The 142,777-nt window shown below is 40.8% G+C and overlaps 7 protein-coding genes across 13 annotated transcripts in view; 2 read left to right on the top strand and 5 right to left on the bottom strand.

The window, feature by feature from the left end:
- LOC121520881 (creatine kinase B-type-like) overlaps nt 1–16,733 on the bottom strand; it is a 17,443-nt gene extending 710 nt beyond the window's left edge. Inside the window, exons 1-7 of the mRNA XM_041804422.1 lie at nt 16,666–16,733; nt 13,409–13,619; nt 8,728–8,882; nt 6,061–6,193; nt 4,634–4,805; nt 4,430–4,553; nt 4,117–4,306 (exon numbers count right to left, since the gene is read on the bottom strand). Coding sequence (XP_041660356.1) covers nt 4,117–4,306; nt 4,430–4,553; nt 4,634–4,805; nt 6,061–6,193; nt 8,728–8,882; nt 13,409–13,601 — 967 coding nt within the window. The 5' untranslated portion in view covers nt 13,602–13,619; nt 16,666–16,733. The remainder of the gene's footprint in view (nt 1–4,116; nt 4,307–4,429; nt 4,554–4,633; nt 4,806–6,060; nt 6,194–8,727; nt 8,883–13,408; nt 13,620–16,665) is intronic.
- A 21,090-nt stretch (nt 16,734–37,823) lies between these two features.
- Nucleotides 37,824–44,404, bottom strand: LOC121521180 (photoreceptor outer segment membrane glycoprotein 2-like). Its single transcript, XM_041804936.1, has 3 exons — nt 43,824–44,404; nt 38,185–38,431; nt 37,824–38,078 (listed from the first exon to the last, which is right to left on the bottom strand). The coding sequence occupies exons 1-3, from the start codon at nt 44,402–44,404 to the stop codon at nt 37,824–37,826; spliced, it is 1,083 nt and encodes a 360-aa protein (XP_041660870.1).
- A 7,700-nt stretch (nt 44,405–52,104) lies between these two features.
- cdc42bpb (CDC42 binding protein kinase beta (DMPK-like)) lies at nt 52,105–97,440 on the top strand. Of its 2 annotated transcripts, XM_041805302.1 has the most exons (38): nt 52,105–52,910; nt 55,737–55,828; nt 62,328–62,411; nt 62,920–63,015; nt 64,403–64,551; nt 66,601–66,694; nt 67,443–67,643; nt 69,267–69,515; nt 69,617–69,845; nt 69,969–70,076; nt 70,619–70,752; nt 71,523–71,765; nt 73,931–74,041; nt 74,145–74,389; nt 75,147–75,252; nt 77,034–77,158; nt 77,233–77,338; nt 77,502–77,564; nt 80,278–80,426; nt 80,759–80,856; nt 81,712–81,791; nt 87,082–87,156; nt 87,247–87,318; nt 87,414–87,519; nt 87,651–87,787; nt 87,960–88,099; nt 89,397–89,478; nt 89,554–89,770; nt 89,861–89,923; nt 90,065–90,306; nt 90,425–90,779; nt 91,033–91,130; nt 91,233–91,317; nt 91,867–91,984; nt 92,855–92,972; nt 93,814–93,922; nt 96,403–96,464; nt 96,688–97,440. In XM_041805302.1, exons 1-38 carry the CDS (start codon nt 52,742–52,744, stop codon nt 96,808–96,810), a joined length of 5,133 nt encoding a protein of 1,710 aa, XP_041661236.1. In that variant the 5' UTR covers nt 52,105–52,741; the 3' UTR covers nt 96,811–97,440. The 2 variants fall into 2 exon arrangements, with proteins under 2 accessions (XP_041661236.1, XP_041661237.1); XM_041805303.1 differs by lacking the exon at nt 77,502–77,564 and having other exon boundaries at nt 52,106–52,910.
- A 4,879-nt stretch (nt 97,441–102,319) lies between these two features.
- On the bottom strand, nt 102,320–112,371 carry gpr132b (G protein-coupled receptor 132b). Its single transcript, XM_041805686.1, has 2 exons — nt 112,347–112,371; nt 102,320–106,241 (listed from the first exon to the last, which is right to left on the bottom strand). Exon 2 carries the CDS (start codon nt 106,234–106,236, stop codon nt 105,115–105,117), a length of 1,122 nt encoding a protein of 373 aa, XP_041661620.1. The 5' UTR covers nt 106,237–106,241; nt 112,347–112,371; the 3' UTR covers nt 102,320–105,114.
- Nucleotides 112,372–114,187: 1,816 nt separating this feature from the next.
- On the bottom strand, nt 114,188–127,384 carry vipas39 (VPS33B interacting protein, apical-basolateral polarity regulator, spe-39 homolog). The gene is made up of 19 exons (XM_041805007.1): nt 127,312–127,384; nt 126,563–126,655; nt 126,283–126,379; nt 126,061–126,198; nt 124,391–124,429; nt 119,428–119,492; nt 119,196–119,252; nt 119,023–119,115; nt 118,900–118,933; nt 117,748–117,850; nt 117,641–117,668; nt 117,385–117,458; nt 117,106–117,181; nt 116,507–116,641; nt 115,569–115,610; nt 115,316–115,492; nt 115,020–115,109; nt 114,795–114,899; nt 114,188–114,564 (listed from the first exon to the last, which is right to left on the bottom strand). The coding sequence occupies exons 2-19, from the start codon at nt 126,653–126,655 to the stop codon at nt 114,544–114,546; spliced, it is 1,467 nt and encodes a 488-aa protein (XP_041660941.1). The 5' UTR covers nt 127,312–127,384; the 3' UTR covers nt 114,188–114,543.
- A 968-nt stretch (nt 127,385–128,352) lies between these two features.
- LOC121521222 (activator of 90 kDa heat shock protein ATPase homolog 1-like) lies at nt 128,353–133,969 on the top strand. Of its 4 annotated transcripts, none has more exons than XM_041805012.1 (9): nt 128,353–128,736; nt 130,124–130,314; nt 130,714–130,796; nt 130,954–131,071; nt 131,148–131,239; nt 131,320–131,457; nt 132,183–132,284; nt 132,361–132,412; nt 132,494–133,969. In XM_041805012.1, the coding sequence occupies exons 1-9, from the start codon at nt 128,657–128,659 to the stop codon at nt 132,649–132,651; spliced, it is 1,014 nt and encodes a 337-aa protein (XP_041660946.1). In that variant the 5' UTR covers nt 128,353–128,656; the 3' UTR covers nt 132,652–133,969. The 4 variants fall into 4 exon arrangements, with proteins under 4 accessions (XP_041660946.1, XP_041660949.1, XP_041660947.1 ...); XM_041805015.1 differs by having other exon boundaries at nt 132,341–132,412; nt 132,494–132,635; XM_041805013.1 differs by lacking the exon at nt 131,320–131,457.
- Nucleotides 133,970–135,733: 1,764 nt separating this feature from the next.
- The window catches only part of LOC121521217 (transcription factor IIIB 90 kDa subunit-like), a 33,885-nt gene continuing 26,841 nt past the window's right edge, over nt 135,734–142,777 (bottom strand). For 2 of the 3 annotated variants that reach the window (XM_041805004.1, XM_041805005.1), the window contains exons 9-19: nt 141,828–141,954; nt 141,123–141,162; nt 140,267–140,362; nt 139,895–140,191; nt 139,753–139,814; nt 139,556–139,637; nt 139,383–139,435; nt 138,891–139,168; nt 138,680–138,743; nt 136,364–136,553; nt 135,734–136,256 (exon numbers count right to left, since the gene is read on the bottom strand). In XM_041805004.1, the coding sequence (XP_041660938.1) occupies nt 136,225–136,256; nt 136,364–136,553; nt 138,680–138,743; nt 138,891–139,168; nt 139,383–139,435; nt 139,556–139,637; nt 139,753–139,814; nt 139,895–140,191; nt 140,267–140,362; nt 141,123–141,162; nt 141,828–141,954 (1,321 nt within the window). In that variant the 3' untranslated portion in view covers nt 135,734–136,224. The remainder of the gene's footprint in view (nt 136,257–136,363; nt 136,554–138,679; nt 138,744–138,890; nt 139,169–139,382; nt 139,436–139,555; nt 139,638–139,752; nt 139,815–139,894; nt 140,192–140,266; nt 140,363–141,122; nt 141,163–141,827; nt 141,955–142,777) is intronic. The other variant, XM_041805006.1, reaches the window with a different exon arrangement.

Raw genomic sequence — 142,777 nt, 5'->3', positions numbered from 1 at the left:
AATAAAATACAGTATTTTATAGTAACATAAAATAAATTAGGCTGTTTTACCATGGTTGTACTAAAGGTTTTCCAGGGCTAATATCTTTACCAATTATTAGCAGGGCATGTGACCGATTACCAGTATTTAGGGCTTGTCTGCATTTTTATGAAAAACAAAATTTATCATTTATTATTTAAAATTTAGTATTTAATGTGGCAGAAGTAAAAATACGTGTTAAAAAATGAAATTAAACAATTTAGCATTAGCTCTGTCAACATGAGAAACAACACAGAGTTAACAGGAAACAGGAAGTGAGTCGGTGCCACTCCATTTTGATTGGCTGGTAGTTGTGTGACATCAAGTCAATCCCGTACTGTTTGTGGGCAGGACATAGGGTTGCCAGCAATTCCTTAAAGGTCACATATTTTACCCCTTTAAGACAAGTCTATATTGGTCTCAAAGGTCCCCAAAACATGCCTGTGAAGTTTGTTGCTGAAAAAACACTCCAGTATTGGATGTTTGCATGTCTAAAAACCGCTCTGTTTTAACCCTGTTCAGACCGAGCTGTTTCTGTGTCTTTAAATGTTTATGAGATGTCTGACTCCGCCCCTCTCAGGAAATGGATGTGGCTTAATGGATGTGGCTTTCCTGAGCTGGCAGCTGAGAGGAGGATCAGTAGAGGAGTGCGGAACTTTCTTCGAAGTAGAAGCAGGGAGGGCCAACTGAACTGAACTGAACATGGGGGCGGGGCTGACTCCCCACATGACATCATAAGGGGAAAATCTGAGCACACATTTTCTGAGAGGTGGAGGGGGATCTGAATTTTGGAGGGATTGTGGACAGGCTAGGGGAAATTATTTTTGTTAGAAAAGCCTGAAAAAATATATTTTGCATAATATGTGACCTTTAAAGTAGGGAATCACTCCTTATTTGGAAGCTAAAGTGCATTTTTCTTACTGAATCGATAAAGCCTTTTGTTTCTTGTTTTTGACCTGTTTGAAAATCACTGTCTTTATGGCTTTTATTCTAATGAAATCATCACAGCTGCTGCTGTCTCTCTGATTTTTATTGGCCAATGAAAAACACTTTAAATGTTGTTGCCTCATAGCTGCTTAGATCCTGCAGAGACACAACTTTTAGAAACGTGGCCAACAGGGAGACAAGGAGAGAAAGCTGCAAAAGTACCGCAATGATTGGAAAAAGACACTCAGCTCACTTTTGTGTTTTTAGTTTAACCCTTTAAACCCAATTGTATCATATTTGATGCAGTTTTTTTCCCTCAAAATCTTTATACACAAATCTGATAAATGAAACAAATGCCCTCTAGTGGATTATCATTATACATCAAATGTGATATAAAAATATATGTGAAATTTTATGCCAATTCTTCTTATTTTAAATGTAGTATAAGATTAAATAAGCATCTCAATTCCAAAAAAACCCCAAGAATTTTCTGGTTTATATTTGAGGTAGCTTAAAGGGTTAACCTGTTTTAGGTTATCTTCAAGGTAACTCTGTTATTGTTACTGATATTTGATGCAGAGTATTTTTTACACAATCTGTTTTGCACTTGTGATTTTAATTCCAAAAGTCATTTGATGAGATCTTTCCTTTTATCTATATGTTGTTATGTTACTGTTTTGCACGTATGTGAGATGTGTTATTTTTACAGATTAAATCAAATTATATTAATGCTAATGTTATTCATGAAGCGCCCCCTACCCCCACTCCCACCCCTCCTAAGAGTCTCCATAGCAACTTAAGCACCAGTTGGACCTATGGTTTTGGGGAATTGCCAAACTTGTTATTATCAAAGAATTAAAAACAGTTGCTTTCTATGGAAGCTTCTTAGATGAATGTGAAATATATCCCTGCAGTAGATGTATGAAACAGTATCTAGCCCAGTGATACTCAATGCGTGGCTCTTGAGCCACATGTGGCTCTTTTGTGATGATTTGTGGCTCTTAATTAGAAATATTATTACCCCAGAAAACCTTTAAAGAGGGAAAGTTTGACCACAGAAATGATCCATTGCAAGTCACATTAACCAGTTTGTTTCCTACACTTATACAGTAGGCTTTAATTGTCAAACGTTTTGCCCCTCTTTTCCCTTTTTTTTTCATTTTTAATCCATTTTTGCTGCTTTTAGCCAATTTTTTGCCTCTTCTTTATTGCCACTTTCTGCAAATGTTTGCCACTTTTATCATGTTTTGTCATGTTTCACCAGTTTTTGCCTCTTCTATCCTGCTACTTGCAATCTGCATTTTGTCCCATTTTTGCCTATTTAAGCTGCCCTTCCCTTTTTTGCCCATTTTTGTCACTCTTGGCTGCTTTTTGCCAATTTTCCCACTTTTTTGCTGCTTTTGCCCATTTTTTCCAACTGTAACTTATTTCTTTTGTCACTTCTTATCAAATTTAAACCACTTTATCGCCCCATTTTGTCACTTTTCACCCAGTTTTTACCAATTTCATGCCTATTTTACCCCTTTTACCAAATTTTTGCCTTTTTTACATTTTTTACCAGCATAAACTGAATTTTTATTGCCACTTTAACCCATTTATCCTGTCACTTCCTCACCACCTAGACTGTGGCTCTTGCAAAGGTGTCATGATCCAGGTTTTGATTTATTATGTTCTTAGGTTTTTCAGTGTTGGCCTGTGTTTTTTTCTGTGGATTTCATGTTTCTAGTTTTATTTGGTATTTTGTGAGTTAGTTTTTCTCCTCCCTGTGTTGGCTTTTGTTCCTTGTCCCCTGTGTTTCATGTTTAGTTTAACTCCCTGTGTTTGTATTTGTTTCCTTGCTCCCCTCCTTGTGTCTCTTATGTTTTGTATCTCTTCCTGGTCCAATGTTCTTGCCTCAGTTTCCCTCCACTGTGATTACCCTCACTAGTTTCACCTGAGTCTCGTTACCCACACCTGTCTCTCCTTGTGCAATCGCTCCCTGTGTATTTAAGGTCTGTATTCCCCCCTGTCCTTTGTCAGATCGTCGAATGTCTTCCCTCATGTTACTCCTTGTGCTTCTCCTTGTGTCTCCTGTGTTTTTTTTTTTTTTGGTTTTGATGGACTTTGTTAAAGTAAGTTTTGTTGGAGTATTTTTCCCCTTGTGGTTCCTCAGTTTAGTTTGTCCTTCTGTTTGGACTTTACTTTGCCTTCTTTTGTTTTAATCAAATAATTTTTTGAGTTATCTGCACTTGGGTACTCGTTTTGAGTTTTTTTGCCACACATGACAAAAGGTATTTTTTCAGTCATTTGTCTTTTTGAGCAAGGTAGAGTAAAACTGATCTATCATGTCAGGTTAACACATTTCAGAAGAAGAGCAAAGAAGCACACTTAAAGCTTGATGTTTTCTGGCCCTGTTCTCTGTCCCTGCTTCAGCATACAGGAAGGGTTTAGTTATACTGTAAGCTGGTTTATACGGTGGCTGGTGTAGCAACTAGCTCGAATGTATGGTAGTTTGCCCACTATATTGACACACCTTGCCCATTTTTGCCACTTTCTTTTTGACAGTTTCATCACAATTTTTTTTACTACTTTTTGAGTTTTTGGGGGGGGTACACGAATACCCAAAATAGGGAGGGGGCCTTTAGAAGCCTGCAATAAAAAGTCTGGTTTTTTTTTCTATTAATTAGTGTCATTATTGAAATAAAAGCAACTAAATGAATCAGTCAACAGAGTGAAATTTGTATCAAATAGAGTAAAATACAATACTGGAGGGCTCCCTGCTCCTCCCTTAAAAATTTCCAAATAGTGTAGTCCAGCACTGCAAAGTAATGCGAGTAAAATTAATTTAACTATAGAAAAAATATTGCTCATAAATGGGGAATTATGGTTTAAAAATACAATCAAGTGCAAAGACATTTGTAAAATTGATGCAACATTTGTTGCTTGACTAGCTGGCTAAGGGGGGCCTTGTGTAATATTCCTTCCAGGGCCCCAAAATCCCTAGCCAGGCCCCTGCTACAGCATGAAAAATACAATATATTTTTGTTGCTTTGATAAAAGTGGTAATAATTCAAGTTAAATAAAGGTTATAACAGATTAACTTTACAATAGACCATGGTTTTGCTGAACCCCATGGGCCCCCCAATTGGCTGGGCCCCAGAAAGCTCCTCCCTTATGTGTGGCCTTGTTTACCTGTGCCTCTCTTCTGCAGTCTCAGCCTCTTCAGGACCTCGCCAAACTTGTCGTTCTTGCTCAGGTTCGGCAACTTGACGTGAACTCCGGCCCTCAGCCCGGTGCCCAGGTTGGACGGGCAGGTGAGTACGTAGCCCAGGTGTTCATTCCACATGAACTCATGGCCTCGCTCCTTAAACAGAGACTCGATCTACCAGAGAAAGAGACAGAGAGAGAGAGAGAGAGAGAGAGAGAGAGAGAGAGAGAGGTGGCTGGGGGATAAGTACGCCTCGCTGTGATGTCATAATGTTTACAGGTGTGTAAAGGTGTGTACCCTGGTGAGGCCGGTGCAGAACCGGGTGAACACCTCCCTCATGTTCCCGCCTTTCTGCATGCTGATGACACGCAGGTGATCCTCCTCGTTTACCCACACAAGGAACGTCTTATTGTCGTTGTGCCTGTGGGCGAGAGTGCGAGGTTAATCACACGGGAACAGGAAAGTGGCTTCATCACAGAGCTCAGAGGCGACAGTACACACCAGATGCCACGGCCATCGGGCCAGTCACGGGCCATCCCGGATGCCAGCAGCAGGGGGGAGACGGGCTTATCAAAGAGGAAGTGGTCATCGATGAGCTGCTGCTGCTCCTCCTCCGTCATGTTCTTCAGGGCGTAGTATTTTCCCTTCAAGTCGCCGTCCAGGAGGTCCAGACCTGAGGACACACGGGGATAAAAAACGTGATTACAGGACTTTGAGGGTGTCTCCTTCCTGACAGGCTGAACGCAGGGCACAAACACTCCAATAATTTTCACTGAGGGAACAAAACTGAGCAAAATAGATTTTGGGAGAAGGAGGAATTTTATTCAGGAGAAAAGGCGTGGAGGTCCCACACAAAGTGTGTCTCAATAATGCTATTAGTCATCAATTCTCTGAGCACCAGCAGAAGTTCTGAGCAGCTTAAATGAGAACTCCTTCATGCAAACATCATTTTTTCATCCTAAATGAGCAGCTGCATACACAGTCTTTAAATAATCTACTGTCATTAAATGTCCACCTATGCTGTCACTCTAAGCCAGCAGGGGGCAGCAGAGGGACCCATGTGGCTGCTCCGGTTCAGTCCGGTTCTGTTGGACGTGCTTCAGCCTGATCTGAATATGAAAGAGGTTTCTGCCCGAGCCTCATTAAGAGTCTCAGCAGGACGACACACAGCTACAGTTACATAACCGTGCTGCGTTCACTGACACGCTCACTGAGGCATGATGGGAAAAACGTCTAAATAAAGCAGCAGTCCAAATAAAATCAGAGTGATGAAGGGTCTTCTTCCTCCACCTCAGTGAGTCAGCAGGAGGAAAAATCCTCTATCAATAGAGTGTCCCTGAATGCACCATCAGTGTCCCTGAATGTACCAGCAGAGGAGGATTTTAAGGATTAAAATACATTTCAGTCAGGAACACTCTCATCATACAGTTTACCATCTTATTGCAAAATGGATGTACAGTTTAACTTGGTGGAGAAGGTTCTGCTCATATGATGCTCCCTGGGTTAGTCAAGAAGCATAATTTCACTTTTCAGGGAGTGCATAGCTAGGAACCCCCATATGGATATGTTTATGACAATGTATACTGAATACAATAAAATTAGTTAAAAAGCAAATAATCCATAGTAGCATGAATCTGAATGTAAGGGTGCATCAAGCTTTATGCTATAAAGGAGGAGGCTGGGGTGGAGGAGGTGAGGCTATGCCAACAGTAGCGTGGTGCATCAGCATAAATGCAAGCAGGGATTAGTGAGAAGTACATAATATTTAAATACACTGCTGTGTTGAGAGAAAGTGCTTTGATTGGCTGTGGGAGGCTGTCAGCTGACCACAGCTGGGTGTATGACTACTGTGTCCTGCATGAACTAACACTAGGCTTCATTTTTGTTTGCCACTATTTACTGATGATAGATAGAAAGTGATATCATACTTTCGATGGAGAGGTTCTCAATGGCACGGCGTTCTCCACGGCTGCAGTGTGGTGGCAGACAGAACCCACGGATGCTCCGTCCAGTCCTGACCCTGGAGCTCAAGACGTAGTTTGGATCCAGATCATCTCCACCCTGAAACCAGCAGAGAGCACTAAGGTCAACTCAAGGCTAAACTCATTAGAACCTGGCAGTAGAGCAAGACATTAGATCCCAACAGTTGAACCAATCAGCAATCCCAAACAGTAGACACTAGCACAAGAAATAAAAGTGAACCAAACTGCTGTGGAACCTAACAGTAGAACCCATCCACAGAACCAAGCTAGGGGACCTGACATAATGATAAGTGGAGCCGCACAGCACTGGAATCCAACAGTAGAACCAAACCCTAGAATCAAACTGTAGTAGCCAAAATTAGACCCTGAAATAAAGGCCCATTTGTGGTACCCCACAGTGGAACCCAACAAAGGAAGAAGCAGTGGATCCTAACAGCTTCAAGACCTGAGAGTTGAGACCAACACTAAAACCCAAGTGTACAGATAAAGAGTAGAACCTATCCACAGGAGCAGAGGAACACTACATTAATTCCAAATGAGAAACTTCAACTAGTACTGAACTTTGACACTCAACATAAGAGCCCAAAGACAGGCCATGGAACCCTACCGTGGAACCCAAAATAGGAGCAACAGTGGACGCTATCGGCAGCAAGACCCAGACAGTAGAAACCAACATGAGAACCCAAATGTACGGCTGAAGAGTAGAACCCATCCATAGAGCCCAGCAGTGGAACACTACCTTATTATAGAGCCAAACTTTTGCACTCAATGTAAGAACCATAAAAAAAGAGCCAATTAGTGGAGCCCAACAGTGTTGTCCAACAAAGGACCAAAAGTGGACCTAAACAATAGCAAGACCAGACAGTAGAGAAGGACACTAGAACCCAAATGTACAGCTAAACAGTAGAACCTATCAACAGAAACCAGCAGTAGAACACAACATAAATCCCAACTGAGAACCTTATACTAGAATGGAACTTTGCATTTAACATAAGAGCCCAAAAAATTGTTCAGCCCAAAAGTGGAACCAATCCATAGAGCCCAAAAGTGGAAGACATAACAGAACTGAACTTTTGCACTTAATATAAGAACCCAAAAAAGAACCTATTAGTGAAACCAAACAGTGTCGCCCAACATAAGAGCAACAGTGGACCCTAACAGCAGTGGACCAACAGTGGAACCCAATACTAGAACCCAAGTGTACAGAAAAATGTAGAACCCAGCAGTGGAACTCTACATTAATCCAAAAATTGAAAACCTTAAACTCATACAGAACTTTGGCGCTCAACATAAGAGCCCAAAAAAGCCCATTAGTGGAACCCAACAGCAGACCCATCGGCAGCAAGACCTGGACAGTAGGAACCAATACGAGAACCCAAATGTACAGATAAGCAGTAGAACCCATCCATAGAACCAAGTAGTGGAACACTACCTTACAAAAGAATCAAACTTTTGCACTCAACATAAGAACCCAAAAAAGAGCATATTTGTGGTGCTCAACAGTGTAACCCAAAACTAGAACCCAAATGTACAGCCAAATGTAGAACCCGTCAACAGAACCCAGCGGTGAAACTCTACATTAATCTACAATTAAGAAGCTTACACTAGTACAGAACTTCGGCGCTCAACATAAGAACCCAAAAAAAGTGTTCATCAGTGGAACCCAAGATAGGAGCAGCAGAGGACCCTAACTGCAGATGGTTACAACAGTACAGACCAACACTAAAGATCAAACAAGAACTATCTAGTAGAACCTGATCCACACTACATCAATCCCAAATAAGAAATTTAAACTAGAACTGAACTTTGGCACATTAGCGGAACCCATCAGTCAAATCCCAAATAGAAAACAACACTGGGCACTAACAGCAGCAAAAACCAACAGTAGCAAACAAAACTAGAACTTAAATGAGGAACAAACATTAGAACCCATCCATAGAACTCAGCAGAGGAACACTACATTAATCCCAAATGTAGAACCTTGCATTTGAACCAAACTACAAAACTTAACTTAAGAACCCCAAGAAAAGCCCAACAGTGGAAGTAAGAATCCAACCATGGAACCCAGTTGTAGAGCATAACAGTAACAAACATAGTGGAACCCAAAAATAGAACCTAACAGAAGCATCCAGCCAGCACTGACTGCGCCTGCTGATCTTCTGACACAAGAACCCGAGCTGAAGAAAGAAAACAGCTGATTGGTTCTCTGAAGCTGGAGGTCTTCATGAAAACAAATCTTACATGAAGTAAGGTTATGATATGCAGGCCTAAGTTGAGCAGGGCACGAGACATGAGCACTAGGAATCAAAAAGAGACCATTTCAGGTGACCGCTGCTTTGTGTCAAGTCAAGAAATGACTTTATCTCAACCTAGCCCAAAACTCTCACATTAAAAGCCTCTAAAGAATAAGGATGACGAAGAACTATACGCTCAGAAAAACCTTTACTGTGAAATATAAGTGCAGAAATTTTAATGAAACATATCTGCCATTTGCCTGCATGTTATCAGGGTTAGGTTGTTGTTTGTTTACAGTTGGAACATCCTCCCTGCAAGGTTTCAGGATCAAGGACAAGTTGTTGGTTTGTCAGGATTGGAGACATGCCATTGGCTTACCTGCAGGTTATCGGAATTCAGGTCGGTCTTGTGTTTGTCTGATGGTTTGTACCCTCCATGGCGGTCTTCAATCACGGGGTCCAACAGGTCTTTGAATACCTCGTATGTTTCCTCATCTCCAGCTACGCAGCCCACAGTCATGATAAAAGGGTGACCTGCAGAAACACAAAATACCATTACGGGTTTGACTCTGGAGTGACTGGTAGATTTAGATTGAAAGAGCCATTAAAGGGTTGTTGTTTGTTGTTGATTTACTTTTTGTGACTTTCTTTATTGTTTGTGATGTTGTTGTTAATTTGATTCTGTTTATAGTAATTTTGTTTATGACTCGATTTCGTTGTTTGTAATTTGGTTTGTTGATTAAATTTAATTGTTTGTATTTTTGTTTGTTGTTTGTGTTTTTGTTGTTGATTTGATTTAGTTGTTTGTGACTTTGTTTGTTGCTTTTGATTTTGTTGTTGATTAAATTCTGTGGTTTGGGATTTTGTTGTTCATTTGATTTCAATGTTTGTAACCATGTTTGTTGTTGACTCTTGATTTTGTTCTTGATTGTTGTTTGTGATTTTCTTTGTTGTAGGATTTTTTTATTGTTTGGGTTTTTGTTGTTGATATATTTTGTTGTTTTTTGTTTGTTGTTTATTTATTTTATGTAATATCATTGTAAGTGATTTGTTTATTTTTTTATTTTGTTGTTTGTGACTTTGTCTATTATTTGTGATTTGGTTATTGATTTGACCTCATTGTTTGTGATTTTGTTGTTGATTTGACCTCACTGTTTGTGATTTTGTTGTTGATTTGACATTGTTGTTTGTGATTTTGTTGTTGATTTGACCTTGTTGTTTGTGATTTTTTTGTTTGCTTTACCTTGTTGTTTGTGATTTTATTGTTGAATTGACCTCGTTTGTGATTTTGTTATTGATTTGACCTTGTTGTTTGTGATTTTATTTTGCTGACTTCACCTCTTGTTTGTGATTTTTTTGTTGATTTGATCTTGTTGTTTGTGATTTTGTTGTTGATTTGACCTTGTTGTTTGTGATTTTGTTGTTGATTTGACCTTGGTGTCTGTGATTTTTTTTGTTGATTTGACCTCGTTGTTTGTGACTGTGTTGTTGTTGACTTGTGCCCCGTCGTGTGAGAGAGCTTTTGTACAAATGCGGGTAAATCCACCAAGCTGGATTTGATTTGGAGGATCAGGAGATCAGACGGCAGGTACACGTCACGTCCCTCTAGAGGAATTAACGATCCAAATTCACCTGATCTAACGACTTAATCCAATTAAGGAGTTTATATCAAGCAGCAGCTGAACTCCAGAATAGATCGCCTCTGTGTGAAGGTGAAAAACAACCTCATGAATTACCTGGTCAGGCAGAGGGCTTAGTGAGGCCATACTTACAGGACAGCGGTTCACTGAGACAAAGATGTTTCCGTCATCAGCAAAGTTTCACCTTCAAACTACAACGTTTTGATCACATGAATGCTGGTCCACAAAAACAACTCAAATCGCAGCCATGCCAGGCCAGTAGTTGGCGACATGCCTATGCTCACATCTTCTTCCTTCAAAACAGAGGTGATGCTAATATGCCACATTTGTGTGAACAAATTACGAAGTGGGGTTGTTACTCCAGGTAAACCTATACTTTGGATTTCAGAAGGCCTCCATTGTTGTTGTAGTTCACCTACTCACACATGAATACTGACTGGAACCATAATGAGCATGTGCATCAAGCCTCTACATACCTAATCCTTTCCTTCCTGAAGTTTAAACTGTTGGGTTTAAGCTCAGGCTGAAAATTACCCATAATCCTGTTTTCAGTAGTTAATTTTCTCTTATTTTAGACCCTTGTTGTTAGCTAGTTTTAAAGGAGGGTGCCGGACCTTCTGGTTAATTGTGTGAATGCGTCAGGACCTCTCCATCATTTCTTCCATTTGGCTGCAGTTAGTTAAATAGATGGACTGTGAAAGTTATTACCTGCAGAGGTTGTTACACGAAATTGTGGATACTTTTGGTTGTAATCTTTGTTTTGTTGTTACTCATCGTTTTTACCTGTTTTTGTTACTCTTCAGTGCTGTCATCTATCTTTGTTGTTATTCTTCATTGTTTTTACCGATGTCTGCTAGTTCCCATCATGGTTGATACCAATCTTTGTTGTTACTCTTCATTGCCGTTACCTATTTTTGTTGTTACTCACTGCTGTAGTTTCCTGTCTTTGGTGTTACTTGTCGTTGTGACCCATCCTTCTTGTTACTCATCGCTGTTGTTGCCTATATCTGTGGTTATGTGTCAGGGTTGTTACCTATTTTTTTGTTAATCTTCCTTATTACCTTTCTTTGTTGCTATGTGACCGGGCTGTTTCCCATCTTTGTTGTTACTTGTCAGTTGCTGTGAGTCTGGCTTGCTTCGTCTTTGTCATGTTTGTTGGCAATCTTAGTTATGAGCTATTTTTAATATTTGGGGTTATTCTTTGTTTTTATCTATCATGGTTGATAGCTATCTTTATTTTTAGCTGTTGTGACTGTTAGCTGTCCTTTTTAAAATAAAAATTGGGTGGATTTCCATGACTTATTTTAGAGGGCAATGGACAAAATGGCAAACAGGGACAAGGAATTGGGGGACAGTTATGCAGTAAAGGAGCTGCAGGCCTGACTTGAACCAGGTCTGCCTGGATGCATTTGGCATGACCTAACCACTGGACCATCTGCGTCCCACTCATCTCTGCTTTTATTTTTTATGGTTGTTAGCTGTCTTTGTTGTTATTTGTCATGGTTCGTAGCTATCTTTTTCTTATTCATCATGGCTGTAAGCTGTTATTGTTGTTATCTGTGCATGGTGTTAGTCATCTTTGTAGATATCTGTTGCGGTTGTTAGCTAACTGTTGTTATTCATAGTGGTTGTTAGCTGTCCATGTCTTTAGCTGTTGTGGTTTCTAAGCTGTCATTGTCATCAGCTATTTTTGTAATCTATTCTAGTTGTTAGCTATCTTTGACGTAAGCTTCCTTTTATTTTTCATTCGTCATGGTTCTTAGCTGTCTTTGTTGTTATCTGAAGTAGTTGCAAGCTTTCTTGTCATTTGCAGTGGTTGTTAGCTATCTTTTTGTTTATCTATTGTGTGTTTCTAAATATCTTCATTGTGATTTGTCCTTGTAAGCTATCTCTTTGTTGCTATCCATTGTAGTTCTTAGGCTTTGTAGTTATTTGTCCTGTGTGCCGGCTTTCTTTACTGTTATTTTTCATGGTTGCTAGCTATCTTGTTATTCATAGTGGTTGTTGGCTATCTTTTTGTTTATTGGTTGTGTGTAGCTATCTTTGTTGTAATCTGTCCTGGTTGTCAGCTATCTCTTTGTTGCTTTCCATTGTAGTTGCTAGCCATCTTTTTTGTTAGCTATCTTTGTTGTAATTTGTCCTTCTTGTCAGCTATCTCTTTGTTGCTATCCATTGTAGCTGTTAGCCATCTTTCTTATTAGCTATCTTTGATTTAATCTGTCCTGGATGTCCACTATCGCTGTTGCTATCCATTGTAGCTGTTAGCCATCTTTTCTTGTTAGCTATCTTTGATGTAATCACACTTGGATGTCCACTATCGCTGTTGCTATTCTTTGTAGTTGTTAGCTATCGTTCTTGTTATCTATCTTTGATTTAATCTGTCCTGGATGTCCACTATCACTGTTGCTATTCTTTGTAGCTGTTAGCCATCTTTCTTGTTATCTATCTTTGATTTAATCTGTCCTGGATGTCCACTATCGCTGTTGCTAACCATTGTAGTTGTTAGCTCTCTTTCTTGTTAGCTATCTTTGCTGTAATCTGTTGTAGATGTCAGTTTGGCTACCTGATCCATCCCAGAAACCTGATTTGTACTGCGCATGTACAAACAAGCGTCTACATTTGCAGCCTATCGAAGCTAGGTTAGGTTTAGTATTTTAATTTCCACTGGTTAGATTTAGGGGTAGCTCATTGGGGTAGGTTTATATCTTAATTAATTAGCTTCCTGGGGTTAGGTTTAGCATTTATATTCCACTAGTTAGGGTTAGGGTTAAAATAAATTCATGTAGATGCGGATGTAGACGTGTTTGCATATGTGCACTACAAATCAGGTTTCCGGGATGGATCGGGTAGTGACAGCCAGCTATCCATTGTAGCTGTTAACCATCTTTCTTGTTAGCTATCTTTGTTGTAATCTATCCTGGTTGTCAGCTATCTATTGTAGTTGTTAGCCATCTTTCTTGTTAGCTATCTTTGTTGTAATCTGTCCTGGTTGTCAGCTATCTATTGTAGTTGTTAGCCATCTTTCTTGTTAGCTATCTTTGTTGTAATCTGTCCTGGTTGTCAGCTATCTATTGTATTTGTTAGCCATCTTTCTTGTTAGCTATCTTTGTTGTAATCTGTCCTGGTTGTCAGCTATCTATTGTAGTTGTTAGCCATCTTTCTTGTTAGCTATCTTTGTTGTAATCTATCCTGGTTGTCAGCTATCTTTTGTAGTTGTTAGCCATCTTTCCTTAGCTATCTTTGTTGCAATCTGTCCTGGTTGTCTGCTATCTTTGTTGCTATCTATTGTAGTTGTTAGCTATCGTTTTTGTTAGCTACCATTGTTGTTGTTCGCCATGGTAGTTAGTTATCCCTATGTTGTGTCTTTTTTGGTAGCTATCATTTTTATATGTCATGGTTGTTACCTGTTGTCGTTGTTACCTGGGTTGTCAACGCCGGTCTGGATGACATCGTCCAGGGTGAAGCCGCTGGGCGTCTCCTTGTCCCTCAGGTTGGCGTACATTTCGGGCGTAAGCACCTTGGCCATGTGGTTGTTGTGCTGGCTGAGGTCGGGGTACTCTTGGTCTGAAGAGTAGTTCATCTTCAGCTTGTTGTGGGTGTTTCCGAAAGGCATGATGACGCTGGGGTTGACCTGAGAGCAGAACGCCATTAAACATCAACCCAATGCTTACATCACAGACAGACAGACAGCAGTTTGAGATCATTATTATTCTATCAACTACAAAGTCTTATTGAAGGGAAGCAGCTGGCTGTCACATACATAATATAGTATCAGATTCTGGCTGACACAATAAATATTAAGCCTCATGTTGCCATAAATTTAAATGAGTAGAAGGGCATTGTTTTATTTTTTATCAACAAACTAAAATAACTGTCATTAACATTACTTTTGTGTATAATTTTGATGTTTTAAATAAAAGTAAATATGATATTATCTTTTAGCTAAATAATGTAGATTTCATTGAAGACAGATTTATCTAAATTTGTTTCAAACAATGGCATTAATAAAATTTCTTTCTAAAGTGCCTATTTCATTATTATCATTATCTGCCCGTTACCTTTGACCCTTGACCTTTTTCGGTTGTGGACGCCTGGAGCTGTTCCAAGCTGTCAGAGGTAAGGTCAGCCAATCACAGGGCTGACATACAAAGTCAAACAACCATGCTCACATCCACACCAATTTAGAGCCAATTAGTAACCAAACAAGGATGTTTGGACCATGGGAGGAGGCCAGAGTACTCAGAGAGAACCGCTAAATTAAGAAAAAAAAAAAACAAAAAGGGTCACAGATGGCTGAGGGGTAAGTCCAGACCCAGGTTTGAATTCAACCTGCAGCTCCTTTCTATACATCCCTGATTTCAAACATAATCCTATGTTACCAAAATAAAGGCCTAAAAGCTCACAAATAAATTTAAAAAATGAAAAGTAAAATCATTGATGTCATCAGAATTAAAAACATTAAAATGACATTAATAAGTCAAAGTAAAGGCGAATGATATGTGCCATAAATCCGACATGGTTTCTTTTTTTAAGCTGCATCGCGATGCTTTAAAAATATCTGGATTTTTTTTCGAAACCGAACAGAAACAGAGTCCAGTTGACATTAAACTCACATAGGCCAAATATCAAATAGCACATTTCTAACAACAACTAGCTGCACAACATTAACATAGGCATTAAAGACAACATCAAAATAAAATAAACAAATGATAATTCCCCATTCAGGCTAAACAGTTCAATTGATTATCTTGTGATTGACATTACTGTCAGTGTTATTCTGAGCATTAGGCCTAACATTTTTTTTTTCCCAACATCAGTCTATCAGTTTTAAGGCTTTTAGCTTATATGTCATCTGTAAATGTTATTTAAAAAATCCTAAAATCTGGGTGTGTTCCCAGCCCTACGTAAACCCTCTCACAGTGTCACTGCAGACTTTTAACCAATCAAATCGATTATTAAAGTTTCATCAACAACAAATCAATCACACTGTGTCCAAATCAACACTCCAGCTGCGGCGTACTCAATGAGCATGCCGGAGATGCCAGATCAATCAATAAACCAATCCATCGATCAGACACAGGACCCATCAGCTGCTCTGCAGAGGTCCCACTCTCTGACCCGGCTCGGCTCGGCTCAAGCCCCAAGGGATCAGGTGATTAGGAGCTGCAGGAGGCCGAGATTAAAGCCTTGGAGCCAGGCCTCACAGCGTGATGCACGGGTCACCTTCAGCGGCCCAACTGAACCTAAACCGAACTATAACCCAAGTATTCACCAGTGCTAACTAGCTGCTTTTACCCGGGTTATTGCTGACCAGGGCCTGGGTTATTACAGGCTCTGACCTGGGTTAACTTCTTGCTCCTTGCTGGTTTATTATAGGCTGTAACCAAGGTTAAAACCAGATCAGTTTTGACCCACGTTAGTAGAGACTATGATCCCAGTTATCATCAGTTCTAACTACCAGCTTCAACCCGGATTATTACAGGCTCTAACCCGGGTTAGTTCCCGCTCTCTGCTGGTTTATTCTTGACTGTGACCAAGGTTAGAACCGGTTCTGATGATCAGTTTTGACCTGAGTTAGTACTGACAATGATCTGGGTTATTTTCAGCACTTACTCTTGGCTTGAATCAGGACTAGCTTTAGACCGGGTCTGACTACCAGAACAGAGCAAAGTGACTTTGTCCAAGGTTAGTACCAGCTCCGCCTACCTGCTTTAACCTGGGTTTATCCCAAATTTAACCAGGGCTTTACCTTCACTAATCATTGGCTCGGACCTCCTATATTCCGGGTTATTCACTGCTTTGACCCTGGCTATGACCAGCTTTGACCCTGGTTATCTGACCCGGGTTATAACCAGCTTCAACCTGAGTTATTTCCTCCTGTGACCCGGGTTACTTCCTCTTCTGACCCGGGTTATTAGCAGTAATTGGTATGTTATGATGCAGGCACATGCTGTCAAATAAAAGCGCATAAAAACAAACATCACTGAGCATGCGCAGTTTGCTGCACGGTTCCTCGGTGGTGAAAAATGTTAGAAGGCAGACTGAACCCAGATCAGTTATCAATAATCAGGTGTGCGCGTGCACGAGCAGAGCGCGTAAAGCCGTTGCACACTTTGTCCTCCTAATGCAGATTAAGCGCTCCGTTTACGCCTGACTGGATTTAAGGTGGATTTATTCCAGGGCTCTTTGTTCAGATCAGCTCATTTCAAGCTGCAAACCTTCATCACACACCTCCAGCACACCTCTCACACTCATCATGTCCGATGTTTTAGAGGTCGCGTGCCTCCCATCAAAGAGGAGCTGCAGATCTGAGTGTGCACTGCTGACTGCGCAACACCTGCAGACAGACAGGACGGCCTGAAGGTCGTCAGGATGCAGAGAGAGGGAGGCAGGCAGGCCGTGAGCACGCAGAGGGGCCGTGTGCAGCCCCACGGCTCCATCGCTGCACAAAACCCCCAGTAAACAACCAGTAAACAACCAGTAAACAACCAGTAATCAACCAGTAAACATGCAATAAGCATCTACCCCTTTGTTCTTTAACCCTTCCTCTCTGCTGCTCTCTCATTGGTCTAATCAACTCACAGCACTTGCGCCTCTCCGTGCATGATGAGCTGATAGCTGCAGTATTGATGATGTGATCAGAGGGCTGTGATTGGTTGGATTAAAGGTGCACCTACCTGTGCGTTCAGTGAGCTGTGGCGTGTTTGAGGTCTCCTCTCTGCTGCTGCTGCGGATTAAAGACGAGCTCAGCCTTTTATACCCGCCCCCCCATCCTCATTGGCTCCTATTTACAGTCCATTCATTCTATTGGTGGAGGCCTGAGGAGCGTCACGTGACTCCCTCTCTCTCCCCTTCTTTCTCTCTTCCGTAGCAGCCACCTGCCGCAGTGCCTCTGAGCAGCACATCGTCTGTGGTGCGTTCACTGACACTTTTAGACCCTGTTTATACCTTTCATTAAACATCCACTTTGAGCTTTTAGACACCATGTGACTACACTTTTTTACACTTCCTCTAAAGAGGGCAGGGCAGTGAGTAGTTGGGGAGATCAAAGAGAGAAAGGGGAGGAGCCACAGGTCAGACTCACACCTGCACTGACTGCTTAGAGGACCTGATGTCAGACCTCGCTTACTCACCTCTCATTCAAACAACAGTCAGTACATCATTTCTGTGGCTCTCTAACCGAGGTTCGGTACCTCACTATGCTGTGTGCAGTGAAGCTGGTGCCGAGAAGAATGGATGGAGGACAATTAGCTACAAGCTAAGAGGCTGGCAGTGCCTCTTTAACAGCTTTTCCCCCATGTTTTGTTACATACATAGTACATAATATCCTCCTGAGACCTCAGCTTTTATTTGGAATGCATTTTTAGTTTCACCCATTTCTGATCAGTCAGATTATCTGACTGGTATTAAGGCCCCGTCCATACGGAGATGAATTCAGGCCCTGTCCACATGGAGACGAAAAAGGATATATTGCCGTTTCTTTTTCAAACAGTTTTCCGTAAAGATGGGACCGTTTCAGGAAATATCCGCGTAAGCATGTAACTGCTGGAAATGACTGAAAACGATGTAGTGCATATGCCAAGCCTGTATGTGGCGCTGTGTTGCTGCCACGGAAATGCACCAAAAGACAAGAAGAAGAACATCACAGAAAACTGACACAAACCTTCCTCTCATTGCCCTTCTGGTTGTTCTCCGTGTTGAATTTAAGAATTTTACAACTTTTTTTGCCACTTTTCATCCATTTAAGCTGGCCATTGCCACTTAATACCAATTGTTTCCTTTTTTTCCGAATTTTTGCCCTTTTTTACAATTTTTTGCCACTTTTTCCCCATTTTTTCCACTTTTATCCCATTTTTGCCCATTTAAGCTACCTTTCATCATTAAATATCCCTTTTTTTCCAGTTTTTTTGCTCATTTTTGCTGCGTCTTTTTGCCACTTTTCCCCAATTTTTGCCACTTTTATCCCATTTTTTGCCCTATTTTTTACAATTTTTTTTGCCACTTTTCATCCATTTAAGCTGGCCATTGCCGCTTAATACCACTTGTTTCCTTTTGTCCCAATTTTTGCCCTTTTTCCCAATTTTTTGCCACTTTTCCCAATTTTTACCACTTTTATCCCATATTTTGCCCTTTTTTTAACCATTTTTGCCACTTTTTGCCCATTTAAATGACCCTTTGCCATTACAACCACTTGTTTCCTCTTTTTTCCACCATTTTTGCCTCTCTTGACTGTTTTTTCCCATTTAAGTCACTTTCCACTCACTTTTTTTGTCACTTTTTCTCCCCATTTTCACCCCTTTTCACCAATTTTTGCTGCTGTTTGACCATTTTGTCACCTTTAACCTATTTTTATTGCTCCTTCAACCCATTTTTGCCACTTTTCGCCTCTTAGATTGTGGCTCTTGCAAAGGTGTTTTTCAACAATTTGGCTCTTTGATTGGGTAACACCGCTCTATAGCATAGTCCCTACAGTAAGTATAAGTCTATCCATTTTGCTCAATGCACAGCAGAGGCTTGCAAAGAAAAATCAACTTTTTTTCTGGTTTATGGCTCCACACCTCCCCAGAAGCTCTGTGGCGCCCCCAGGGGAGGCTCGCCTCACACTTTGAAAACCACTGGTCTAGACTCTTCCTCTTTGTAAAGCATCTTGAGACAAATGAGGTTGTAATCTGGTGCTTTTATAACAAAGATTGATTGGTTGACTGACTGCTTGATTCATTCATTTATTAATTGATTCATTGACTCATTGATTGATCTTTAATGTCAAAGTGAAAACAGGTTTCTACAGAATGATGTCAACTGAATGAGAAAATGTGATATAAAATAAGTGACTGCATAAATATTCTCCCCCTTCAGGTCAGTATTTAGTAGACTCACCTTTGGCTGCAATCACAGCTCTGAGTCTGTGTGGATAGGTCTCAGTCAAGGATCATGGGGATCAGGTGTGAACAGTCCTTTTCACATCCAAACACAAATTCTCTTAGATTGAGGTCTGGGCTTTGACTCTGCCTCCTCAAACAATCTCCTTGTTGTCCAAACCATTTCTGTGCAGCTTTCTCTGTATGCTTCAGCTCATTGTCTTAGTGGAAAATAAATTTTCTCCCAAGCCGTAGTTCTCTTGCATAATAAATAAGATTGTCTTCCAGCATTTTCCTCTATTTTACCACATTCATTTTACCCTCTACTTTTACAAGCCTTCCAGGGCTGGCTGCTGAGAAGCATCCCCGCATGATGCTGCCACCACTGTGCTTTACAGTGGAGATAGTGTGTTTGTGGTGATGTGCTGCATTTGGCGTCCTCTACCACAGATACACCATGCGATAAGAACTCATGTTTGATGGTGTAACATTAGTGTTGAAGCTGAACTGGTACCCGAATGAAGAGCCATTTAGGAGCCGAAAGAGCCGAACCAAATGATTCGCATCACTGAAAAGAGCAGACATTCTCATCACTACCAAAAAGCTCCATTTTGGTCTCATCAGACCAAAGAACTTTCTTCCTCTTGACCATGGAGTCTCCCACATGCCTGCTGGTGAACTCTAGTCCAGATTGAATCTGGGTTTTCTTCAACAGTGTCTTACTCTTTGCCACTCTCTCATAAAGCTTTGACTGGTGAAGAACCCGGCCAACAGAACTAGACGAAGAGCCGTCATGGAAACCTCGTGAGTCTTGACCCCAAACTCCAACATGTGAGTGAGCCGAGGGATGTACAGGCACAGGTCTGAGGAGGAGGACAGGGGAGGGGAAGAAGCAGTAAAAAGCACTTTTAAAGTGCTGAACATAAAGTTAAAATAATGAAAATAAACACTTGATAATAAGAACATTTAAAAATCTAAAAATTACTAAAACTAAAGCAATGCGATTAATCACAGCATAGTGTTTTGATCAACTTGATTAATTTTTTTAATCAATTGACAGACTACTAAAAACATAATTCATCACATGCTGTATTTAACAAAAATATCAAACCCAAAATTTCATCACTAAAAGATAGATTTTTTTAAATAGAACACAAAATATATCATGGCATGCAATATATTTCAATGAAGGAGTTGCTGGTTGAACTAAAAAGAAGTGAACATTGTTTAAAGTGCAAAGAATTACAAGACAAAATTGTAATTATGATTAAAAACTGTGACATTGAAGAATGACCAAACTGAACTGTTTACTGTGTAAACAATTGTGTGTTTGCATTTGAAGGCCATGCAAACTTTAATTTAAGATCATTTCAAATAAGCCTCACATCATTAATAAAGTTATACATTCAAAGCATTTATTTTCCTTTGGTAATCTTTAAGTGGAGTAGGAGTGTGTGTGTGTGAGGCTAGAGGGACAGGGTTGCCTGGGTGTTTGCTTAATCTGAAGAGTTTTCCCAGAATGCCTTTGGGCATTAGACTCTTTTGCACCATGAGTGAAGTTACCAACTCAGAGAAGTCCTGTCAGGAGAAACTAATACGTTAAATCTGATTTTTCACACATTATAAATAAAATTGATCTCATGTCATTCTAATCATGTTTACACACTAGTGCTGAAACTTTAGTCCAAAATTTTTCTATCAGGCCAGGCTCCATCTTTTTTTGCATTTTTTTCGCTCCAGTCCAAGTCATTTAGACGGGTGATTGACTTATCAGAGCAGAGCATGCTCCCTCCTTCTCTCCCTCTCTCCTTAGCACTGAACCCTCACTTTAAACTCTGTTTTTCCATGTATTATGTGGACTAGAGGCCTTTTGGGGGCTCTTTTCTTAATCCCACATCCACTGGGTTTCTGACCATTACAGGCCGCTCCTGCAGCACATGCCGTCCATACTTGACTGTACCCACAACATGCCTGTCCAATCCCGCCTGCATCCCTCAGGGAAGTTTACTCTCTGAATGAAGGAAACATCCTGGTCATGTGTAACGGTGACACACATGGATAAAAAAAAAAAGCAGCTGGGAGTCTCAGACTGATTTAAGTCCTGGTTATGGTTTAGTAATAGCAATGTCAAAGTAATATTTACCAACATTATCATTTATCATCATTTATTCTAAGTCACACAGAGGTGAAGTTGATTCCTGATCTCTGGAAAGTTTGTGCATCATAAGCTGGGTTTCCATTACACTTGGAAATGTGCAAAATCTAAATAGTGCAATAAAAAACTAGTAATGGAAACACCTGAATTTTGAAAAAACCCTAAAATATCGCTAAAAAGTTTTTACGCTTTCATGAGAAGGTTTTTCAGGTGTTTCCCTATAGAAATATATCACAAAGGTGTAATGGAAACACTTTTCCCACATTTACAAGTCACCGGACGTGATGTATGAGGTCAAATGACCAGTCACTCTGAGACAACATGGCACGGTACGTGCGGACAGAAGAAGAGAGGAGACTTTCTTAACATCATACTTGTACACTTATATGTGGCTTTTGTCATACACACAGACTTTACCTTAGAACTATCATCCGTTGCCTTCATCTTCTGTTCAAAATTATCAAGGCAACTGCAATAAATGTAATCAAAACCGTAGCAACACGCAACAGGCTTTGAGTGTCAAGCTTTCCTGCAGCGGATTCATGCGAGATGAGATTTTACAAGAATTGCAAGGCCTATGCCCAAAATTCCCTTCAGTGGAAACACATTCAAAACGCAATTATACTTCATCAAAATTTAAGAAATATCACTTTTATTTTGCGATAAACTGTAATGGAAACCCAGCTATAGAAACAGTGCACTTCCATCAGCTCTCGCAGACAGTAGTCTAATCTTTAATCTGTTTATGATGCGCTATTGCTGTCCTCATCATTGTTTAATGCAGTAAGGCCAGTTTGCATGGAAAGGGCTGTTTTTTTTCCCCAAATAACTGCATAATGTTTCAGTGTCTCTGCACACTGGTGCGTATGTGCAGTGAAAGGCCAGCAATATAATGGGGAGCATTAAATATGTGCCTTTTGATGTATTTACAGAGTTTCAGAGTGCACACTTTTTTGTGGAGCTTAAACAAAGAACCACACGGCCCACCTGTCGTGATGGTGGCTATGGGGAGATGGACTCAGAGTCAAACATGTTTACGCAGCACCGGCAACTACAGCAATTCAACAAAGTACATTTTCTGTATTATCTTGTTTAATATGAGTGCAGATAAGTGTTTTAGAGAGAGCTTACTCTGATCCACGATTATGGATCTGGTGTATTATCACATCCAAATACATTTCCTTGTCTGCGTGTTCCAACAAAGTCCAGGTTTTCCAGCTCTGTCACTGACTCTTATGGGCTTGTAGGAGATGGAACACATTCAACTCAGAGGGGGGGGTGTTAAAGAGACAGCAGCAAAAACGAAGCGTTTCAGACGGAGGTTAAAATAAGGGTTTTTCAGGACACCAGTGTGAGAAACATGAGGAGTTTTTGAGCTGTAAGCCATGTAAAGCTACTACATGGGTATCAGAGAGATGGTGTAAAGCCTTGAAAAAAAGGCATAATACCCCCTCTTTAATCGATTGTCATACATAGCATAGCCCACTTACGCCACATGTGTAGGTCAAACCAAAACAACAATTATAGGGTTGTGTTCGGGCTGCAGAAGCTACTGAGCTTATTTTGGCTTTTACAGCAAAATCTGATTCTCCTTTATCACTACTGAGAACAGCAGACACCAGATGTTCTTAAATCCACTTGTTCTTGCGTCTGTGTACGGCACAAAAGCTTTATACCCATGCTCAGTAATCTTCTTCTCTCTTTTGGTGCAATTCCATGGCAGCATTACAGCGCCACTTACAGGCTTGGCATTAATACTACGTTTTCGGTCGTTTTCAGTGGTTCCACGCTTACACGGACATTTCCTGAAATGATCCCGTATTGATGGAAAACATTTTCAAAACAAAACTTATATATATATATTGTTTTCGTCTTCATGTGGACAAGGCCTGAATTGAAAAGTTGCTCCCCAATTTGGCACAGCACTATGACGCAAGAGATAGATCTTTCACCACAGTATGAAACAATTTACCGTATTCGGTGAATTTTTACAGTGAATGTATCAATGGCATTAAAGGCTTCATTCTTCACGGTTGCATCACCTGACATTTGCAAACAATTTTATAGTAATTTTATAGTAGTACAATAAATTTTTGCCGTTTTACTTTGGTTGGGTCACCTGACAATGAAAGTGTACACTCTCCCTGAAGAGAATTTTTTTTTATCTTGTATCAGTAAAAACTAATTGTAATATTTATCTCCTAACTTACTATCAAAGTAAGACACCTGGGCAGGTGTGTGATAAAACACTTAATTCCTTAAACATAATTTCAGAATGTTTACACAGGAGGCCTGGGATTTAGACTATTTGATAAATCAGCTCAAAGACTATTATGGATTTATCTTGTTTTCCCCTTTTTTCTTATTTTTGTTGAAGTAAAAAAGTGATTTGGGTTCCATAATCAGTTTGTCCCGATTCAAATTGAATTGAACCGGACTGAATTGGATCAGATCAAACCAAATCATACTTTATTTTAATGAATCGTCAGTAAATTGAATCGTAGTCTGTGAATCAAGATTCAAATTGAGAAGGAGAGATTCACACCCCTGAACTGTGCCGTGAAAAAGTATTTGCCCCCTTTCTGATTACTGACGTTTTTGCATATTTATCACACTTAAATGTTTCAGATCATCAAACCAATTTTTATATTTCCCAAAGACAACCCAAGTAAATACAAAATGCAGTGTTTGAATGATTATTAAATTTTTTAAGGGGAGGAAAAAATCCAAACCTATCTGGCCCTGTGGGAAAAAGTAATTGCCCCCTTGTTAAATCATGAGTTAACTGGGATTAACCATAGTTTTTGGAAAGCTGAGTTCAATTTCACTGGCCACACCCAGGTCTGATTACCGCCAGATTTGTTGAATCAAGAAATCCCTTAAATAGAAGCTGTCAGACAAAGTGAAGTAGGCTACAAGATCTCAGAAAGAAACACATCGTGCTACGATCCAAAGAAATTCAAGAACAAATGGGAGACAAAATGATTGAAATCTATCAGTCTGGAAAAGGTTACAAAACCATTTCCAAGGCTTTGGGACTCCAGCGAACCACAGTCAGAGCCATTATCCACAAATGGAGAAAACTGGGAACAGTGGTGAACATTCCCAGGAGTGGTCAGCCAACCAAAATGACTCCAAGAGTGCAACGACGACTCACCCAGGAGGTCACAGAAGAACCACATCCAAAGACCTGCAGGCCTCACTGGCCTCAGTTAAGTTCAGAGTTCATGACTCAACCATCAGAAAGACACTGGGCCAAAATGGCTTCATGGGAGAATTCCGAGGCCAAGATCACTGCTGACAAAAAAAAGAACACCAAGGCTCGTCTCACATTTGCCAAGAAACATCTTGATGATCCCCGAGACTTTTGGAGAAATATTCCGTGGACTGATGAGACAATAGCTGAATTTTCTGGAAGGTGTTTGTCCCGTTACATCTGGAGTAAAAATAACACAACATTTGATAAAAAGAAGATCATACCAACAGTCAAACATGGTGGCGGCAGTGTGATGGTCTGGGGCTGCTTTGATGCTTCAGGACCTGGACCACTTGCTGTGATTGATGGAACAATGAATTCTGCTGTCTACCAGAAAATCCTGAAGGCCAACATCCAGCCATCAGTTCATGACCTCAAGCTCAAGCGCTCTTGGGTTATACAGCAGGACAACGACCCGAAACATGTTTTATTTTTTTAAGTATGTGTATGTTATTTTAAGGTTGTGTAGCTCATTAAAAATACAATTATTCTCATGGCTGTAGATTATTCAGCCCAGTAACTGTGATGAGGAGAAGTCAGGGCCGAGGAGGATTAAGTCCTGGTCCTCCCTGGGTCCACCCTCTTCTTTGAATACTGTCACTGTAGCCAGAAAACCAAGAGACTGAAAACCATGTAAGAGACGAGGTTTAAAGACACAGGAGCTATGTTCATTATTAAAACGCTGTGATGTCATCACGCCATGCTGCTGCTACACCCCTTGTTTGTTTATTTGTTTGTTGTGATTCCATCTGTCCTGTACGTTGCATGTTGACAGCAGCAGAGTGGATGCAGACCTTCAGGTGATGAGAACTGAATACAAACCAGATCCACCCCCCTCCCCCACCTGTCCCCACAGACACCCCCCCCCTCCCCCACCCCCACCCCACACACACACAATTCCCTTCCCCCACCTTCTTTGCCGTCCTCCATCAGCATGTGGAGAGGCTGCAGCCCAACTCAGCACTCAACACCCCCCTCGCCACCTTCATTTATTCATGACCGAGCAGAGACGACAAGGACGGAGGAGGAGGAGGAGGTGGGGGGTGGGGTCGTCCCAGGAAAAAACCTACATCTCCACACTTACAAGGTCCTCAGCTGACAGCAGCCATGATGTCAGCTCACCCTACTCCCGCCTGCAGCCAATCATGGCCTCCCTCAGCCTCCTGCTCCTCCTATTGGCTGATAATGTCAACAGAGTGGTGAGGTTCACGTGCAGAAGCAGCAGGTCAGCGAACGCCTCATGAAGTGGGGAACCTGAACACAACACGCAGCTTAGAGAGAGGTACGGCTGCTGCTGAGGGACATTTTTAGTGCAACACTGGGATAGATAGATAGATAGATAGATAGATAGATAGATAGATAGATAGATAGATAGATAGATAGATAGATATTCATTCAAATGTTGGTGGTGACATCCTTGCAGAGGCTCTGTCATTCATGTGAATGTTAAATAAAGTTTAGCTTGCTTGGACAAAGCCTGTTAGCAGTCCGCAGGCACAGCGTTCACTGACTCCTCGTTCATTCAGATATCGCTCTCAAAGGATCCATTTCCAGGCAACCGGCAGTCGCATGCCATGACTGTTTCATCTGTCAGGAGTCTGAAAAGTAGAGAAAGAAAGAAAGAAAGAAAGAAAGAAAGAAAGAAAGAAAGATTGAGATTCCCCACACAAAATATAAAATAGCCCTTTTCAAATATGAATAAAAAATACGTATCAGATATTCAAGCATCCTTAAACATGATCCGGGTGTCCTGGAATGTCCTCCAGGTGCTCTTGAAGATTGAGACATCCTGGTGTTCCTGAGATTGTTCTAGATGTCCTTAAAGATGATTAGTTGTCCTTGAAAATCTTACAGGTGTCCTATAAGAACTAAACCTTTCCCCCAGTTGTCCTTGGACATTTTCCAGGTGTCCTTGCTCATGCTTGGGTGTAGTTAAGGAACTTCCAGGTGACCTGGGAGATGTTCCAAGTGTTCTTTAGCATATTCCAAGTGTCCTGGAAAAAAATGCTCTAAAAGAAGTCTTGAGTGTTGGCTAAGATGTTCAGCTGTCCTTGAAGATCTTCCAGATGTCCTTGCATATGTTCAGGTGTCCAGAAGTTCTTCCAGCTGTTCTCAGCTGGTTCCCAGCTGTCATGTTCCAAGCAACCTTAAAGATCTTCCAAGTTACCTAGGAGATGTTTCATCATCAGTTGAGGTCTTCAAGGTGTTCTCAGTGAAGTTCCAAGTGTCCTTAAAGATCTTCCAGTTTTTCTTGCATATACTCAATTTCCATGAAAGTTCTTTAAGGTGTCCTCAGTGATGCTCCAGGTGTCCTTGATGTGCTTGGATATGTTTGGGTGTCACTGAGGGCCTTCCAAGTCTCCTAAGAGATGGTCAAAAAGTCCTTGAAGAATTTCCAGGTGTCCTCGGAGATCTTCCAAGTATATATGTTTTCCTACACACAAGTATTCTTTAGTGTATTCAAGGTGTCAAGGGAAATGTGTGTTAATTGGTTGTGCATCTATCCTCTGTCCTTGAAGATAACCAGGTGTTCTCAACAGTGTTCCAGCTGTCCTTGAAGATATTCAGTGGTTCTTGAAAGAACCTTGAACCAAGAACCAAGTGTCCTGAAAGATCTTCCAGATGTCCTTGCATATGTTTCATTGTCATTAAAGGTCTTTGAGATGTCCTCTGGCAAGTTCCAGAAGAAGATCTTTCAGATGTTCTTGCATATGTTTAATTGTTATCAGTGGTCCCTAAGGTGTCCTCAGTGATGTTCCAGGTGTTCTTGAAGATCTTCAAGATGTGCTAGGACAAGTTCTGGTGCAATTGAAGCTCTTTCAGGTGTCTTTAGTGATGGTCCATGTGTCCTTGAAGATCTTCCAGATGTCCTAGGATATGTTTAATTACTATTCAAGGTCTTCAGGGTGTCCTATGTGAGGTTTCAGGTGTCCTTGAAGATCTTCCAAATGTCCTTGGATATGTTTTGTTGTCATTGCAGGTCTTTCAGGTGATAGTCCAAGTGTCCTTGAGGATCATCCAGGTGTCAAAGGAGACTATTCAAAGGCCCTTGATGAATTTTTTAGGTGTCTTTGGGTATGTTTGAGATTACTGAAGGCCTTCTAGGTCACCTCGGAGATGGCCAAGTGTCTTCAGAGATCTTCCAGATATTCTTGCATATATTTAGTTGTTATCAGCAGTCTTGAGGAGCTTCAACATGTGCTTGGACAAGTTTCGGTGCCATTGAAGGTCTTCCAGGTTTCTTTAATGATAGTCCATGTGTCCTTAAAGATCTTCCAGATGTCCTAGGATATGATTGATTGTCATTGAAGGTCTTCAAGGTGCCCTCATTGATGGTCCAGTTGTACTTGAAGATCTTCCAGATGTCCATGGGTATAGCTCATTGCCATCAAAGGGCTTCAAGGTGTCTTCAGTGATGGTCTATGTGTCTTTGAAGATCTTCCAGATGTCTTAGGAAATGTTAATTACCACTGAATGTCTTCAGGGTGTCCTCTGTGATATTCCAGGTGTCCTTGAAGAGCTTCTTTGAATATTGGATATGTTGGATATCAAAGTCCTTGGATATGTTTCATCATCATTGAACATTTTCAAGGTGTTCTCTGACAGGGTCCATCTGTCCTTGAAGATCCTCCTAGGATAGGCTAAGGTGTCATTGAAGGTCTTCCAGGTGTCAAAGGAGACGTTTCAAAGGTCCTTGATGAATTTTCTGGTGTCTTTGGGTATGTTTGAGGTTACTGAAGGCCTCCCAGGTCTACTTGGAGATGGTCAAAGTGTCTTCAGAGACCTTCTAGATATTCTGAGATCTTCCAAGTGTTCTTTCAAGGTGCAGGATTTTTTCAGTTGCTCTTGAAGATATTTTGAATGTCATTAAAGATGTGTGTTCTTGGTAGTGTTCCTGCTGTCCTTTTAGGTAGGACTTGGTTTCAAGTTGCATTGGATCCTTACAGTGGAGGCGGGCTCTGTGTTTGATTTACAGTTGATGGCACTGAACACTTAAATGCAAAGAAACATGGAGGTATTTCTGATGAGTCACTCCTTTTATGTGCCGAGTCACTCTTTTAATGTGCCGAGTCACTCTTTTTATGTGCTGAGTCACTCCTTTTATGTGCTGAGTCACTCCTTTTATTTTGCTGAGTCACTCTTTTTCTGTGCTGAGTCACTCCTTGGATTACATCTCTATTATTGCTGTACACTCCTCTGATTTTGCTGAGTCACATCTCTGTTATTGATCCTCTGAGTCGTCATGTCGTCAATGACTCGTGTGTTTCCAGGTTTTTGAAGCCTGTCAGACAAAACTCTGGGCTGCAGGGATGTGACAGTCTCCTCTTTACTTCCTGTTCTCAAAGACATCCCAGGCTCTCATTGGCCGATCCAGTCACATTCTCTCAGTTATGTAATTGCTGTCCCTGCTTTCAGGTGCATTGTGGGATGCGAGGCAATGACAGCAGTGGCTGAGAAACAAACGTTAATCCGACCTTGTTTAATCCCCGTCACCATGGCAGCTAACTAGCTCACACCCAATAAGAGACAACAGATTTACACAGATTGGGCCCTGCCCATCAGGTGTGATATCACTGATGGAGAAGGTGCGTGATTGGCTGTTCAGATCGAGGAAGTAATGAGGAGGGAGGGTTACATAACAGGAGACGTCTTTGAGATGAAGGGCATAGAGGGAGGAGAGGACGGAGGGATGAATGACGGACAGAGGAGGAAGGAGAGGGAAGAGAAAACATGGATGAAGAGATGAGTGAGTGGACAGGAAGGAAGGAAAGAGAAGGAGAGGTAGAGGAATAAAGGAAGGAGAAATGAAAGAATATCAGGAAGGAGGAAAAGGAAAGGAGACAGAGTGATGGAGGGATGAGGGGGACAACAGATGGATGAGAGGAGGAGGGACGAGAGGAGGGAATGATGAGAAACGGAGGAGGAGAAGAAGAGTAGAGAGGTTGAGAGGAAACAAAGGAATAAGGAGGAAAGAAGGAAGGGGGGCTGGGGTTTAGGGGGGTCAGCAGCAGAGTAATCTAGGGCACTGACGACCACGTGGTCATCACCATGACAACCTGCTCTTCTGTGATTGGCTATCAACTGCTGAACAATCATTGAAAAAGGCTTTAATAAAGAAAATGACGTCAACATGAGAGAACCTCACACAAGACACCTTATGAAACCTGAGGTTACAAACATGTCACAAACAGCATACGTGTTTTTTATATTTGAATGCAACATGCATTCAACAAATAACATACAACATACATGTTCCAAAATACATGTTGTCATATTTTCAACATGTGGCAATTTACATTTGATGGCAAAAATGATTACATTCATGGTGCAAACATGCTTCAAACAACATACATGCTACATTTTTATACATGTAGAATACATGTCAATCCTTCATATAATCAATCAATCAATCAATCAGTCTTTATTTGCATGGCTCCAATTTATCACAAATGTTATCTGCAGACATTTTGGGAGGTTAAGACCTTAACATGCTACATGGTACATACATATTTCAAGTCAGATTCATATGAATGTGTTACAAACTGCTTATATGCTGCATATGTGACAAATTACAAAGGTGTTATACACATGTTGAAAATAACATGTGTTACGTATATTTTTCAAATAACAATCAAGTTACAAAGTTAAGAGTACATGTAATAAAACACACTTGAAAAATAACATGCTGTAAACATGTTCAAAAAAACATACAAATATCTTGCATACCTTTTTTCAAATTAAAAACATGTTTATATGGCCAACATGTAACATACAACATGCATGTTTAAAAAAGGGTATAAACCATACATATTACATACATCATAAAGTTAAGCACCTTTCATATAAAATATAACATACATATTCAAAATGTTTCATTGTAGGTATGACATACTTGTTACAAACATGTTACATAAAACATGTAACATACAATTCAAACATGCTATATGTTTTAAACTTGCATAATTTTTATGAATATGTAACAGATTAAATTTGTAATATACATTATAAACATGTTACATGCACACAGGACACTATATGTATATGTAACCAAGTATAGAATACTTGTTGCCATCATGTCACATACAACACGTTGCTTAAATGTTACACTTCATGTTATATATAATGTATTTCATATTGTTACAAACATGTTACATATTGCTTTAATGTTACATTTTGCAAAATGCTTCATATGACCAACCTGTTACAAACATGTGACATATCACATATAACATGCTTGATGTAAAGTCTTTACACAAATCATATTACATACACATTACAAAAATGTTACACATGATATGTTACATACAGCTACAAAGATTTTGAACATGACATACAGATTTATTAAACATGTTACAAGTTACATACATGTTTAATGCTACAAACATACATATTACATACATATTTGAAATATGTTATATGTAACATACAATTTATATATTTAACATTTTAAATATTGAAAAAGGTGGTACAAACATGTTACATAAAACATGTAACATATACATTCAAACATGCTACATATTGCAAACTTACATGCTTGTTATAAACATGTAGCATATTACATTTTTAATACAAATTACAAACATGTTACATATACACAAGACAGTATATGTATATGTACCCAGGTACTACATATGTGTTACAAACATGCTACATACAACCCATTGCATTAATATTACATTTTACAAACATGTTACATATACACAAGACAGTATATGTATATGTATATGTACCCAGGTACTACATATGTGTTACAAACATGCTACATACAACCCATTGCATTAATATTACATTTTACAAACATGTTACATATACACAAGACAGTTTATGTAAATGTACCCAGGTACTACATATGTGTTACAAACATGCTACATACAACCCATTGCATTAATATTGCTACAAACATACATGTTACATACATATTTAAAATATGTTATATGTAACATACAATTTATATATTTAACATTTTAAATATTGAAAAAGGTGGTACAAACATGTTACATAAAACATGTAACATATACATTCAAACATGCTACATATTGCAAACTTACATGCTTGTTATAAACATGTAGCATATTACATTTTTAATACAAATTACAAACATGTTACATATACACAAGACAGTATATGTATATGTACCCAGGTACTACATATGTGTTACAAACATGCTACATACAACCCATTGCATTAATATTACATTTTACAAACATGTTACATATAATGAATTTGTTCCAAACCTGTTACAAATACAAACATGTTACATATGGCTTAAATGTTGCATTTTACACAATGCTACATATAACCAACCTGTTACAAACATTTGACATATTACATATAATATGCTGGTTGTAAATAGGGCACCCAAATCATGTTACAAACATGTTACACATTATATATTCCATATATGTGCATAGATGTGGCACATAATATATACATTTTTTGAGCAGATAACAAGTTACACACATGTCTAATGCTACAAACATACGTATTACATATAACATACATATTACAAACATGTTACATGTTATGTATTACATACTTGTCACAAACTTTGTACACGCAACACGTCATAAATGTTCTTTTTTGCAAACATGTCACATAAGACATCCTGTTACAAACTTGTAACGTTAAATACACTTTTTGTACATATGTACATATTACACACACGTCATACTACATTTTACATACTTCTTATAAATATTACATCTTACATACAATATACAGGACTTGTAAAAAAATTGCATTTAACATGTAACATACATGTTACATTTCATAAACTTACTTGTTACTTACCTGTTAAATTTAACAAACATTTTACATATTGCATACTTGTCACAGAACACTATGTATGTGTTTTGTATGTTTCAGATTGCATACATGTCGCTTTCCCGTTCCATGTTAGAAACATGTTGTAAATGAGCACGTGTACTCAGAGATCAGGTACTTTAGAGTCCTGGAGAGCACAGGAACATGTAGAGTCTGCCTCCATATTTTAGCCAGCATACTGTGGTGGTTCTGCCACGGCTATAGTGGACTTCTGTGTTCTTAGAGCGCGAGTGTTTCTATTTATGTGTAATCATGCCCATTCGGTCTTGAAGGGTTAAGGTTAGCTGAGGTTATTTCAGCACCACAGACAGCTCAGAGCTAAGCTGATCTGTGGCGCCCTCTGCTGCTGGAACAACAAATGCACATCCGCAATAATAGGCAGTTCCCCTGCTCTCATATTCTGTGGTAAACTAAAGCCTGTAATCATATAACATGTGTCCATTCACAACACAGAAGGCTCTTATCTTCATGGTCTTCTTTGTGATCCTTTTGACATGATCATTTTCAGTGGTCGGCCATGTTACGTGTTGAGTAAAATGATGTCCACATCTCCCAAAGATCTTGTTTCTGCAAAAAAGCACAGCACTGGATTGGTTTAAGAGCACATTGCTTAGGATGTGTGTCGGCCAGTTGGTCAGTTGTTGTGGGTCAGTCACTGAGAGAGGGATAGGGGAGTCATCTTCATGATGGACCACATGGACTTTTTAAGGCATGAACAAAACTCTTACAGAAAGTTCTGAATTTCTTGTAAATTTTCCACTCCAAAATCCACACAAATTCCCTAAAATTGCAAAGAAATTACCTGAAAAATCTTAAACATTTTTAAAGTATCCAATAAGAAGTACCTCAAAATGTTTTCATATATTCCCTAAATGCTTCTGTGAAACTTTATCTTAAAGCCAAACCTTTCCAATAAAAAATTCCCCTCAAAAATTCTATGTAAATTCCTGAAAATTTGCAACAAATTCCGCGAAATTTCAAAGCAAAATCCACCTACAAAGATTTCAAGTTCCCATAAGTTACATATAAGTTCCCAGACTTTATATGAAAATGCCAAAACATTTCAAAGCAAATTTCCCCCAAAATGTCAATTGAAAATCTCCAAAAGTGCACAAACATATCCCTAAAATTCTCATGAAAATGCTTGAAAATTTCCAAGCAAATTCCCCAAATATCAAAAGAAATTCCCAAAATTTCATAGCTGGTCTCTCATAGCTGGTCAAAAAACTTCAGTGGACATTATGGACATATTCATGCAGACATTAAGGAGACTGATTAAAGTACATGAACTGCAGTAAAAGTATTGATCATTTGATTAACATGCCAAGTAAGGTGATTAGTTATGATTTATTTGGAGAAAACAGACATATCATTGTAAAATATGACATTTAGCACCCTCTACATAGAAAGCATGAAACAATCTTTTCTTATAAGCAGCTGTTCCACTGTGAGATCAGGCATCAAATGAAGTTTTTAACAATAAATTGTTGAATATTTGACTGTTTCTGTGACCCCAATGTACAATTACCATAGCAACTATAACTAAACATAGCACAAAAAGTAAGAAAGTTTGTGTTTGGTAGATTATTTCTTTCTTGTAACAATGCTTCTTGGCCATAATCTTATACTGGTGAAAAGTATGTTTACTCCCTTTTAATAGGTGCTACATTTGTAAGGAACATGTATTTGTGGGATGGGCAGCAGAGCTGAGCATGTGGGTGCCAAATCTTCTCTGCCAATTTCAAAGAAACAGGACATTTTCGCAATTTAACAGTTTACTCATTAACAAACAGGAGCCTCAGTAGCGTGTGAAAGAACCATACACAGCCACAGCAGCCTGGCTCCTCCTCCTCATGCTGGTCACCAGCCTGGTCACACACTGCTGTGGGATGGCATCCCATTTTTCAACCAGCATTTGTCGCAAGTCAGTCAGTGTGGTTGTGTTGGTCACTCTGGCATGGAGAGCACGCCCAAGCTGATCCCACAAGTGTTCAGTGGGGTTGAGGTCAGGACTGCTGGCAGGCAATGTGGGCGAGCATTGTCATCTTGGAGGATAGAGTTCGGTCCCACACTGTGGAGATATGGCATTGCTACTGGTGGCAGAATCTCATTAGGATAGCTCGCTGCATTGAGATTGCCAATCAGGCACCTGATTGTCGGCACCTGGGGGAACCAGAGGCTGAAAACAAGAGTCAGTAGCACCAGCAGAATAAGCTGATTGGCATTGGCAGAGACAAAATTTGCAACCCACAAATTCAGCTCTGCTGCTCATCCCACAATTTCATGATCCTTACAAATATATCTCCATTTAAAAGGGAAATAAACAGGCTTTCCAACAGGATTTATTACTAAGAAGCATTGCTACAACAAAGAAATAATTTACCAAACACAAATTTCCTTACTTTTTGTGATAAGTTTATATTTAACCTGTGTAACAAAAGCAACAATCTTCAGCCTTCTATTACTATTCCAACAGCCTCTGACACATACAGCTACTCTATTGTGCATCTTTAAAATTCTCTAAATATATAACTTTAACAGTTTTAACCACTTGATTGTTTGTTCTGACTGTTGTTGGAAAAAACAGGAAAATCAAAGTAAAAATGAAGAAGAGACTTTTATTTTGTTAACAATGAAGCTTTTTATTTTGTAAAGCATTTAAAAAAGCCAATCACAGCCCAGTGTGATACCAATCACCAGTTCAATCCCGTTCTATTGGACCTACCTGGAATCACAGCGGGCTGGGAGGCACATCCAACGGTCCACCGTGTCACAAACACGCCACATAAAATCCACAATCACAGCAGAACGTCCACATTCACCCTGCGAGCGTTTTCTGGGCTCACATAATCTCACATTTAAAGTTATTAAAGTTCAAAAGCTTTCAGTTCTGTTTTTAAAACTTGTTTTTCATCTCGTTGCATCACGCGGTAGCAATGGAGCTTCATCTGTCAGCATGTCTGATGCTGGAGGACCATTTCACTTCAACGCCACCTGAACATCGTTGAACGTCACCTTCCTGCAGTGACTTCCAGAGTGGAAAGGGGACCATGTGATGGGGCTAGGCTTTAAATGTGCAGCTTTTTGCACTGCAGAGCACTGAAATTTTGCAAACCTATTTCTGGGTAATGTAGGGCGAGTATGAGGCTACAGCAGACTAAACAACTACTAAAGGAAAGATTAGAAAATAAGTCGAGTCATGTCTCACCCTCTGCTTCATCTGCATTAGGAAGGAAATTAAAGAGAAAGGCATAACCCCACTCTTTTACCTCATCCTACCTATTAATGATACACTTTCAGTGTATAAGCAGCACATAGGTTTATGTGTTAATGTGTATGGTGAAGATGGGGGGAGGCTTGAAGATATTTTCATCTGCCGAAAGTGGTTTGGCAGAAAAAATTGGGAACCACTGCCTTAGCATCAGCAAAAAATCACAGTGACTATGTCAGGTGAATTTCAACATGACATCACCTACTTTGCACCACCCCATCAATTCACATCACCTCAGTGTCATTCAAATGTCAAGCTAAGGTCACCTGAACATCAATTTAAGATGACAATAACATCACCTGATCATCACCTTAACATCACCACGTCATCACCTTAACATCTACCCATCATCACCTTAACATCATCTTAACTTCACCTAATTACCACCTAATAATCTGCTTAACATCACTTTAACTTCACCCCATCATTGCCTTAACTTCCCCTTAACATCTACCCATCATCACCTTAACATCACCACATCATCACCTTAACATCATCTTAACGTCACCTTAACATCATCCCATCATCACCTTAATGTCACCTTAACATCACCTTAACATCATCTTAACATCACCTTAACATCATCCCATCATCACCTTAATGTCACCTTAACATCGTCCCATCATCACCTTAACATCATCTTAACATCACCTTAACATCATCCCATCATCACCTTAACATCATCTTAACATCACCTTAACATCATCCCATCATCACCTTAACATCATCTTAACATCGTCCCATCATCACCTTAACATCATCTTAACATCACCTTAACATCATCCCATCATCACCTTAACATCATCTTAACATCACCTTAACATCATCCCATCATCACCTTAACATCATCTTAACGTCACCTAATTACCACCTAATAATCTGCTTAACATCACCTTAACGTTACCCCATCATTGCCTTAACTTCCCCTTAACATCTACCCATCATCACCTTAACATCACCACATCATCACCTTAACATCTACCTATCATCACCTTAAAATCATCTTAACATCACCCATCATCACCTTAACATCATCTTAACTTCACCTAATTACCACCTAATAATCTGCTTAACATCACTTTAACTTCACCCCATCATTGCCTTAACTTCCCCTTAACATCTACCCATCATCACCTTAACATCACCACATCATCACCTTAACCTCATCTTAACGTCACCTTAACATCATCCCATCATCACCTTAACGTCACCTTAACATCATCCCATCATCACCTTAACGTCACCTTAACATCATCCCATCATCACCTTAACGTCACCTTAACATCATCCCATCATCACCTTAACGTCACCTTAACATCATCCCATCATCACCTTAACGTCACCTTAACATCATCCCATCATCACCTTAACATCATCTTAACGTCACCTAATTACCACCTAATAATCTGCTTAACATCACCTTAACATCATCCCATCATCACCTTAACATCATCTTAACATCACCTTAACATCATCCCATCATCACCTTAACATCATCCCATCATCACCTTAACATCATCTTAACGTCACCTAATTACCACCTAATAATCTGCTTAACATCACCTTAACGTTACCCCATCATTGCCTTAACTTCACCTTAACATCTACCCATCATCACCTTAACATCACCTTAACTTCACCCCATCATTGCCTTAACATCATCTTAACTTCACCTAATTACCACCTAATAATCTGCTTAACATCACTTTAACTTCACCCCATCATTGCCTTAACTTCCCCTTAACATCTACCCATCATCACCTTAACATCACCACATCATCACCTTAACCTCATCTTAACGTCACCTTAACATCATCCCATCATCACCTTAACGTCACCTTAACATCATCCCATCATCACCTTAACATCATCTTAACATCATCCCATCATCACCTTAACGTCACCTTAACATCATCCCATCATCACCTTAACGTCACCTTAACATCATCCCATCATCACCTTAACATCATCTTAACGTCACCTAATTACCACCTAATAATCTGCTTAACATCACCTTAACATCATCCCATCATCACCTTAACATCATCTTAACATCACCTTAACATCATCCCATCATCACCTTAACATCATCCCATCATCACCTTAACATCATCTTAACGTCACCTAATTACCACCTAATAATCTGCTTAACATCACCTTAACGTTACCCCATCATTGCCTTAACTTCACCTTAACATCTACCCATCATCACCTTAACATCACCTTAACTTCACCCCATCATTGCCTTAACATCCACCCGCCATTGTCTTGATGCTTCCTGCTGTCACTTGAACATGGCTGAATCATCACCCCATCACTGCTGCATCATTTTCTTAATGTCACACGAACATCAACCCATCATTACTGAAATGTTACTTCATGTAAACCAATAATTCTCCTTCATCCCCACAACATCTCCAAACATCAGCTCAGCTCAGAGGTGTTCTCCTGGTCTGTGACTGCCCGGGCTTTTAGCTGTTCATGGGGATGTGTACGTGTTTGGATGGCACTTCCTGCTCGATGCTGGCGGTCGGTACGTTGATGTTGGGGTCGTCATCGACCTGGTAACACTTCCCCAGATTCTTGATGATGTTAAAGTTGGAGCGAGCTGTCTCTGCCAGGCTGTTCTCCAGGATCCAGCCATCAGACTCCAAATCTGGGTCACCAAGTCGGATGACGTTCTCCATTGCGGTCTGCAGGTAACGGACGCCGGTGAGAACAAGCAGCTGGTGGAGGAGAGAGAGATGGAAAGTTGAGAGAGCATGCTCCACATGACATATTTAACATTGCCTTAGAATCACTGGAGGTTACTCCAGACCAGTACCGCAGTACCTCAAATAGCCAGATGAGAAGCACGGTGAGGCCGATGGACTGCATGATGCCCGTGTAGTGCTCCATCAGTGCCTGTCTGCAGCCCCGCCTCCACAGGTTGAGCTGCTGGCTCTGCTGGTCGTAATTGAAGTGAGCTGAGCGGTTGCTGATGTGCTGCTGGATGCATGGCCGCGGAGACAGGGTGCTGCAGCAGCTAAAGGGAACACCGTCCATCAGGTACCGCCCCTCCACATTACTCCTCAGACGGCTGCAGGAAGGAGACGCCAGCCGCTGTTAGACCGACAATACAAACACTTCCACTACTCCACATACTACTAGTATACCAAGCACTACTACTACAGAACTGTTACCACTGATGCTAAGACCATCGAACAGCACTGTACTGAGTTCTTGCTGAAGCAGAGCTGAAATTTTTCAAAATAAAAGACGACATAGGTAGATTTACAATATTTTTTATGTGAAGCACCTCGACCTCCTTTCCTGTACAGGTAAAGGTAGTTCCCAGTTTGGTGTTTGATGTTGTGGCATTTACTGATGATATCAGCATGTGTGCTGGATCAGTAGCATTGATGCTAGCATCCTGGCTAACAGCTGCTTAATTTTGGAGCTGAAAGTTGTCACACTATTATTATGTCTGATGCTAAAGTTATTTAATTGTGCCTCTTTTTAACCACTATTTAGGCCATTTTTACCACTTTTATTTGCCACTTCTCACCAATTTTTTACCCTTGACCCAATTTGCTTATTTCTATCCATTTTTGCCACTTTTTAACTACTTTTCACTACTTTTCTGCTGTTTCTGCTGCCACTTTTGACACTTTTTTCCCCTGTAATCCTATTTTACCGCTCTCTACCTTTCGACTTTCTATCTTTTTCCTCTGGAAATTGCAGTTTGCATTCAACCAATTTTTTTTTTGTTAAATTTAGCCCATTTTTGTCTCCTTAAAACCATTTTTTGCCACTGTTTGAACCCTTTCCACCACTTTTTCTGCCCATTTCATCTCATTTTTCTGCCTTCAGTTGCCTCAATTAACCCATTTCTGACACCATTAACCCCTTTCCACCCTTTCTTTTGTCAAGTTTTGCCGATTTTAATTGCATTTAACCATTGTTACACTCATTGTTGCAACTTAACCCCTTTTCACCAGAGATGGGAAGTAATGATGTACAAATACTTCCTTACTGTACTTAAGTATATATTTTTTACTAGTACTCTACAGTGGACCCAAATACCAGTATTTCTACTCTTACACTGGCAAACAGACTCCTTACTTGTTTCAACATAAATGAATGAATAAATGCGCAAGCATAGGTCAGTCTGAAGAGGGTGAATGTCCGTTCATAACCTGAAGAGATGCATTAAAATGACTCTCTGCATCACTGTTTATCCTTTCTGTCACTTAATTTCAGGCTGGCATGGCAGGTAGAGTTCTCTTCTGTTTGACTTTCAAAGTAAAAGCCCAATCCCTATGTTTTTGTGGTTCATCCGTGCTCAATGTTAGTTTCTACTTTATGTAAATACATTTAAAACATCAGATTATGAGAGAAATCAACTTATGTGATCTCTCTGCCGTTTCTGTTCATGCAGCATAAGTTCTCCTCCTGTACCAGTCAATTTTAGTTAAAAATAATCTTTTTCTAGAAGCTGAATGCCTAAACCCAGTATAACTAACACCACCTCTGTACAGGTAAGACAGACAGCCTGTAAAATTACATTTGAGGAATTTTTGTTATAGAGAGTAGCAAAGTTGTTAAAAACACTTTTATATAATTTTAAGCATTATCAAGAGAGGTACCATGTAAAGGAGTTAGATCAGTACTTCTATTTTTACCAGGGGATTTTCTCACACATGTATCGGACTTCTACTTAAGTACAGAATGTGAGGACTTTCACCACGTCTGCTTTTCACCACTGTTAAAGATTTTTAAAGACTTTCCGCCTATGTTTTTTCTTCCTTTAACCCATTTTTCCTCATTTGAACCCATTTAAGTCTGAATAACGATGATTCATTATTCAGACTTGCAACCAATCCTGGTTGAAAAATGGGATGCCATCCCACAGCAGTGTGTGACCAGACTGGTGGCCAGCATGAGGAGGAGGAGCCAGGCTGTTGTGGCTGTGTATGGTTCTTCCACACTCTACTGAGGCTCCTGTTTGTTAATTAATAAATTGTTAAACTGCCAATATGTCTTGTTTCTTGTCCTGTTTTAATCATCCAATCTACCAAACAACACAGAAGGCAGAATCAGCTGTTTGGCATTAGCAGAGAAGATCTGGAACATTTTTCATGGGCACAGCCCAGATCCTCAGCTCTGCTGCTCATCCCACAAATGCATGATCCTTACAAATGTGGCACCATTTAAAAGGGAAATAAACAGGCTTTCCAACAGTATAAGTGTTTGTGTGTATATTCTACTTTTTTGTTTTATTTTTATTGTGTCTTACAGTTAAACCCTTAAAATCTGGTCACATGTTACTCTTGTCCTCGTGTTTGTACTCCTCTGTTCTCCTGCTGCTTTGCTCTTGTCCTCCTGTGGGACAACAAAGACGATCTGAATGTGAGGGTAAAATATCCGTTGTTTTAAGTTTCACTCATGGAGAACAGACGTTGTTTAAATCCTACAGACAGCTAAGATTAAGACTCTCCAACCTGAAGTGAACTCCTCGCATTAAGCCTTAAAAATCCCCAACCTTTGACCCCATCAGCCTCACTGGAACAGTGGCCTCGATCTGACAAATTTCTATGCACTGACAGACATGATGAACTGAAACACCTGAGTAAAATAACCTGAAGCTTGATTGACAGGGGGGCTCGACTGGGTTTTTGAAAATGTTTCTTCTGTCCTCATAAAGGTTTCATAAAGCTCCGAACTGAAGATGCCCTTTTGAAACAAGCATTGGATCACTATGACCTGAAGGCATGAGAAACAACATGAAACAAATCATTATAAAAGGTAACGTAACCTAACGTAACACAATGTAACAGAACACATGTAATCAAATATACCAACACCACATAATTAAAAAGAGTGAGCCTGGAGATCGACATTCTGTTAACTATGCATGCATGGACACGTCATGTCTGGAATGTCCCCCACATCAATATGACACATAAGGTAATGTAACCTTTCTTAACCTGACATGATGTAAGATAATGAAACATAAATAATAACATATGCCAGTGTATATAAGGTGACAAAACAAAAGGGTGACACAGCGTGACAAAAATAAACATATACACATAAAAAGTCCTCACATTTTAGTCTTTACCTTTAGCTTTAGCTGTACCTTGCCTAAATCTGGCACCAAAATCATGGTAATGTGTTCAATGCACCCTGTCAAACCTGGGGTCCCTGCTTTGTACAGCTGAGGGGCAGAACAGATACACATGCATTGTTTTTTTAACAGATTTACCCACAGTGGAGAAATATAATGGATTTTGAATGTCTGACGAAAACTACAGTACATTTAAGTCTTGTTTTAGTCATCTTGATGAAAACTAAACTTACTTTTTGTCAGTTTTAGTCATCACAGATCTATTTTTGTTAGCTTTAGTCTAGTTTTTGTCATGGAAAAAAGACTGTCGACGAATAGTTTTAGTCATAGTTTTACTTGACAAAATTAACACCGATTAACAGTGCTATGTAGCACAACATAATGCAATATAATGTGACCAAAACAATGTAACTTAACCTTACCTACAGCGTGATGAAACCATGCGATAAAACAACAGGACGAAATATAACATTACAACATACACGTGAGAACACATAACGTAGCAAAGCAATGTGACAAAACACAACGTGATGAAACATGACAATACAAAACATGAGAAAACACGGTAAGAAAACAAAATGTGATGAAAAACAATTAGACGAAACACAGTGTGACAAGACACGCCGTGACGAGACACGACTTGATGGGACACAACATGACGGGAAAGGACATGATGGGACATGACATGACGGGACATACAACGTGACGGGACACAACGCCATGAGGCACAACACGATGAAGCACAACGCGACAAAGCACAACGAGACGAGATACAACTTTATGAAACGCAACTTTACGAAACATAGTACAATAACACTATGTGATAAAACACAATGAGACGAAACGTGATGAAACTCAACATGTCAAACGCAACATGAAGAGACACAATGTGATGAAGCACAACATGACGAGATAGATTATGAAACGTTATGAAACACAATGTTACCAAACACAGTACAAAAACACTGTGATGAAACAAAATGAGACAAAACACAACATGACAAGACACAACATGACATAGCACAACGTGATGTAGCACAACGTGACGTAGCACGTGACGTAGCACAACGTGACAGAGCACAATGTGACGAAGCACAACGTGATGAAGCACAAAGCGCAACGAGATACAACATTATGAAACACAACATTACGAAACATAGATCAAAAACACTATGTGATGAAACATAATGCGACGAAACGTGCTGAAACTCAACATGATAAAACACAACATGACGAGACACAAAGTGACGAAGCACAACATGACAAGATAGATTACAAAACATTACGAAAGACAATGTTACCAAACACAGCACGTGACGTAGCACATCAGGATGTAGCACATCATGACGAAACACAATGTGACGAAACACGTGACGAGACACGATGTAACGAAACATGACGTGACAAGACACAACATGATGAGACACAGCATGACGAGATACAATGTGACGAGACACAAAGTGACAAGAACAAACTTGACCAGACACAACGTGACCAAACCCAACATAAGGTCAGATATGCTCATTAGGATGCAGATATACTTTAGTGATAATTCAATGGCACATATTTTCTGCCATATGTCCCCCTCACTAGTCTGGCATGGTAGTGGTGCATTTCCTAAATATTCGCACAACTCCACCCATAACTCCTCACATCCTTACCTTGTTTTAGTCTCAATGCAAAGAAGCAAATATGGCCTTTTAACCAGCTGGGACAAATAAATCCTTTAAAAAAAGTGTTTTAATCTTAAAGAAATTATTGTTTATAAGACTGGTGTATTGGTTCAGCTAGCGACAGTAGAGGTCAGTGGCGATGTATTTGTTTAGTTTTTCGTTACATAATATCTGCTGAAGAAAAACATTAAGTGATGAGATATTCACAGAATTCCTTATGTTGTCATCAGCTTCTGTAAGGACAACAGCCAAAAAAAGTTCCTTGTTAACTCAGCATCTAATTTAACTGATACACAGGGAGTGCTACATTGTTTACAGATGAAAATGATATAGATTATTGATGTTACTGCCAGGTAAATATGGCCTGATGGTATGGACCCGCTAAATGTGTCCAAGACGTGTTGGACGTGTAATGCTCTATCCAACTTTGTTCCCTACTTCATTTTTATAATTTAGGAACCTTTTCTATAAAAGCTGCACTCTGTCATCATTGAAAATAGATTTCACAAATTAGGAAGGAAAATCTGTTTTTACAGAAGCTGTCTTCTTGGTTTGCATTGCAAGCTAGGCACATTTTGGTAGCATGCAGCAGCACAGCTATAGGGCTCTCATGGAACCTGTGGAATTTCTACGGATCTGCAGGATATATTAAAACCCAGCTACTTCTAGTGTGTTCTAACTAGACTTACTCTACCACGGTGCTGCTGCTCATGTCCAGGTAGCGGTTGCTGATCCACTGGACATGGAACCAGTCCCTGTAGCCAGTGTTTCCACAGCACTGGAACTGGATCTGCAGCAGGTCCACAGTCTTCTTCAGGTAGCAGCGGCCTGGCGTATCTGTGTCTTTGTAGTAGCGCATGGCGTTCCTCAGTCCCACTGACAAAGACTCCTCTAGCTGGCTACGTATGCTGTAGCACATGAGCGCCCCCATCAGGACACAGGAGGTGAAGAAGAAGGTGCAGACAATGTACGGCATCATCACCAGCTTCCACCGCAGGAACTTGTTGGTGTCGGCGCAGTCCAGGCAGATCTTCCCACCCAGAAAGTTGATGCAGCAAGCAGCCAGGCCCGTGGTGATCAGAGTGTTTGGCACATACAGGATCCCATGCTCTGACATCACTTCCTGCCATTTTTGGATTTCCACTTTGAGGAAGACGCCGAGGCTGAAGAGGATGGCACCTGTCAGCACTGAGATCCAGTTTAAAAGCCAGAGAACCTCAGCAAGCTTCTCCCTCTCCACCTTTGTGAACGTCACCTTCCCAACCGCCATGTCAGAGCTTCTGATCCAATCACATCAGGCGTGTTTCACATCAGGCGTGTCCCACATCATACGTGTCTCTCACCAGCTGTGTCTTGTGTCCAAGAAAACCAAGGCATACGGTGGACAGCCTTCAGTTGCAGAGCCAGGAACCACCACCAGGTGCTGCATGTAAAAACTTCCCTTTTAAGTAGAGCCTAAAGTTAGGACTGGTTCAGGCCTGGACCACCTCCTGGTTTTGCTGCTATAGGCTTGAAATTTTCTTTGATGGTAAAGCTTATAGTAAGGGCTGTTTAGGCCTGGACAAGCTCCTGGTTATGCTGCTACAAACCAGGCTGGACCAGGCCCTAGGTATGCTGCTATAGGCCTAAAAATCTCCTGGATGGTAAAGCTTAACAAGATTTTGTCCCAGCTTGGACCAGCTCCTGGTTATGCCACTACAGGCCTAAAACTTTCTGTAACGGTCTAGCTTATAGTAAGGATTGGTCCTGGCTTTGACCAGTTTTTGGTTATGCTGCTACAGGCCTTAATCTTCTCTATCTAATAAAGCTTAAAGGGAGGGCTTGACCCAGCCTCTAGTTATGCTGTTATAGGCCTGAATCTTTTTTATGGCCAAGCTTTTAGTAAGGGCTGGTTCTGGCTTGGACCAACACTGAGATATGCTGCTAAAGGCCGAAACTTTACTTGATGGTCAGGCTTGGGGTAAGGGCTGGTTCCAGCTTGGATTAACTCCTTCTGATGCTACCTTAGGTTTTGAAGTTTTGAAACTTGCTTATGCTGCTGTAGGCCTTTAACTTTCCCTGATGGCCAAGCTTATAGTAAGGATTGGTCCTGGATCAGCTCCTGGTTATGCTGAAATAGGCCTAAAACTTTCCCAGAGGGTAAAGCTTAGAGTAAGCTTGGATGAGCACCTGCTTATGCCGCTATTAGCCTAAATATTCCTTTAATGGTAAAGATTATAGTAAGGGTTTGGCTCAGCTTAGAGTAGCACCTGGTAATGCTAATATAGACCTAAAACTTCCTGGATGGTAAAGCTTATAGTAAGGGGTTGTCCCAGCTTTGACCAGCACCTGGTTATGCTGCTATAGGCCTAAAACTATCTTTGATGGCCAAGCTTATAGTAAGGGCTGGTTGTGGCGTGGACCAGCTACTAGTTATGCTGCTATATGCCTGAAACTCTCTTTGATGGTCAAGGTAGGGTTGGTTCTGGCTTGAACCAGCTACTGCTTATGCCACTATAGGCTTCAAGCTTCCTTTTTTACAGAGCCTTTTGTAAGACCTGGCTCAGGCTTGGGCCACCTCTTGGTTATGCTGTTATAGGCTTCAAACTTTCCTTGATAGTCAGACCTATAGTAAGGGCTGGTTCTGGCTAGGGCCGGCACCTAATTATGCTGCTAAAGCCCTTTAATTTTCCTTGATGGTCAAGCTTAAGGTAACGGTTTGTTCAGGCTTGGACCAGCACCTAGTTATGCTGCTATAGGCCTCAAACCTTCCCTAATGGCCAAGCTTATAGTAAGGGCTGTTTCTGGCTTGAACCAGCTCTTAGTTATGCTACTGCAGGCCTTAAACTTGCCCTGATGATCAAGCTTGTAGTTTGGGCTGGTTCTGGTTTGGACCAGCTACTGGTTGCACTGCTATAGGCCTCAAACTTTCCCTGATGGCCAAGCTTATAGTTAGGGTTGATCCCAGCTTGGACCAGTTCCTAGTTATGCTGGCACCTGGCACAAACAGAGGTAGACAATCAGGTTGATGGTGAGGTAGGTGCTGCATGTAAAAAGTTTGCCTTCACCAAAAACACAATGACTTTCTCTTTGTCTATTTCATCCTGATCAGACCTCGGTTCACTCTCAGCTCCTCATCCATCAGCTTGGGTGGCAGATAATAATCTGTGCTGCTGATTCCCACTCTACATGTGGTTGTTCCTGCTTTCGGAAGCCGTGGCATTCATCTCAGTCTCTCCATGGTTTTATTTCTGCATGGCGGTGTTACAGGCATCCTTCGCCCAACTTTATGTTTCTTCTATTGAACGTCCAGATCATCAGCAGTTTTAAAGTCCGGCCCTATGAGGATGATGTTCGCGGTTTCCTCAACTCAGGTCTCACCTTCTCCATGGCGTCACCCCTCTGCTGCACATGCTCATTTGGTCCTGAGTGTTAGCAGTGCAGCTCAGCTTTCACGTTAGGCCTGGTCATACGGCAGAGCAGGGGAGAAAAGGAGGCAGACGGCCGCTGGCTGTGCTCTACTCAACGTCATAAGGAGCTTAGTGAGTTATTTTAAGTTCTCTTCATTGAACTCAGAGGCACAAGCAGGAGGGGGGGCGCTGCAGGAACAAGGTCAAAGTTTAATAAAAGTTCTGAAACTGAGTCATACATCCATGTACATGTTTATGATTTCACTGCTGCTTCAATCCTATCAGAGATGTTCTCCTCTGAAGACCTCCCACTACTTCACTGATCTCTGACACTGTTAAGAGTGATGCTAGTCTCGGACAGCGTCTTTGATCAGCTCAAGATGAATCATGAGCGGCAGAAAAATGAACTAATCAACCGGAAACTGATTCATAGTGAGCAGCAGCGAGCCAAACAATCACTCAGAGTCAATCAGTGTATAAACCAATCACACTTCAGTGTTAAAATAAACTTTGACAACATGTTAAGTGAAAGTGAAGTTGAACTTAATGTGACCGCTGCCATCTTAGCTCTCCTCTCCACCTTCTCAACAGAAACAACAAAACTCAGCACAGTTTCGCTACTTTACCTTAAAGACGCCAGACGTCAGAATCATCCCACCGACCTCCCGTCAGCTCTACGAGCAGAATCCAGCCAGGCTTCAGGAGCAGGCAACAAATATTGAAGCTGATATAAAGAGTTTTCAGGTGCCCGTTAGCCTGCTGCGCTAATCTCCTTACGGCTAATCTCCCTCGTAATAAGCTGAGAAATCTCCAACACCCCATCCTACCCCACCCATTCACCAGCTGGACCATCAAGAAGAAAGAACATCGACCTTATTATCTACTGCACCTGACAGTGTGCCAGGTCCCCCAACAGTCCAGGACAAAAGCAGCAGAATGAGTCTATGTTTGAGCCTGCCCAAACCACAAGCTTTATTAAAAGGAAAGGTTTTAGGCCTTTGCCAGCGTCACTAGCCTGAGTGAGACCTAGTTAAAAGTTAGACAGTCTAAAGACTCTAGTTTGAAGGAGAGTGACCCGATACTGGAGGAGCTACCCTCCATATTACTCCTAGAAACTGAGGGGTACCATGAGGGCCTTCAATTAGGGAGCGTTTTGTTCTAGAGCAGTGGTTCTCAACTGGTCGGTCGCAGGGCAGTTTTCAGTGGGTCGTGACTAGGTGTATAAAAAAAAAAAAAAAAAAGGTGGCAAAAGTCGGGAAATTTTTCTATTTGTATCTGGTGCATTGTTGAACATTTTTGGGAAACTTGGGTCGCGATCTGTTGTAAGACAGACTGGTGGGTCCTGAGGCCGGACCAGTTGAGAACCACTGGTCTAGGGCCGCCCATAAAAGGGGATAAAGAGCTTTCTATGGCCGAGCCAAATGGGGGGTCATTGTTAACGATGTGGGTGGGCCCATTGTACCAAAACATTTGGTAAGTAATATCAGGCATCAGCTAAGCATGATGAGCAAAATCATCAGGATGCTAGAGAATAACATAGAAAGAACTGAATTTAATTTTGGGAAAATTCATATATTAAAAGGAAAAGCAAAAATTTTGCAAAAAATGGGTTACAAGTGGCAAAACTGGCTAGAAAAAAATGTGGTGAAGAGTGGATCCTGGGTGGCAATATAGGACAGAGAGTGGCAAAAATGGGATATCAGCAGCAAAAATGCGTTAAGATATGTTAAAAAAAAGTGCAGAAAAATGGTGAAAAGCAGTTAAAAAGTGGTAAAAAAAAAATATATGTATATTTTAAATTGGCAAAAGGTGGCAAAAATGGGTTAAAAGAGACAAAAATTGGTTAAAGTGGCAAAAATGGGATATCAACAGCAAAAAAATGGTAATGTAAAAAGGGCCAGAAAAATGGTGAAAAGCAGTTAAAAAGTGGTAAAAGAGCTTGAAAGTGGGGAAAAAAATATGCTAAAAGTAGCAAAAAGGGGTTAAGGGTGACAGAAATCGGTTAAAAGTGGCAAAAATTGGATATCAGCAGCAAGAAAATGGGTTAAATATAAAAAAGGGTCAGAGAAAATGGTTAAAATATGATGACATTGGCAAAAAGTGGCAAAAATGGGTTAAAAGAGACAAAAATGGGATCACAGCAATGAAGAGCTAAGCAACACCAAAACCTGGCAGGAAAGAAATGGTGAAAAGTTGTTGAAAAGTGCCAAAGAAATTGTTAAAAGTGGAACAATGTAACCTTGCATATCAGATGAATACACCCATTTCCAATTTTCTCACTGGCGAATCCATCTCGCAAAGCTCCTGTCTGTTTGGACCTGGTTAGAAAGTATATACAGTACATACATACATATATATATATATATATATATATATATATATATATATATATATAGTGATTTTCGGTGTAACAAATCTGTTTTAAACTGTCTTTTGAGTTGTTTTCAAGTTTTATGGTATAACTCATGGAGTGCTATCATTAATATTGTTGGGTTGCAACTCAGTCTAATGGGAATAAATCCTAAAAGCATTCATATTCTATCTTACCCTATCATACAAAATATTTACTGCACTGTGTATTGTATTGTATCATATTATATTGCATCTTACTGTATCGCATCTTAATGCAGAGATTCTAAGCCTTTTTAGCCTGGGACCCCCAAAATAAAGGGACCAGTGACCAGGGACCCCTACAGTACCTGGAGGTGGTTGATTAAAGAACACAGCCATGCACATTCAAGAGTAGTGGTGGCATATTTACATTTAAAAGGGGACATATTGGGCAAAAATCACTTTTTCAGGCTTTTCTAACAAAAATATGTGCCCCTGGCCTGTCCACAATCCCCCCAAGAATCACACCCCCACCCCCCACCCCCACCCCCACCCCCCTTTCTCCACTTTTCAGAAGAAGTGTCCTGAAACAAGACGTTCTCAGATTTTCCCCTCATGATGTCATGTGGGGAGTTAGCCCCGCCCCCAGGTTCAGTTGGTCCTCCCTACCTGGAAGAAAGTTTTAACCAGAGCAACTGTAATTTTACTTGTACTTTTTCACTTTTGATTGTAATCAATTAATTACAAAGCCTATAATTGATTAGATTAGTTTTCATCATCTGTCAGTCCTACTTTTTACTGATAGGTGAAGTGTCTACAGAAATACAGGCTGTTTAAGTTAATTTTACTAATTCATTTTTTATAACCATAGCTGGGTCACTGGTTTCTTCTTTTTTTTTTTTTTTTTTTTTTTTGTACAAACTTCCTTCATAAATAAACACTTAGAAATAAGAGCTGTAATTTATAAATACAACTCTTGAGGTTCTCTTTAAACCATCAGTGTGAAAATGTACTTGAGCATCTTCCTCTGGCCAGCAGAGGGCAGCAAATCTCTTTTCACCACAGCCATCATTCTCCTTTTCATCATCATCAATGATGTGATTAGACTAAAGTTAATGTTCATCAAACACACCTTTTTCAATTATTTTAAGTGATCGGATAGAGCTCAGACTGCATCTTGACTGCAAGATGTTTCACAGCTTTTATAGGGTTGAATTGTCTGGTCTTATTTTAGGGATTTATTTTACCAAAATACCACAAGGAGTATGAGGGTTTTCTTTTTTAAGCAGTCTGTTTCCTGAACATTAGAATATGAATACCTACCATCTCTGTGATTTTGGACTTACATGTGAGCGCCACCGTGTGGTCCAAACTTAAAACACTGACAGATGTGTGGAAATAAAATCAGATTAACAAACAGACTAGCTAAACAACAACTAACGATCTACAAATAAATTTAGTGAGAACATTAGGATTTGCTTTGAAACATCAGTCCTGCAGAGGGGCTTGTGAGGTGACCTATCTGGACTTGTAATGAAGGGATTTGTGACTTGTTGAGTTGCATGCCTTAAGTATAATAAGATCACTAGCTTTTACTTGTTGACATGGTGATTAGCAGCCGGTCTTTGTAAACATCAGTGTTATTTATAGTGACCTGTAGTGACTTGTTGACTTGTTGTGACTTGTAACAAGCATTAGTTATTTATGAACATCAGTTTTATAAAGTGACTTGTTGGGACGTGTTTTGAAGTAATATATTCCTCATATCAAGTGGCATAATTAAATGACTTGTTGTGACTTGTGGACTTACAGCAGGTCTTTGTAAATATCAGTGTCATAAAGTGAGTTGTTCTTTAGTGACCTGTTGGGGTTTGCCATAAAGTGACTTGTTGACCTGGTGCAGATGTTAGAAAACACCTGTATGAGTTGACTTGTTGACTTGTTGTGACACGCAGCAGGTCTTTGTAAACATAGGTCTAAACTCTGCTTGTAAACATCCAAACAAAGAACATAAAAAATCAGTTAACAAAGACTTGCATTCTATGTGGCTTCATGACGTCACTGCGATGATGTCAGACCCCTCCCGCTGAGGGCGGTACCAGTCTCTCCCAGCTCCTGTCAATCAACGCATGACGTCATGTGTCCATAGCGTTTCCGGTGCAGGAAGGCGGGGCCTCCGTGTTCCTCAGGGAGCGACAGACAGGCGCGGCAAGCTAGTGAAGAGGGTGACATCTTCATTTCCGGTGTGTGGATGCGTTCCTTCAAAATAAGAGCATGTAGACAGCTGAGCATTCATCAAATGAACTGTCAGCTTCTCATGAATAACCCCTTATCTTTGTCCGTCTTCACTCCAGACCATTCACATTTTTAATCTTATTTTACTTTAATATAAAATATAGGCAAATGACTAATGATAACTTAAACTTTAATGGCTTGGGATTTGTCTCTTATCTCTATATATTTCTATGAGCACACAGCTATCAGTTGCATCACAGCTGGCATTATTCACCTCACTGTGAAAACGGCAAAACTCTACAAAATGTAGATTTTATTTCTTTTTGTAAGTTGCTATTGATATAAGTCAACATTATACAACAAGTGATTGTAGCTGCCCACAAGTCACAAAGCTAAGATAAAGTAAATAATAACAGCACATTTTTCGTTTAACCATAAATGGTGATTGTTTCTAATTTCCCTTGTATGGAGTACATTCCTACTGTCACTTTAATCCCTCTTCTTTTTTTTTTTTTTTTTTTGTTTTGCTTTTTTTTCAAAATTTAAAAAACATAAGTGTTCACATCAACAAATAAATGTAATGCAGATGTTGCAAAATTAATGAGTTATTATGTTTAATAATAATGACCTCTATATCCATCTCAATTTTTATTCATTGTTATAATTTATGGAACAATGTAACAGCCTCAAATGCATTTTTAAATATGTTTTTTTTTTAAATACTATAGAAGGGAGGAAGAGTTTGTAGTATTTACTATCTTAAAATTAGTGTGATCAATGACCTAAATCATTTTCTATTGAAGAGGAAATATTAAAGAAACGTCACAGTAACTTAAAGGGAAAAAAACATAATTAAAACAATAAAGAAATCAATAAACTGTATCTCCTACATGCTTCTCAACGTACAGGTCAGGATTTTGTTGTTTTTATTTTTCCAATAACTTTATTGAAACCTCAATAAAGTACAAAGACCTGAGACAAACTGAACAGTAGCACATTTGAATCAAACTAAAGTGGGTCGCTGTAAGAAGACGTATGCTAATCGGTATTTTATTATGGTGAGCTGAGAAACAGGAAGTATGTCTGAGTCTGCGCAACTTGTTCCCGATGATCCGATCCTGATTCAGCCATATTCCCAACGAGCAGCCACACCGGCAGCCTCCTCGAACATCACTAAAACCGTGTGAAACTATCCGCCGAGCCTCCTCCCGACCCTAACGGGTTCATTATCGAAACCAGGATCATCCCGGTGCAAACGGACATGTTACCGAGCTGAGGGACCGAACCGAGGACATGGATCCACCGCGGGCAGCCTGAGAGAGGCGACGGTCTGACCGACATCCCGATCTGAGAGCAGAGTCCAGATTTACCGGGACACGGAGTGGGGAGGGCCCGGGGCTGAACCGCTCCACACACTGCGGACAGAGGGCGGGATACCGGCGGACACTCACCGACTCACGGAGAAGCGGAATAACAAAATGTCGGGAATGTTCTCCCGGAGCTAACGAGCTAGCCGTAGCTAGCAGGCTGAGCTCGGCAGAGCTCGGCAGGACTCGGCAGCAGTCGGAGCCTGGGCGGCGGGGAGCTCTCGGAGTGCTCGGCCGGGCTTGTGTCGGACTATACCCGTCGTAGAGAGGCTCTTCTTGGGCAGGATGTCGGCCCAGGACCGGCTGAAGCGGCTGGAGCAGCTGCTGCTGGAGCAGAAGGAAGCGGGCTTCCTGAGCGTGGAGGCTCTGCTCGACCTGCTGCTCTGCTTCTGCGCAGAAGTGTCCCAGACCCCGTTACGCAGGGACAAACACGTCCATGACTTCCTGGAGTGGGGTAAGATCCTGACCTAGTCTAGGACCTACTCCGGGACCCGATCGTATAATCAAAAACCTTATTAACACTGTTAGAAGGTCCATGGACCACCCAGAACCTCCAAGGTGATCCTGGGGGCTTTAGGGAGGTTCAAGGATCCTTGAAAGTTCCTTGAAGTACCAGGGACGTTTCCAGTCTTGGATGATCCTTGAAAGAGTTTTCACGAAGAGTTGAACAGGGTTCTGTAAGATACCTAGGAAGATCCAGGATTCAGTTTGTCATCAACAAGCAGATATGGAGAGTGTTTTCGGGTGGTTCTAGAGGTTCAGGGACCCTGGAAAAGTTCCTGCAAGTCCCAGTGGTGCTTCCTGGTCCAAGATGAGTAGTATTGGGGTTCTGTACATGTTCCAGGCTGATCCTGGGCTCAGATTGTAATACACAGATGTACTTTCAGATGAACCTGGAATGTTCTAGATTGTCCCAAGGAAATTCAAGATCTTTAGGAAGTTGAAGGGATGTTTCCAGGTTTCCAGGTCCTGGGGGGCCCTGTGGGGAGTCAAGGAAGATTCAGGATTCAATTTGTAGTGAACAGAGGTGAATTTGAAGTGTTTTGGATTAGGGCTGGCCAAAGTGATGCTGGATGAAGAGATTTAAGTACATTTTTGCCAGCTCTAATGCTTCGTGTTGAGATTATATGAATAGGCAAGGAGCGATGGAAAAGTAAAAGATACCAACATCATGTATCACCATTTAGCTAAAAAGAAAAAAAAAAACAAGATACCTTTTAAGTCCATATTTCCCAGTCCTAGCCAGGTACATTTCTTCAAGGGTCCGTGAAAGAAGTTTCAGAATTGGTTGTAGATGAGTAAAAAACCTTTCGGAGGTTCCAGGAAGTTCCAGTAAATATGGAGAAGACCTTAACTTAAGCTTTGCAGACTCACCATTGCAGTTTTGTTTTTATTTTAAGGTTATATTCAGGCATGATGCCTTATTTTGAAAGGACAGATCAGAGAGACAGGACATGTGGAGGGGAGGGAGTCTATGAACAAGAACGAACTGTTCAGGCAGAGCTAAGCTGGCATAGGTCACTTATTAATAAGTACCTGTCAGGTGCCGTTTCAGGTGCCTTAGGGTGCAGTTTCTTGTGCTTTTCAGGTGAATTTAAGGTTCAGTTTCAGGTGCCTTTAAGGTGAATTTAAGGTTCAGTTGCAGGTGCCTTTAAGGTGAATTTAAGGTGCAGTTGAAGGTACTTTTAAGGTGAATTTAAGGTGCAGTTGAAGGTGCTTTTAAGGTGAATTTAAGGTGCAGTTGAAGGTGCCTTTAAGGTGAATTTAAGGTGCAGTTGAAGGTGCCTTTAAGGTGAATTTAAGGTGCAGTGTCAGGTGCTTTTAAGGGGAATTTAAGGTGCAGTTTTAGGTTTTTTTCATTCGGGACAGAGGTGCAGTTTATGTAGGGGGTTTTAAGTCATTTTAGATGCAGTTTCAGGAATTTTTCTGATTTTTTTTTTAGCCAAAATGAGACAGGATGAACAGTTTGGGAAGAGAGAGTGAGGGAAGACGTATACCGAACATGCACTGAAAGTGAGAACTGATCCCACAAGGACTGTATCCTCAGTATATGGGTGCATTCTCTATCAACTGAGCTGAACTGGCACCCATTTCAGGGTTTTTAAGGTGCAGTTGAAGGTGCTTTTCAGTTGGGATTTAGGGTTTATGAATGGGTTTTAGATGCATTTTAAATCTTTTTGGTTGAAGTTTCAGGCACAATATCAATTACGTCTAAGGTGCACTATTATTTGCAGTTTCTGGAGCTGTTTCAGGCTTTTTTTATTTGTTTCAGGTTCATTAAGGGGTTTCAGCTGGGTTTCAGGAGTGTTTCATGTGTGTTTATAGTGATGTTTAAGGTGAATTTCAACTACAGTTCAGCGGAGTTAAGCTACACTTCAGCTGAAGTTGTAGGTGTGTTGGTGATGGTATACAGATGTTATTCAGGTGTGTTGTAGGTAGATTACAGGTGTATTTCTGGTGGGTTTTAGGTGTGTTTCATGTGGAATGTAGGTAGGCTGTAGGTGTTATTCAGGTCGGTTGAAAGTTGATTGTAGGTGTGTCATAGATGTGTTTTAGGTATGTTGCAGGTGGATTGTAGGTGTGTTGTACATGGATTGTAGGTGGAGCATAGGTGTGCTGTAGATGGTTTGTAGTTGTTCTTTAGGTGAGATGAAGAAGAATTTGTCCCACAGCATCCTCATTCGGTCTGACCCTGATACAGACCTGTCCTGGTTTAGATCTGCTCTGCTTTCAGTAACAATGATGGTGTCTCTCAGTCTGTTACCATGGTAACACCCCCCCCCCCCCGGCCCCGCCCCTTCCTCTCCTCTTGTTTTATATGAGATGTCAAATTTCAGCTGTTAACTTGCTCATACTCAGTCCAGACATTCTCAGGTGTTTCTTAAAGGAGAAGAAACTCTCCCTGTCAGTGTGACCCAGTTAAAATGATCAGATGAATTAAAGATGAAGAGCTCTGCAGGGTCCTAATGCCCCACCTCCTCCCACACTTCATGATGAGCACTAGTATCATAACACTTAATCCTATTGAAGTATTTCTATGTACTCTGAGGATTAATATGTCACTATAAGATATTTACAACTATTGATCTTAATGATCCATCAGCACTGCAATGATGATGCGGCTTCCTTTCTCTGATCTCTGTGCGTGGATCTAAAAATAACACATGATATGACAGCTGATCGTCTCTACCAAACGGTTAAATATGGTTTCACTTCTATGAAACTTCTGGTGTGATGTGTGATCTATGAGTGGTAATAACACACACTCATCTTTCCCCAGTGAAACCATTCACCAGCACAGTGAAGGACATGCGACTCCACAGAGACGACTTCGAGATGCTTAAGGTGATTGGACGAGGAGCTTTCGGAGAGGTAAGACTTCCTGTTCCCCTGCCTAGAGTCAAAACTTTCTCCTGATTCATTGCAGTGACAGAGTTGCATGCAGCCTGTCAGTGTGTTAAAAGGAATAATGGGACACAGCCCGTCAGTGTGTAAACAGGTAGAGATGTAAAGCACCATGGGATGCAGGCCATCAGTTTGTCAACCAATGGAGAAATAAAGCAGAATAGGGGGGCGGCCCATCAGTGTCCAAACACATAGTTAAGAAGCAGAATGGAACACAGCCTGTCGGTGTGTAAAAAGAGAGAGAGAGAGATCAAGCATAGTGGGTCTCCCCGTCAGTGTGTGAACAGATAGAGATAAGGCGTTGGACAGGATTCAGCCCATCTATGTCTAGAGAGATAGAGGAATATAAAGCTGAATGGAACACAGCCCATCAATGTGTAGACAGATAGAGGTTTAAAGGAAAATGGGATGCAGCCTATCTGTGTGTGATCAGATACAGAAATAAAGCAGACAGGGACCTGGCTGTCAGTGTGTAACTAAAAATAGATGTAAACCAGACAGACCCAGCCCATCAGTGTGTAAACAAAAAGAGATATGAAGCTAAATGGGATGCAGCCAGTGTATAAACAGATGGAAATATGAAGAAGAATGGGATGTAGCCTGTCAGTGTGTAAACAGATGGAGACATAAAGCAGAGTGGAATGCAGCCTATTGGGATGTAAACAGATAGAGATATAAAGCAGAATGGGTTGCAGCACATCAGTTCGTAGAGGGAGAAATATAGTAGAATGGGATGCGGCCCGTCATTGTGTCAACTGATAATAGATATCAAGCAAAATGGGACACAGCCCATCGGTGTGCAAGAACAGAGTTTTGAAGTGGATGCAGCCCATTATTGTGTAAAAAGATAGAGGTATGAAGCTGAATGGGATGCAGCCCTCAGCATGTAGCATTTAGCAGTAGAATGGGGCACTGCCCATCAGTGTGTGAACAGATATTGAGTGCAGTGCACATTGGGATTTCATTCTTCCCTGTGCTCTGCCCACTGTCAGCCTTTCTTTTTTTTTTTATTCAGCTTTGTTAGCTTTAGCCGCCCAAGTTTTATACAGTTGTAGCAGCATTAGCTTTAGCTACATAGCTTTAGCAAACATAGTTAAAGCTGACGTAAAATTTTGAGCTCATGTAGGTTCATTCCCTTAAGACAGGGGTGTCCAAACTTTTTTCTGCTGAGAGCCACATACAGAAAATCTGAAGGATGGTAGGGCCACTTTAATATACCTCTCCTTTATGATATCAAAGTTAGTCCTTCCAGTGTAATCCGTGCTTTTTTTGTGTGTATTTTTGTCCTGATAGTGGTGGTGTCTGACAGCGGTAGTCTGCAGAGCAGGCATCTGAGAGAGGCAGTCTGCAGCCAGATATTCTTGCTGATTGGTGGAACTGAGTTTTCTGACTGTGAGCTCCTATGAATGAAGTTTAAAGTCATGGGCATTCACTGTTGAGCTCTGTGGGGACAAGGAAAGGTGCTTCATACGTCGCAGAGCACCAGATCAACCAATAGAAATCTTTCAGAACAGTTAATTTGTTCTAAAAGTGCACTTTAAGAAAGTTTAGGTGGGAGCCAAACTTTGACATGATGGCATCATGACGGAGGGTTTGTGGGTAATGTAGTCTTTAATGTTTACAGTGTCTGAGTCTTCCTGTCTTCAGCAGCAGTTTGATCAGCTCTCACTAGACCGTGTGTTTGTATGGTGTGTTCATCGCCCACATACCAAAGAAAAGGTGTGTCGGGGCCACACCTGCCTGCTGCCCGAGGATATAAACACACACACACACACTGTGTGTTTGTGAGGACCGGCTGTGCTACGGTCCTCACAGACACACAGAAACACAGCAAACACTCACAAACACACACGGCTCGACCAATCAGAGCAGCTATAGGAGTGTGTGTGATTTAAGGTGTGTCTGCATGTCAGTCTGACAGGTTATTGGAACCTGTTCAGCCAATCACAGCACTGCACTGAACACACCTGGAGACCCGAACCCAAGGCAATGTTCTCTCTCTCTCTCTCTCTCTCTCTCTCTCTCTCTCCATGCTGACTGCATTTTAGTATCTACTTAAACATCTCACATTTACACTACATCTCCTCCAGTAAAAACCTGCAACAGGGCTCATTGCCTCTCTTTTGCAATCAGCAGCCCACACATCATTCACACCTGTGGCTCTCAGGTTTACTGTGGTTTATTTTTGTCTGTCTAGCCTTTCTGGTCACGTTGTCTTGAATTGAGTTGTCATTTCAGTCTAACCCACAAATTTCTTTTCTGAAAAGTATATCAGTGTTTCCTTTAAGAGCATGTTTATGATAGGTATGTGCACGATTAGCCAACTAAACAGTTAAATCCAGGTCTCTTTGTCATTGGCATTATTGACATTTTCTAAATCAGTTCAGGCCCACAGTCGGTCCAACGCTCCGTCTAAACCAGTGGTACTCAACCTTATAGAGCCACATTGTCTAAAAAATACTTAAGCAAGAGCCACAACCCAGACTGAGAATGTAAGGTAGATAATATATGCTATATGTCACCCATATATGCTATTGGTCACCCTTTACATCTGTCAGTGGGTTTTAACCAATTTTAAAGCAATAAAATATGTCAAAAGATACTTTTTTTAATTCCCTAAGAAGCGGTCATACTAGCCTTTGGCCCAACATCATTATGAAAACATATGAAAGTTCCACCTGGCCTAAGGATTTTTTAAGATATTAGAATGTGCTGAGTTTGAGCAATGAGATGCTTTTCAAAGAGCTGATGAATGATGGTTGGCTATTTGGGTAATTATGTCTCACACTAGGGCATTTACTGGAGTTCTGTGGCTTTATTAACATAAAAGAGATGCTTTCTACTTTTTTTCCACTCATTATTAATTCTTTAGTTAAAGGGGGAGGGGCCTCATATTGGTCTTTGCCCTGTGCCTCCAAATGACTAAAACCAGCCCTGCCTCACACCTGCAGCTCTCCAGACACATTGTTTCACCCTACCTCATTTTGGAGCTTTGGTTTTATATTTCTGCTCTTTTGACAATATTTATGATTGTTTGTGCATTAAAGATCAAATAAAACACCCACATTTGGACAACTTTCACTAGATATTAGATATTACGTTATCTCCACCTGTGATCCGTCTGTGTTATGCTCATTGATTACTCGCATCGGCATAATTGTCATAAGATCTGGGTGTGAGAGAGCATCGGCAGGAAGTGGCTGGAGAAAAGTGAAAATGAGGAAACGGGAAGCTTCAGTTTGAACACAAAACAGCAGAGCTCAATGAATGAGCTTACTGAAGAGACGCAACACCCACAGACTTCCTCTGCTCTCTTTTCTTACACACGCTCCTCTGTCGAGCGCATCCTATGGTAATGATATATGGATTTAAAATAATAAACATGTGGATGTTAAAGCCTGTCTTCTTTGTGTGGGTAACAGATATGTTGATGTGACCTACCATGAATCTTGATGACAGTGTTTACCTTCATAAAGGTTTTTAGTTAAGGTTGTTTTTTTTTTTCTCAAGTAAGCCTTAAAAGAACTGCAACTGGTCACTAAAGAGCCACATGCAGCTCGAGGGTTGAGTATTACTGGTCTAAAATGTAAGGCCCCCAGTCACTAGTAACCACTGTAGTCATTGGTAAAGGTGCCTGCCTTGTGGCCACAAGGCTCTTAAATCTGAGATTATCAACTGCTAACTGCTTTAGCAGCAATTGCATCTTGTAGGAACAGCACAATTTAGCACTATTTTGATTTAGAAAATAAAGATAAAGTTGTCCAGAGTCTGTCAGTTTGTACTCACACATAACCAAAGCAATGAGGGACAATATTCAGCTGAGAAATGTGGATGGCAGTGATAGCATTGCTAACTTGAGCCACATTCTGCAAACCAGCTTCACTCTAATACAGTGTAATGTTGTCTGACAGAGTGTTGCAGAGTGAAGTTGGTTTGCAGAATTGATTTGGATGACTTTAGACTAGTTGTTTAAACACAATTAGAATTTGTGTTTAATCAAATGGGAGTTTATACACCTAGGAACATTACTATTTTATGACAGCATAACGGAGAAAAGCTGTTAAAGCTGCACAGCTAACCTCTTTGCCTCTGGCTGGGTATTTTAGCATAGTATGTACAACACAGTGGCAGCACAAATGAATGGAGGCAAAATGTTAGCAAGCTAAGAAACTAACAGTGCCTCTTCAACAGCTTTTCTCCCTAATGTTGTCATAAACTGTTAGGTGCCTGTTAGAATGAAATCCGACATTTAATTTTATGTGTATAACTAGGGCTAGTGTTGGACTCAAGACCACACTATCCGAGACCAAGACTTGTCTGACACCAGAGTGCACCCAGACCAAGACAAAACCAAGACTTTTAGGGGCTGAGACCAAGACAAGGCCAAGACTTTTAGGGGTCAAACCAAGACAATGAGACCGAGTCAAGACCAAGACTTTTAGGGGTTGAGACCAAGACAAGACTAGGACTTGTAGGGGTTGATACCGAGGCAAAACTGAGACCGACTCAAGACCAAGACTTTTAGGGGTCGAGAACGAGACAAGACAAGCCAAGACCAAGCCAAGACCAAGCCAAGACCAAGCCAAGACCAAGACAAGCCCAAGACTTTTAGGTGTCCAGACAGAGACAAGCCAAGACAGAGTCAAGACCAAGACTTTTAGGAGTTGAGACCAAGACAAGCCAAGAAAGAGACAAGACTAGGAATTGTAGAGGTTGAGACCGAGGCAAAACTGAGACCAAGTCAAGACCAAGACTTTTAAGGGTCGAGAAAGAGACAGACCGAGACAAGACCGAGACTTTAAGGGGTCAAGACAAGGACAAGCCGAGACCGAGACAAGACCTAGACTTTTAGGGGTCAAGACCGAGTCAAGACAAGACCAAGGCTTTTAGGGGTCGAGACCGAGACAAGACAGAGTCCGTAAAAATCAATTTAAAAACCCCATGACAAAGGTTGAACCGTTAAAGAGCATTCTCTCTTTAATTTTAGTGTTCTTTTAATAAATTTGAAAGATTAAAACAAGGAGCCACTGACAAGTCTGGAATGATTTTAAATATCTGAAAATGAGATGTTTATCTAGATTTGTCAGGTGAATGAGGCATAAAGTAAGTGTTCAGAGGGATTTCTGCCTAGACATAAGATGGGCTGATGTCTGAGTTTTTGCAGGTTTAGCTATCTGTGGTTTTAGCAAGTGCTTCTCCTTATTATCACATTAATGAAATCAAGAATAGCAGATCAGTGCTGGTTCAGATTCAGCCAACTGGTGTTTTTTACTTCCTTTCTATTACAAATGCATTGGTTGTGAAAATAGGGCCAATATTGAGACTTATGTTTAAGATAACAGATTACATTGTTACAGTGTCTTTAAGCAGATGCTTTTGTCCAAAGTGACATGCATCTGATTTTTGGTATGATTTTTTTTTTCTTTTGTTCCTATAACACTCCCGCACTGCCAACATTTTCTCTCATGTTTGACCATAAAAACAGATCAGAGTTGACCAACGGCTGATGTCTTCTGCCCAGAAAAAAAACTATCTGATTCAGAAATTGGGATTACCATAACCTGACACATCAGATTGAATGTTCCAGATAATCATTGCATTGATAGATGTCACATTTATCTGGGAAAGTTCCCATAGAAAGTGTTTGGGAAGGCCTGAACCTTTCTTGGAAGGAACTTTCTGTCTGTCTGTCACATTCATGTTCCAATTGGAACGACAAGAAAAAATAAGTTGTATGTATGCACTTGTCTCTTGAGCTGCCAGGTTACCACTGCCGTATATTGTTAATTGAGGAGCTTCTAGGGGAATAAAACATGCCAAGGCCAGGCAGCAGACATGTAAGAACTTCATTTCTGCCAAGACAAGCTTTCAGTGTGGCTCTTTGCTCTAGTTTTTATTTAAAAAATGGTGTCCAGTTCAGACAAAACTGCTGCTGTGGCTAAGTCAGGAGTTAATCACTCCACTAGCAGCCGTTTGATTGACAGACAAACACTTTATTAATCCCAAGGGAAATTCATTTCATATACCCACTCACATTACAGCTAACCCTTCCCCCTGTAACTCACACAAACTCATGCTGAAGCGGGTTGGCAAAAGAGCATAAACATCTTTCCCATCATGAGACTGCTAGTTCTGGTAATATTGACGCTATGCTAGAGCTATATCCAAGCTAATCACCACACTCAAGGCAGCCTTTGTGAACATCTTTGAGCACAGCTAAACCTCACTCATAGCTACAGCCTCGTTCTCATCAAATGACACTGATTGGCCCGGACAGTTGATTGGAACTTTTCAAGATGGATCTGACTGTTTTAATATGCACTGAAGTGCATTTACTTACAGAGGTACCCATTTGGTATTCCTAAAATGAATGAGGAATAAACAGGGCTTATCTTTTGAAGTGTTGATATTGCTGTCAACTCTCTCTCCCTCTAAGTGTTAATATCTCTCATCTCCTGTCTCTCAGGTTGCTGTGGTGAAGATGAAGCACACAGAGAGAGTTTATGCAATGAAGATCCTCAATAAATGGGAAATGTTAAAGAGAGCAGAGGTAAGTTGTGAAGACATGTGATTAGTGTGTTACAGGTGTGTGAAAATGTCTTGTGTGATTATGTTGCATTGGTTTGTATGAATTCATAAAAGTGTGTATGAATGTCATCTTAACTTAAACTAATGGTATGCTATGGTGCAAAGATTTATTATTAGATAGCATAAAAGCCATATCAGTGTGTATGAATGCCATGTTAGCTTGGATGAATTGTGTAAAATATGTCACATTAGCTTACATTATTGCAATCAGTTTGTATGAATGTCATAAAAGCATGAATTGATGTTGTTTTAGGTTGTACAAATGTCACATTAGCTTGTTAGAATGTCATACTAGTGTATTTATGTCATATTAGCCTGTAACTATATCATAGTAGCATGTATAATCGTCATAATACTTTATTTTAAATGTCATATTAGTGTGTATAGATGAGATGGCAGTGAACATCATTTAAAAGTGGTGTTTTCTTGTTATTCTGCTGAAATGAGCCTTTATCGTTATTTTTGTGCAGACGGCGTGCTTCAGAGAGGAGCGTGATGTCTTGGTGAAAGGAGACAGTCAATGGATCACAACTCTGCACTACGCATTCCAGGACGATAACTACCTGGTTAGTATTAGCAATAGTAATATTACTGTTAACTATCACTGCTCTATGAACGTGTCTATGTGTCCTGCAGAATTAATGCATGTCTATGTGTGTATTATTAATACATTTCAGTGTGTATTACTTCTACATTTAATACATGTTTTGGTGTATGGCAGAATTATTGAGACATGTTTCTGTCTCTGACTGCATTATTAACACACTTTCCAGTGTAAACTGCATTTCTAATATTCATATGTAGGTATAACTGAAGAATTAATTAAAGATGTTCTTAGCCTCTATTTCCCTATTCGGTTACATGCTCATTTAAATTTCGTTTAGCCGACTAGTCTAAAGAGGAGAAAATCCTTAGAAAACAGTCAAATTCCTCACAGGGTCATTTTGTTAGCAGATGTGATGTTAGCCTGATATACTCTCAACAGTGTGGCTAACATTACAAGCTAGCACAGTCAGCCTTCGTTCCTCTTTGGGGTTTAATATCATACCTCTTCTCACTTCCGGTGACTAGTTTTACGTGGGATCACCACTTGACAGCCTACATACCACTTTATTTTCATTTACTACTTTAAAAAAAGCCATTAACTAAAGCTACACCGGCCTCTAGTGGTCGGAGGTTCATTACAGTTTAAAAGAGTGTTATGGACTGGGATTTCAAGCCGATGGTTCTAAAACATGATTGGTTACCATTTAAGCGATTAACCATGCTCATCCCTAGAATTATTAACTGTCTATAAGTATTACTGCAGAGTAAATGCTTGTCAGTGTGTACTTCATGTACTTCTTCTTTGCTATAAAATAATCATGGAACATTACAAGACGGAGACGTTTTAAAGGTAAAAGCAAAGCCGGAACTACACTCCAGACATGGTTGCTGCACTGTGTCACTCCGCCTAGTCGTTTACTCAAGAAATAGTTCCGAGAATTTGCTTCATGTGTCGTCATGTTACATAATTATATGTTATTATTTCATAGCGTGGTGAATGTGCAGGTCACAACTTGTCCATGAGAGCGTTTTGGAGTTGTTGGATTGTGTATTTGATGAGTTTGATTAGGGAAAGCCGGAAATACCGTAAGACACCATAGCGTTAGCTGAGTAGCTCCTAACTCAGCAGCACCGATCTAAAAATAGCTCGCACCAACAACTAAAGGTAACGAACCTATTCGTAAGACTACAGGGATTATGGCAATGGGCAAATTTCCCAAAATGTTGAAGTATCCCTTTAATACATGTCTATGTGTACTACTGTAGGATAAATGGATGTTCGTCTTTCACTTCAGTACTAATATGTCTATGTATATTACTGCACAATTAATGTGTAAAACTGCAGTATTAATACATTTCTGTGTGTATTAATTCAGTATTAACACATGCCTTGTTGTATTTCTGCAGTACTTGGTGATGGATTATTACGTAGGTGGCGACCTGCTGACTCTGCTCAGTAAGTTCGAGGATCGTCTCCCAGAGGACATGTCGAAGTTCTATGTGGCTGAGATGGTCCTCGCCATCCACTCCATCCACCAGCAGAACTACATCCACAGGTACTGGTTTTACTGGTTTTATAGCAATTCTGATTATACTGGAGTAAGGTGTTAGCTTGTGCAGCTGAATGGTGTGAGATTTTGGGCAGCTAGACTGGATGAATACACATATGATGCACAAATCTCATGCCATCCTGTGGGTATGCCATGTGTGTGTGTGCCATGTGTGTTCATTGTGTATGAGAGGAAGTCGTGTCTTCCTGGCAGCAGTGTCTCCTGGGAACTGTAGTTATTTCCTGTCCAGCCAGCTCAGCCTCGACCTTCCTTCCTGTGCAGAAACTGACACAGGGACGCATTCCATTCTAGTTCTTGCCCTTTGTATTAGCAGTGTGTGTAATTGGATGCGCTCCCAGTATATTCGAAGGGGAAGAGACCATACTGGACAGCAGGAATGAGGGTAGAGCACCTTCAATACACACATATTATTACAATATGAGTTAGATATCATCAACACCTCATGCTTGTTTTGTGGTGCATTCTCCACCTGATGATGTCTAACACATCTCAACTACAAGCCAAAAAAAAAAACAACCTTCAGAGAATTCCCCAGTTAAAATCAGAGTTAGGAATTCTGCTGTGGGCTCTCACACGTGCAGCTCTCTTAAAAGAATCAGGATGCTTTCAGGAGTTTTTGTACAACTCGTTTCACATATGCAAAAGCTCCTTAAAAACTGCTGAAGTTTTCAAGGAAAAGCTGTAAGACACAGTACAGGAAGAAGGCACAGTTAACAGTAGAAGAAGAAGCTGTAGTTCAAAGCAGGAGAAGAATCTGCGATTCATAGTAGAAGAACAGGAAGCTGTAGTTCCCAGTAGGAAAAGAATCTGCTGTTCATAGTAGAAGAAGAAGAATCTGTAGTTTGCATCGAAGAAGAAGCCATATGTTACATTGGAAGAAAAAGTGGTAGCTTACTGTTAAAGGCGAAGCAATAGTTCACAGTAGAAGAAGAACTTGTAGTTCACAGCAAAGAAGATGCAAATGTAGTTCCCAGAAGATCAGGGTGATCTAATAGTTAGTAGAAGAAGAAGCCATATTTCCAAGAAGAAGAATCAGAGGTACACAGCAAAGTGGAAGCAGTAGTTGACAGCAGAATAAGAATCCATAGCTAATAGTAGAATACAAAGAATCTGTAGTTCACAGTAAAAGACATAATTCTTAGTAGAAGTGCAATTTTAGTTCACGGTAGAAGAAAACAGCTATAATTCAAAGTAGAAGAAGAAAAAGCTGTAGTTCCGAGTAGAAGAAGAATATGTGGTTCACAGTGGAAGGAGCTGTAGATCAGAGAAGAAGAAGATGATGTATTTCAGAGTAGTGGAAGAACATGCAGTTCACAATAGAAGAAGACTGTGTCATTCACAGTAGAAGAATCTGTAGTTCACAGTAGAAAAAGAATCTGTAGTTCACAGCAGAAAAAGAATCTGTAGTTCACAGCAGAAAAAGAATCTGTGGTTCAGAGTAGAAGAATCTGTAGTTCAGAGTAGAAGAAGAATCTGTAGTTCAGAGTGGAAGAATCTGTAGTTAAGAGTAGAAGAAGAATCTGTAGTTCAGAGTAGAAGAATCTGTTGTTCAGAGTAGAAGAAGAATCTGTAGTTCAGAGTAGAAGAAGAATCTGTTGTTCAGGGTAGAAGAAGAATCTGTAGTTCAGAGTAGAAGAAGAATCTGTAGTTCAGAGTAGAAGAATCTGTAGTTCAGAGTAGAAGAAGAATCTGTAGTTCAGAGTAGAAGAATCTGTAGTTCAGAGTAGAAGAAGAATCTGTAGTTCAGAGTAGAAGAATCTGCAGTTCAGAGTAGAAGAAGAATCTGTAGTTTAGAGTAGAATAATCTTTATTCCACTGTAGAAGCTGGGCCTGTGCTAGCCTGAGTCACTTACTCTCAGTGGTTCTGACCTCCTTTCGCTGCGTTTCCATCATTCTGACCCGTTTCCTGTTTTAGTCTGAGCCGTTTGTGGGGCGGCCATGTTGTCCCTCCGTGGCTCGGCAGCTCTCAGTGCTGTACCTGATGAGTTGTTTCTGTTAAACATGTTTCACTGATCAAATGTATTTCTGTCACAGAGACATCAAACCGGACAACGTCCTCCTGGATGTCAACGGACACATCCGGCTGGCGGACTTTGGCTCCTGTCTGCGCATGATGGAGGATGGCACGGTAACTAAGCAGCAAACTGGTTTAAACTCGTTTCCACTTACATATCGATGAGGACAAAATTATTAGACACAACTTTATTTAATTCAACTTTATTTAATACAACTTTCCCGAACATCCTAGTTTTATTTTAGATGCTTACGTTATTTTACAGTGCACACAGAAACAACTTTATTTCACAAAAATCACACTACCAGGGCCTAAATATTAGCCTCCTTTTGAACTGACCTTTTTGTTGAGCCATACCACAAAACACTGCTATGTAATGATGGACTTTAATGTAAGCAACAAATTAAAACTAGGGTGTTTGGAAAAGCTGCAAAGAAAATGATTTGTTCTTGCGGTTTTGGGAAAAACTGAAATTTTTACAGGGGGACTAATAATTTCATCCTCATCTGTATGTGACTGTTGGTTTTACATCTCCTAGCATCCAGCATGACAAGGTGCAGTCCTCTGTGGATGGAAAGGCACTCATAGAAACTGAATATGCTTGGCTAACTCAGTAGCTTTTCAAACATCCATTTGTGTGTTAACTTACCTGTTTTATCTACTTTGTACATTCACATCTAAATATATTTCTGCCTGGAGGATCTGACTGCACTTCATACAGACTCATAAATCATGATGTATTTAATACCAAAGGAATAAATATGAGACTGTATTTTATTTAAAGTTAGCTTTAGACCCTCTGAGCTAACTGGGTTTGGATCAGTAGTTTGGTTTAATGACCTATTCTGTGGTCTTGGTGCAGGTCCAGTCCTCGGTGGCAGTGGGGACTCCGGATTACATCTCCCCAGAGATCCTGCAGGCGATGGAGGACGGGATGGGACGCTACGGACCGGAGTGTGACTGGTGGTCTCTGGGGGTCTGCATGTACGAGATGCTGTACGGAGAAACACCGTTCTACGCCGAGTCCTTGGTGGAGACGTATGGAAAGATCATGAACCACGAGGTGAGTCCAACTGTCACTTTAAGAATGGCTTTAACAGGAGGTCAGACACCAGATTTTTTTTTTTCCATTATGATGGTCGCTGTGTCAGGTCAGGTGAAGTCACATTAATGTAGTAATTTGTGTTAAAGAAGGTCCAACAAGTTACTGCGTGCATAAATGAGAATAATTTTCCAGAAAGTCAACCTTTCTGTAAGCTATTATCAGGATTAAAACAAAAAAAAGTCTTGAAATATTTCACTTTGTAATGATGAATCCAGAATATATGGAAGTTTAATTTTAGGGCTACCTTTGCCTTCAGTCTGCAGAAGTTTGCATCTTGACGTTGGCGTCATGAAAGTTCGTAGTGAGCATCATCGGACTTTTTTAGAAGGTTTAAAGTAGCAACACAGGAGTAAACTTTTAAACAGGGAAGTCTGCAAATCAGTTAATGAATGTAACATAACACTTCAGCACGTATCTGTGTGCAGGAGACATAAACAAAGGAGGGGAGGGAGAGCTAGTGAGGCTGCCTTTATCTTTCAGATGTATAAAATGCTAAAAATCAAAAGACCAGGGAAAGTTTGGCTTGTTTTTAAATCCAATGCTATGGTGGATGGTTGTTGGAAATTTCCATTTCTAATCCTGTTATTTTTGTGTGATTTATAAATCGGAAGTTGATTTCAAACTATTTAAGATGTCTGACAGTTTAAAAAGATAAAAAGGCCCCAAAGTTGAGGATCCTGCTCTAATCGTGGGAGTATGTGCAGTCGTGCGACCAAATTTATTAAACATGTCAGAAATCCGTCAGATGGGAGCACCTGACTGGTCATGGTTGGTAGCCGTGTCCCTGAAGACACCGCACCCTAAACAGCACATGATCAGAGTGAAAGTTGACAGAATGTTTAAAGGTTACATATTTTACCCCTTTAAAACAAGTCTGTATTGGTCTCAGAGGTCCCCAAAACATGTCTCTGAACTTTGTTGCTGAAAAAACACTCCAGTACTGGATTTTTGCATGTCTAAAAACCCCTCTGTTTCAGCCCTGCTCAGAACGAGCAGTTTCTGTCTGACTCCGCCCCTGACCACACCCCTGTAAGGAAATGGGTGTGGCTCTCCTGATCATCCTCTCAGCAGGCTGCTGAGGCAGCTGAAAAGTGGAGGGGCAGGTTCTGATGCCCACCAGGGGCACCTGTATTTGTTAGTAAAGGCTGAAAAAGTGTGTTTTACAGAATGTGTGACCTGTAAGTGAGTCGTGCGACTTAAAATTCATGCCTCAATCGAATGAAATTCGCACAGTGTGCACCTGGCCACAGACCCAGGTTGGGAAGCAGTGGACTATGACATTGCATGGATTTACACGGTGCATCCTGAAACCCAACAACCGCCATGACATGTGAAGTCTGACCTCGGTATAAGATTTGTATTTGTTCAGTGTAATGCTCCTTTAAATGAATGATTAAAAACAGATCAGCTGATCCTGTTTGTCTCCAGACTCTCGTCCTATTTCTAAATCTGACAGGATCCCCCCAGGACAACCAGCGGCTGTCTGTCTCTTCCTGTCCGTCTCTCCTTCGTCTGTCTCTCTCCTCTGCATAGTGCTCGCTATGACTGAGAAACTGTTCCTTTTTCTTCTGTGGTTTCCAGGAGCGTTTCCAGTTCCCGTCTCATGTGACCGATGTGTCCGAGGATGCAAAAGACCTGATCCAGCGCCTCCTCTGCTCCCGAGATCGTCGCCTCGGTCTGAACGGGATCTCTGACTTCAAGAGTCACCCGTTCTTCAGTGGGATCGACTGGGACAACATCCGGTCCACCGAGGCCCCGTACATCCCTGACGTGTCCTCCCCCACGGACACGTCCAATTTTGACGTGGATGACGACGTCCTCAAGAACCCGGTGAGGCCCACAGTCTGTGTTACCTATAAAATCCAGTCATACAGTGACTCACGGTGAAGAGTGTTCACCATGTTATCTTATGTTGTCGTGTCCCTTTTTAGGACATCAGCCCTCCAGTGTCTCATACTGGTTTTACTGGTCAGCACCTCCCCTTCGTGGGCTTCACCTACACCACGGAAAGCTGCTTCTCTGACCGCAGCTCTATCAGCAGGGTGGGGCTTAGCCAGGAGGAGGGGGGAGGAGGGGGAGGCGGACAGGAGGTGGAGGTGTTTGAGAAGAGGATCCGGCGCCTGGAGCAGGAGAAGCAGGAGCTCAACCGCAAACTGCAGGGTGACAAAAATACTCCAATATCCACAACATCCTCCGTGAATAATTCAACAATCACCGCCAGGGTGTAGAACCGCCATGTTAATGTTCTCTGAATGTGTAGTAATCCTCTGGTTCTGTGTGTAGAGTCGACTCAAGCATTGACGGCTCCATCTCGAGGAGGAACTCTCAGCAGAGACAAAGAGATCAAGAAACTCAACGAGGAGATTGAACGACTCAAGAAGAAGCTTGCAGGTTCACTTCTAATCATGCATACTTAGCAATAACACCACAAGATAAAGGAGACAGAAGAGAAGTAACGCTTTGAAAAATCAAGAGAAGTGTTTTTAATGTAATATCAGTATTAATACATGCACTGCTGGAGTCAGAGTCCTTCATTGGTCCAGTTTTACAAACCCACACCTTTCCACTAACCTTAAAACAGTCCAGATTCCATGTCTGTCATGGATCCATCTCTTAAAGATTTAAAGATTCAAGCTGATACTCTTGTTCCTGGTCAGAGAAAAACTGGACCAGTCAGCATCATTTGAGCAAAAAGAGGAGAGAAGATTAGAAACAGTAGTTTCAGTGCAGGTTAATTGATGACTCTAAATTGCCCGCAGGTGTGAGTGTTTGCCCTGCTTTATTATTTTTGCTATATAATAATATTTCCCAGCCTTAACAGATGTTTTTGTAGCCACCTGTTGGGTACCCTATCAGTGCAGGACTCTGGCTTGAATTCAGTGGTTATTTCCCATCCATGTTCAATGATTAGCCCTGCCCTTCTGCTGTTTTAGACTCTGATAGGCTGGAGCACCAGCTGGAGGAGGCGGTCTCTCTCCGACAGGATTACGAAAGCTCCGCCTCCAAGCTGAAGACCCTGGAGAAACAGGTGAAGACGCTGAGGCAAGAAAAGGACGACGTCCACAAGGTAACCGCACCTTTTTTTGTGTGTGTTTTAGCACACATTTTCTTAAAGGTGGAGAAAGAGAAGGGAGGTAGGGAATGGATTTGTCTCGTACTTGAGGGGATCGTGGACAGGCCAGGAGGACATATTTTTGTTAGAAAAGTGTGAAAAGGTGATTTTTGCCTAATATGTCCCCTTTAAGTGGCAAAATGGGTGGAAAATTTTTGTGAACTGGAATTAAAAAATTAGTTACAACTGACAAAAATGGGTTAACTGGGGCAGAAAATAGGCATAAATTGGCAGAAATGGATTAAACTGGCAAAATAAGTTTAACAAATAGTAAAATGTGTATAATGTGTGTGACCAAGAATGTGCGTAAAACGCAGTAAAAAAAGGCCATGATTGGTCAACAGAAGCAACAATACACGGAAAGTTGCAAGAATTGGTTTAGAGGTGGCAAAAACAGGCAGAAAAATAGTGGTGGGAAGGGTTTAAAATGGGTTTTAAGATGCAAAAAGGTGTTGAAATTGGCAAAATCTGTGGGGTAAAAATGATGAAATGGGTTAAAAGTTGGCAAAATTGGTTTGAAGTGTCAAATGTGTAATTTGAAAATTTTTAAGGCATCTGGAGACGCCCTCTCAGTGTCTTGCGACCTCCAAGAAGGCCTCTGCCCCCACATTGAGAACCACTGGTTTAGAGCACACAGTATTAAGAAATACCTGAGTATAGTATACTTACTTAACCCCTTCACTGAGGACTAACTGTTGTGTTTTTTTCTCCGGGGGGTTGAGCAGCAACTGGCTGAGTCTCTGGAGCGTCTCCGCGCTCAGACCAAGGAGCTGAAGGAGGCTCACTCTCAGAGGAAGCTGGCCCTGCAGGAGTTCTCGGAGCTGTCGGAGAGGATGGCAGACCTGCGCTCAGCCAAACAGCGTCTGTCCCGTCAGCTTAGAGACAAAGAGGACGAGGTGGACGCTCTGCTGCAGAAGATGGAAAGCATGAGGCAGGAGATCCGCAAGACGGAGAAGATCCGCAAGGAGGTAAGACACTGAGGAGGAGAAGGAGGGGGAGAAAGAGAGGAGGAGAGAAGACAAAAGTTCCAAAAAAGCAGTGATTGATGGTTACGGTACCAACACATCTGATGCCTACCAGACCCAGTTATGACACAGATATTGATACTTCATTTTGAAACCCTGCACCCCAATGAAAGGCAAGAAATATATAATGGAATTTGTGTGATTTATGTGTTAAGTTACGTCGGTTTCCTTTTATATCCAATGTTTGACTGGCATCTTATAATCATATTCCTGAAAGATCATTTATGATACCCAGGCAGCTTTTATTCTTTCGCTGACTTTCAGCAAACATTTTTTCCTCTCGAGACTATCAATTCAGGCACCTTTTAGGCACCAGCACCGTTTATAAAGTATTGATTTAGTATCAGTATCGAAAAAAACAAAAGGATATCCAACCCTGTTTATGATTCATAGAGATGGGCTGCATCCTCACTTTTCTATTCCACTGCACATGGACATTTTTTAGTAAACAGAGACAAGAAGGTGGATAAATATGAACTATCAAAGTACACCTTTACACTGTAAATAAAATAACTGATCACAAAAAACAGAGCCATTATTATGTAACACATTTACATGAAGCTTGTAGTTGTGTATACGTGTTACGCACCCGCCTAGGGGGAAGGTACATAACATAATCATTTGTAAAAAGAATGTTTATTCCCAGTCCTGAAACTAACAATCAGGGTCAGAGTGAGAATTTAAGACAATATATTTACAGTAATTCTAATTAAACAGATTACTCTAAATGAATTCAAACACAAGGCTGCATACAAACTAAAGAGGTGATATAGCACTCAAAAATAAAAATAATCCAAAAACATGATTACCAACAAACTACTAAATAAGACTATAAAAACAAGATGTAGAGCTAGGATCAAACTATACCAAATCACTAACCAAAACAGAGTTTTCAATAATAGTAATGGTTGGAGGCCGGGAATAAACAAAGATGCTGCTGTCAGTTATACCGCCATGTCAACTGCAGGCCTCAATGTTTATAAGACTGGCAACCAATCAGCCACACATCTCACTGCCACCAGCCCCAACCCTGTCAACCAATCGCAGAGCACCGCTTGGGAAGATCCACGCACACACAACAGACAGCACACTCAGTCACAAGCACACGGGATGAACAGAGGACACACAAAACAAGAGACAAAGATCCACACAACCACAGAGAACTCACTCAGACACAAAAGGAGAATACAACATACAAAACACTACAGCAATACACTACACGATACAATACAACCACAGCCGTAACAATATGCCTGTGTTAATGAACAATTGAACAGGTGTACCTAATGAAGTGGCTGTTTATATTAGAATATGACAAACACTATTAAAGAGCTGGAAAAAGACTGAAATGACATTAATGGAGGAGCACCATCATCTGACAGACAGGTTTGGTGTGTTGTAGTTGCTCCTTTTCACCACTAGAGGGCAGCGCAGTCGACCAAACCTTTGATATGTGTCAGGAGATCTTTCTTCAGCCATCCTCGGTTTCAGTATTGATCCCATAAACGAAAAACATGTCTAAAAATGCCAGTGGACTGCTTTTTTCAATGAGAAAAACTAGACAGGAAAAGCTAAAAAAAAAACCAAAACATCTTATTTCATTTTCATCTAATTTTAACTTGAGACCTGAGCTTTTGTTTTTGAAAGCTTTTTTAGTTTCTTGGCATCAGGAGGACCTGATAAATTTAAACCTCAGCCTTGTCTTTGAACAGGAACTGATTTTTACCAAAAAAACGATATCCAGAAATTTCCTGAAAGCCCTTCTTCTGTGGAAAATACAGCACTGGAAAGGTTTAAGAGCAGATGTTTTGGCTGTGTCGGCCAGTTGTTGGAGGTCTTCTGTCAATAAGAAATGGTGTAGTCACTTGCTATTTTGATGGAGGACCACAAGGACTTATTAAGGCCAAGCAAGAAATCCCACTGTGTCTACTCATCTATCAGCAGACATTCTCCATTGGGTCAGGAGGGGCTGTTAGGAAAGATAGAAGGGGGTCAACTGTGCTCTTAGACTCTAGCCATAACATTCAGGATGCTAGGATGATGTCACTTCCTGTTTGGAGCTCTGGTCCAGTGATACTTCACAATAAAAGCTTGTTTGTGTTTGTCAGCTTGAGGCCCAGCTGGACGACGCCAAGGCCGAGGCATCGAAGGAGAGGAAGCTGAGGGAGCACAGCGAGAGCTACTCTAAGCAGATCGAGGTGGAGCTAGAGGGCCTCAAGGTACAAGGACACACGCTCACATGCTCATAAAGATTACAAACATACCTGAATGCTAAGGGGCTGACCTTACAAACGTGTGACATCACAGCGTTTATGTGCTCAGTCTCAGCAGGGCCATGGAGCCGTAGCAGGAGGGGCAGAGTCGCAGCAGGAGCTGACCCGTCTGAAGGCAGAGCTCGATAAGAAGGTCCTGTTCTACGAGGAGGAGCTTCTGAGGAGAGACTCCACCCACTCCTCCGAAATCAAAAACCTCCGGAAAGACCTGCACGAGTCCGAGGGCGCCCAGCTCGCCGCCAACAAGGAGCTGCTGCAACTCCGAGACCGGCTGGACAAGGACAAGAGGGACAGGTGAGTTTTAAGCCAGGTGTCGAACTCACAAAACATCCTAAGTACCAACATTTGCTCCAGCTGACAATTTAGGACTATACTTAACCCAGAGTCTGTAGTCAGGTTCTGAGTCTCAGTCCACTTGAAGAAGTGGCCAGGACACTCTTGTAAATGCAATTCTTAATCTTAATCTTAATGGGGCTTTCCTGGTTGAATAAATTTATACATTTTAAAAAAGGATGGAGGAAAGAAAACTGGCACTCAAACAGGAGCTAGCTACTGTGCTCACATCATCTGTGAACAGCGCATCATCACTCAGTCGCTCACCCCACCAGGTTTATTCTATTGACAGAGTATCAGCGTTTCAGTTAAAGGATATTTGTGACAAAATGAGGATTTTTTTATATGTTAAAGGGGCTCAGCTAGCCTTTTAGCTCAGCACTAGGCTCCTCTAGAGTTTTGTCTCCCTTCATCTGGCTAGATGACTCTTGAAGGTCTGCAGGACTGAGTAGTTTGTGATATTGATTATCTGTAAAACATAGGGAGCGTACTGAATGTATGTAGACATTTAACTCTCCTCCATTTCTCATCTATGTATCATTCATTGTGATGTCTGCTGCTGACCTCTTGGCCATGCCACCCTTGTGAAAGAGATCTTGATCATAACAGGTTTTCATCTGGTTATATTAATTGTGAAGAACAAAGTTGTTCAGTATCCCCTGAGTCCTTCAGAGAGGCGAGTCCTGGGCCTGATCCAGGTCTGTGTGTGTCTCTGCAGGCAGCTGGAGATGGATGAGGCCGTTGCTGAGCTGAAGCAGAAACACGAGCGAGAGAAGAGCCTGCTGTCAGAAGAGAACCGCAAACTAACGGCTGAGAACGACAAGGTGACTGATCAACTGCACGTGACACAACATCCATATTACCTATGGGACGCAGTCATCAACCATTAAACAAACCTGATTAAACAAAATGAAGTGATTGTCATTTCTGTCATAGTTTTTTCTTTTTTTTTTGTCATTTTCTGTTTTGTTGTCACCCCCTTTTTCGTCGTCTTCTTTTTTGTCACTGTTTTCTCTTTTGTCGTTTTCTTTTATTCCACTGTTTTCTTTTTCGTTGTCATTTTGTTGTTGTAGTTTTTTTTCCTCATTGTTTCATTTTTGTTGCTGTCTTCTTTTCGGTGTTGTCTCCTTTTTCATTGTTGCCGTTTTGGTTGTTGTCATCTTTTTCGACGTCATCTTTTTCTTGTCTATTTTTTTACATCATCATTTCTCTTAAGTCTCCATTTTTTGTTGACCTTTTCTTTTTTTGTAGCTGTTATCTTTTTGATCATCGTTTTCTTTTTGCTTTTTGTTTTTCATTTTTCTTCTTCTGTCGTTTTCTGTTCATCTTAACGTTTTCTTTTTCTTTGTCGTTGTTTCCTCTTCAGTTTTGTTTTTTGTTTTTTTCCATTTTTTGCTTTTTTGTCATAGTTTGTAATTTTGGTCATGGTTTACTTTTTCCTGTTGTCATTTTCTTTTAAGTCCTCATCATTTTCTTTTTCATCTTCTTTTTATTAATTTCCTTTTTTTATCATGGATTTCTTTTTTGAGTCATTTTTTACTTCATTGTTGTTTTCTATTTTTTCATTTTATTTTTCATCACATTTTCTCTTGGCCGTATTTCTTTTTTTTTCATCATTTTCTTTTTGGTTGTCATCATTTCTTCGTCGTAGTTTTCTTTTTCATCATCATTTTTTTTTCGTTGTCATCTTTTTGTTGTTTCTTTACATCATCATATTCTCTTTACGTTGCACTTTTTTTGTTGTTTTCTTTTTCGTTGTCATCTTTTTGTTGTCTGTTTACATCATTGTTTTCTTACACATTGTCTTAATTTGTTATTTTCTTTTTTCTCTTGCTGCTTTCTTTTTCATTGTCGTTTATTGTTTTCTTTTTCGTCGTAGATTTCTTTATTGTCAGGTTTCTCTCTGTTCATTGTCTTTTGTTCATAATTTGTTTTTTGTTGTCGGACTTTTTTTTTTGTCACAGTTTTCTTTTTTGTTGTCACCATTTTCTTTGAAGTTATTATCTTTTTTTCTTCATCTTTTCGTCATTGTCTTTTTAATCATCATTTTCGGTTTTGTCATCAAGCTCTTTTTCATTGTGTTTTTTTTAGGTACTCATTTTCCTTTTTGTTAGTTTTTTTTTTTTTTTTTTACTTTTTCGTTGTAGTCTTTTGTTTTTTTCTTTTTCTTCGTCTTCTTTTTTGTTGTCGTCTTCATTTTTCATCATCCTGTTCTTTATCCTCAAATGTCATAAACCCGTATTTTATTCACAATAGAACGTAACAACGTATGGCTGTTGAAACATAGACATTTTACCATTTCATGAAAGATCTTCGCTCATTTTGAATTTGATGACAGGGACCTGGCATGCGTTCTCAGATTAAAGTCAGAATTCATTTATTCATCCATTTTTGCCAACAGTGGGACATAGATGGCAATTTCTGTAAAAGTGGGTGGAACTGGCAGGGGCGAGGGTTTTGCTCCTCACCAGTTTTACCCATTTTTCCAAAAGTTGCCAACAAAGCTCTTTTGTTTGAAGAAGATTACAAGTTATGCAGAATTAGGGGCTAGACCAGCGTGACTACAAGCCAGTGTGCTGTAACTGTTCGTATCTTTTGTCTTCAGCTTTGCTCCTTCGTGGACAGACTGACGGCTCAGAATCGTCAGCTGGAGGATGACCTTCAGGACGTTTCCTCCAAGAAGGAGAGCGTGGCTCACTGGGAGGCTCAGATCGCTGAGATCATCCAGTGGTGAGTCCTCGCTCTGATCATGTGACTCTGACAGCAGGGGGGCGCTGTATCTCACCTTTAATTTGTGTGTGCAGGGTGAGCGATGAAAAAGACGCTCGTGGTTACCTTCAGGCTCTGGCCACCAAGATGACGGAGGAGCTGGAGACGCTGAGGAGCTCGAGTCTGGGAACAAGACCGCTGGTAATGCACAGGCACATGCACATGTGCTGTAACAGTTTCTATGTGTGTTTCATTGCAGCGTGTTACTTCTGCTGCAGGAGTAGTGCAGTCTTCATAGTAGTATTTGTAATGTGTTAGTGTTTGTGTCTTTCATGTTGATGTTTCTTTTAATCTGCCGTCTCAGCCTGAGTCGGGAATGGCCACTCCCCCTAAGAAGCCGTGGCCTCCTATTGGTGGAGACAGGAGGGTGAGTGTGTCAGTCACTGCTTGAAGCCATTAAGGACTCCTCTCCCTCATTGTGGGCGGGGTCTAAGAGGCTTGCATGGCTATTGGCTCGCATGGCTGTCACTCAGAGATAAAATCGTAATAAACTTCAAACTTTCAAGGCTCTTGATTGAACTAATCTGGCTTCATTAGTTTGCATACAGAGGAGTTTAAAAGCCCTTGGGCTATTCCAGGAGGTCCTTCAGTTATTTCAGGAGATCCTTGAGTGATTCCAGGGGGTCTTTGAGTAATTTCATGGTATCCTTGATTTATTCTTGGGATATCTGTGAGTTTCTCCAGAGGATCCTTGGGTTTTCCAGGAGGGTCAGGAGTTATATCAGGAGATCAATCACAATTGATTATTCTAAGGGAACCTTGTTTTATTCATGTCAGTCCTTGAGCTATTTCAGGGGTCTGTGAATTATATCATGGGTTTCTTGAGTTTTTATAGGGGTCTCTGTATTATTCCACAGGATCCTTGAGTTATTCCAAGGGTCTGAGTTATATCACTGTTTCCTTAAGTTCTTCCCGGGGATCCTTGTTTTATTTCAGAGCTCCGTGAGTGGTATCATGAGTTCCTTGACTTCTAGGGGATTTGTCCTAAATTTCCAGGGTTCCTTTGAGTTATATCAGGGGTCCTTGAGTAATTCCAAAGTATCCCTCATTAATTCCTAGGATGTCTGTGAGTTTTTCCAAGGGATCCTTTAGTAATTCCAGGAGGTCTTGGAGCTTTTTCAGGGGAATACTGGGTTATTCCAGGGTCTGCCTTTGTTATGTTTTAGGGACCTTGTTATTGATGAGGATCCTTGAGCTAATCCAGGGGTTTACCATGATATTCCAGGGGTCTAGGAGCTATATCACAGATTCCCTGAGTTATTCTAGGGGCTCCTTGAGTTATTTGAAGGCTCTATGAGTGATAACATGTGTCTTAAGTTGTTCTAGAGGATGCTTGAGTTATTCCTTTGAAGGTCCTTGATTTTTTTTTTTTTCATTCCAAGTTGTCCTTAATGTATTCAAGGACTTTCTTTAATTATTCTTGGGGGTTCTTGTGTTATTCCAGGGGTACTTTGAGTTACTCCAAGAATCCTTGTGTTATTATAGGAAATCCTTGTGTTCTTCTAGGAGTTTTTGTGTTATTCCAGGAGTCCCTGTGTTATTCCAGGGGATCCGCGTGTTATTTTAGGGAATCCTTGTGTTATTTCAGGGGTAGTTTGAGTTATTCCAGGCATCCTTGTGTTTTTCCAAGAGTCTTTGTGTTATTCCAGGGGTACTTTGAGTTATTCCAGGCTCCTTGTGTTATTCCAGGGGTACTTTGAGTTATTGCAGCCTCCTTGTGTTATTCCAGGGGTACTTTGAGTTATTGCAGCCTCCTTGTGTTATTCCAGGGGTACTTTGAATTATTCCAGGAGTCCTTGTGTTATTCCAGGGGTACTTTGAGGTATTCCTGGAGTCCTTGTGTTATTTCAGGGGTACTTTGAGTTATTCCAGGCTCCTCGGGTTTTTCCAGGGTACTTTGAGTTATTCCAGGCTCCTTGTGTTATTCCAGGGGTACTTTGAGTTATTGCAGCCTCCTTGTGTTATTCCAGGGGTACTTTGAGTTATTCCAGGAGTCCTTGTGTTATTCCAGGGGTACTTTGAGTTATTCCTGGAGTCCTTGTGTTATTGCAGGGGTAGTTTGAGTTATTCCAGGCTCCTTGTGTTTTTCCAGGGTACTTTGAGTTATTCCAGGGGTACTTTGAAGTATTCCAGGAGTCCTTGGTTTATACCAGGGAATCCTTGTGTTATTCTAGGGAATCCTTTTGTTATTCCAGGGGTACTTAGTTATGCCTTTGAAGGTCCTCGATTTTTTCATTCCAAGTTGTCCTTAATGTATTCAAGGACTTTCTTTAATTATTCCTGGGGGTTCTAGTGTTATAACAGGGGTCCTTGTGTTATTCCAGGGGTACTTTGAGTTATTCCAGGAATCCTTGTGTTATTACAGGGAATCCTTGTGTTATTCCAGGGAATACTTGTGTTCCTCCAGGGGTACTTTGAGTTATTCCAAGGGGTTCTTGTGTTATTCCAGGGGTACTTTGAGTTATTCCAGGGGGTTCTTGTGTTATTCCAGGGGATCCTTGTGTTATTTCAGGGGATTCTTGTGTTATTCCAGGGGTACTTTGAATAATTCCAGGCATCCTTTGAATGATTCCCAGGGTTCTTGTGATATTTTAGGGGTCTAGGTGTTATGTCACGGGGTCATTGAGTAATTCTAGGGGGTTCTTGAGACATTCAAGGACAATTGTGAGGTATTTTATAAGATCACTGATCACACATTCAGAGAAAACATCTCTCAGAGGGATCTGTCAGTACCGGGGTCAGAGGTCAGTGTGTTGATGGGCTGCTCTGATTGGCTGAATGCTCGAGTCAGCTTGAAGATGCTTTCAGACAGTGAGAGGGCCACCACAGCATGCAAAACCTTGTTCTGAAGTCAAACTGGAGTTACACCAAAATGAATTTGTTTCAGCAGTGGCTGAGCGCTGTCTGAAAGCACTGGTTTGGACTGTGTCGCCATGGTTACCAGCTACCTGCTGTGGAAGGGGCTCTAAATGAACACAAACTGTTTGTGTGTGGAAAAACAACAGAAACACACCTTTTGTTGTGATTTCCTGAATGCTAACACTACTGCCCTCTCTCCCTGTCTGGCCCCGCCCCCTCAGGACCCACTGTGGAAGGTGCGTCGCAGTCAGAAACTGGACATGTCAGCCCGTCTGGAGCTGCAGTCGGCGCTGGATGCAGAGATCAGAGCTAAACAGCTGCTGCAGGACGAGCTGAGGAGGATGAAGGCGGCGAACATCAGCCTGGAGAGGTAACACACCCATGCACCTGCAATTATAAAAAGTGTAATCATTGTATTAGAGTGACTAAAACCAGACTTTTAAACTCCATGTTAAGACTCATTTCTGCTTCCTTTCTACAAAAAACTAGTCCTAAGGAGCTCTTTATCAGTAGGGTGTCTGCATGGTCTTAAAAAGCATCAAAACATGATAGGGTAAATCTGATATCTGTGGTAGTTAAGGTCATGATAATCATATCATTACATCTGTAAAGGGGGCATTTGTCACCTACTGTAGTGTAGTGGAGCAGTCCAAGTAAAGATCCTGGACCTGACTGTGTAGATCTTACTGTGTTTGTGTGCAGTAAGCTGAAGGAGTCAGAGGAGCGGAGCAAAGAGATGGGCGAGCAGGTGGAGGGTCTGAAGAAGGAAATGGAGGAGAGTCGCACCCGCTCTGACAGAGGTGAGAACACCTGAGATCCTTGGTGTCCATATATATCTGAATGGTGTGGGAATTGGCCTGTTACTAAGCCCCGCCCTCCAAAGTCACAAGCCAATCACATTTCTCACACAGCCACAAAGCACCCAGGCACTCGAAGACCTCCATAGAAGAGGATCAGAAATACTGATTTTTCCAGTGGTTTAACAGAACTTCATTCAGGGGTAAAGGCAGCACTGATACCAGGAGATATGAACTCAGACACTCTGTCAGGATGATTTCACAGCAGACATAATTGTTTTCGTGTCATTGTGAGTTCAAATGAATGCTTCTTTGTTTATTTATTCATTATAAAACCAAAAATTGGTCATCAGATATGATTAAAAAAAACGTTCACGAAGAGCAGCATTTAACACCAGTTAACATGGTCACACAATAAACCGTAACACCAGTGGAGTGTTCATTCATGCTCTAAGTTTGTTAACCTCTAAGTTTTTGTGTGTGGTGTCACACTTTTGATGAAGATGCTTAACTGAAAAAGACATAAGACACGTAACCTTCTCACTGCTCCAGCCTTTGACTCATTTTGTTACGGGTTAAATGGATAACTAGCATCTTATGTGCTAGGAAGTGAATCTTTTCATTGTCTAAATCAGAACAAAGTAAATGAGCTGTAGGTGTGAAAGCAGTCTTAATACTTCTGTTCTTCAACAATCAGACATCACTTTTAACCGTAGCGATATGACATTTGTGCAACCTGACCAGGCATAAAATAAGACACAATTCCAACGCCGTACGAAGCATTCATGAGTATTTACTTCCTCCGTTGCTTGGCCTAGAAAGTCCAGTTAAAAGCCCCACCCTTTTCTTTGTCTTTAGGTTTGAAGCTTCCAGACTTCCAGGACTCCATCTTTGAATATTTCAACACGTCGCCTCTGGCTCCAGACCTCACCTTCAGAGTGAGTATCCTCACTGTTGCTTCTTAATCTATTTATTTTATTTTATTTTTTTATAAAGATTTTCTTTCTTTATGTGACCAGATGGCGCTGCTGTATGAAATCATTACATCATGAAATTATGATATCATGACATAATTGAATCATCAAATTGTTCAATTCTCAAATTAAAAAAAAAACAATGAAACAATATCATGACATTATTGAATCATGAAAATTTTCAAGTTGTTGAATCATGAAATCTTAATATGACTGAACTGAATGATGGAATGAAAAAACAATTATTTCAATAAATCATCATATTGTGAAATCATTTTATCATGAAATCAGATAATGACATCATAAAATTTGGCAATCTGATTATTATCTGAACATCAAAACAAAAACTCTTGAAATTCAAAAATCATCGCAAAATTATAACATCTAATCAGGAACTCATCAAGTTGTAAAATTAAATTCCAAAATCATGATTTTCATGGAATCTTAAAAAATTACAATATCAAATCAGAAAATTGTCATATTTTTAATCATAGTCAGGAGATGATGACATTATTCCGTGAAATTGTGAACTCAAAATAATAAAATTATCACATTAATAAAAGGATAAATCATCAAATTGTGAAATCATGAAATTTGTGAAATGAAATTATAGAATAATTTGTGAAATTATAAAATGATAAATTTGTGAAACCATGATATTATAAAAAATGAATTTGTGAAATCATGAAATTATAAAAAAACAATAAATTTGAGAAGCCATGAAATTATACATTTGTGAAATCATGAAATTATAAAATAATGAATTTGTGGAATTATGGAATTATAAATTGATAGATTTATGAAATCATGCAGTTATAAAAATTATACATTTATGAAATCATGCAATTATAAAAATTTTACATTTATGAAATCATGCAGTTATAAATTGATACATTTGTGAAATCATGCAGTTATAAAAATGATAAATTTATGTAAATCTTACACCTCAGATGTGTAACTGTGATAAAAAGCCTCGCCTAAGTGTGGCCTCAGTGTCCTCCTTTACTTTTTACAATGTGTTCATCCTGACAATTAAACAACAAAAACACAAAACCTCGACTCAGAATCTCACAGAGCAGCTGGTCACATGATGATGATGTCACTCAGGTGAATATGTGTTTGTTTTTCTCTGCCACATGGAGGCGTCAGTTTGCTCCGCCTCCTCGCTACTCGCTCTCTGGGAAGAAGTAAGTTCATCCCCAAGGTTACCCACAACCCCCTGCATACCACCACCTATACCCACAATCCTCTGGGGCCACTAGCCATCAGATCTCACATAGCTGTAGCTATTAGCTTTGTGCTAACATTAGCGTTGGTTTGTTAACATAGCGGTAGGTTTTCTCCTAAATCAGCCTAAATGATGGGGTCGAATAAAGTGTGGAAAGACGCTGCACCTACACAATAAGCCCCGCCCATTGGATACGACCCCTCCCACAGCCATGACCTTTATTAAACTCCACACCTTGACTTTCTGCCAGTTTCAGTTATTGAGCTAACATAGTGTACTAGTACTGTAATACTAGGACTAAAGTAGCATCGGTACTTGTACTGTACTACTTTACTGTAGGACTACAGTATTTCTACAGAATGGTAGTTCTACTGTAGTAGTTCTGGAAAACTATAGTAGTACTACAGTAGTGTTCAATAGTGCTAAATTAGAGCTACTATTAGAGCTAGCACCGACAGCAGCTCGTGCTGGTCATGTTGGGGTTGATCACCTCAGATATGTAACGTGTCGTCATGTGTGTGTTTCATCATGTACTCTACATATATATCTAAGTTTGTCTCTGTAAATACCAGTATTTAAAATGAGCAAGTATCATAACAGAGCTGCACTCTGATCACAAGGTCAACCTAAGGTCAAGGGGCGGGACAATGGCATGAGTGCTTTCCTCTATGCAGATTTTTGAATGAGAGGATCGTATTTCTCCTGAGTGGGCGTGGCTTCCGCTCATTCAACAGACACGCCCACATTATCCTGGAGCAGATTTAACTGCCTCATTTTTCATGATTTTGGAGCTTAATTTTATAGACCTAGAGATGTTTTATTAGACTGAAATTTGACCTGGGGGTTCATAACACCGACAACAAACCTAAATACAGATTAATTTTCACATTACAGGGGTCTTACAGATCAAGCCATGTAGCAGCAAGGATATGCATATCAGGTGCAGTCTGAAACAGATCTTAGGGCTGCTTGGTCATGGCAAAAATTCTAATCATGACTATTTCAATTTGTATCAGGATCAAGATTATTAGAAATGGTTACTAAACTGATTGTAAAGCATCTGTATCGCATGTATTTATTCAACTTTATACTAGGAAAATTAGCATTAAGTGAATACAAATGGGTGAAAAATCAAATATGCTATGTATTAACTATGAATAAAAAAAATTGTTTTAAGGCCAAAATATTGTATACAATGGTGAAACTTTTAACACATTTAAAGTTATGGACAAAATGAGCAAAGTTTAATCATAACTGTGGTTTTATCTGTCATTGTTGGAAGCTGAAATTGTGTTTGAAATTAAAACATGTTTATTTATTTTGTCAAAAACACTGTCTAGTAGCATTAAGACATGCTTATAAGTAGGCCTATCTACACTAATGTTTAATCACCAATATATGTATAAATAGTTTTTATTTTCATTAGAATAAGCCTTGTATTCATACATAAGGATCGTCCCCTCTATGGACTCTGCCATCTTGGATTTTTGCCTCTCACAGTACCACAAAAGGGGCCAAATAACACTTATTTAATTTTATTCCACATGTTGCCACTGTTACCATCAGAAGTGAGCATCACAATTCAGAATCTGTTACTCAATTTTGCACGCTGTATTTTAAACTCTATTATCCATAAGGAAATACACAGGAAGGCATGTACAAAATGACTCAATGATGTCGGTTTATCCCGTGAAATGTGACCGCATTCACACTTTTCAGGAATTCCTTATTATTTTCGGATGTGTTTTAACAATTTAAAAAAAAACTTTACACACAAGTCTGGCTGTACGAGGCAAAACTGTGTCCTACTTTGAAGAAATAAAAACCTTTTAGATGAGTGGAATCACTACAGCAGCTTAGCGACGGTGCTCTGTAAAGGACAAAATGGCACCAGATGAAAGTGATTAAAAGAATCACAGTGTTATTTTAGGGCCTGAGTAACATCAGTATGAAAGTGTTGAACTAAATATGAAGTTAAATGTGATGTAGGTGGTGTATATATGTAGACTACTGACATCAGCTGTTGTATCAATGTAAAGTTTTCGTGTTTGGATGGCGATGTGTTTGTGATCATGTCGGTGTTTGTGATCATGTCAGTGTTTGTAAATCTGACAATCATGTCTGACCTGAACACTCCACAGTCACAGTGATGTGTTTTCCTGACATCACCTGAACGCAGCACGAGTCAGGAAGATTGACGCATGAAGCTGGTAAAACTGAGACCGATTACACCTGGTTACCACCCTGCTGACCCCCATCATGGCTTATCAGATCACCAGGGAGCGGCCTGAATGCTTATCGTGAACACCCTTTACTAAGATCTGATCACTCAGGTGGTCACAAATAGAGATCACAACGTCTGTGTTCTGGTTTGGTGTGAACAATGGCTCAGGTGTGTTCAGATTATTGTAAACACACGATGAAACCAGGTGTAACCACGCTCATGATGACAGAGACCCCGTTTACAGCTGACATTAGCATCCATTTGGGCATTCAGGTACCAAGTTGCACGCATTAAAGACTGCCCCATCAACTGACATGATCTTCAGTAGCAAAAAGTTTGTCTGTTTTAAATTCCTCCCCCCTCACTCACTTGGTACCATTTGGCTTTTTTCATATGTCTTAAATGTCAACAAACATGGAAAAAAGAAAGCCCATCTTCACATTAAGGAGCCATCTCTTAGAACTGCCACATCACTACAGCTTTTAACTTGTCATCTAGGATGAAGCTTTCATTTCTACAATCTCACCACAAGATTTATTTACTAGATAACAGTGCTTATAAAAAGTATTTACCCCCTTGGATGGTTTACCCTTTAATTGATTTTATTAAGCAGTCATGGTCAATGTAATTTGGCTTTTTTTTTTAACAAAAACAAAAAAATATATATATATTGTCAAAGTGAAAACAGATTTCTGCAAAGCAGTGTCAGTCGAATGAAAATATGGAAGGTAAAAGATGTGACTGTATAAATATTCACCCCCTTCAAGTCAGTATTAAGTAGCTACACCATTTCTGTGCAGCTTTGGCTTATTGTCTCACTGGAAAATAAATCTTCCCCCAACCCATGGGACTTCTGGTGAACTCTAGTCCAGACTGAATCTGAGTTTTCTTCAACAGTGTCTTTCTCTTTGCCACTCTCCCATAAAGCTTTGACTGGTGAAGAACCCAGCCAACAGTTGTTGTCTGCAGAGTCTCTCCCATCTCAGCTGCTGAAGCTTGGAACTCCTTCAGAGTAGTCATAGGTGTCTTGGTGGACTCTCTCACTAGTCTCCTTCTTAGATGCTCACTCAGTTTGTGAGGACGGTCTGATCTAGGCAGATTTACATGTCAAATTACTTCTTTTCTTCATGATGGATTTAACTGAACTCTGTGGGATGTTCAAAGCCTTGTTTCCATCCCCTGACTTAAAATTTTAAACAACATTTTCTCTGAGTTGCTTGAAGTGTTCTTCTGTCTTCATGGTGTAATAGTAGCCAGGAGTACCAATTAATCATATTTTTATTTAATTGGCATTTCTTCAAAGAAATCTGTTTTTTTCTTTTTGGTTGTTTTTTTTTTTCTTTTTTTCAAATCTCAAATTATATTGACCATGACTGATTTATAAAATGAATAAAAGGGTAAAACATCCGAGGGGGTGAATATTTGTGCTATTATATATTGTGCTTCAACTTCAGGAAGGAAAGCTGTTGGTTGTCTCTTAGCTTGTGGCTAATTTGCCCCTATTTGTTAGTATTTCTTGCAGCTTCACTTCACACAGCATGTTTGGATACCTATATCCAAAAAAAAGAGTACCTATTGCAGGTCATCTCTGAAGACATATTGCTAATGCAAAGTATGAACACAGAGAAAAAGCAGACAGTTTGGTGTTTGGATGCCCAAAACAGATGATAATACATGGTCTAAACAACCCTGGAGAAACACTCTGGTTAAGGTTTTTGAGAAGGGATGGGGACAGACCGGCTATCGTGTCTGGCTTTCAGATAAATCAGTGTCTCCTGACATGTTTCTTCTTCTGTCTTCAGACTGCAGACATTGATTCCACCCCACAGAAATCAGAGACTACGCCCCCCTCACCCTCTGCCACATCTGAACATGAGGTCAGTTATAAAATAACTCAGTCAAGACATTAAAGTCACATTCCTGCTGATTAAACAAGTCTAACCTGTGTTTACATGTTTGTGTAACAGGAAGTTAAAGCAGCATCAGTCCCGACAAGCCCCTCCCCTCCTTACCAGAGCTCCGCCATCACTACACCAAAGGTATGCCCCTCCCACAGGTTACCTCAGTTGAACTTAAAAGTGAATCTATAGGGATCTGTCCTGATAATCTTCATGTTTGTGTGGTTTGTTTTCAGCCAAAAGCTCATCAGCTGAGCATCAAGACATTCTCCAGCCCCACTCAGTGCACCCACTGCACCTCACTCATGGTGGGACTCATCCGCCAGGGATACGCCTGTGAAGGTACCAACATAGCGCCACCTACAGGCCACTAGAATACCAATCATAGTCCACTTACATGCCAAGAAAAAGTTGAGGCTAAAGGGGTCACATGCAGGTCATTGGTTCACCGCCATCCGTCTGTCCCTCTTTAGTGTGTTCGTTCATCTGCCACGTTTCCTGCAAAGACAACGCCCCCCTGGTCTGTCCAATCCCAGCCGAGCAGGCCAAGAGGCCGCAGGGCATCGACGTCCAGCGAGGCATCGGCACCGCCTACAAGGGCTACGTCAGGGTGAGTGAAGGAGACATGGATGCGGTATAGGCCTAGAACTGACTCAGCTCCGATGCTGTACAGATGTCTTTGATCTTTATTGATGTCATTTTGCAGTTTCACAGCCGTTGTGACTCTCTCTCTCTTTCTCTCTCTCTCTCTCTCTCTCTCTCTCTCTCTCTCTCCTGCTCAGATCCCAAAGCCGAGCGGAGTGAAGAAGGGCTGGCAGCGAGCGTTTGCCGTCGTCTCAGACTGTAAACTTTTCCTCTACGATGTTCCTGAGGGAAAGTCCACCCAGCCCGGTGTGGTGGCCAGTCTGGTTCTGGATCTCAGGTAAAGGTCTACCTTTGTTTACTGACAGGAGTGTTGAGGGGAAGTCCAGGTAAAGAAGTCAGCCCTCTAGGACAAATCTGATGGTGTTGGGTTATAGTGTTTATGGACTGTGTCCGCATGGAAAATGCAGAGCAGCTTTACAGAATCGTCTGGAACGCTGGAATCATAGTGGTTGGGTTTGTGGTAGTCAAGTGTGGTTTGGGTAAAGTTATCTAAGGTCTGAGATTGTTAGTCTGGGGAGTATGATGGTTGGATGGGGTTTGAGAGTTGTTAGTTTAGGATTTTTAATTTTTTTTTTTTTGGATGATTAAATGGGAGTTTTAGGGCAGTCAAAGTAAGATTTTTAGGTGGTAGGGTGGGGTTTCTGGTAGTTTGATGGGTTTAAGGTTCCTTAGAGTGGAGTTTTAGGGTAGTCAAAGTAAGGGTTTTAGGTAGATAGTGGGGTTTCTGGTAGTTTGATGGGTTTATGGTTCCTTAGGGTGGGGTTTCGAAGTAGTCAAAGTAAGGTTTTTAGGTAGTTGGTGGGGTTTCTGGTAGTTTGGTGGATTTCAGGTTGCTTTAATTTGGGTTTTGGGGTTTTTAAATCAAGGTTTTGGGTAGTTAGTTTGGGTTTTTTGGTTTTTGTAGTGGGGTTTTGGACAGTTAAAATGAGGCATTCGGTAGTTATTTGAAGTTTTGGTAGTCATTTGGGGCTTCTGGTTGTTTGGGTGTTGGTTAAAGGGGACATTTAGAGACATAAAGGTGGGGTTTCAGAGAGTTCAAGTAAGGTTTGAGTAGTTAGTTTGGGTTTGATGTGGTTAAGTTCAGGGTTTAAGGTAGTTGGTTGGGGTTTCTTGTAGGTTGGTGGTAGATTAAAGAGGGATTGTTGAGTGGTTAAAGTTTGGTTTTAGGATAGTTAAAGTACGCAATTAGTTGTGATCTAAGGATAGTTAAAGTGTTTTTTAAGGGAATGTATAAAGGGTTTTGGTTTACAGGTAGCTTAAGAGGGTTATTTTGATACATATTTTGGGTTTGGGGTAGTAAATTGGGATTTTACTTAAATATAGTGGGCTGTTGTGGTTGTTAAAGTTGTGATTTGAAAACGTATTTGGAGTTTTGGGTAGCTTAAGTGGGTTTTGGGATAATTTAAGATTTTGAGTAGTACGTTGAGAGTTTCAGGCGGTTAAGGTGGAGTTTTAGGGAGTTAGTATGTAGTCTTTTTTACATTATCTCTCCTGTATGTTTACAGTTACGTTAGAACAGTATTTGTTTATTTTTAGATGATAACCTAATGTGATGAAATATTCTGATGTTGCAGAGATGAGGAGTTTTCCGTCAGCTCTGTCTTGGCGTCTGACGTCATCCACGCCACCAGGAAGGATATCCCCTGCATCTTTAGGGTAGGAAACCCCACCTCCTCTCTCTTATCTTTGCTTTAAGTTTATTACCAGTCTGACACTGTGTGGTTTCTCCAGGTGACATCTGCTCAGCTGGTCTCTCAGCTGTCCTCGGTGTCTCTGCTCGTGCTAGCAGAGAGTGAGGTGGAAAAGAGGAAGTGGGTCAGGATCCTGGAGGGTCTGCAGACAATCCTTGCCAAGAACCTGCTCAGGAACCGCCAAGTGCACGTCCTGCATGAGGCCTACGATGCCTCGCTGCCCATCATCAAGAGCACGCTGTCCGCCGCTGTGCTTGGTAAAGAACAGCCGCTGCTGAAAGTACCACTCACTGTGCTCTGAATGCACACAAGGTATTTACATTTGGTGATTTTTTTTTTGTCTGCAGATCGAGAGAGGATCGCTCTGGGAACAGAAGACGGACTGTTTGTGGTCGAGGTCACCAGAGACGGTAAGAGACAGCATCCGATTCATGGTAGAATTGGTCATCTTCAGATCCACCAAGTTTTATAAGAAATCTCCCAGAATGTCTTAAGAATCATTTGCAAGATGATCCTGTAACTGTTCCATGTCACTTACTTTCTCCCTGCAGTGATCGTGCGAGCAGCAGACAGTAAGAAGGTTTATCAGATCGATTTGATACCGAAAGAAAAGATCATTGCTCTGCTTTGTGGGAGGAACCGTCACGTTCATCTTCACCCATGGGGGGCGCTGGAGGGAGCAGAGTCATCCTTTGATATCAAAGTGACAGAGACCAAAGGCTGCCAGGCTCTGACCACTGGGGTGCTCCGACCCGGAGGCCCTGCCTGTCTTCTGGCCGCCATCAAACGTCAGGTCTGACACCCTGAGACATAGCTGTTAGCACTGAGCCTCAGGCAGTGCGCTCATGTTATGATCCAGTTTGTGGTTCACACTCTGTGGTTCTTACGCTCCATGGTTCTCCTCCCTGCAGGTTCAGTGTTATGAGATCACTCGGGCTAAGCCCCACCATAAGAAGCTATGGGAGGTGCAGGCTCCAGGTGTGGTGCAGTGGTTAGGTATGGTGAGGGAGCGTCTGTGTGTCGGCTATCCTTCGGGCTTTGCTCTGCTCGCCCTGCAGGGGGAGTCATCACCCATCAGCCTGGTGAGTCCAAGTGACCCGTCGCTGGCCTTCCTGTCCCAGCAGAATCTGGACGCCCTTCACGCCCTAGAGGTGGGAACCAGCGAGGTCCTGCTTTGCTTCAGCCAGCTCGGCATCTACGTGGACGGACAGGGGCGCCGCTCTAGGACGCAGGAGCTGATGTGGCCTGCCACGCCACTTGCATGCAGTACGTTTAACCTGAGACGCTGCATGCAGTACTACAGTACCAGTGTATCTAGTACATGTTAAATGGTTATACTTCTATGCACAGTCAGTATTTCTAAAATTCTTAATATGTTTAACATGCAATACATTTATATGCTCCACAGTCTTGCACTCCTAGAGGTCACTTTGGACAGGTGTAGATAGTTGTCAGGTGTGTTTTATGATTGATTTTGGTGGTTCATGATGTCGTGATAGACACCTTTCTCTCTCATTAGGTTCTAACTCCTCCCACCTGACGGTCTACAGCGAGTACGGAGTTGACGTCTTTGACATCCACACCACTGAGTGGGTCCAGACCATCTCCCTCCGCAAGGTAACCAATCACAGCTCGGTACTCCTCTGAGCAGGCCAATCACAGCTTAGCTAACATTCAGTCAGAGTAGAGATTGTACTAAAGGTGTGCTTTTGTCATCAGATTAAACCTCTGAACATCGAGGGAACATTAAACCTGCTGAGTTCAGAACTTCCTCGTTTGATTTACTTCAGCAACAGCTCATCAGGTAACGATCAGCACACCTGAACACCAGCACACCTGACAAGTCACTCGTGAAATCAAATTCTACATTCACAGCTACTTCAGATAAAAGGAAAAAAATCTGTTATATTTAAACACTGTGGGTAGCCATGAGCTGAGGATGAAGGTCACTACCATATAAAATTCCTCCTGGCTGGCTCGCCAAATAACAGCTTTATTATGTTATCAATTCTAAGCCATCAAAAAACAACCAGGAGAAAAACAGAGTCAAAACACAGTAGATTGGATGTAGCACTATCTCACTGAAGCTAACCTGTGTCTTCCTGTCCACCTCTACCTGTCTGTCTCTACCTGTCCACCTCTACCTGTCTGTCTCTACCTATCCATCTCTACTGGTCTGTCTCTACTGGTCTGTTTCTACCTATCCATCTCTTCCTTTCTGTTTCTACCTATCCACCTCTCCCTGTCCATCTCTACCTATCCACCTCTACCTATCCACCTCTACCTGTCTGCGCCCCATGTCCCTATCTACCTGTCCATGTATATCTGTCCGTCTCTACCTGTCTGTTCTCAGAGGGAGACTTGACCATCCCCGACACGTCAGACCACAGCAGGAAGTTGATGGTTCGAACTCGTAGTAAGAGGAAGTTCCTCTTCAAGGTTCCTGAGGAGGAGCGTCTTCAGCAGAGAAGGTGACTTTCAAACTTAAAGCTTTCATGCAGATGGAGCTCAGTTCTGTCAACATTAAGATGCTGAGCAAGTAAGAGAGGGGGATCTTTTCATTCTTTAGAAATGTGATATGAATTTCACCTTTTTAAATAAAGCTTTCTACCTTAAAAGAGCAAGAAAAAACAACTAAAAAAGAGCACTGATATTGTTGTCACAGCGGTGGCTCCAAACAGTCTCCATGTAAGTGGATGAAGTGTGAAGTACCTGATAATGAAATCAAGGTTTTGTCTAATTCCTTGAATACACCAGCAGCATTTTGGAACAGTAGTAGAGCTGGTGAAAAAGGAGGGTTTATCTCACTCTTCACCAGTTCCTCTCACTTTTCCAAATGAGGGACGAAAAGCTGCACAGTCCATCTGTGACTCAGACCCTTTTAGTAGAAGCCAGTCTTCTGGAGGAACATGCTATGATCATGTTATTATCATGTTCTAATTATCTTATCATGTTAATATCATGTAATTCTCATTTTTATGGTCTTATTATATCATTGTTGTGTACTTATCAAGTTAGTGTCAAGATATTGTCATGTTATCCTCACTTATTCTTATTTCATTGTTTTATCATGTGAAATGTTCTATTATGTTCTTATTATCATGTCATTATTATTTTATTATCATGTAATTATCATGTTGTCTTTCTATTGTGTTATGATCATCTAATTCTCATTTTTACGGTCTTATAATGTTATGATCATGTAATTATAACGCTATTTTGCTATTATGTTATTATCATGTTATTACCATGTAATTATGTTATCATATTATTATGTAATTACTATGTTATGACCATGGATGTGCTGTGTAGTTGACGTGTCATGAATGTCCCATGTTTAGGGAGATGCTGAGGGATCCCGAGCTCCGGTCCAAGATGATCTCTAATCCGACAAACTTTAACCACGTGGCCCACATGGGACCAGGAGACGGAATGCAGGTCCTCATGGACCTCCCCCTGGTAACTCCATTTCTCTCCTCCTCCCCCTCTGGTCGGCATGTTCTCCCCCACTCCTCCTCCTGTTGGCATGTTCTCCCCCACCTCCTCCCCCATCCTCCCCCCTCCAGCAGCTCGGTTCATCTCACTGACTCCTCCTCTCTTCTCTCCTCCTCCCTCCCCTGTTTCACTTTCCTCCACCCTCCCCCTTCCTCCTCCCTGATGTTCAGGTTGGTGATGTCACCTCCTTCACCCCCTCCCCGTCTCCCTCCCCTTCCTCCTCCTCCTCCCGTCACACCCTCATCTCTCCCCCTTCCAACTTTGAGCACGTCTATCACATGACCTCGGCATCGGCCGGCGCCTTCCTTCAGAAAGACGCCTCCTCTTCCTCCTCCCAGCAGAGCCTCCTGCAGCCTTCCTCCTCCTCCTCCTCTCCCTCCACCTCCTCTCTTGGAAGGGTAGGCCAGCTTCTCTCTGTCTCCCCCACCGTCTCCCCCACTGACCCTGTCCCACACGCTCCTTCCCTCTGCCCTTCCCCGTAACCTGAGCCTCCACATGCACGACACACCTGGAAGCTAACAGCACACCTGCAGGCTTAAAAGGAAGATTTGAGAGGGTCTTAATATATGAGGAGGGCCTTGAAAAAGGTTTTTAAAAGTATTAAATCTATTAACAGATTTTCTGTGTAAACCCTGGTGTTAAACTCCAGGTTTTATAGGATTGATGAGTTATTTCAGGTGTAGTTAGATCTAAAAGTTTGATTCACTGAGGATTTTTATTTTTAAAAATGGCCACTGGGGGGCACCAGACACACTCTTCAGTATCCAGCCATGGGGATTGAATATGTGTGTTTGTGTTTGTGTAGAGTGTGATGCCGTCATCCCAGGAGGACTCCATTAAAGACAAGCCCCGCCCACTGTCTAGTATCTCCCGGCAACAGAAGAGCAAGACACACATCACCCGAACAGCCTCAGGTACGCTCTCACGCTGACCACATTTCTCTTCCTGTTTATGAACTGTTTGTCAGGGCTCCCACGGATCCTTAAAAAGTCTTAAAAGGCATTGAATTCATGAATCTAAAATCAAGGCCTTAATTGTCATTAAAATGTCTTAAATCAATCTTTCAGAAGTCTTAAAAAATGTCAACACATGAAAAGTAGGATTTTATGATTGTAAATAGTCTCAAATCTTAAAATAAATGATAACATTTATTTTTTAGAATAATTTATCGAATGACTCTCGTGGTAACATCGCGCAATCACGATAGCGGAACCCACCAAACAGTGATGTGGTTGCAGCCGGGACTCTTAGAGCAGATGCACATCGTTCATGTAGCAACTTGGACAACATGGGAAAGTGTAAATTCGATGAAAATTGGCTGTGCAACCAAGATTTTTCTTTATGGCTGAAAGCGGTACCAGCATTTGGGGGCCTCATATCAGGGTCTGCTTAGGGCCTCACTTCTGCCAGAGGCGGCCCTGGGTACCAGGCAATGTGTACGAGGCCATTTGTGTTTATTGTGAAGTTGGTCTTAAATTTGATTTCAAATGGCATCAAAAAGTCTTAAAATGTATTGAATTTAAATTGCCTCAAGCTGTAGGAACCCTGGTCTGTGGTACTGTCACTTTAAGAGGTGGAGCATTAAACCGACTCCCAAATATGGACGCACTTCCTCATTTCTCAGAAGCTGAAAATTTAAAATTTTTGTTAAAACTGGCTTCCAATGTCAATGATCAGGCATTGTCAGACGTTAGATTCTCTGCTAATGTATCCACTCCAACCCGACCACAGCCCAGAGGAATCCACCCCCTCACCTCGGCAGGGCAAAGACTTCCCTCAAAGTCCTGAGTTTTTGTGGATCCTGTATCAGACTTATCATTGCACATCTGGACCAGATCAGATGCCATCAGATGCCATGTGACCAGTGTGGTAAAAATGACATAAAAATCTCATCTGAGTTAAAGAGAAAGAAATTAATTCACTTAACGAATGCAGCCAAAAACATTGATGATACGCATGCTGTAATGTAACTCTGTTTACTAAGGAAATGTGCAAACAAAACGGCAGACTGTTTAACCCTCTGAGACCCATGTAGTTGTGATCGACAAGAAGAGATAGATTATTTCAAGTTAAATAAGTTTTGAACCAGAAATTGTAGACGTGTTTTCCTCTGGAAGCCCTTCTGTTTTGCTCTTCTAATGATACTAATGATGCTTCATGCCTTCATAGCTCTTAAGGAAGCTTTTCTAGTGAGCCTGGAGCTTGGGTGACTCTCCAGAGCTTAGCATAACCCACCAAATTGACTTAACACAATGGAAGTCACATGGTTTCTGACAACTAATGGTAGGCTGTTCAGCGAGAGAGGGACAACCAATCAGTCTCTTCCCAACAAACACACATTTTATTTTTTATAATTATTTTTTTCTTTTTTTTTGTATTATTTTCTTATCTAATTAATCAGATTTATTTCATTATACATTGATTATTTGTGGAATTGTTTAATATGCAAATTTATATTATGTGTTAATATTTCAGGATTTTTCTATTTTTCACACTGCTTTGGCAGTAACTGATCTGTTCATGCCAATAAAGCAAATTGATATTGAAACAGAATTGAACTTGAGAGAGAGAGAGCCTGTGATGTGTCCCTCTGTGTTTCTGCAGACAGGAAGTGCTTTGAGCAGTAGCATATATCAGGAGGCGAAAGGACTTTTTTTTTAAAAATGTGAATATTTTGAAGAATTTTTATCACAAAACAATTATTTTTTTCACTTTTTGGTCCCCAAGAGATGGGAGAACAGTTTTGTACAGTTTTTGTATTTCAATTTAGTTTTTTCTTTTGTCTTTATTCCATAACTTTTAAAGATTAAAGTGATATTATTGAAGCCCAGGTTGTCCTGAAAAATGCTGTTTAGAACTTGGTAGTCTTTTTAGTCAACAAGTCCAGGTGAGAGGAACATGGTTAAAAAAAATACATAGGGCTCAGAGAGTTAACAAACTGATGCTGAAGAGGTGTTGAGCCAGCTGTGATGTCTGCATGCTGCTCATTGACTATAAATCCTTCATATAGGCCAAGCCCACATCTGTAATAACTGCCTAACGAAGGTCTCAGCTGAGAATATTCCTGTTATTCAGATGTCTCTGAACTGATTTTAAATAACCAACTTGACTATCTTGAGTCCTGTTGGTTAAAAGTTTTAATCCAGTGTTTGAATCAGTTGAAACCAGCAGGATTAAAGCTAGTTGGCTAACCAAACAGTGTGGTGTAACATTTTTTTTAGGTTTTAAATATTAGAAATTCCAGTTTTGTGCAGGACTTGAACCATTAGGGAGGATTAATGAGGGTTTTATTTGTTTGTTTATGATTTATTGTGTATTTTCTGCATGAATGGAGGGCAGCTCAACTTGTTGTCTGATATGATGTCATTTAAAATCTGTGTTTTCATTGGTTTAGATTTTGGAGGTGGAGCTTCATCTCGCAGTATCTCTGATCCAGACCAAGACCTGGACCGAGAGGTGAGCTCAGCTTTGGAAGCGAACTGATGGGCAGTACTACTAAATACACACATACATTGGTTTGAACTTTAGAAAGGGCTCTGATGGTTCAGTTACTCTTTAAAAACATTCAGCGACATAAAAACTAGAATATTTAATACCACAATGATGAATACCACCTCTCTCTCTCTCTTTGTCTCTGTCTCTCTCTCTCTCTCTCCTGTCGTTGATGTTGCTCACCCAGCCGGACTCAGACTCGACCAAACACTCGACCCCCTCCAACAGCTCTAACCCGAGCAGCCCCCCCAGCCCAAACTCCCCACACCGCAGTCAGCTCACCCTGGACGGTCTGGAGATGGAGCCCTGAGGCCCGGCCCCCATCACAGCTGAGCGAGGAGCACCTGCTTACATAACCAATCAGGCTTTGGACTGAGATTTTAGATTTTACTTGATAATTTTATTGTTGCGGGGTGCTTCCTGCTGCTTTTATATCTGTTGGATTTTACCTGCTGGGAAGCCACGCCCCCTGGTTTTAAACCTCGCCCCTGCTGATGGCTGCTGTGTGTTTGACTTCAGTCTGATTGGCTCAGAGGGACCAATCTTCTCCTTTTTATTCAGTGACTTCCTGTTGCGCTTTAGTTAGCCGCTAAGCTAAGTGTGGCTACGTCGCTGACAGATGGAAGGTCTCACTCTGACGTAAAAACACTGTATGGATTATTTTAAAGTTTTCTTAAAGTTGCACATCATCATCATCATCGTTGTTGTTGTTGTTGTAGGAGAAAAAAAATCTTTGATTTGTGTCAGTGATGATATTTCCTGTTGACCCCATGACCCTGCCCAGGGGAGGGGAGGGGGGGCACCTCTGAACACTACTGCTTTGTTTCTTCCAGAATCACCAGTTAAAGAATCTTTGTAATTATGAAAAATATGTTAGCATCTGAACAGAAACCAATAAAAGACTCTGAGGAGGAGACCACCAGAGCGTGTCTGTGTCAGGGGACGGGGGGGATTTACTGAAACAAAAGTAAGAGGAAAATATTTGACCTTTATTAAATGAGGACGATGATAAACGCTAAATAAAAACCTTTCTTTGTAAACTCTGACTAAATATATATTTAAATTTGTTTAAACGTGAGACCAAATGTCAACGTCTACTGTTTGATGTTCAAAATCCATGATCTAAGAAATGTAAATATAAAAAAAGTTCATTTGTTCTTTAATTTACTTAACAGAATTAAACTTATATAAATTCTAGATTCATCTCATACAAAGTGAAATACTTTTTGTTTTAGTTTTGATGATTACAGCTTTCAGCTTATGAAAATAAAAAATCCTCTATCTCAAAATATTAGAATATCACAAAATATCAGTCAGAAAAGGATTTATAATACAGAAATGTCAATCCTCTGGAAAACTATGGTCAATTATGCACTCAGTACTTAGTCGACGCTCCTTCAGCACCAGTTTCTGCAACATAGCATGGGGGCGATCAGCCTACGGCACTGCTGGGATGGATGAAACACTGGACTTTTATCACTGAAGGACTCTGGGGTTCTCTGGTCTTCTTCCAGACTCTAAGACCAAAGAACTCTTGCAGCCCATTTCCTGTACCTGTCTGTGTGTGGTGGCACTACGTTATAGCCATCACTGTCAGTGTGTGAAAGTATATGAGCTGAAATAGTTAATATTAATGTCCTTTCTATGTAGCAGCCTTCACCATGGGTATGTAAATGTGTCTGCATGTATGATTTAACACTGAGGTTGACTCTTAAACAGCAGCCATCACAACAGCAAATGAATTACTTTTCCATTTCATACAGATGTTTTCCCAACATTGCAGACTCTAAAATTAGCATGTGGATGGGTCATACAAATGGGTCATACTTTAACGATGTTTACACTACAAACCTGCCTTCACTATCATTTTGAGAAAAGGGACATTTCAGGATTTTTGAAGTTGGGTGGTATGAAGTAGTTGGGTATAGTAGTGACATTACCCTCCAGTGATTTCTGTGAAAGTTGAAACGTATGGTTTAGTTTGTTTGACCAAGGGCAATGTGAACCAAACCATAGGAAAGAGCAACAGTGCTGCAATTTTTAGTCCCCCCCAGTAACCTGACATGCCAAACCTTCCATAGACAGTGTTTGGGAAAGAGCAGAGCCTTTGAGAAAACAATTTGATGGTGATTGGATGAATGTTCTGTCTGTCACATCTTTACGGGCCAATCAAGAGCAACAAAACACGGGACGTAGCCTCTACTGAGGTCTAAACTCCATAGAGAGCTGCATCATGCAAACCATGGCGACTATACACGCCAGTACATGACTTTTGTCGTTTATGAGAAGAAAACAACTTAATGCATTTCTTTGTTCTTCTTTTAAGAAATGTCTTCAGCATCCACGCTAACGTCTTCCACCATAATTGCACCGGCCTCTGCTCCTTGCTTGCGTATATCACAACTCTGCTGCGCCCAAAAACTGCCCCTCTCCACACTCTTCCAAACCCGGGGACCCTGCTTTCTACAGCTGAGAGGCAGAATAGATACAGCTGCATTGTTTTTTGACAGATTTACCCACAGTGGAGAAATATCACAGATTTGGAATGTCCAACGAAAACTACGTTACATTTTGGTCTAGTTTTAGTCATGTTGATGGAAACTAAAATTAGTTTTTGTCAGTTTTAGTCATGGCAGATCTATTTTTGTTAGTCTTAGTCTAGTTTTTGTCATGGTAAAAAGGCTGTTGATGAACATTTTTAGTCATAGTTTTAGTCGACGAAATTAACACTGGTTTGGTGGAAAGACAAAATATAAACACATATTCACACTGTTTTTATTGAAGTTTCTTATAAAAAAAGTAATTTTTCCATTTTTATTTGCCATTTGAACACATTGTAATATATAGATACAGTCATCTAATTTACTGAGGTTACCTGAACGCATCATATTTTCTGTCTTCAGCTCATAAAGTTTGCTAATTAACTTCAACTTTGCCCATTCCACCGCAGATTTCTACACTGGATTATTATTGTTAAGAAACAGGACTAGCTCAAAGTTTTGGAGCACTTTTCAGCATTTATCTGAGCAGCTGAAGAAGAAAACTGTCCTGAAGCAGCTGACCATGACCATGACCATGGCTTGATCCTGTGTTGTTGTTAGCGTCTTTGCTAACATTAGCAAAGATGTGCTTTACCTGAAGGAGGAACTTAAGACTCGTTGTGCTTCAGTGTAAAGACAGTTCATCACTGCAGCATGTGCCCACAGTTTTGGTTTTATCTTAACTAACATTCACCAGCTTTGTAAAAAGAAAATCACCATTAAGCAGACCTGGGACTGTCTCCTCTCTCATCACTGCTGGCTGTGTACGACCCTCTCACCTCTTCACCCCCAGGCACGTAAACATTGGAGGACTACGGGAGCAAGTTGTGGTCAAACTTAGTCATATGATTAAATTGTGTTTTTTTTTTTTAACACGTTAAGGTTTCAAGATTAATCGAAAGCATTAACATGTTAATGTTAACAGCCCTAGTAAAAATAATCAATCGAACTAAATAGGGTTGTAAAAAGCCTTTAATCCACCAGTATTTTTGAAAATACCATCCTCTTTGACTTGTCAATAGTGACAGTGTTGCCTTTTTAGGTCCAAACTCCAGACTGGAGTTAGCTGTGCTCAGACGCGTTAGTGGAATGAGTTGAGGCTTAAGTGGAAGTTGAAGCTAGTTTAAGTCAGGTTGATTCAGGAAAGCTCAGCCTTCAATAGCTCATCACCACCATCTCTGAGAGACACGCCTACCATCAACAACAACACCACCACAATGAACAAAAAAATAGAAAACACCGGCATCTTAAATTCATGGCTCCTACACAGAGGGAATGTTTGAGCACGCTCAGTAGATGTTTTTGTCATGTATAATTCAGATCTCAGGTCAGCCATCAGGCGCTCGTTAATCATTCATTCATCCTCAGTGGTGTCTGGAAGCTTAGTGAATGATTGATGAGGAGGCGTGGCTTGTGCCTGTTTACACACTGAGACTCAGCCAATCAGATGAGGAGGAGGAGAGCAGAGAGACAGCAGAGCCAATCAGGAAGCAGAGAGACAGCAGCGCCAATCAGGGAGCAGAGAGACAGCAGAGCCAATCAGGAAGCAGAGAGACAGTAGAGCCAATCAGAGAGCAGCTTGGGGTGAACAAGGTCATTTACAGTGGATTGGAATCAAAACAACTTTTGTTTTGAAGCTTTCAGTCTCAGGGAGAGGACTTCCTGTATAGAGAGAAGGTCGGTTCCTCCACCTTAAAACATGTTCTTGCTTTGAGAACGTGTTAACCACATCTGAACATGTTTTTTATTAAAGAGTACGTTTTTTTATGTGAGAACATGTTTTTCTTGTGTTTGATTCTGTCCTAACATCTGCTGTAGATCAGTTCTTACATAGAGGACCTCTCACAACATTTTTCAGGCTATGCAAAATAGTGCAAAATGATGCACATTGTTTTGGTATTTTTGGGCCTTAGTAAGGTCCCTCGCCATTGCTTTGAAAAGTGTCTGCAGATAAATTTGTTTATAAATGGAGTTATGTATTGATTGATTGATTGATTGATTGGCATTCTCAGCTTCATGTTAGAATGCCTCAAGGTAGGATGAGGACGTTAATGATTTGATAAATTATGTGAGGTAAAACCAGTTAAACATTTTATGCATTCATTTCATAAAAATTCTATTGTGAAATAATCTGGTTGTTAAAACCCTGGTTTCAAAATAGTTGGGACATTGTGTAAAGAATGTTTAGAAATATACAAATTATTTTTAAAATCCTTTATACATGAACTTTGTAATATTTCCAGTAGAACTTAAAAGTTTGAGTTTTAAAATGATTAATGATGAATGTCAGTTAAAAGGGATTTCCAGATCGCTGTATTCCATTTTATTCACATATGAACATCCCATCTTTTTTGGAACTGAGATTTGTAATTTGATTAACTGAAATTGTGCTGTTAATGACGATACCAGGTGATGTCACATGTTTTAAATTCTGCTATGATATCAAACCAATCACTATCTCACCTCCTCTCACAGCCTCTCTGTTGTCATGGCAACAGGCAGACGGTGTTACGAGCAGGAAGCAGCTCAGACAGGACGTGACTGTCGTCAACTGGAAATTTTTTGAAACAGGGCATCAAAACACAAAATGTCAGAGCGTTCTGATTGGTTCTTTATTTTACAGTAATGTTTGTGATCCAAGAACAGCTGAAGGGAATCAGAACAAGACAGCGTCTGAGTGTCACAGTCATTTAATATAATAACAACAACAACATTAACGACAATATCAGCAACAATAATATTAACAACATTAACAACAACAGTGCAGAGAGGATTATTTTACTCATGATATGCTGTGAATGGGAGAAATCCAAGATATTAGATTCATCAGAACTTAAATGGGGACATGCTGGTCACTCTAAACCATCCCATAATGCATTGCAGCTTTCAAACTGTCCAATAGCAGGGCTTGTTGTTCAGCCAACAAGGGGTATAAAAATCAAAGTTACCAAACAGTAATGTATTTTAAATTTTTAATGTTGAATGTTATTTAAAGTTTGTAGTAGTATGTTTTAAGTATGAACCATATAGTTTATTCCGTGTAGTACGTACTATGTTGTCTGTGCTCTGGTGTATGTACGGCCATGGCCAAAAGATTTGAGAATGACGCAAGTATTGGTTTTCACAAAGTTTGCTGCTTCAGTGTTTTTAGATCTTTTTGTCAGATGTTACTATAATATACTGAAGTATAATTACAAGCATTTCATAAGGGTCAAAGGCTTTTGTTGACAATTACATTAAGTTTATGCAAAGAGTCAATATTTGCAGTGTTGACCCTTCTTTTTCAAGACCTCTGCAATTCGCCCTGGCATGCTGTCAATTAACTTCTGGGCCACATCCTGACTGATGGCAGCCTTTTCTTGCATAATCAATGCTTGGAGTTTGTCAGAATTTGTGGGTTTTTGTTTGTCCACCCGCCTTTTGAGGATTGACCACAAGTTCTCAATGGGATTAAGGTCTGGGGAGTTTCCTGGCCATGGACCCAAAATTTCGATGTTTTGTTCCCCAAGCCACATAGTTATCACTTTTGCCTTATGGCAAGGTGCTCCATCATGCTGGAAAAGGCGTTGTTCGTCACCAAACTTTTCTTGGATGGTTGGGAGAAGTTGCTGTCGGAGGATGTTTTGGTACCATTCTTTATTCATGGCTGTGTTCTTAGGCAAAATTGTGAGTGAGCCCAGTCCCTTGGCTGAGAAGCAACCCCACACATGAATGGTCTCAGGATGCTTTACTGTTGGCATGACACAGGACTGATGGTAGCGCTCACCCTTTCTTCTCAGGAAAAGCTTTTTTCCGGAAGCCCCAAACAATCAGAAAGGGGATTCATCAGAGAAAATGACTTTACCCCAGTCCTCAGCAGTCCAATCCCTGTACCTTTTGCAGAATATCAGTCTGTCCCTGATGTTTTTCCTGGAGAGAAGTGGCTTCTTTGCTGCCCTTCTTGACACCAGGCCATCCTCCAAAAGTCTTCGCCTCACTGTGCGTGCAGATGCACTCACACCTGCCTGCTGCCATTCCTGAGCAAGCTCTGCACTGATGGTGCCCCGATCCCGCAGCTGAATCAACTTTAGGAGACGGTCCTGGCGTTTGCTGGACTTTCTTGGGCGCCCTGAAGCCTTCTTCACAACAATTGAACCTCTCTCCTTGAAGTTCTTGATGATCCGATAAATGGTTGATTTAGGTGCAATCTTACTAGCAGCAATATCCTTGCCTGTAAAGCCCTTTTTGTACAAAGCAATGATGACTGCACATGTTTCCTTGCAGGTAACCATGGTTAACAGAGGAAGAACAATGATTTCAAGCACCACCCTCCTTTTAAAGCTTCCAGTCTGTTATTCTAACTCAATCAGCATGACTGAGTGATCTCCAGCCTTGTCCTTGTCAACACTCTCACCTGTGTTTACGAGAGAATCACTGACATGATGTCAGCTGGTCCTTCTGTGGCAGGACTGAAATGCAGTGGAAATGTTTTTTGGGGGGATTAAGTTCATTTTCATGGCAAAGAGGGACTTTGCAATTAATTGCAATTCATCTGATCACTCTTCATAACATTCTGGAGTACATGCAAATTGCCATCATAAAAAATGAGGCAGTAGACTTTGTGAAAATTAATATTTGTGTCATTCTCAAAACTTTTGGCCACGGCTGTACTATATAGTGCATACAACATAGTATGTAGTACATAGTACATACTATGTAGTATGTTCTATGCCAGTGTTTCCCAACCATTTTTCCTCAGAGCCCCCCTACATGTACCCAAGAAAAGGGTAGGCCCCCCCAGGACCCAAAAGAGAAGAAAAAGTGACACACTGTTGCCAAAAATCAACATAGATTTTAATTGTTTCACTGATAAAACCCTAAAAAAAGAACAATGCATGCTGTTCTTATCAAAAGACTTTTGTCTGAACTACTTCATAACTGCTTTATCATGGTTTTAGTCAATATTTACTAATCTAACTTTGGCAGCCTCAGAGCAGACAAAGCCTTGTGTCCCCCAAAGATCTCAGACCCCAGGTTGGGAACCAATGTTCTATGTTGTATGTAGTTATGGTTACAGCCAACATTTAACAGTGAGTAGAGGAGCAACGGGTTGTGGATATATTTTTCCAGCAGCACACAAAAGAATGAAAAAAATAGTTTAAATAAACTTCATTTAAATATTTTAAGGTATTAACAAGGGTAAAGCCTTTTGATCAGCATCTGACTGTGCTGACTCTTTAACCCATGTTGATTTGTCAGACCTTCACTGACTAGTCTGTCCTGGACTGACTCTTCTAAATTGCGCTGACTCGTCTGACCAACACTGACTTGTCTGACATGCAATGTAGGTTGTTTTTCATTTGGTGCTTGAACTTGTCTAACCTTGCCATGACTCGTCTGATCTTGACATTGCCCTTTGACACATCTGATCTTGACATGGCACTGTGATCATCTGATCTCGACATGACACTTTGACTCATCTGAGCTTGACATGGCCCTTTGACTTGTCTGATCTTGACATGACACTGTGATTCCTCTAATCTTGACATGGCCTTTTTACTCTTCTGATCTTGACATGGCACTGTCACTCGTCTGATCTCGACATGGCACTGTGACTCGTCTGATCTTGGCATGGCACTCTGACTCGTCTGATCTTGGCATGGCACTCTGACTCGTCTAATCTTGAGATAGCACTGTGACTCGTCTGATCTTGGCATGGCACTCTGACTTGTCTGATCTTGGCATGGCACTCTGACTCGTCTGATCTTGACATGGCACTGTGACTCGTCTAATCTTGAGATAGCACTGTGACTTGTCTGATCTTGACATGGCTCTTTGACTTGCTGGACAGTCCCTGTAAAATTAGTCACATTTTATCTGAAATTGTCACTTGAGTTTTTGCAAAGTTTTTGCCATTGAGATCAAACTGATTTAACAGGAAAAGTTTGATTTTTAAGCCTTATTTTGAAACTTTGGTGTTTTATTTTGTTGATCTGAGAGTCACTGAGCTCCACAGCCGGCCTTGCTTGTTACCTTTTAGCTTTCACTCCTGCAGCGCCATCTTCAGGAAAAACTAAACTTCAGTCCAATTTGGGTCAGGCTGGGAGAACCCTTGACTCAGAGTCTAGCCCAGTATGACCAGTCTCTAGTGGTCCCTGCACCCTGTCCATCTCTGGTAGGGGATTCAGCTCCGAGGAATTCCTGGTGGGCTGGATTTTGTTCTGGCTGCTGTCGGATCGTGTTCTTAGGTGTGCTCGGTTGCAGACCCGGGCGAGGCCTCGGCGCAGCTCTTTGCGGATGTTGTCGCTGGACAGGACGTAGAGGATGGGGTTGATGGCGCTGTTGATTGTGGACAGGCCCAGCGAGATGGTGTACGGCGTGTACAAGGTCTTCTCGAACAGACAGGTCCCGTCCTCCAGACGGGGGAAGTGGTACATGATGGCTCGGGTCAGCAGGATCAGGTGATACGGAGCAAAACAGACTAGGAAAAGCACCACCACTGCCCATGCCAGCCAGCGAACCCGCTCCTTCTGCTTCATCTGCAGCCCTGTGCTGCGCTGGATGTTGACCAGGATGCGATGGTTGGTTATCGCCAGCACCAGCAACGGTATCAGGAAGCCAATCAAGAAGCGGGCGTAATTGAAACCGGTCACCGTGGCGCTGCTCTGACTCGGCTCAAAGCAGCGGCGCTCACCCTTTGCGGCATCTCCTTCCCTCATGGTGAACACAGGAATGTGACCGAAGGCGACAACCAGCATTACAGTGATGCTGATGATGACAGCAAGGCGTTGACGGCGGAGGCCACGGGACTCAGCACTGTAGACAACGGCGACGTAGCGGTCACAGGAGACACAGCAGAGCAGGAAGATGCTGATGTACATGTTGTTGAAGAAGATGTAGCCCGTTACCTTACAGGCCGTCGAGCTCCAGGGCCACACGTGACCTGCGCCGACGTAGAAAGCCCACATCGGCAGCGTGCACAGATAGGTGAGGTCACACATGGACAGGCTCCACAGGTACACGCCCAGCACGTTTTTCCTCTGTATCTGCAGCCAGGTTAGGTAGATGGTTAGCAGGTTGGCAGGAATTCCAACAGCCAGCACAACGCTGTACAGCAGCACCAGCGGCAGACGGCCATCATCGTACGGCGGCTCGCAAGAAAGCAAACTCGTATTGTCCGGGAAAAAGACAGTCTCGGTCACTGCTACCTCATGCATGATGTCTGTGGAGAGACAGAGATGACCAATCAGATTTAAGTTCAGTTTGTTTAGCAATAACTAGCTAAACAATTAGAGAAAAGCACAATAGGCCTTATCCACCAACATCTTCCTAAAATTTTTCAGCCTCTTTTATACTTCTTAACCTCTTTTATGCCCATAAAAGGACATGGGGCTGCAGGGCAGTGTGCAAACACAGAAAAGCACAAAGGAGTTAGAGGAGGAAGATATCAGTAATAAACTGTAAAAACAATCACAATGCTTTTGACAGTTCTAAATGAAGTGCTGCTAGAAATGGCACCAAAAGAGGAAGCTATAGTTATATTTTTAGCACCAGTAGTGGATGTTAAATAAATGCTTTAACCACATTAAATCCCCTGATCAGATGGGGCTTTCATTAGAAATGTCACGCATCGTGCTGTAAAGGACGCATTCCTGATGAGTTAAAGACAGTAAAATCAGGGGAACTCCTAAATGATACTTGACCGTATTTGAGCCACGTTTTTAACTACAGGCACAATTCCAAAAAAGTTGGGTGGCTGTGTAAAATGTAAATAAACCCAGATAGCAATGATTGTCTAATCACATAAACCCATATTTTATAAACAATAAAACATAAACAACATATCAGATGTAGAAACTGAGTACCATTTCATGAGAAATACTAGCTCAACAGATCTAAAAAAAAGTAGGGATGGGGCTGGAAAATTAAGTGGTTCTAATATAAAACAGCTGAAAGAGCATTTTGCAACTAATTGGCAACAGGTCAGTAACATGGTGGGGTATAATAAAAGCATTTTGGAGAGGTAGAATCTCTCAGATGTGGAAAAACTTCAGAAAAATGTTCTGCAACATACAATTGTGAAGACTTTGAATATCCTACGATCTACAGTCCAAAATATCATAAAAAGATTCAGAGAATCTGGAGAAATCTCTGTGAGCATCGCAATAACAGATGCTGTTCATCCTCAGGGGCCACTGCATCAAAAACAGGCATGATTCTGGACTGGAAATCACTGCATGGGCTCAGGAACACTTCCAGAAATCATTTTTTCTGTCATCACTGTGCTATCCACAAGTGTTTAAGCTGGATCATGCAGAGAAGAAGCCATATGTGAAAAAGATTCCAGAAACACCACTGTCTACACTGGGCCAAACCTGATTTAAAATAGACTGGAAAACTGTTCTGTGGACAGGGGAATCAAAGTTTGAAATTTGTTTTAGAAACCATAAATGCCATGTCCTGCAGACTAAAGCCCTGACACAAAAACGATATATTGCCGTTTCATTTTGAAAAAGTTTTCCGTAAAGACGGCATTGTTTCAGGAAATATCCGCATAAGCACGGAACCACTGAAAATGACTGAAAGCGCTGTAGTGCATATGCCAAGCCTGTATGTGGCGCTGTATTGCTGCCACAGAAATGCACCAAAAGAGAGAAGAAAATCACAGAAAACTGGCACAAACTTTCGTCTGGTTGCCCTTGTGGTTGTTCTCCGTGCTGGATTTAAGAACATCTTGTGTCTGCTGTTCTCGGTGGTGGTAAAGGAGCATCAGATTTTGATATAAAAACGATAACAAGCTCAATAGCTTCTGCAGCATGAACACAACCCTGTAATCTGCCTTTGTTGTTTTGGCTGGACCCACACAGGCATCTTAAGAAAGCTACACTATGTGTGATGTAATCATTTTAAGAAAGATGCGGTTGGCCGTCCACACAGAGACAAAACAGTAGTCGTTACAGATTTTTGCACTCTGGGATCCGTTTCCAGAAAGTATCGTTTACAGTCACCCAAAACGCTGTTTCCGTGTGGATGAAATGCAGATACGACAAAAAATTTTTGCCAATACTCCTGAATTTGTCTCCGTATGGACAGGGCCTTAAGAGGAGGGGGACCATCCAGCTTTTAAAGCCTGCATCTCTGATGGTACGGGGTTACATTAGTGTCTATGGTGTGGGCAGCTTACACATCTGGAAAGGAACTATCAATGCTGAAAAGTAGAGAGAAGTTTTAGAGCAGCATATGCTCCCATCCAGACAACATCTCTTTCATGGAAAGTCTTGACTATTTCAGTAAGATTATGCTAAACCACATACCACATCCATCACAACAGCATGGCTTCACAAGAGAAGAGTCCTGATGCTGAACTGGCCTGCCTAGTCCAGACCTTTCACCAATAGAAAACATTTGGAGGATCAGGACTGTAAAGCAGCTTGAATCCTACGTTAGACAAGAATGGGACAACATTCCCCTGCCAAAACTTTATTGACTAGTCTCCTCACTTCCCAGATGTTTACAGACTGTTGTTAAAAGAAGAGGGGATGCTACACAATGGTAAACATGGTCCTGTCCCTACTTTTTGGAGAAATTTAAAATGGTTGGTTAAGTCAATTAATCATAGGGAGATGCTGATGTGAGTTTCTTGTTTGAGTAATACTAATCATGTCTTTTATAATAGGCCCAAAAATGTATGTGAACTCTGTGTCCTTCCTGTCCCTAATCATGTCTCACAATCAGGTCTACTCCTATTTCAGTATTTCTGAAGCATCAGCATGTTCCTCCTGAAACTGATGATGAGCACGTCTCCGACTGAGATTCTGTTTCCTTTCACATATTCAACAGGAAGTTCCCTGCCACAATAACGGTTTTAAAAGCCATTTAAGGTGCTGGGTTTTTTAAAGTGTGAGTTTCTCAGGAACTGGTTTGACATCTGTCATAAACTATAGAGATGTCAGCTGATGATTTACATGTGTTTATTTAAAAATAAAACCCCAGCGTGTTTGACTGTGAGGCCACAACAGTTAAAAGCTTTTTCTAAGAATAATTCTGGTTAAAACAACAAACAAACAATGAAAGTGAATCTGAATGGTGTCTGGGTCTGGGTCATGATAACAAAGAGGAGAACAGGCTGACACATCATGAATGAAGGTCATCATAGACATGGTAAATAAAAGGGGTTAACAGGAAATACACTCATAGGTGTGACTCAAATATGAGATATACGTCTAAAATGACTATCAGTGATTAAGATGTGTATTGTGTTTGTAAAGAAGGGGACAGGAGTGAATAAAATAGCATCAGAATAGAGTCTAATGATTCCAAAAAGTCCCCTGGGAGGACCCCTGACCCCAAGAGTAAAGTCCGCAGCTCTGAAAAAGTCCCCAAATGATGATCAAAGTGAGTACCTAGATATACGAGAACAATGAGCTGGTGGATGACAGTGAAAATCAAAATGTCTGATTAGTGCCTGAAGAACACGTAATGTCACCAGTAGTGAGCAAATACTTTTATTGGTCTGAGTTCTACCACGACTAGAGACATGTTTAAATAATAGGACATGCTGAGTTTGAGTTCTGAGAGCTGATGAAGGACTGATGGCTTAGTGGCAGACTCAGGATGTTTGTGGAGCAGGAGCGAAAATAATATAAAGGCACAGGCTGTATATGGTAAGGCCATACATTTAGAGTGAAAAAGTTAAAAACCACAGAGTTGGCTTGGCCCCTGACAGAACCCAGAGAATGGCCCCTGACAGACCCAGAGAATGGGCCCTGATAAACCCAGAATGTGGTCCCTGACAGACCCAGAGAATGGGCCCTGATAAACCCAGAATGTGGTCCCTGACAGACCCAGAGAATGGCCCCTGATAAACCCAGAATGTGGCCCCTGACAGAACCCAGAGAATGGGCCCTGATAAACCCAGAATGTGGTCCCTGGCAGACCCAGAGAATGGCCCCTGATAAACCCAGAATGTGGTCCCTGACAGACCCAGAGAATGGCCCCTGATAAACCCAGAATGTGGTCCCTGACAGACCCAGAGAATGGCCCCTGATAAACCCAGAATGTGGTCCCTGACAGACCCAGAGAATGGCCCCTGATAAACCCAGAATGTGGTCCCTGATAAACCCTTTTCTTTTTTTTTTTTTTTTTTGCCACTTTTAACCCAATTTTTGTAACTTTCCATCCATTTTTCTCATGTTTTCACATTGTTTTGCCAATTTGCCATTTCTTTTTGTCACTTTTTACAATAATTATTTTCATTAAAGTTGTCTCTGCTTCCTGACATTTGTGCACATCATGGCTTTGCTATGAATACTAACATTATTTTCCTGATCAGTGAGTCCATCAATATTGTCGACATTACCCATTAAAAGGTGACTCTATTTTAAGAAAAGGAGTTTACATGTTTAAAAAGGCTACTGTACTAAAGCATAAATGAATAGAATTATTTTTGTTGCTTTGATTAAAGGGGTTATTGTTCAGGTTATCACAGTTTAACCTAACACTAGATTATGACCTGCTGACCTCCATGGGCCTCAGAGAGCTCCTCTCTTTATCCCCCCTTATGGGCAGCCTTGTTCTCCAGTAATTAACATGTGCCCTTTAGAGGGATCTTTATTGGGATTTGTGTACTGAAAGGTATTTTGCCATGTTTCCCCACTTAACAGGCAACAAAGAGGGCACTTTGGCATATTTTGCTCACTTATATGGCCCTCTTGAGGACCCTTTATGATATGTTTTACACTTAACAGGCACCCTAGATGGCACTCAGTCAGTTTGCCCACAGGAAAGGCACCCTGTAGGGCACTAAGTCAACTTCTATTCACTCAGAGGGCCCCATTCAGGCATTTTGTCAAACTTTGCTCATTTATACATAAATTGCCCACTTGAAGGGTTTTTTAGAGTGCTCTTTATCATGCTGTTTAAAGGAGCATCTGTGGCATTTTCACACATAGGGCCACCACTCGTCCCCTCTCTGAGTCCACCAGTGTGTTGAGTATTATCCTGTAGTTCTCTGACGTTATTACCTGATAAGAGTTGTTTTGTAATAATTGCTGTGACTGATTTTGGAGAAATAGTGACAGGCTCCTGTTGGTCTCTGTTTGGTGCCTCCACATCACTAAAGCGGGCCCTGGTCAGGTTTTCCTCATTTGTGATGTGATTTTTGTTGTTCCTATGAGTTTATTCAGCCTTCTTCTGATTTGTTTTGTTCTTTGTTTCTATGCTGCACTCTGATTGGCTGTTTGCTCTCTGACCTCATTTCATTCCTCAGATCAATAATTAAATAATCTGTGACGTCATTTGCCTGACTGTTGGGGTCCAAATACCTGTCAATCAAATTTCTGTGCCACTGTCGTCCAATCAGCGGGGATGAATTCAAGAAGTGGGCGGGACCAAGAAGTAATTGATAAATAATTGATCACTGAAGAAAATATGAAGCATGAACGAAAGAAGACTACACTCTGACTGATCTAAACTTTGAATGAATGAATATATAAATAAATAAATATTATGTTTTATAATAATAACAACAATAAGTCAATATGGCCATCAGGAATGCAAAAATAGTTTTAAATAGAAGAATAAATATAAGGGAAGGGAATAAAGGAATAGTAAAAATGTTAAATTCAATAACATAAAGATCATTTTTTTCTTGTCTACTGAGCTGTCTGAGTTTTCAGAAGTGAAATAAGACAGAGCAGTATGTTTTAATCAAAACACATTTTCAATTATTGAAATAACTACATTGTGATAGTTTTAATAATTAGAGAAAAATAAGAAATGCTGTCAAAATGCACTTTTATATATTTTATGCTTTTATTTTGTATGCTATAAAAAGCCTTTATACATCTGAATTAAATTCAAAACATATTTCAGGGATTTATTTGCCTCACTACATCTGTTTATAAGTCTATTTTATTTTTTACTTTAATTTATCTATATTGTTCTTCATCTTCACAAATATTATACTTATTTATTAATCAAAATGTCTCTTCATTTGCTAATAAAACGTCATGACTGATAGTTTAAATAAAAACGTTTTAATTTGATGAATTAAATAGCACTTTTAATTAATTTTACCACTCTAAATACCTTATTTAAAGTGATTAATCCGTTATTCTAACCATATTTACAAAGTAAAAGTCTACATTCTACTACTGTACTACCACTCAGAGTAGAACCTTTATTTTGAAGTTCGTTCCGCCACATAAAGGTTAAAATAGATCCTCCATCCACGGTTCCTTAGTTTATACTGAGATGATTTCAACTATATAAATGTTAAGATTAAGATTAAGATTATTAAGAGAAAAACCACGAGGTAAAAACTCACCGATGTCTGGTGCATCCTCCTTCCATCCGGCTCGTGCTCTGAATGAAACCGTGACGTGACGACAGGCGAGTAAGAGCATAGGTAGAGAGTCACGTGACAACACAAAGCTCAACTACTACTACTACTGCAGCATGATTAATTTATCCGCCATCTTTAATTCATCTTTTATAATCAATAATTCAACAGACCCCTCCTCTGAACTAAAAAACAACAGGAAGCAGCACGAGACAAAAACACACGGATCAATCATCAATAATCACCCACACGCAATGAGTGACGTCAAAGTTTAGCGAGATTTTGATTTTAATTTTTGCTTCATTTTTAGTTTTAGTTTTTATAAATATTAGCTCAGCTGTAGTTAGTTTTTACTGCCTTGTTGGTAGTTTTGTTTTAGAGTTTGAGGTTTTTTTCTGTAATTTTATAAACTTGTCACTGTTGAGACCCAGAAGGGCCAGAAAAAACAAACACAGTTCTAACTATATATTCAAATAGGCCCCCTAAAATGACCACTGTCTTAACCAGTCAAATCAGACCACTTTACTCTTGAGTGTAGCTGACATGCCAGACAGCATTAGAGTAAAAATAAGCATATTTTGTCCCTAATTTTACTTTATTTTAGTCTTGTAAATACATATCACAGTATTAATGTTATATTATTATCGTTATTTCAGTGTCTGTGAACATTTTTTTTTTCTTTGTAGTTTTCGTTAGTTTTTTTATTCTACATTTCGTTTACCTCAGAAGACAAGCGAAAGTGTTCCAGTTGCTCCAAGTTGTAATTCCAAGTTCAGGGCATGTTTGTTATGACATTCCAGACTGGAAACTCAGAATTTCCAAGTCCTGCACCTTTATCACTTTTTTGATTTTGTTGCTTTTTATTTTTTTTTTGGTTGGTTTTGATTTCTGTTGCTTTTAGTTACTTTCTGTTTTTTGTTTTTTCATTTTCTTGCTTATTTTTGCATTTAATGACTTTCTGTTGTTTTGTTGTGAGCTATTATTAGTTACTTTTTGTTTTTTGTAACTTATCTTTCTTGTTTATGGACAGTTTGTCACTTTCTGTTGTTTTTTGTGACTTTTTATTGTTTTTTTTTCATATTTTTGCTTGAATAACTTTGTTTTTGTTTTATGTTATTAGCTACTTGTTATTGCTTTCTGCTACTTATCTTGCTGTTGTTTTTTTTTTTTTTTTTTGTTATTTTTCTGTTGCTTCTTATTGCTTTTTGTTTCTTGTTCTTGCTTATTGATTATTATTACATTGCTTGTTGTTGATTTTTGTTACTTCTGTTGGTTTTGTTGCAATTTGTTAATTCCAATTTTTTACATTTTTGCTTACTTGTTGCTTTTGTTACTTTCTGTTGTTTTTTTTTTTTTAATTTGTTACTTTTTGTTGATTTTGTTATTTATAGTTATTTTTGGGTTTTTTTCATTTATTGTGACTTCTGTTTTTTAATGCTTGTTGTTGCTTTTTGTCACTTGTTGTTACTTATAGTTGTTTTTTATTACATTCTTGTCAATTATTATATTTATTTTTTTCTGTATAATTATTTCTTCCTTTTTTTACTTTAATTTTTGTGTACATGTTGATAAAAACTGAACCAATTATTATTCTAGCATTATAAAGCGATGCATCCTCATGTTTTTGATTTCTGCAGAAAGTCCATCGTTTTCTCCCTTAAAGGAGGATTCTACCCTAATGACAACAAAAGAAACAAACAGTTGTCTTTTTTTTTTTTTTTTAATTTTTCATTTATAAGAAAAAAAATCTCCAACTAAAAAGCAGTTGTATGTCGTATTTAGGTTTGATTTGTTTATCAAATGTTTATTTTCATCTGAATCACTTTCTATTTGTTTGGTTCTTTTATCATCTTTGGTCAAAAAGTTCCATTCATAAACAGCAGAAAAGCATTTGCCATCTTTGTTACACATCTATGAGGGACTCCTACCCTTCTACTAATCAATACCACATCCTTGTTTCACATTTATAAATAATATTTTATTTATATTTTATTTTACATTCATATTTACAAAAACACTTTCAGGAATGTTGGCATGATGACTCATGGAAGACCAGGCTGAAAAACAGCCCTATCCACTCTGTGTCTCAGGGACAGCTCCAACGCTGATAGCTGATCAGACGTCCCTGTTGTCATGGTGGACTTCCTGTTTTCCTTCAAAGTAAGAGCCATTGTCCACAGGCTCAGTTCTTCCACCTCATTTGCTGAAAGAGAAGCAGAAAGATCATGTGCACTTGCAATTCCAAAAAGGTTGGGGCGCTGTAAAAAGTGTAAATAAAACACTGTGGCTCAGCAGGTAGTTTCAATCTAGAGACAAGTGAAGAACGATCTTGTTGTCGTCTGTGTTGCTGTAGCTTCTTAACAGTGGGACTGTACCATGAATTTCATTTAAAGGCCGCCAATTTCTACAATAACAATGATGTCATTGTCTCACCTGGTTATTGAGCAGCTCATCAATCTTCCTCTCCTCCGCTGACCCTCGCTCCACCTTTCCTCGGTATCCTAGCAACTGCTGCCGGTCCTTCAGGTCTCGATATGTCTGATGGGCCCAGAGACACATGATATTACAACAGAGGAAGTGGTCAGATGAGTGAGTGGACGGGTCATTAATCATCCAATCAGAGAGCTTTATTCATGTAAACACAGGTATGTTACTCACATTAATGACGATGTCGTGACATTTATGTTTCTGAGCAAGACTGATCCTCAGCTCGGCGTCGTCTACCAACGCCACGTACTCCTGCAGCACCTGTACATCATCAAATACACGGCTGTGCATCATTAAAAGAACACACCTGTGGGTGATCAAATACACACCTGTCTTTTAAAATATGCATCAGTCTTCTCACCTCTGAACCCTTTTTTAATTCCTATCTTCCCCTGTCCTGTTCAATACCTGTTTCATTCTCACCTGTTTAACGCCTGCACCTTGGGAGCCTAGCCCCGCCTTCTCACCTGTGTGGGGGCGGAGTTCTTCTGCAGGATGTCGACGACTCGCTGGAAGCTGAGCGGTGACTTCTTCCTAGTGAAGCCCAGCCAGTTCCTGCTGGCGAACAGAGCATCCACATCGAACCACGCCTTCAACTTTGCCCTCGCCGCCAACGCTGTCACAAAGTACTGCTTCTCTGAGATCTGAGGTCAAAGGTCATCAGCTGTCAGGTGGTGGTCAAAAGTATTAACACAACAAAGAGACGTGGATGACTCTCACCTTAAATGTCTGACGGATGTTCAACGGGCTGCTGTAAGTTCCCTGAGAACAAAAAGAAACAAGTTCAACCAATCAGATTCACTAATTTATATTCAGCCAATCAGATTTAGCTGATTTTATTCAGCTAATCAGATTAGACAGATCAAATTCAACCAGTGTCAATCAACCAATCAAAATCAACCAATAGGATTTGACCATTCAGATTCAGAAAATTATATTCCAGCAGCCCCACTTAACCTTCTAGAATCAACTAATCAGATCCCAAAAAATTAGAAATAACCAATCAGATTAGGCTACCAATTTTAGCCAACCTGATTTTACCAATTCCATTCACCAATACAAATCTCACCCAACAAATCATATTATACCAGTCTCACTAAATCAATCAGATTAAACCAATCCCATTCAACCATGAGGTTCAGCCAAGAAGATCTAAAAATCCGATTCAACCAATCTGATTCAGTCAATCTGAAACCACAAATCCTCTTCAACCAGTCCTACTCAACCAAAAACATTCAACCTGATTCAGCCAATCAGATTTATTCAATCTCATTCAGCCAATCAGATCAAGCCAATCAGATTCAACCAATCAGATCCAACCAGATTTCTGCCAAACTGATCGAAGAAATTATATTTAGTCTCCCTCAAGCAATCACAATCACTCAGTCTGATCCAGCCAATGAGTTTCTACAATTTCAAAGCAATTATCCTGTGATAAATAATCTACCCAGGTTGGTGGTTCTGATTGTAAACTACCTTTTTATTGAGCCTTAGGCCTGACAGACATTTTTGAATAACATAAACTACACTGATAAACTTCATTGGTTTCACCTTTTATCTTACTCTATATGTCATCTGAAAATAGATCCATGTATCTTCTAAATTGAGTAAATTTCCCATCCCTGCCCTTATATGGACCAGGTCTAGCTCAGACTAACCTCAGGTTCAGTGTAGTGATAGAAACAGCAGTAGTATAACGTTGTGACCAGCGGCATATTGAGGATCGAAGCTTTCCTGGGAAACTTCTGGAAGAGTTCCACCTTCCCTCCTCGCTCAGCCTGACGATCAGCAGCCTGTCGACGATGAGATTTTACTTTAGAAACAAAAAAAGAAGCACCAACCATTTCTCTAATGTCAAAATTACCACAATAATTAATCAGTACGAATAGAAAAAAGAACATTCTGCATAATCTTTTTTTCAGTGCAGCAAGTTTGGTCAAAGCATGGTTAAAGTGGGGTACAGCTTGGTTAAAGTGGGGTCAAAGCTGGGTTAAAGTTTGTTTAAAGCAGGGTTAAAGTTTCTTCTAAGTAGGGTTAAAGTCTGATTACAGCAGGATCAAAATGGGGTTAAAGAAGTGCCGAACCGGGGTCAAACAAAGGTTAATGTAGGGTCAAAGCAAGGTCAAAGTTTGTCCAAAGCAGGGTCAAAGAGGGGCTAAAACAGGGTTTAGTGAGGTCTAAGGGGGTCATAAAGATCAATGGGTGAAAGCTGGGTTAGTTTGGAGCCAAAGCAGGGTTAAAGTGTTCAGTCCCAGACCTCTATGATGATCTGTCTCTCCAGCAGTGTGTAGTGATCTTGAACATAACCTGTGTCCTCTGCAGAAAATGGGAGACTGGACACAAACACAAATGTTACAGTGATGTGACATCATCATGTCATGAAATTAGGTGTGGTTTCTGATCAGATAATCAATCATAAATGAAACAGAGAGAGTAGTGATGGGTTAAAATTTATACTGTTAATATTTGAACAAAGTCAGTGTACTGTCATGGTCCCTTTACTCTCGCACTACGGTAGCCTGTAGGACTTACTCACCTGAGGCAGCTCTTTAGGAAGTCCCGCCGCTTGTTTTCATCAGAGATGCTCAGGTGTTCCTTATACTGAAGCAGCTGTTACCATGGAAACAGACAGGATATCACATGAGCTTACAGTGACTGTGAAGCCAGTGCTTCAGTGTAAAAAAAAACTGCAGTTCATGGAGTGTCCACTAGAGGATTTCTGCTGCCTCACCCAAAATTTTATAAGGGGGTTATTTATGACTGTGTGCTGTGCTGTAGTGAGGACTACGTACCGCCACATCCTCCGTCCTGCCAAGTGCTCTGAGAAAGGACAGAAGAAAAAACCATCATCGTGTGACCAGGTGAGACAGAGTGAGAAGGTGAGACAGGTGAGTCCTACCTGAGCAGCTCCAGCAGCAGTCGTTGGTCTTTGCTTTCGGTCAGGTAGGCGATCAGGTGTCTGAGTGCCACCTGTCTGAACTCCAGCTCCCTGAACAAGACCTCTGAAACATGATCAGACATTTTTCAAGGACCAAAATCTCAAAAACATAACTAGAAGTTACTCAATAACTATTAAAGGTTTATTCAAAGACCAAGATCTCTGAAACACAACAAGCCATTATTCAAACACATCCATCTGTGATCCAATTTAAGGATGTTTCAAGGAACATTTAAGTACCAAGCTTGATTTTTCAAGGATGAAGGGAGGAAGGGAATTGATTCTGAACAAACTGAGGAATCTAGCAAAGTCAGACCTAAATCCTGGTTCATTTGTAAGACTCTTACATGATCTTCATACAACTGCCACTGACTTTTAAAGAGCCATTTTACTTGAAATGTACAAATTTGATTTGTACCAGGACCAGGCCTGATGATTCCAGGAAATGGCCTGAAGCTTCCAGGACCAGGCCGGATAATTTCAGGATAACACTGATGATAACCAGGACTACACTTGAGTATTTCTAGACAGTATTTGACTCCTTCAGGACCAGGCCTGGTTGTTTCAAGACTACACTTGATTACTTCGGGACCTGATCTAAAGCTTTCAGGACCAGACTCATAATTCCAGAACCAGGTCTGAATGTTTCAGGACTACACTTCATTGTTCCAGGACCAAGCCTGATGATTCAAGGGCCTGTCCGAACGATTCTAGGGCTACACTTGACGATTCCATGGCCAGACCTAAATGTCCCAAGACTACATGCGATTACTCCTGGACCTGGTCTGACAATACCAGGACTTGCCTGATGATTCCACGTTTACGTTATCTTTTTGAGACCACATTTGACTTCTTCAGAACCAAGCATGTTTAATCCAGGAATACATTTGATGACCTCAGGAGGTGGCCTGATAATTTTAGGATAACACTTGATGACTCCTGGACCAGACCTGAATGTCCCAAGACTACATTTGATTACTCTTGGACTTGGATATGATTCCTGGACCTAGCTTGATGATTCCAAGACCAGTCCTATTAATACAGGACTACGTTTGATAATTCCAGGATTTGGCTTGCCGATTCCAGGTGGTTTCAGTATGATTTCAGTCTCACCTTTGCTCAGCGTCCTCTTCAGATAAATCAGGACCTGAAAAAACATAACAGCAGTGTTCATCTGTCCATCACAATGTTGTCAATAAAGTCTGCATGTTTACGATGGTATTTAAATAAAGTTACTGCAGTGATGACGTTCCCATCATGAGCGCTGACGGCAGAGTCGAGGAGGAGGAGCTTATCTTGCAGAGAACGAAACTTCTCCAACGATACACACTGAGAATACACAACAAATACACAGTAAATACACAAAACAGTGTTTCTACAGCGTGCATAAAAAACAGACAACTGTTTACCTTTCCCTGCTGCATCCTCTGGACTGTCTCCTCAGGTGACCAATCGCTGACATAGTCCTGAGAACAACATGATGAAATCATCATTCATGTCACTAATAATATAATTGTTCATGTCAAACATGATGACATCATAATTTATATCATCAGCAACATTATTATCAGTATAATAACCTGATAATCATGATAGTAACCAGATTATCAGCATATATCCAGATTTAAGCGGTGTTGTCACCTTGTACTCTGATTTGGGTTTTCGTAGTTCAGGAGCATAGAGCCTGGCTGTTGAGTCGCTGAGTGCTAAACATAAAAATATTATGTTAGTCTAAAATATTTGCAGAGATCAAGAAGAACAACTGAAAAAAAAACAAAAAACAACCAAAAAATGCAAAAAGAAGTATAAATAGAAAGCTACAGTAATGAATCCTAAACCTAAGAAATGATTCTTTTAGCACCCCCTGTTCCTTCGTCTTAAAGTTTTTGACTAAATGCCTAAAATACGGTCTGTTGTAGGGAAAGAAAAAATTCTTAGATGATACAAGATTAGTATGATACAATACAGGTGCAACTCAGAAAATTAGAGTATCATGAGAAAGTTCTTTTTCCCTCATTTAATTCAAAAAGTAAAACATCCACTAACTCTTGATTCATCTCATACAAAGTCAAATATTTCAAGACTTTTTTTGTTTTAATCTTGATGATTTCTTATTACATTCATTTTTGTACTCAGTACTTGGTCGGGTCTCCTTTTGCATGAACTACTGCATCTATGTGATGTGACAAGGAGGCGATCAGCCTGTCCATTTCCTAGACTCGTCAGTGTGGTGGCTCTTGATCCAGTCCTTGTGAAGCTCCCCTGAGTTCTTGAAACTGCTTTGTTTGACTCCTCTGAACTGAGCTCATCCCTGTTGCTTGTGCCCCTTTTCTGTCTACACTTTTCTCCTCAGTAAATTTTCCATGAACATGCTTTGATACAGAACAGCCTGTCCTTTCAGCAGTGACCTTCTGTGACTTACTCTCCTTGTGGAAGATGTCAAAGGTTGTCTACATGACAATAGTCAAGTCAGCAGTCTTTCCCATGATTGCAGTTGCATCTACTGAACCAGAGAGAGAATATCAGCTATCAACTGCTAAGAAATGTAACTTTTTCAGCAGTATTATATTATTTTTAGATAGTGTTTTTATTTATTTTCATGGGGTTTAGGCCAAAGTCTTTAAGTTCAAACAAAAAGACCTTAGAAATTCTTCATTTTGTATGTGATGAATCTAGAAAAAACGTAAATTACATGAAAAACATCGACTTTTTCATGAAATTCTATTTTTGAGATGCATCTGTAAGATAAGATTAGATAAGATTTTTTTAATCCCCTTTGGAGGAAACTTAGTAATTACAGTAAATATTCAACAAATATATGACAAGGTAAAAGAAAAAAAAACCTAGTACAATAATTAAACTTTAAAAAGGCAAGAATGGTGATAGCAATACAAGTTTTTACTTGCTTTCACTGAGAGTCTGTACTCTCCAAATATGATGATAGTTGAGTTCATTTTGGAGGATTATGTTGATGAATAAAACCTGAATAATAACCGCTTTTTAACCACAAAACAAAGTTAGAGGAACCCAGGCCAGCACTCACTTCCTGTTGGCCTACATAAATGTCATCACTGCAGCGCTCTATTCTGTTAAAGAGCTGAGAATAGATGAAACTAGTGGAAACTGTCAGCAGACACAGCTGAGGTGAGCCCCTATTGGCTGATTTTGAACATGTGACTGTCCTGATATACACAGATGTGTGTTTGAAACCACAGTTGTAACCCCAACCCTCCCCTGCCCCAACATAGATAATAAGAGGAATAAATGACAACAATAATTAACAAATATAGCCGCAAGCAGCTATTGGTGGGTTCTAACCCTTTCCGCCCTTTCCAACGGCCAAGACCAGCCCTATATTCAATCAGTCCCTGGGTTCTACGCCGCCCAGAAGCAATACGTGAGCAGTCAAGCACACGGTTTAGCCAAAAAGAAGCAGAGAAAAACACATTTCTTGAGAACCATCTCCAAGATCCTACAGTGCTTCAGAAAGTGAATGCAACAAAGTAGCAGTCCATGGTGTCAGCATGTTTGGATCAACATATACATGTAGGTCAAGCTTCTCACACATGAACACAATCAAAAATGGCTGTCATTGCTCCCTCTTTGACAGCACTCTTCACCAGTGCCGTTGTAGTGACACTTTATGGGCCAAATGTCACTACAACGGCACTTCTCCCATTACGTGCTCCTAACTGTGATATACACATCTCACTTTATGTCGACATGTATCAAAGAAATACCTAATGAACACGTGGTGATTTAACCCTATAGATCCCAGCATAGGGTTGGCTAAGATACCACAGTAAGCATATCCATTTTTGATGGTGGATAGATTTCAAACTGCATAAGATAGATCAATCATTCCTTTTGCATGTAAATCCTGGGGAGTTACACTAACATTTCACAAATTCACCATGTTTCAGAGCAGAAGGGGTCATCACAGGCTCAAAGGGGGTCACTGCAGGCTCAGAAGGTCAAATCACAGGCTCAGAGGGCCTCATCACAGGCTCAGAGGGCAACATCACAGGCTCAGATGACGTTATCACAGGCTCAGAGGGCAACATCACAGGCTCAGATGGCCTTATCACAGGCTCAGAGGGCAACATCACAGGCTCAGAGGGGGTCACTGCAGGCTCAGAAGGTCAAATCACAGGCTCAGAGGGCAACATCACAGGCTCAGAGGGCAGCATCACAGGCTCAGAGGGGGTCACTGCAGGCTCAGAGGGGGTCACTTCACAGGCTCAGAAGGTCAAATCACAGGCTCAGAGGGCAACATCACCGGCTCAGAGGGGGTCACTGCAGGCTCAGAAGGTCAAATCACAGGCTCAGAGAGCCTCATCACAGGCTCAGAGGGGGTCATTGCAGGCTTAGAAGGTCAAATCACAGGCTCAGAGGGCCTCATCACAGGCTCAGAGGGCCTCATCACAGGCTCAGAGGGGGTCATTGCAGGCTCAGAAGGGCACATCACAGGCTCAGAAGGTCAAATCAATGGCTCAGAGGGCAACATCACAGGCTAAGAGGACAACATCACAGGCTCAGAGGGCCTCATCACAGGCTCAGAGGGGGTCATTGCAGGCTCAGAAGGGCACATCACAGGCTCAGAAGGTCAAATCACAGGCTCAGAGGGCAACATCACAGGCTCAGATGACGTTATCACAGGCTCAGAGGGCAACATCACAGGCTCAGATGGCCTTATCACAGGCTCAGAGGGCAACATCACAGGCTCAGAGGGGGTCACTGCAGGCTCAGAAGGTCAAATCACAGGCTCAGAGGGCAACATCACAGGCTCAGAGGGCAGCATCACAGGCTCAGAGGGGGTCACTGCAGGCTCAGAGGGGGTCACTTCACAGGCTCAGAAGGTCAAATCACAGGCTCAGAGGGCAACATCACCGGCTCAGAGGGGGTCACTGCAGGCTCAGAAGGTCAAATCACAGGCTCAGAGAGCCTCATCACAGGCTCAGAGGGGGTCATTGCAGGCTTAGAAGGTCAAATCACAGGCTCAGAGGGCCTCATCACAGGCTCAGAGGGCCTCATCACAGGCTCAGAGGGGGTCATTGCAGGCTCAGAAGGGCACATCACAGGCTCAGAAGGTCAAATCAATGGCTCAGAGGGCAACATCACAGGCTAAGAGGACAACATCACAGGCACAGAGGGGGTCATTGCAGGCTCAGAGGGCCTCATCACAGGCTCAGAGGGCAACATAACAGGCTCAAAGGGGGTTATTGCAGGCTCAGGTCACATCACAGGCTCAGAGGGGGTCATTGCAGGCTCAGAGGGCCTCATCACAGGCTCTGAAGGGCACATCCTAGGCTCAGAGGGGGTCATTGCAGGCTCAGAGGGCCTCATCACAGGCTCAGAGGGCATCATCACAGGCTCAGGAAATTGCTTTTTGAAGTGTCATACCAAATTAGCAAAATAAAGCAAAGCAAAACAAAACAAAAGTGATGATGGACAGTTATGTGGACGTTAAACTCATTCTTATATTGACTTTTTGGTATTTTCTTTGGGAATAACTGATTGCCATCAAGATTCGGTTTCACATGTATGGCATTCATGACATCTTAAAAATAAAAACTTTTTTTTTTCTTTTTTTTTTTTTTTTTTTCAAAAAATGTTTTCAGTATTCTAAGTACCTTACAAAGATTGGGGGATTTACAAAACATGTGAATGGACAACATTTTTTTTCCTGGTAGTCAGGAGGATATGGCTCTGTTTTTGTTAAAGGTTACAAAATTGACTGTATCTCAAAAAGCAAGTTATGTAGAGACTCCAAATCAATTTCCTGTGGTTCCAAAGGATATTGTGCAACTTTTTTACATTGACAAATTTGAGGGATACAGCTGTGAAATTTCTGTATTTTGAAATATATGTGAAAAAAACAAAAACGATTTTCATTTTTTTTGGGTTTATTGCACTTTTAAGCAATTTATTGTAGTAGTTAAGACTTAAGTCAATACATATTATTAAAATTTGAAAGAAAGATATTTTGGGGTCTAGCGGCCATGTTTTTGAACTGATCAGGCTCATTTATAACAGAAATTTGACATTTTGTCCCCTGAGGCCATGTACCAAATTTGGTGTTGATAGGGTAAATATTTCCCGACTTCTATTCATTTGACTGTTTTTCAAATTATGCTAATTAGCAAAAAATCTAATTAGGCGGACTTTAGGGGTCCAATTGGCTTTTTTGTAGAGCACATTGAGCTGAGCTGCATCTGTGGGCCGATTTTCAAGTCAATCGGACTCACGGTGTGAGGGGCGTGGCCTTCCCAAAAAATAGATTTTAGGCCTTAATTGTAGCGGCACCATGTGGCTGACCGGGCTCATGATTTATGGAAAGTTGCTGCACATCATTTCCAATGTTTTGGCCAAGTTTCAGCTTTCTAGCTCATTCCAGCTCACGGGAATTTTAGCTCAAGCGGCAGGAGAAAAATAATAATAAACCGGGAGGAAAACAATAGGGTTCTAACCCCCGGAGAGATAGATGGTAATAAACTGAAACAATAATAAAGATAATAATAACAATAATAAAAATAAACAATAATGATGATAAACAATTTTATGAATTGGTGACATCACATAGAGAGATTTAAATCAGACTCACTGTCTGTCAGAGACTGGAACGATCCTCCTTTAGACTTTCCTGAAAAGATACAGAAACATAAACACATAAAAATACAACAGATCAGACTACACATTCAGCCAGGTTCTGACCCTGCTGCATCGCTGACACCTGTCCTCAAGCATCAGGTCTAAAGATGAAAAACAAACACTCTTGTTGTAGAGTGACATAACTGACGATGCATCCAGGACGCCTCCGGACCCTCTCGAAACAACTGGTGTGTCACCATTTCTCAAGCATCTTCTGTCTAGTTTGACACCCTGACCTGACGTCAACCATGTGAATCTTGACACTGATCAACAGTAGCGCATTTGCTCCAGTTTAAAGGGATACTTCAACATTTTGGCAAATTCACCCATTGCCATAATTCTTATAGTCTTAGTGGTAGGTTCGTTACCTTTAGTTGTCGGTGCAAGCTGTTTCTAGATCTGTGCTGCCAAGTTCGGACCTGCTGTGCCAACTCAATGTAAGCAGACGGTATCCCGGCTTTCCCTCATCAAACTCATCAAATACACAATCCAACAACTCGCTATGAAACAATCATGGAACATTACCAGATGGAGATGTTTTAAAGCTAAATGCGTAGCCGGAACTACACTCCAGACATGGCTGCAACACTGTGTCACTCCGTCCAGTGGTTTACTCAAGAAATAGTTCCGAGTACTTGCTTCATGTGTTGTAATGTTACATAATTATAAGTTATTATTTCATAGCGTGGTGAATGTGCAGGTCACTACTTGTCCACCAGAGCGTTTTGGAGTTGTTAGATTGTGTACTTGATGAGTTTGATGAGGGCAAGCCGGAATACCATCTGCTTACATTGAGTTGGCACAGCAGGTCCAGACTCGCCAGCCGACCTAGAAACAGTTTGCACCAACAACTAAAGGTAACGAACCTATTACTGAGACTACAGGAATTATGGCAATGGGTGAATTTACCAAAATGTTGAAGTATCCCTTTAAGCTAGCATAGCTAGACTAACTATACCAATTTTCTCTCCATGTTCTCAATTGTGTAGCTACAATTCTGTCTAAAGGATAGCCAGTCCATACTGTCCTCTTCTTCAGACATATGAATAAGTGCACTGTCGTGTCTTCTTTGTAGGTTTCTTCTTTCCAGACCTTTGGCATCACACACACTGCTTCTGCTGTAACCTTTATTGATACTCTGACCCTCCTCCTTAGCAAAACTACAATTATACAGTCACAAAGACAGCAGATAACATCCTTATAAAAGACAAAAAGCAGAAAAAATGTTCAAACTGATCTGGCTGTTACCTGTCTTACTACCTCTCCTGTAACCTGACTAACCAGAGAGATTGTTTCATAAATCCACTGCATGGATGTATTTCACATTTACCTGGGAAAGCTCCAATAGAAGGAGTTTGGGAAGGACAGAAATTTTCAAAAGAAAATCTATGAAGGGGACTGTCTATGTTGTGTCTATCTCCTGCTAAGAAGAGCAAAAATGTCTTCTCTGCAAAGAGAAGCTTTCAGTGTGTTTTTTGCTCTTGTTTTAATAAAGAAATATTGCTATGCTCTGATAAAACTGCCAACATACCATAGTTTTAAATCATGGACCTGGTTTGAATCTGGCCAATCCATCTGCTTTGCAAGGTTACCTCTCCTGATTCACCTGTCGTCTTGTCTCACCTTTGAACAGCGCACTCAGTGAGTATCCCGAGTTGCTCTTGCTGATGGTGGGTGTGTCAGTGTTGATTTTGGGGAAGGCAGGCTCCCTGTCTGTCCTTTGATTGGACGCCGCCGTCTCTCTGACAGACCAGGAGATACCTGAGGACAAATAGGTGTTAATGACGTGAACCTGCAGCCAATCACAGCCCAGAATTCTGCCCAGGTGAGAAACAACAGCCTTACTTCCAACCGGCTCTCCGCTCCAGCTGACCTTCTCCACGTCGTCGTCGTCGTCGTCCTCCAGGCGGATGCTGTTCACCGCTCGCTTTGACTCTTTCAGCTACAAACACAAAATACACACAGGTGAACTGAACTCACACATCAACCAATCAGCAGAGGAGATGTGCAGTGTTTGTGTGTATGTGAACTATGGCGTCTGAATTATTTTCAAATGGGCCTGGTGAGATAAACATATATACGTAGACAGTGTGGGTGCTCAGGTGTGTCCAGGTGCAGGCCTCACCCTGCTGAACTCGTCATCTTCGTCGTCAAAGGTGAATGCTTTAAACTTGGAGCTGTTCCAGTAGTCATCTTCATCAGCCTTACCCTTCATCATCTAAAAACAAACAGGCACATGATGTGCTAATGTGGTTTGTCTTGATTTCTGTCATTTCTAAAATGAATAAAAACACCACAGAAGATCAGATCTGCTACAGCAGCGATTCTCAACTGGTGGGTCAGGACAAAAAAGTGGGTCATAGTGCATTTTTTAGTGCGTCAAAAAACTGTGATAATCATTGATTATGAAGCCTATAGGTGTATAACCCTCGATAATAATCAACAAACACGTTTACATTTAAGCCCAGTGCATTAATTACACATCACCGTTCACCTTTATTATATTTTATAGCCTACAAGTTTCACTGTGCTGTAAGGATCCTACTTCAATACCAGAGAAGAAGAAGAAGGTGATTTTAATTGATCTAAATTATTCTTGATTAATTATCTGCGGAGGAAACAAACCACACCCGTCTGAGCGCTGACAGTTTCTACTCTGTGCCTTTAGTGTATTTGGGTTTCTGACAGCAGGAAGCTAGTTAGCATGTTAGCTGCTAACACATTTACACCGGAAATAACTCTCTCTCTTATTCGCTCTCGTTGGCAGAGGCGAGAACAGTGACATCACACATCGGGTTAATAACCGGCCAATAAATAAAACTTATTCTATGATTATAAACTGACAATCGATGAGGAATGATCATATGTTTTTACCTTCAGCAGCTGCAGCTCCTCTTCTTCTTCTCTACAGCGACTGAACGGCTTCCGGCCGCGCAAGGTCTACTGGGAGTTGTAGTGAAGCTGAACTGTGAAGTGAAAACTTGTTTAATCGGGTGTATTTTAGCCCATATTATTCACTCTTTTGACATATTATTACATATTATTAGCATTTACATATACACACGTCATGTTTTTTTATTTGTATTTAAACACTTTCTTTTGCTATTAGCTCCAAATTGTGAAATGAATTAAATTATCGTTTAAAGTAGAAGTTTCTGGAATCATTAGACTAAAAAATGAATACTTTCTTATAGATACTCAGACTTTGAATTCATCTGACAAAAAAATTTAAAAAATAGAATAAGTTTGAAACATCTATTTTCCCTTCACAGTAAAAAAATTACATTACTTGATATTGTATTTTTCTTTTTTTAGATTCACCTGGATACATAAAAAATAAATTTATGACATTAATTTTTATCTGTAAATGACAATGTAAGTAATTAACAATCATTTCCCCATTTAAATCTATGAAAATACCACACAAAATATTCCTGATCATGACCCTTCTCAATGAAGCCCCAAAGCAGAATCTTCCAGAAATTCAAACCAAGCATCCCAGACAAAGTTTAAACTGTTTTTTCCTCTCTTATAATTGGATGGCTTTTGATTTAGATAAATTTAAAACCATATGTTTAACACGTTCAGGTAAGTTCTCTTTCAGAGGAGGAAGAAGGAAACATGTAGAAGTAGAAGAGGAAGGACAAAATGAGGAAGAAAAAATTCACATGCGAGCACAAACAGGTTTCTCTAAACATGCACTAATGGTGGGGTGGCATGGCGAGGGGCTGCCGACCATGACCTGTGGCAGATTTCTAGTCTTGGACCAACCGTGACTTATACTGGCTGGTTCCCAGCCAAGGGTCCCACAGCTCCCACTGTACTGTATTTTACTTTGAAAGTCATCACAGGAAGTACTTAAATCACTGCTGAGGGTTCAGATTTCATGTAAGGAGTCAGAGAGTGTCAGCAGACTTTAACAGCAACATTTGGGGTACACGAGCAGGAACACAGGAATACTACGGATATACAACAGGAATACTACAAATACACTATAGGAATACTACCAGAATACCACAGGAGTGCCACAGGAATACTACAGAGTACTGCAGCAATAACTAAAGTATCCAGTACACTGATGTGGTGAAAGATCTTTTAATACTAGTGGTACTATAGTAAAACTAGTCCTTTACTCTGTATTAGTAATAGTAGCCTGTGGTAATCATAGTAGTAGTGTTAGTACGAATTCTTTTAGTAGTATTAGTTGTAAAGTACTGTGATGGCCAAGTGGGGAGAAGGAGATCCTCGATGGATTGTTGAGCAGAGAGCTGATGGAACCAACGTCAATAACTGGCACTGGTCTGTTTATTATATTCTATTATTGTTATTATTATTTTTCTATCATTATTTTTTATATTATTATTATTATTATTATTATTATTATTATTATTATTATCATCATTGTTGTTGTTGTTATTATCATTATAATGATTCCTACTACTATCCTTTACCAGTACTGGTCCTAAATGTGAGATTATGTTGAGTAGGTAGTACATTCTGAATTCATAGGATAATATTTTGTGTATGAAAGAAATCCACATATTTACTGGACTGGTCAGAACTTTTAGGTAGTAAAGGGGAGTGAACTGGTTGAACTAAATCACCCCATAATGCATTGCAGCTCCCAGACTATCCAACAGCAGAGCCAGCCATCCAGCCAACCAACTGCATAAAAATAGAAATAACCGTAGTGTGAAATATGTTGAATGCTGCTAGATAACACTTAAATTACTATGCAACTGTTGTGATGAAGGTGTGTTTATTATCATAATAATTCTTTTTTTTATATAATAGCCATAGAACAGAATGACTGCCACTCAGGATGGTCTCTACAATATTTGATACATCTATAGGCTGGAAACATTGAACTAGGGCTGTCAAGATTAATCACATTAATCATAATTAATTAAGGTCCATAATTAGTGAACGGTTTAAAAATTCATACCAACTGCATCTGTTATTGTTCCTTTAAACACACTAAAGTTAAGCTTAATCAGCGTCTCCCTGCAACTGCAGCTGACAGCTCATTGGGCAAGTCAAAAGTCATCTTAACCTTGTTTTATCAAATAATTATTTCTTTTACTGGCCCCTTATTTCCTTTTCAATCCATAACAAGTTCCTTTTTTCCATGGTTAAGGTCAGGTCTTCAAGCTACCATAAAACAAAGGTCCGTATCTAAACAGGAAACCTTTGGTTTTAGACAGTACAAATGCAAAATAATGGGAAAATGCAATAAAAGGATGCAGTTAATTGCAATTAACTACAGAAATTCTGAAGTTTATCACAATGTCATCTCTTTTTTGTACACCCATTGTTGAATTCTCTCAGACTGGCAGCTGGGATTGCTTTGTTTGTTGTTGCTAAGCCAGTTATAAAAGTCACATGACTTTTAAAACAATGAAGAGGCATACTAACTGTTAGCTTATGCAGTATATGTTTGAGAATGTAGTATTATTTGGTTTAGGACACAGCTGTTGACTACCTATGTGTGATTGTGAATCTAAATATCCAAAGATTAGAGCAAACAGACTCAACAAACTCGCATCCATTTGGACTAATCCTTCACTACACTGTGTAAGTGTTACATGACCCTCCAGCTGGTTCAGCACATGCTCAGTTATTTTTAACACGCCTGGTTTGGCCAGCTGCTGATGTATCTCTACCCTTGTGTCTGTGACATCGTCAGGACCGAGCGTGATGTCAGCGGCTGGTCGTCGGAGCGTCTCCGTCAGCTGCTGCTGGGGGTCAGGGTGGAGGGGCCGGAGGGCGTGTGTCAGCTGACTGACGTGTCCAAGCTGGATGGAGAAGCTTCCATCAACAACCGCAAAGGAAAACTCATCTTCTTCTACGAGTGGCAGATCCGAGCCAACTGGCTGGGTCAGTGATGATGTCACTGATGATGTCAGCATGTTTGTACATGTTGTGCTACACAAAGAGACTAACTACTAGGCTGGTGCTACGTAAGAGAGCCATATTTAGATGGTCAGAACAGTGTGATATTTTCTGCATGACACAAGGCCTGTTGTCCACAGCATGTTGTCTTGGAGCCCCCTTACATGTTTCTAAGAAAAGCTCCATGAAAAATCTATTGAGTTACAAAAGTCATATCTAGTAACTTTTGGTATCCCAACCCTTTCCCTAAACGGCAGTTTAATCTGCTTGCATTTCAATAGTTTTAGCGTGTATTTCCATTCTGAGAAATATGTGTCTCAGATGAACAGTCCACAGTCAGACTGTCTTGACATTTGGTGACTACTTCCTGTTTCCTGTGTGAAGGGACTTCGAGTGGTGGAGTGAAGTACAGGGGGACGGTGGATGTGGCCAACCTGTCAGATGAAAACGACCTAGATGACCTGGATGTGAGTCCATCACTGCACATCCCTGATGACTGATTGGTGAAACATTGTTTAAAATTGAATATTGATGACTGATTATTGATGACTGATTGACCTCACTGGTTACAGATCATTGATGACTCGACTGACTGATGATATATGATGTCGTTGTTGTCGGCAGATCTCAGCGTCTCTGTGTAAAGACCAGCCCAACACGCCGCTCCTTGACCTCATGAGGAAGAAAGGAGTTCAGGAGGTTCGGAGAGTTCTGGGCGAGTACATCCGCCAGGTTAAGTCAGGTCTGTTACCCAGAATGCACCACTACTAACCAATCAGTGATCTCTGTTGTAACCTGAGTGACCTTTGATCTCACAGAGTTCAGCCAGGGGATGATCCTGCCTACCGCCACTGGGCCGAAGCCCCCACAGCCACAGAAACCAACCCATGTCCAGAGCAGTAAAGCCCAGGTAGACTTTGGTTCATCTGTGGTGTCAAGATAATCAGCCCCTGACCTGACCTTTGACCTCTTTGATAATTTGTCCGACAGATTAGCCCAGCCCCAAAGTGTTCCTCTAGCCCTGCCCCCTGCGGGACAGGTGTTCGGATATCAACCTGCAGCTTCAATCTGAAAGAAACCTTCCAAACATCAGCTGATGAACTCTACAGGACGTTCATAAACCAGGAGGTAAAATCCAGGACAAAACCAGGGTAAAACCAGGCCATACCAGCCTAAACCCTGTCAACCACCCAGCTAGCATGATAATGTTGGTGCAGTATGGGTCCCATGTGGGTTGATCCATGGGTTCCATTTTGGCCCCACCTGTGATTGCCTATGTGAACAAGTGGGATCAGCCCATATGAGACCCATATAAGCCCCATCTGTAGAGATCCCTGATTGCCATGTGGACTTCAAGTAGGATCTGCCTGAGATCTCTAGAGATGGGGCCTATATGGGTCTCAAATGGGCTAATTCCTTGAAGTTCACTCTAGTGGGGGCACCCTGGAACCAACAGACATTTATATAACCCATATGGGGCCCACATGGACATGGTGGCTGGGCAGAACAGACAAGTATAAAACAGGGACAAAATCAGAACCAAACCAGGATAGATCAGGTGAACTAGTGCAAAACCAAGGAAAATCAAAGGCCAGGATAAACCAGGCAAACCCAGATAACACTGGGATAAACCAGGACCAAACCAGGTTTAACCCCTTAGAATTGTGGGTGAAATGAGTCAAAAACTCCTTACCAGGTGTGCCCAAATTAAACTGAAAGGTAATACTCTGAAGTTTCTTCCCAGACTGTCAGACTCACTGTAGCTGCTACTGGTGTTGAGAACCAATCTGAACCAATCCAGGCACTTTTAAACAAAAAGGCTAGATAAAGCCAGATAAAAGCTTTCTCTTCAGTTTGTCCAGGTGTTTACGCGCTCTGCAGCCACGGTGGACGGACGTCGAGGTGGGAGGTTCCAACTGTTGGGCGGGAACGTCAGCGGAGAGTTCACTCAGCTGGTAAGATCACAGCCGTTCATCCAATCACTGACAGATCCCTTCACCATGGTAACCAGACTTCTGCTGATCCCTGTAGGTACCGGACCTGAGGATTGAGATGAGGTGGCGGTTCAGGACGTGGCCCAGTGGTATGTCTTCCTGTTGTAATGTTTCAGAACCTGTGTTGTGTTCAAGGACACTCTGAGTTCTGAGCGTTACTTCTCTATCAGAGCACTACGCCACCATCAAGCTGGACCTGGAGGATCAAGGAGATGAGACAGAGCTGACGATGGAGTGTCGAGGTGTTCCTGCAGGCGAGGAGGATTCCACTAGAGAGGGCTGGACCCGCTTCTACTTCCAGGCCATCAAACAGACATTTGGATACTGAGGCAGTGAACCCTGGAGCTCAGCTGAAAGGCTGAGAGACAGTGGAGGTCGAGGATGATTAACTGAACAGGCTATAAAGGATCCTGTGGTGTTCCTCAAGGTGCTATTCTCGTGGCTCTGATTTTTAGAGGTCTCTGCATCATTCACGATCACACTGCTTTATCCTCAGGCAAAGGTACTAATAAGCTGTTTCCACTGATTAGACCGGTTCAGTTTGGTACGGCAAGGTACGCGTTTGCATTTCCATTATCAAAAGTTGGAAAGGGTCCCAAATTACTGACTTGAACCACCCCACTTTTTTGGCACCCTTCTGTAGCACCTTTCTGTCCCAAACAGGTGGAGCTACAGGGTTTGCACTGACTTCACTTTGAATGCATGACTCGACTGTATAGCTGGGCTGCAAAACATGGCTGTCTGCTCTATGTGGAGTGGGGGAAAACGAGAGAAAACAGACCAATACCTGCTAAAGTTAGGGTTATCTAGACTCAAGAGATCAGTTCAGGAATACGGTTTCCTGAACTGTTAGCATTGATATGTGGTCACAAATCGGGTTGCCTGATGTTTATGTGGACCTGATTTCAAGTACACAAAGCAGAGCGAGAAGCCACCCAATGTACCCATAATTTCTTACTCAATCTCATTTTATTTTAACACCAGATAAACCTTTAGTTTGATTTCAATGTGACAAAGTGTCACGGTACAGCTCTCAACTTTTATACTGTGTAGCGTGAACTGTTATAGAGTCGGATATGTTCACAAGGCGTTCACAGAAACAACTTCAGAATTTAACCACATAGAAATCACACTACTTTACAAAGGTTTTTTTTGTCTTTCCCATAAAACCAGCTGTGTTAATCAGACATGTTGGGACTACTTGTACAGCTATAAAACATAATCAATTGTCATTAGCCTTATCACCTTAGATATTTTACCCACTCTTAACAAGGCAACAAAAATACATTTTTATTCATTTATGCTGTGTTACAGTAGAGCCTTTTTCAAAATGTAAATCATTGGCTTGAAACAGAATTACCTTTTTATTCATCTTAACAATCTGAAAGAGCACATTGAACTTAACCATTAAGAAAACGATACCAGACCTCAAAGCTAAGTTGCAGTGTGCACAAATGTCAGGATGCCAGAAAATGAAGCAAAAAAAGTAGACTCTGATGGAAATTATTGAACTACTGTGAAAAGGTTCAAAAATTGGTAAAAAGTGGTACAAAAGCAAAAAAGTGACAAAAAAGGGGCAACAAGTGGCAAAAGTTCAATAAAAGCACCAAAGAGAAGTGGTAAAACAGTGGCAAAAATGGGGAAAAAACAGCACAATGGGTTAAAAATGGCAAAGAGGGGGAGGCAAAAATGGGCTAACTCCAGCAAAAATGGGTAGACAGTGACCAAAAAGTTCCAAAAAAGGGCTTAAAGTGGCAAAGAAACAGTTACAAGAAGCAAAATGAAGTAACAAATTGGGCAAAAAGTGACAAAAATGTGTGAAAACTTACAGAAATGTGTGAAAAGGGGCCAAAACTGGGCAAATAGCAGCCAAAGTGTGATTGAAGGGCCAAAAAGAAGTGGCAAAATGGGCAAAAGGTGACAAATATGGGTTTAAGTGCATAGCATAATTAATAAAACCTACCAAGTTGGTTAATAAAAAATCACAAAAAGCAGCAAAATGGCAATAGAAGTGCCTTAAGGAAGTGGTAAAACAGTGGCTAAAATTGGTAAACAAAACGGCAAAAACAGTAACAACAATGAGCTAAAAGCAGCAAAAATGAGTAGAAAGTGGCAAAAAGTTGTGGGAAAAATAGGACGAAACCTAGCAAAAATTAAGAAAAAGTAGCAAAAAATAGCAAAATAAGCAGAAAGTTGCAAATATTTGTAAGAAAATAGCACAAAAAATGAGCAACAAAGTGCCTTAAGAAAGTGGTTAAACAGTGGCAAAATGGGTTAATACCAGTGAAATAGTGGCAAAAATCAGTTAAAAGTGTCAAAAATGGGTTAAAAATGGCAAAAGAGGAGAAATAAATGGAAGAACAGCAGCAAAATTGGGATAAAAGTGGCAAAAATAAGCTACAAGTGGCAAAAAGAACTTGGAAATTGAGCATGGAGTGACAAGAATGGGTGAAAAGTTACAAAATCATGTGAAAAGTGGAAAAACTGTGCAAAAATGCAGCCGGATGCCAAAAAGAAATGGAAAAAAGGGGCAAAAGGCGGCTAAAATGGGCTTAATGTGGCAACAGCAGATAAAAACTAGAGAATTTAGTTAAAGTGGAAAAAGAAGTATCAAAAAATGGGCGGAAATTGTTAAATGGAGTTAAGAAGTAGCATGAATTAGTAATGAGAACATCCTGTTTGCCAGAATGCTAGCACCAGTGCTACTTATCTAATACATATGCAGTGATATCATCACTAAACTATAGCAGGGAGAGAACATTTCTCTGGGTGTTCAGGTGACTAGCCAATTCTGGGTGCAGGCCTGGTCACCAGTACAAACTTTCTTCAGTCAGCAGCTGGGATGGCCTGTGACATCACACGCATAAACCCTCTACAGTCCACCCACCAGGTGGACTGTAGAGGGTTTAGCATACCGAGCCATACCAAACCGTACTAAATCAAACTGGACCATCTGGTGGAAACGCGGCTCAAATGTACCTAACAGACGACGATGTCCGACCTATAACGGTGGAGCTAGACTCAGTGCAGTTAATTGATTGGTTGACAGCAGTGAAAATGGACAAACATGTTTATGCTGAGCTGAACAGATATTAAAGATATCAGGAAACACTTACATACAGTAATATCTTATTACTGAGAAGGAACAAACTTTATTTCACCCCGAGGAAGGCTGGACAGATGCCGGCTGTAAGATCAGAGTCTATAGTGCCAAACTGCTGAATCAAGCTGGACCTCTTGGTGGAAATGCACCATGGCTTTGCTTAAAGACTTAAACACGTTGGCACGGATTAGCCTAGCAGAGCAAACGGAGTTATTTATGCTGTCATAAAGTATTTACTGACTGTTTCTTTAAAGGTTGATGTGTGACTATGACAGGATTTTTTAATAAAAAAAGACGACAGGTCCAATGAAGAAACAGTTTCTGTATTTTTCTGTTTACAAATTCTTCACCAGGACATTTTTTTACTTGTCATCATATAATTTAAAAAGTTACACAAAGAAATAAAAACAGAGTTACACAAACAACATGAATAAAAACATAATAAATGAGGATTTTCCAGGATTTTTTCATCTTTTCTCAAACTGATAGATGCCCGTTTGGATGTTTTAAATGATGTTTTACAGGAATGTTAACTTTATATTTACATCAAATTCAACAGATGATATAAAAATACACAAACATCTAAAATCTACAACTTTACAATATAAACAACACAAGAGGCTTCAATTCAGTGATCAATTTAGAGTGTAAAAAGGGTTAAAATCTTCAGAGAGTGATGTGAAAGACTCCATGACTTATCATAATGCTGTTTCTTATCAGTCACTGAAAGTTGGTTATTGATCCTCAGTGGAGCTGCCTCGGTGATGGACGGAGAGTTCTTCTGCTGGGCGATCGGGCTTAGAAGACTTCCTCCTCCTCACAGCCGTAATCTACAACAAGGAATGAATGAATGAATGCCTAGTTTGAACATACCAGCCTCAGTAGGGAGATGATTTTAGTCTGTGTTAATAAAGTTATTTGACACAAAAGGTCTGACCTCCTACGAGCTGCAGAGCGGAAACACACTCCTCCTCTTCTACCTCCTCCTCCTCCGCCTCCTCCTCTGCCTCCTCGACCGCAGTGACGGCAGCAGCCGGACTGGAGGCGGCTACAGGTTCAGGGTCAGGGATCGGTTCAGCTGGAGTTTCCGCTGTTGTGTCTGTTGTCATGGATACCAGGTGTTCTTCCTGAGAAAAAGAGGAAGTGAAAAGTTGAGCTGTGGCAATTAAAAACCCAACCATGAACAAACCAAGCCTTAAAAGGATGCATCTTTAAAAGAATGCTTTCTTGAAAGGACCCAGCCTTAAAAGGATCCAGCTTTAAAAGGATGCATCCTTAAAAAAACACATCCTTTAAAGGACCAAGCCCTAAAAGGACCTTACCTTTTAAAGGATGCATCCTAAAAAGACACATCCTTGAAAGAACCCAGTCTTAAAAGGATACAGCGTTAAAGGATGTGCTGAGAGAATCAACTTTCTGGTGTTATTAAATTATTTTCATTGAAAAAAAAATAGTCTCAATCCCAGTTTAATTATCAGTTGAGTTTTAAACTTTGGAATATTTAACCAAAGTCGGGTTTATCAAGACAGATGTTTTATTTTATTTCTTATGCAGTGAACTTTTGAACTCTCCATTGCTGCTGACCTGGTAAACTTTTGAATTCCCTGGTTCTGTGAACTTGATGAACCCTTGGTTTCCAAGAACTTGGTGAACTCTCAGTTTGTGCAAACTTCAAAACTGTGTCTAAAGTTCAACTCAAAAGGGTGGTACTTTCCATGAAGATACGTCAGCGGAACCAGGTATAAAAAGGGGGCCCCTGGTTGCCCATTAGGTCTCTTGCAGACTCCAACCTGTTGGCTGGATTGGCATGTACTGGTTCTTCGGTCCTGAGACCTTCTGTGGGTGATCGGTGATAACTCCTATCGGTGAACAAACCAGTTAGGGGTTGTACTTGAAAGCGGAAAGGAAACTTATCTGTAAAAAGAGGGTATGACTAGAAGCTAACAAGTACTACCCAACGGCCATTAAAAGTCAGAGAGACCCATGCTGGTATTTTGCTCACCTAAGGCAGCGTCAGCTGATTGGAGAAAATTTTTTCTATGGTCCTGAGTGGAGAACTAAATTTAGCCAAAAGCTATCTTTTGTGGTTTCACCTCGGGAGTTTTTGACCATTTTGAATTTTTGGTACCTCTATTCTCATGTTGAACCAATGTTTTTTTTTTTTGCTTCTAAATTGCTTTTTACATCATTTTTCATCCATGGAATCACTCAAAAATGTTCATGTAGTCCATTTTTGTTGGTGATGAATTTACTTTTACATGTAATCTCTGACAACTTGATTAACAGTCTGGCTTTTTGAGTGATTTGATACATTTTTGACTGAGCTGCGAATAAAATAAAAAAGGTTTTTAAAACCATATCTTAGACTCTGGTGGGACTTTGTCTCTAAATTTGCTGGAGGAACTTTACACGCTTTCGAGGATTTAAATTGTTTCTTTTTCTTGTGGGATTATTGAGGACGAATTTTCAGGAGGGTTTTTTCTTCGGACCACATAAAGCCCTGTAGATGAGTCTGAGTCGACACGGCTTCTCTCTGTTCTTTTCTAAAATACAGCAGGCACGGTTACACACATTTAAGGGGGGGTTTGTTAAAGCTGTAGAGGTATGTAACTTTTCACTACTCAGTATTTTATCCTGGATCTCGTAACAGATGCATCCTTAAAAGACACAACCTTGAAAGGTCCCAGCCTTAAAAGGACCCAGCTTTAAAAAGGTGCATCCTAAAAAGGACCCAGCCATAAAAGGACCCAGCTTTAAGAGATGTATCCTTAAAATAACGCATCCTTGAAAGGACCGAGCCTTAAAAGGACCCAGGTTTAAAAGGATGCATCCTTAAAAGACACATCCTTGAAAGGACCTAGCCATTAAAGGACCTTACCTTTAAAAGGATGCATCCTTCAAAGAACGCATCCTTGAAAGGACCCAGCCTTAAAGGGACCCAGGTTTATAAGGATGCATCCTTAAAAGACACATTGTTGAAAGGTCCCAGCCATTAAAGGACCCAGCTTTAAGGGATGCATCCTTAAAAGAATGCATCCTTGAAAGAACCCAGCCTTAAAAGGATCCAGCTTTAAAAGGATGCATCCTTAAAAGAACACATCCTTGAGAGGATGTAGTGTTACTTAGATTATAAATAACTGTTTACAAAAATATGGGGAAAAGGCTGTGCTATGAATCTTGGGATTTGTTTGGCCATGAGGGATGACAAGGATGCATCCTCTGCTGGATGAGGAAAGAGGAGCACGGAGCTCACCTGGTGGCTCACCTGAACAGCTGTTTTCTTCTTCTTTGGTGTGGAGGAAATAAGGAGGCGGACCCTGAAACAGAATGTAAACACACAGAGTATAACAATCAATCAGTGTCAGATTATTATAATGAACCAATCAGTGATTATCAGTTATCAGAATGCTGTTGTTCGGGTGCTGCTAGTGGCAGACATTTAAAAGTATTTACGGTATCACTACCTCTTCCCCATGATGCTAGTGTTAGCAGCGAGGTCTTTGTTTGCGTCGCTGGTCTTCCTGCGGCGGCGGCGGTTGAGTCGTTTGCGTGTGTCAGGGGGGTCGTTGGAAGGCCCGCTTGGACTGCTGCCCCCTCCACTTCCTGTCCCCCTGCTGTTCAGGTCTCTGAGGACATCGTAGTTGATCTTACTGGAGATCTTCTTCTTCTCCAACATCCTCTCGATGGCCTCACCTGCCGTCGTTGCCTCCACGTGTTCTTTCTTCTTTTTGGACTTCTTCGGCTTTAAAAACAAGAGAAAGATCACCAAATATGTAGTTTTTCTGAGTGACTTTAATTCTAATAACTCTGCCTAATGAGATATATGAGACTAACTTATTATCTCTGATTTAATACCAAAATGCAAGATAGAGCCATGAGCACAATGGTGTCAGTACACAGGTACACAGAACCCCTGCACACCAGGCAGGGAAACCCTGCTTATCAGTCACTCTTACCTTTTCCTTATAAGTGCCCTGTTCCTTCTCCTTCTTTATCCGCTCTTCTTTCTCTGAAAACACAAAGCGAACACATGTTCAGGGTGTTTATCAAAAACACCTTGGGAGGGTTGTGGTGGTGGTGGCAAATGAAGGTAATGCAAAGGATGAAGGTGATGAAAAGTCTTCCTCACCTTCCTGCTCCTTTAGGTACTCTGCATTTTGTTTCATCCACAGGTCAGTCTTCACCTGGACTTCCTTCTCGTTCAGGATGTACTGGAAAGAGTCAAAACACCACATCCCGTTCACACCCTTTCATGGTAAAAGCACCCTTTATAATGCTCAAAATGGTGGAAGCTGCTAAAATTTAAACACTGATTAATTCACTTACCTTCTCAATCTCCTGGTCATCTATACCATCCAGGTCCAACTCTCCCCCCTCCGGCTCCTCTCCTGAAAAACACAAACTGCCTGTTTACTATAAAGGCCGCTTTGATATTATGACAACATTACTGAGGTGTCTTTGTTCATACCTTCTGGTTTCTCCCCTGTCTCGGACTCAAACATTGGTTGGAGGCTCAGGCTGGCAGCAGTCGGCATCTTTCCCAGGATGGTGGCCAGAGGGGCGGCCGGACGGTGAGGTTCTGCTCCCTTATTGTCAGGCCCCACCTCCTGTCCGCTAACATTAGACTTGCCGCCCTCCTCTTCTTGGATTACCGCACACAGGAAGTCCTGAGTCAGTTGTTGGGCAGCAGCTTGGAGCTCGTCCTCCTCGGCCTCTGGGTCCTCTTGCTCCGAGATCGTGGACAAAACCTCTGAGTCGTCTGGATCTGAAATTCAGTAAAGATTTAGTCAAAGGTTTTGTTACTTAGCTTATAAACAGGCAAATCAGGATCAGTACTGGCCAATTTCTTTGGCGTAGGCGGCGTAGATCCCTCTCAGTTTGGGTTGGCTCTTCTCCAGCTCTGTCTCAATCTCGTCTTTGTAACAGGTGATCTCTCCTGACGAGACAGAAAGAAGGTTTGAGGCCTTCCGTTACAAAAAACTTAAACTCTGAGTGTCCCTTACAACATCCTTCACCCCCCCCAGTGTCCTTTACAGTGTCCTTAAATCCCCAAGCATTCCTTAAAGTGTCCTAAATCCACCTAGTATCCTTACCCTTGTGTTCTTTACAGTGCCCTAAATCCTTGACTGTTCTTAACAGTGTCTCTTTCCTTCAAGTATCCTTAACAGTGTCCTAAATTCCCCAGTGTCCTTTACAGTGTCTGCAACTGCTCGAGTGTTCTCTGCAGTGTCCTGAATTCCTAGTGTCCCTTTAAGTTTCTTGTTGAGTGCCCATTTTGACATTTGAAAAGCTGCCAACAGTTAATGAAACCTTCAAACAGTGAATTTCATTTTAAAAGGATAAAAAATTATCTAAAAAATTGATGTTTTAATTATTACTATTAGAATCCTTCTTGATCTTTAAGAGTGCTAAGAGTAAGCTCCACTTCTGTCTCTTTTGGTGTCCTACATTATCCACACTGAGGTCAACACCTAAATATAACTACAAATACCCTCTTAAGTATACTGAATGGCCAACAAGGAGGCCTCTTTAGTGTCCACAATAACCCGTAAGAACAATCTGAGAAGTGCTTTTCTGTTTAGAACCCTCTGAGGTGTTGATTACACATTTCAACCCTCTCTCTCTCTCCTGCCCTGATCAATCTGTTTACATCGCTTTGAAATGTCCTTAAGTTAGGAGCAGGTTTTGAAACTGACCCGCAACGTCATCAAGCTTCCTTGCCAGCTCCTGTTCCAACTGCAGAAAAAAAGGAAAGTAAAGTTTAGCAAACCATATGCATAAGCTAATCAAAAACATAGTGATCTGACTGCTGCAGCCAATCACAGACAACGTGACCTACTTGACACTACAAAGGGAAGCCAGAGTAATCTACTTGCATTAACATATCAAACATAATGTGATCTACCTGCATTAACCAGTAAGGGACAAAGTGATCTGCCTGTATTAACCAGTCAAAGACAAAGTGATCTACCCCATCAATCAATCAAAGAAAAAGAGGTCTACCTGCATTAACCAATAGGTGAAAAAGGGATCTACCTACATCAACCAGTAGGTTATAAAGTAACTTACCTGTTTTTACCAATCAGAGACAAAGTAACATCAATTTTTATCAAAGAAAACCAGTTATAGACAAAGTGATCTACCTGAATCAACCAGTTAGAGATAAAGGGATCTAACTGCATTTATCAATCAAAGAAAGAGTGATCCAACTGCATTAAATAGTTAGATATAGAGGGATATACTTGGACCAGTGATCTTGAGACCAATTGATCTACCTGCATTAACCTGTCAGAGACAACGTGATCTACCCGTATCAACCAACCAAAGTGATTAACATGCATTAAACAACTGGAGAAAAACATGATCTACTGGCATTAACCAATCAGAGAAATATAATCCACCTGCTGCATCTTGGCTTTGTGTTGTGCTGCTGTGAAAGAGGGTGGATCACATTCCTGTTCCAGGTCAACTCTCATGAACTCATCAATGGTAAGCTGACTGGTGGGTGTATCCTCAAATTCTGTTAATCTGTAGAGAGAGAGGGGGAGTTGTAACCTACTAGAATCAGCTGTGATCTTCTGACCTGATATGTTCTACTTCATTTTATTTATTGATTTTTTTTACTTACTTCAGCCTAATATAAGCTGCTCACTTTTAAATAATCGGATTTTTTTTTGCAGATTGTTATCTACTGATACTAGTGGTGATTTGTTTTGCTTGCAACCTACTTTTGTCAGTTGTGATCTTCTCTAACTAACTGTTATTTCTCATTGTTATTGTGATCAAATATATCGTGGGGTAAGATCTACTGTTTTTCATTGTGATCTACTGATTTTGGCATTAATCTACAATCACTGATATTAATCTACTGTAATCTGGTTGTGATCTCCTTTGTCAATTATAATCTACCGTGGCTTATAGTGATGTACAGCCATTGACAGTGATCAATTTTAATCTAGTTATGATCTACTTATGTCTACTAAGATCTAATTCTGTTAATTGTGACCTATAGCCATTGACAGCAATCTTCTGTAATCTGGTTTGGATCTACTACTAACAATTGTGAACTTCTGTTGTAGACAGAAGTCTACATATATTGACAGTGATCTACTGTGATCTAGTTTGGAACTAACCATGTCAATTGTGATCTACTCTTTGTGACAGAAATATATTGCCAGCCATTGACAGTGATTTATTATAATCTGGTTGCAATCTACTATCCTTAATTGTGATCTACAGTCACTGAGTCATCAATCCGGTTGTAATCTACAGTCACTGAAAAGGGATCTACTGAAATCTGGTTGTGGTCTATAGTCACTGAAAGTGATCTACTGTAATCTGGCTGGGATCT

This window comes from Cheilinus undulatus, linkage group 14 (assembly GCF_018320785.1).
Source record: "Cheilinus undulatus linkage group 14, ASM1832078v1, whole genome shotgun sequence".
Classification (NCBI taxonomy): Eukaryota; Metazoa; Chordata; class Actinopteri; order Labriformes; family Labridae; genus Cheilinus; species Cheilinus undulatus.
This window is presented reverse-complemented; position numbering and strand designations above follow the sequence as displayed.

Excerpts from the sequence above, each read along its gene's own strand:
- LOC121521180 (XM_041804936.1), bottom strand. The coding sequence starts at position 44,404 with ATGGCGGTTGGGAAGGTGACGTTCACAAAGGTGGAGAGGGAGAAGCTT. Across the intron at positions 38,432-43,823 it reads AGCAGCAGCACCGTGGTAGA|CCGTCTGAGGAGTAATGTGG; the intron begins GTAAGTCTAGTT and ends TCCTTCCTGCAG. Across the intron at positions 38,079-38,184 it reads TTCTCATCTGGCTATTTGAG|CTGCTTGTTCTCACCGGCGT; the intron begins GTACTGCGGTAC and ends CTCCTCCACCAG.
- cdc42bpb (XM_041805302.1), top strand. The coding sequence starts at position 52,742 with ATGTCGGCCCAGGACCGGCTGAAGCGGCTGGAGCAGCTGCTGCTGGAG. Across the intron at positions 77,339-77,501 it reads GTCTGGGAACAAGACCGCTG|CCTGAGTCGGGAATGGCCAC; the intron begins GTAATGCACAGG and ends CTGCCGTCTCAG. Across the intron at positions 89,479-89,553 it reads ATATCCCCTGCATCTTTAGG|GTGACATCTGCTCAGCTGGT; the intron begins GTAGGAAACCCC and ends TGGTTTCTCCAG.
- gpr132b (XM_041805686.1), bottom strand. The coding sequence starts at position 106,236 with ATGCATGAGGTAGCAGTGACCGAGACTGTCTTTTTCCCGGACAATACG.
- vipas39 (XM_041805007.1), bottom strand. The coding sequence starts at position 126,655 with ATGATGAAGGGTAAGGCTGATGAAGATGACTACTGGAACAGCTCCAAG. Across the intron at positions 124,430-126,060 it reads ACTGAGTGCGCTGTTCAAAG|GAAAGTCTAAAGGAGGATCG; the intron begins GTGAGACAAGAC and ends GTATCTTTTCAG. Across the intron at positions 115,110-115,315 it reads AGAACTCCGCCCCCACACAG|GTGCTGCAGGAGTACGTGGC; the intron begins GTGAGAAGGCGG and ends GATGATGTACAG.
- LOC121521222 (XM_041805012.1), top strand. The coding sequence starts at position 128,657 with ATGGCCAAGTGGGGAGAAGGAGATCCTCGATGGATTGTTGAGCAGAGA. Across the intron at positions 128,737-130,123 it reads AACGTCAATAACTGGCACTG|GACCGAGCGTGATGTCAGCG; the intron begins GTCTGTTTATTA and ends TGACATCGTCAG. Across the intron at positions 132,285-132,360 it reads GCGGAGAGTTCACTCAGCTG|GTACCGGACCTGAGGATTGA; the intron begins GTAAGATCACAG and ends TGATCCCTGTAG.